This window comes from Podarcis erhardii (genome assembly GCF_964252035.2).
Source record: "Podarcis erhardii genome assembly, chromosome: 11".
NCBI lineage: Eukaryota > Metazoa > Chordata > Lepidosauria > Squamata > Lacertidae > Podarcis > Podarcis erhardii.
In genome coordinates, this window is record NC_138501.1 from 1,867,416 (window position 1) to 2,000,632 (window position 133,217).

Below are 133,217 nucleotides of genomic sequence, written 5' to 3' on the forward strand. Positions count from 1 at the left end.
CCTTTTTTGTTGCTTTTAACCTCTCTAGCAAGCCTGAGTTCATTCTGTGCTTTAGCTTTTCTGACTTTCATAGAATCATAGAGTTGGAAGAAACCACAAGGGCCATCGAGTCCAACCCCCTGCCAAGCAGGAAACACCATCAGAGCACTCCTAACATATGGTTGTCAAGCCTCTGCTTAAAGACCTCCAAAGAAGGAGACTCCACCACACTCCTTGGCAGCAAATTCCACTGTCAAACAGCTCTTACTGTCAGGAAGTTCTTCCTAATGTTTAGGTGGAATCTTTTTTCTTGTAGTTTGGAACCATTGCTCCGTGTCCGCTTCTCTGGAGCAGCAGAAAACAACCTTTTTCCCTCCTCTATGTGACATCCTTTTATATATTTGAACATGGCTATCATATCACCCCTTAACCTCCTCTTCTCCAGGCTAAACATGCCCAGCTCCCTTAGCCGTTCTTCATAAGGCATCGTTTCCAGGCCTTTGACCATTTTGGTTGCCCTCCTCTGGACACGTTCCAGTTTGTCAGTGTCCTTCTTTGTGTCTACACGTGCTGGCTATTTGTTTGAATTCCTCTTTGGTGGTTTCCCCCCTTTTCCATTTTTTGTACACATCCTTTTTTAATCTTAACTCAGTTAAAAGTTCTTTAGATAGCCACCCTGGCTTCTTTAGGCACCTTCCATGTTTCCGTCTCATTGGTATTGCCTGAAGTTGTGCTTTTACTATCTCCCTCTTAACAAACTCCCAGCCATCATGAACTCCCTTTCCTTTTAGTATTACTGTCCATGGGATCTCACCCAGCACTTCCCTAAGTTTTATGAAGTCGGCTTTCTTAAAGTCAAGAAATTGAGTCCTAGTATGCTTGGCTGCTCCTTTCCGCTGTATAGTAAACTTCAGAAGAGCATGATCACTCGCGCCTAATGATCCTTCCACTTCTACCCCACTAACCAGGTCATCAACATTGGTTAGGACCAGATCTAAAATGGCTGTTCCTCTTGTTGCTTCTCCCACTTTCTGGACAATGAAGTTGTCTGCAAGGCCAGTGAGGAATCTGTTTGACCTTATGCTCTTGGCTGAGTTTGACATCCAACAAATATCCGGGTAATTGAAGTCCCCCATTACTACTATCTCCCTTCCTTTTGCATGCTTGGCCATCTGTTCCAGGAAGGCCTCATCTATGTCCTCCGTTTGGCCTGGGGATCTATAGTAAACTCCCACAATGAGGTCCCTGTTATTCTTCTCTCCCTTAATTTTGACCCAAATGCTCTCATGATTGGGAGTAGGCTAAGAGTTGGTGCCTTTGGGGGGCTTCTTGGAGGCATCTGGCTAGCCATTGTGGAAAGCAGATGCTGAACTAGATGAATCCAGCAGGACTCTTCTCATATACTTGTTCTTCTGTTTCTTGAATTTGTGTTTTTGCTCACTCATTTCCCCTCCTTAGCAAAAAATCAAAGTTCTGCTACTACTTATGATGACACTGTATGCAGATTCATACAAAGCTTAGTAAGGATCAGGAACTGAGCTTTGTTAGGTGGGGGTGTCTAGTTTTGGATGCCACAGTCTTTTGATTGTCCGAAGTGCTTCTGTGCCAGCCGCTCCTGCATGGTCTGGTGCCAACTGGCTTTTTGCAGAGGGCACGGGCGTCACTGAGAAAAGCGTACACACCATGCAGTCTTTAAGCAAACTTTAAAAAATTGATGACTGATGTAGTATCATCAAGAGGCTGTGATGTCTTATAGAAGGGCAAACATTTCTTGAAGGAGGGGAGTGTGCGTACAATGCATCTCAGGTGAGATTCGCACTACTAGCTCTTATGGAACAATGTAAAAGAGAAGTGGCTAAACCTGCAGTCCTAACCCCACTTACCTGGAAGCAAGTCCCATTGCACCTTACATTTGTCCCTATTAAAATTCATTTTCTTAGCTTGGGCTCAGTTCTCCAATCTGTTAAGGTCATTTTGAGTCCCGATTGTGTCTTCTGCAGCATTAGCTACCCCTCCCAGTTTGGTGTCATCTGCAAATTTGATGAGCATCCTCTCAATTCCTTCGTCAAAGTCGTTTTTAGAGATGTTGAACAACAATGAGCCCAGGACAGAACCCTGTGGCACCCCACTTGTCACTTTTGACCAGGATGAAGAGGAACCAATGATATGTACTCTTTGGATTTTGTCACGTCAGCTAGCTACAAATCCACCTAATATTTCCCTTGCTCAACCCACATCTTACCATGGGGGACTTTGTCAAAAGCCGTACTGAAATCAAGATATGTCCGCAAGATATGTCCGCAGCACTCCTTTGAGCCATCAAGCTTGTAACTCCATCAAAAAAGAAAAGGAGATTCATCTGCCATGACTTATTTTTGAGAAGCCCATGCTGGGTCTTAGAAATCACAGCATCCTTTTCTAAATGCTCACAGACCAGCTTGAACGATCTGTTCTAGGACCTTTCCTGGTACAAGCTCACTGGACGGTAGTTTAGTTACCTGGGTCTTCTTTCCCGCCCTCCACACAGAAGGCCTCTTGTGCTGTGGTCTGTTTCCTCTTCAGACCTGCCTTCACTTCTTCTAACCCAACCATGTGAGTGGGAGCCATGTGAGTCACCACATGGGAACTTTTTAAGGGGCTACTAAATATTTTCACTTAAACTTTCTTAATGCTCCTTCATCTAGTGAAGGGGAAAGCAAATGTATTCGTTAATATTCATTTAGTAGACATGAACTATAACTGGATGAAGCTATCCAAGGTCTGGCTAACTAATCAACCTTGGGGTAAATTCATGCATTGTAATAGATAGCTTTCTGCCCACCTCATCAAATGGCTCTTATACATACCATGTGACTAACTAGTTTGTTAAGAAAATTCCCAAACTCGGATCCACGGGCGACTCTGGGTCATTTCTCTATGGTAGTCTATCTTAAAGTTTTTGTGTGTTATATGCCTACCACATTTTTAAACTTAAAATCCATTGTTCTATATTGTTTTAAATGTTTGTTTTGCTTGTTTAGTTCCATTTGTGTTTTACGAGCTGGTCTCCAACCGTAATAATAAATTTCATTTCATTTACCATGTGAATAGAGAATGCCGTGGAAACAGGGAAATCTCTGCTTCTCTATGGGCCTCTATGGGCCAATGAGGAGTTGTGGGTTCAGTGTTGTAGGCCCAACTCTATATATCTTTGCCCCACAAGAAGTTAAACAGGCACTGTCCCTACAAAGTTTCAGATGCCAGGTCAAAACTGTTTATTTCAGGAGACCTTTGCACGCTGATTGCTTTTCATGTGTTTTACATTTTTGTGCGTTTGGGATCGTTAAATTCTGGAGGTTTAATTTATGTTTTAAGTTTATGTTTTAAGTGGTTTTATTGTTGTAAACCACTATTAGACCTGCATGTTGAAAAGTGGGATATAAACTTTTAAATAGTAAAAAAAGAACAGAAAATCTCATAGCCTGTTCCATCAGCTCCTAGGCTCTTATGTTCACTGTACATATATGCAGACCACACGGTTCAGTTGGAAAGAAAGAAAATAAGTGACAAATTGTGACGTATAAACTGGCACCCACATTGCAAACATATATGCATGTTTTTAAAGACTTTCAGCCAGTCTAAAGGTAAGATTTTATGTTTTCTGATCCATCCTTCAAGATGACTGACACTTCCAATGTTCTCCTTTCGAAAATGCAAATATATATATATAAAATGAGTAGAAGACAAAAGGCTTTTTATAATAAAGGACAAACATTGAAATAACACCCCCTTACAAAAACTGTTTTTTAAACAAATACTTTAATTCTTTAATATTTTGTACAATCCAAAAGGTGCACAGATGGGCATTCAAGCATTCAGCGTAGGCAAATGTCCATATCAAAAACAGCAAAGTGATGTACTTGGGTACACGTTAAAATTCCATAAAATAAATAAATTAGTTCACATTGTCTTCAGTGTGCATATGCACCTTAATTTCTATTGTGTTCTTGTAGCCTGCTTCAGAAGTTCCAAATCTTTCCGTCGGCTAGTATTTGCTCTGGCACAGCTGTACTCTTCCAGCTGCAGAGGGATATACTTTTCCATTTGGCCCAGGCCCTGTCTTGCAGGACTGGTCAATAGCTTGATCCAAGATGGTTTGAAGTTCCCTCTGAACCCAAAGAAGCCTATGCTCCCTGAAAGAGGAAAAATGTATGTTTCAGAACAGAATACACATCATCAATAACGGGTAACAGATTCAACATTTAAAATGTTCTGTTCCAATATCATAGCAAACTTTGAAAAATTATCAACACTGAATATGAAACAGCAACTTGCACAGCATCTTTTGCATTCCATTTCTAGAAAAGGAAAAGGCACATTTTAATATGTAAAAAGAAGAACACACCCTTGTTGTGAAGATTTGCTGGTTTTGCTGCTCCCAGGGTCATTAAAGCTTGAGAAATGTTAAGGTTTTTTATATTCCCTCTGGTGCTTAATACAACTATAGACCTGAGAGAAAGAAAATGAAGGGATAAGGTTGAAGGGGAGAGAATAACACTGATTTACTGCCACTAAAAAATATCATATTTTAAGTAAATATCTATTGCAAGCTGCTTTGGAAAGGCAGCATATAAAATTGTTAAAATTGGTGACATCATATTCATAGAGCCGTAAATGTGGAACGTCAATATGACTAACACACTTTTCTATAATAAATTGCCATCTGGAGAAAGCAAACTTTTTTAGAAATAAAAATCATGCTTACTTTGCAAATGTCAAAATTTGCATATCCATAACAAATTAATCCAGTGTAGCACATTATACCTACATTTTGTTAAACATGGTAACAAAAAACAAGACCTCTAACAATCAATTTGTATGAATTTATACTGAATTAAAATATCCATAATGCCTAACACATTTGTGACACAATTTAAGCAATCACAATCTCCTTCTTACTTCCTTTTCATTTGATAAAAAGATAATAATTTTCCATTTACATTTTCCTGGTTGTATTGCTTGAGGAAAATGCTATTTTTTCTTCCCAGATGTCTGGAGGGGGAGGGGAATGATAGGCCTCTGCCGTGTGTGTGTGTGTGTGTGTGTGTGTGCGCGCGCGCGTGTGTGAGAGAAGGAGAGAAAGAGAGAGAGAGAGAGAGAGAGAGAGAGAGAAAGAAAGAAAGAAAGAAAGAAAGAAAGAAAGAAAGAAAGAAATCACACTGAAGTTAGGAAGGGATTGTTTTCACTTGCTTTCCAGAACAGTAGTTTTATTTGTCTGACTGTACCAGAAACATCCTCTGAATACTTATTTGAGAGTAAGCCCACCAAAACCAGTGGGGCTTACTTCTGAGTAGACCTGCATAGGAGTGGAACTCTCTACTTTCCTAAAAAAGCAAATTTCTAATTTTGGGGGTTGGCAAAGGTCATCTTGGAAACATATGGGCAGTTCCTGAAGAAGTCTCAGAAGCCTTGTGGAGATGAGGATTCAGTGATGTTTATTGACTTGGTCCTCTTATATGGCTAACAAAAACAGAATTAGGTGAACACAAATCACATGCCTTAGTTGCAAAAGTTACAAAATCAAGCTTTTATGGACATAGAATTAAGATTTCTTCCTAGCATATGCAAGATGTGCCCTGGAATACAACTCCTACTACCCCACCCGCTTTTTAAGTACAGTCGTACCTCGGGGTGAAGTAGCTTTGGGTTGAGTGTTCTCGGGTTGTGCTCTGCGGAGACCCAGAAGTAACGGAGCGCATTACTTCTGGGTTTCACTGCTCACGCATGCACAGACGCTCAAAATGACATCATGCGCATGCGCGAAGCGGCAGATCGCGCTCCAGAGACGCGGGTTGCGTTCGCTTCAGGATGCGAACGGGGCTCCGGAACGGATCCCGTCCGCATCAGGTACCACTGTAACAGAGTACAAGAGTTCTTTCCTTCATTTCAAACACAGAAAGTGAGGTGATATGAACAATTCATAGCAGTAACACAGGTACCTTAAGCACCATTCTCTGAAAAACATTTAAGTATTATGAAAAGAAGCACCTCTGTGCATTTTTAAAAGGAAATGCAAAATAGCTTAAATGCCACTCCCGCAAAAATGCTATTTGCAAGCTGGTGTTTATTCTGTATCACATACCTTTGAGGAATTCCAGTTTTTACATATTCTTCTAGATTCCTTACGTTTGCTTCAGAGAAAAATCTCTCTTTTGTTACTTTGCCAGTGCAGGCATCAATGACTACGGTAAGAACACCCACAGCACTCAAGGGAAACTTAATGCCACTGACCTGAAATTACAGACCTCATAAATCACACTCCCCCCTTTCCCCAAACCAGTAATTTGTAAATAAAATAATCTGCTGTAAATTCACAGTTCCACTGCATTTATCATCATTTGGCTTCCAGATGGCAATAGTGTATTCCTGGCAGTGAACGATTTCCTATGAATTAGTCTTTTCCTTCAAAATCTTTGCTGATAAGATTTCTATGGCCCTCAGGTTAGGGTTTTCCTGTTTTCTTTGTGTAACTGAAGCCACTGACACATATCCATGTCCTTTCAACAACCCCCCTTTGGGCCCTGTAATAATGGCTTCTGATCCAGTGATTACAGAGCTCCAATTATTCTTTCGCTTAGCCTTAGGAAGGCCATCTCCGTCATCAGTGAAAGAGTTGTTCAAAGCCCCTTTTAAAAATCAGAGGAGAACCATCCTCAGAAGCTTCAGTTTGCCATGTTAAGGCAATTAAAAATGCTAATGCCTCAACTCTATTTTCCTCCGATTTCCCTGAAAGATTCAAGTGCATTTACCTGCCCACTGATTCAGTTCTAACCTTCAAACTCTGATGCCTGAAGACCTTCATTTCCCAGCTGCACATTTGGCCCCAAACCAGAACTGATTTTTCATCACTACATTTAACCCCTTAGAGCTGAAGTAAATATCCCCATCTGAGCCATCTAGGAACGGAAGAGCAGCCCTGCTGGATCCTGCCAAAGGCCATCAGTCCAGCCTCCTCTTCTCACAGTGCCCAACCAGATGCCTGTGGGAAACCTGCACTCAGGACTTGAGCTCAGGAGCAACCCCCCGCCCCCCGTGGTCTGCCTCATGAGGGCCAACCGCAGCCTTCATGGCTTGCGGCCACTGACAGCACTCTATCCTCTAATTTAATCATCGCTTTAAGGCAGAGGTGGGGAAGCTGGAGTCCTGCAACACCTGGAGGGCCACAAACCTCATCTGCCCAGCCAATGGTCAGGGATGGTGCGAGTTGCAGCAATATTGTGTTTTAAGTGTTGCAACTTCCCGGGGACCTTAAGAGTGAAGGGTGGGTAATTAATAAATAAAGATAAAGCAACTTCTGGAGTACCACAGGTTACACACCCCTCTGAACATGTAATTGTAGGAAGCCCAGTGCACTACTGACAATCACCACTTTAAGAAATAGTACAGTAGTACCTCAGTTTACAAACTTAATCCATTCCGGAAGTCCGTTCTTAAACCAGGGCATGCCTTCCCTAATGAGGCCTCCCACCGTTCGACTTCCGTTCTTAGACCAAGGTAAAGTTCACAAACCAGGACACTTTTGCGGAGTTCATAAACTGAATCGTTCATAAACAGGGTTGTCCTTAAACTGAGGTACCACTGTATTGACAAAAACTCAGCCCCTTGCAGTTACTTCCAGGTTAATGTCAGACAGATTAGAATCTGATGTTTTCACTGTGCCATGATGTCAGACTACCCAAAATGGGGGACAGGATGCATTTGCATAGCTGGTTGTACAATGGACAGCACAAAAGAATATGTTCTACAGTGTCCGGCACATTCAAAAAACATCCACAATGTCTATAATTTCTGGGGATGTTGAAATATCTGCCCTTGACAAAAGCTGAGGGAAAAATGTTCAGTTGGGCTAACATAAAGGCCCTGTGTTGGACTGGAATCATTATTTTTGAAATATAAGTGACCCTGTTATCTGTTGGATTTAAATCATAGAACTTGGGGAACCAAATTTTATTTACACCTGACTCGATGTTTTGTTTTTCAATGTCCCTTAATCTGGTTTGAATATCGCAATAAATATATTGATCACCTGAATTATACAAGAGTTCCAAGGCAATACCAAAAGATCTGAGTTGAAACCCTCTGGATTTATAAGAGTCCTTAAGTAAGAAAAAAGCAGACTCGAAGGTTGGCAATGGAAATAGCAGTGCAACCAGTATTTTATAGTGCTGGCCCACACCCATTATTCAGTCATGTGCATATCTATTTCTGCACACATTGCCTCCTACTTGATTGAACTTGGGATACGTCTCAAGAAACCTGAGTGTATCTTATTCTAAATCACTAGTATACCCTTTAAATTTAAATTTTACCAATGGTATTTTGAAAACAAATCAATATGCAAAGATGCTGCAAATAACAGGAATGCTGAGGATGCCAAATTATTCTCTTATTCTTTTCCCCCAAGCTTATGCTGATATGGTTTGTTCCTAAATGATCCATTTTCAAACACCTACACAGGTAATGGCATTCCTGCATGATGTTAATAAAGGCTTGTGGTAAAGAAAGATTGCAAGAATACTTACCAAGACATAAGATTCTTCGTTCCTTTGCAATTCAACTGTGTCTGGAGACTGAATTTTCACAAGGAGGTAGGTTTTATGAGGATCACTGGTAAATGCCACCTGAATAGAATACAATGAATGTTTAAAAGTAGCCATTATATGAGTGTATAGTGTATAATTTTTCTCTTAGAACAGGAATGTCAGGTGACAGAAGCCTACTGTGTTGAGATTTGGGTGAGGACTAGAAAAAGTATATTCACAAGTACAGCATCATACAATAAAAGATGGAAAACCTTATATTCCTGTTGAAGCTTTAAAAAGTTGTTCAGTTCATTAAAAGCCTTTTTTTCTGTAAAAGGAAAGCTTCAAAAACACACCGCAGAAAAAAACAGCACAGCACAGAGAAATGTGAAAGAAAGAAAAAACAAAAGCCTCAAAAGCATAGTGGAAAGGCAAGATTAAAGTGATTCTGTTTGGCTTATTTTCCTCAACTTTCCCCAAGCTACATCTTTAGGATCCTCAGCTACACCTGCCCCCTCGGAAGGGTTGGGCTGCAGGGCTGGATCTGCTGCTTTGCTCTTCCCCAATCCCACCTAGGATTCCCTTACAAATAATGTCCAGCTGTGCAGTTTCTGGACAGGCACATTCACCACCCTGTGTATCTGTCTAGCAGCTAACACTGAGAGGCAGTGCTATTAGGAAGAATTTTGCTGGATAAGACCAAGGTCAATCTAGCCTAGGATCCCATTTCTGACCATGGTGATTCAAATGCCTATGGGAAACCCATGAACAGAAATGTGAGGGCAAAAGCCCTCCTGTCTGTGTGTGTTTGTGTGTTTGTGTGTGTGTGTGAGAGAGAGAGAGGGGGGGGAAGAGGGAGAGAGAAACTGTTGTCTATCCACTTCCTGTATAATGGAGCCCTGCTTGGTTGCCGCTTGAGGGTTTCCCATAATGGGAATGTGGTTGGCCACTGTGAGAACAGGATGCTAGACTAGATGGACCACTGGCCTAATTTAGAAGGGCCTTCTATTCTTATTCTTTCAAAATATACATATCATGCAGATGCAGTCATTTCCAAATGATTTCAAGTTTTGCTGAGATTTTAAACATGATGCTGTTCAGCAATGTGATTTCCTAAAACTTCTCATCTTATCTCATCTCATCTCTATCCATCCCATCCTTCAGGCCACCTCATTCTTCTTACATTCAAATCCTGCCCCATTTACTCATGACTGCGAGTGTCCTGTCAACACGGTTGAAAACCCTGGGAGAAACTGCAAGAGGTTATGCGCTAATCAACCATATCGCTCTTGATGCTGTGCCCTTTTCCCACCTGAGTGGAGCCACATTTCTGACAGGAGCCCGTAGTCTTTGTGGGCATTCTTTTCACCACAGTTGGCTTCTGGAAGTACTTTGGGTAAGCTTTTGTCAAGCAGTTACTGACAGACTTTGGCCGAAAGCTGGCCTGAATCTTGACTCTTTCACATCCCCGAAAGGAACAGTAACTGTGGCCATCCCTGTGGTATTTGGCTTGAAGAAACAAAAACAGCAGCCTGTACATGAACACACAAAAACAAAGAACAGATCACACTTTATTACAAAACCAGCAGTGCTGGCACTATTCCTTATTTCACATGGCTCCCATGAGGCCATTTGCCAGAAGTCAGGCTACCTGGTATCTTCACTGTATGTAATGAGCTGAGATTAGAAGCACCTGCTGTAAGGGAGAGGTCTTACCTGTAATCCCAGCTCGTTACAGTACCTGTACAAAAGACACCTGTCAACAGAAGCAATCAATCCAGCAGATTCCAAACTAGCCACCATGACCAAGATCAAAGAGCTGTCCAAGGATGCCAGGGACAAGATTGTAGACCTGCACAGGGCTGGACTGGGCTACAAGACTATTGCCAAGCAGCTTGGTGAGAAGGTGAAGACAGTTGGTGCAATAATTCGCAAATGGAAGAAACACAAAATAACTGTCAACCTCCTTTGGTCTGGGGCTCCATACAAGATCTCATCTCGTGGAGTTGCAATGATCAGGAGAACGGTGATGAAGCAGCCCAGAACTACACGGGGGGAACTTGTCAATGATCTCAGGGCACCTGGGACCATAGTCACCAGGAAAACAGTTGGTAACACACTATGCCATGAAGGACTGAGATCGTGCAGAGCCCACAAGGTCCCCTTGCTCAAGACAGCACATGTACAGGCCTGTCTGCAGTTTGCCAATGCACATCTGAATGACCCAGAGGAGAACTGGGTGAGTGTGTCGTGGTCAGATGAGACCAAAATCGAGCTCTTTGGCATCAACTCAACTCGCCATGTTTGGAGGAGGAGGAATGCTACCTATGACCCCAAGAACACCATCCCCACCATCAAACATGGAGGGGGACACTTTGAGGGTGTTTTTCTGCTAAGGGGACAGGACACCTTCACCGCATCGAAGGGATGATGGACGGGACCATGTATCGTCAAATCTTGGGTGAGCACCTCGTTCCCTCAGTCAGGGCAATGAAAATGGGTCGAGGATGGGTATTCCAGCATGACAATGATCCAAAACACACGGCCAAGGCAACAAAGGAGCGGCTCAAGAAGAAGCACATGAAGGTCCTGGAGTAGCCTAGTCAGTCTCCAGACCTTAATCCCATCAAAAATCTGTGGAGGGAGCTGAAGGTTTGAGTAGCTACACATCAGCCTCGAAATCTTACTGACTTGGAGAGGATCTGCAAAGAGGAGTGGGACAAAATATCTCCTGAGATGTGTGTAGACCTGGTGGCCACCTACAAGAAACGTCTGACCTCTGTAATTGCCAACAAGGGTTTTGCCACCAAGTACTAAGTCATCTTTTGCAAAGGGATCAAATACTTATTTCACTCATTATAATGCACATCAATCTCTGGCTTTTGTCTTCTGGGTTTTTGGGGTTTTTCCTGTTGTTATTCTGTCTCTCACAGCTACAACAAACCTACCATTAAAATTATGGACTGGTCATTTCTTCGTCAGAGGGCAAACAGGCAAATTTAGCAGGGGATCAAATACTTTCCCCCCTCACTGTATGTTGCATCTTTAGTGCATAACCATATAGAGAGGAAGGGGAGGAAAGAAGTAAGATGTATTCTGCAATTCTTCCTCTGTGCAGAGTGCACTGTTTGCACAGATTGCTGGGAAGCCTGGTGGGACAACAGGGCGGTCTGAAAGAATGCATTCAAACCTTGGGTGGGTAGGGAAAGCCCTACCCAGAATGACCTGAGAAGGGTAACAAAAGCATTTGTTGAATGTAAACTTCATGTTTTTCTGTGTACTCAGAACAGCCTACACTGCAGTGACCTTTGCGGAATTGACAGTTTGATAAACTACTGCATACATAACCACAAATCCTGATGATTCCTCTTAGAATTACATTCATGCTATAGCTCTCCACTGACAAAAACCAAGTCATCCAGTTCTTATAGATACTAAAAAACTGAACATTTAATTATACTACAAATTATGGTTTTGTGGCAAATATCTACCCAGTGCTGTTATCAAAATAAAACTTTCTCTCCATTCGACTATTCTGCAATTCCGCCATTGAAGATACAGACACATAATCCTCCACACTATTGGGAGGTGCAGGCCTCCGGAATGCATCAGAAGTTACTTGAAAAGTAGTGTCTGGTGGGTAGCAGAGACCCACCCGAATCCAGTCATTCCTGAAAACAGAAAGTGACAAAAACATTACCATATGCTTATAAAAAATTTTTCATTTGCTGCTTGCGATGGTTATCATTCAGCATGACCACATAGTACTAAAATGATTTCTAATACTGTTTACAAGTATGCTTACCACAGAAACAAGAAAATTCCTAGTTTCAACTGTAATTCCTAGTTTACAGATGTGGAAGTAAAATTAGCTGCAGCAGAATGAACAAAGTTCTTTGGGAACTATTTTAGCTATAATTTTAAACAAAGACCTTCCAAAGTTCTGTCCACCATGCCATACTCATTTTGTGTGAATACTGAGCATATTTTTTCACAACATAATACTACTGAAAGGTTGAAAGGACTGCTCGGAAAATTAGAACAAAAGAGAGAAATCTTCTGCTCCACAATGTTCTTTTGATAAGGACACAGGAACATTCAATGTGGCTTGCACATGAGGACAGCCTGATGACTTGTGCCACAGAACAACTTGGTTTTCTTGTCTGAGAGGAAGTTTAAATCATTTATTAAATCAAGCTAGCCAATTTGCATTGTTAGTGCTGTCAATGAGGATTGTGCTATGATATAAACCATGTGTTCTTCCTTTTGTTGTCATTGCTGTTTGTCTACGGCTGATAAGAGTTTTGCTCAGTTTGTAATAATACATTATTATACTTCAAAAACTAACAAAGAAATACATGCTTCACATTGCTTTATGAGGTAGATGAGAGTTCATGGAATATATCTGCATTTTTAAACAAAACTGGACATTGAAAGGCAACCTACTTGTTGAAGTTAATGAGGTACAGAAATGTTGTTTGTGGGGCTTGTCCATTCCAATGTATTGTGTAGCCCTTCTGAAGCATCACCACAGGCTGGTATTGCTGGTAGTCAGCTTTCTGATTATTAATCCCTCTCAGTATCATAGGACTGGAAGGGTATTCATCTCGCACCATAGTCATGGTAAGATTCTGTGGATTCCGTGTCTGAATGTACACCTAACAGTTATCAAAACAGAATAAATATGTAAAAACTAGGATAGATTATACCACATCAGTTGCAAACAGTCCAGCTCTCAGTTGTTTGGATGGCCTAGAGGATATCTAAATATATTTGGATAACAAAAACTTTGAATTAAGAAAAAATGGTTGTTTACCACTGGATTACATGACATACTTAATGGAAAGTTTTGATAAAGTCCCTCTGCTCATACAAGACCTCAGTTGGAAACCAAGATCAGAAACCATTGTTTGGTGGTATTGGCCACTGTTACACCATCCCCTTCAATAATAGTAATAAAATTTTGATATGATGACAAGCTATGGCTAGTGTTAAATAGGAAGTGGAAAAGGGGCCACATAGGAGAGAGGAAGGAGACTTCTTGGATCCCCCAAGACATGACTGCCTGGACAGAGCAGGTAGAAACAAAACTTCTTCCAGGAATTGGGGGGAAGACATCTACTTCTGCTTCATTGACTATGCAAAAGCCTTTGACTGTGTCGACCACAGCAAACTATGGCAAATTCTTAAAGAAATGGGAGTGCCTGATCACCTCACCTGTCTCCTGAGAAATCTCTATGTGGGACAAGAAGCTACAGTTAGAACTGGATATGGAACAACTGATTGGTTCAAAATTGGGAAAGGAGTACGGCAAGGCTGTATATTGTCCCCCTGCTTATTTAACTTATATGCAGAATTCATCATGCGAAAGGCTGGGCTGGATGAATCCCAAGCCGGAATTAAGATTGCCGGAATAAATATCAACAACCTCAGATATGCAGATGACACAACCTTGATGGCAGAAAGTGAGGAGGAATTAAAGAACCTTTTAATAAGGGTGAAAGAGGAGAGCACAAAATATGGTCTGAAGCTCAACATCAAAAAAACTAAGATCATGGCCACTGGGCCCATCACCTCTTGGCAAAGAGAAGGGGAAGAAATGGAGGCAGTGAGAGATTTTACTTTCTTGGGCTCCATGATCACTGCAGATGGTGAGAGCAGCCACGAAATTAAAAGACGCCTGCTTCTTGGGAGAAAAGCAATGACAAACCTAGTAAGCATCTTAAAAAGCAGAGACATCACCTTGCCAACAAAGGTCCATATAGTTAAAGCTATGGTTTTCCCAGTAGTGATGTATGGAAGGGAGAGCTGGACCATAAAGAAGGCTGATCGCCGAAGAATTGATGCTTTTGAATTATGGTGCTGGAGGAGACTCTTGAGAGTCCCATGGACTGCAAGAAGATCAAACATATCCACTCTTAAGGAAATCAGCCCTGAGTGCTCACTGGAAGGACAGATCGTGAAGCTGAAGCTGAGGCTCCAATACTTTGGCCACCTCATGAGAAGAGAGGAGTCCCTGGAAAAGACCCTGATGTTGGGAAAGATTGAGGGCACAAGGAGAAGGGAGTGGAAGGCAGTTTAAGACAGGAGTGCCTGGCATGCTCTGGTTCATGGGGTCATGAAGAGTCGGACACGACTAAATGACTAAACAACAACACTGTACTCTTTATATGGAACCATAGTAGTTCTACAGTTTTTTTAAAATAAAGGAAGTACTTTATGACAGACCAAGAGCTAAAGTAAAAGAATAAAATAAAGTGACTTGCCCTATGCCTTTTTCAGTATTTGTATGAAATGATAACAAAGAATGGAGTTCAGAGGTTCCCGCCTCTAAGCTGTGCAAATATGATAAAGGAAGTCTTTTTTCTCTGTGAGTGCTGGTTCTGTCTTCATACATCTAATCCTGCACTTGATGAAAAAGTTTGCCCTCTTCCTATTCATTGTTTTAAAAATAGCGGACAATTTGGGAGCAGGGAGATGGTATATGAGTGTGAAAGAGAGAACCCATTCAGTAGGCTCAGCTCTGAATATAAATAAGGATGTAAATCAGAAATAACAAGCTGGGGCCCAAGTACCACAGGCTGCCCTCAGTCTGATGTCATGTGACCCTTGGTCTAATTTAATGCACATATAAGCAACAAAAGGAAAAGAAGGGAAAGGGCAGGGGCAGAAAGAGAGACAGAAACAGGGGACACAGCCCTCAGCCACTTTTGCTTCTGGTCTGGCCCACCTCTCAGACAGACAGACAGACAGACAGACAGACAGATCAATCAATCAATCAATCTATCAATCTTTTTATTTGTACCCTCCCCTCCCCAGCCGGAGCCAGGCTCAGGGCAGCTAAGATCATGAAACTAAGACAGTATACAAAGACAAAGGGGGGGGGAGACTGCCCATCCCTTGGCATAAAGAATTCTACTATAACTTTTATAAAAATTGGAAGAAATGGGTAAACAGTAACATCAGCTGCTCAAGTTTTATGCATATTAACAATGGCCTCTCTTTAACCTGAGCAAAGGTCCCACTGCAGAGCACACCATTCCACCTGGTGAGATTAACACAGTCAGGATGTCGAATCAGGTAGTTATCCATTCTGCCAACATAGGTGTCCTTGTAGCCAGTCACAGATCCATCAACATCATGAAATATTGAGTTCTTGTCGCCATCCAGATCAGCCTCTTCAAACCAAGGCCCAGGTTTACCGAAAAAGACTTTCAGAGAAACCTTAAAAGACAAGAGCAACATTAATTTTATGGCAATAATCTTTTATCAATAAATATTTGTTTGTTGTACCCTGCATTTCCACCAAACATTGCTCAGTCATCCTTTCCCCATTTGGGAAAAGCAGCTTCAATCTGAAAATTTACCTGTTCACCAAACTTCACAAGAGAAATATTGTTTTGGGGGGTAATTTGCCAGGTGTTTTTCATTAGGAACCCAATTGCACTAGTGAATCTATCTGGAGTTGGCACAAAATTGTTGAATGTGCACTTGGAGAGACGTATAGGTCCATCATAAATCTGAAAGCCTCTGATGGGATACGTCCTGTTAAAAGTAGATAGGTACATATTTAGAGACCCCTTTTTGCCTGCAGCAGCCAAGTACACTTCTTTACTTAGATATGGACTAGGCAGACAATATCCATGGCACTCCACCCAACACAGTGAGAGTTACTTCTGAGTAAACATGCATAGGATTAAGCTGTATATATAAAATATTCGTGGCTAAAAGAATTTAAATGCAATACTGAGACAGTATTTGTGTTTTTTTAAGGTTCTAATTGCAAACAATGCATGCTTATTCTGGCCAATATCCACACCCAATTAATATAACTCCTATTTCTACTCTATCTCAAGGGCTCAGCACTCAGCCTTTTTTTAAAGTAATGATCCTTATTTAAATACAGGAATTTATGAACTCTAACCTTATTCTTTCTACTCTAATTATCCTAAGGGCATCTGCAGACAGCTGAATCCCCTGTAGCTGGTTAAATAGGAAAGTGGAGGAAGGTATTGAAGAGGTACCAATTAGCAGGTAGATTTTGTGCAATAGTCCAACTTTTGCACTTTGATCTTGCTCATTTCTAGCCTATCATTCAGACTAGCATGGTAAGCCTAAAACTTGTTAATACTGTTAATTAGAGTGCCCAAGCCTCCAAAGGACTTTATTTGCAAGCAGCTTTAGGAAATTGGTCACAAATGCTCATTGTCCAATTGCCACTGACGGCTGCCAGCAGACTTAAACTGACTCCCTCCACATCAACTCTCTCGTGTATGTGGTTCTACTTGCACCTTGACATGAAGCTATCATTCTAGGAGACAGCAAATATTCTTTTTTTAAGCAAGCAGGTCTCCTGCAAGGTCAGCAAGAGATCCAGACTCTTTTACTGACAGGAATGCGAAGCGGAGTCAAATTGGCATTCCCAAAGCTGAACAAACATTTTCCCTAAAAGGTCACTAGAGCTCTTTCATCTCCTTTAACAGAAATGCAAACACTGTGTAAGAAAAACTGCAGGGGTTGTGAAACACAAAAGGTAATTTAAAAGAGCCTTACTTGGAGGCCTGCCCACATGAATGTCCCAGTGCGTAAGTGCATGTCTGCTCTAACAAAAAGGTTCAGGAGCAAGTCAATGGGAAGAAGATGGGATCCAGGAGGATCTCTCAAGACATGAATGTGCTTGGACAGGATGGCGGGCAAGGGGAGCTGGCATGTGCCAAAAATAAAAAGAAGAGAGCTGGAGAAACCCAACTTCAACTCAGAAATTGAGAGTAAGATATTTGTAGAGTTTCTCACAGGGAGGGGAACAAGAGCTGCGCCCCTGGAAACGTCACTCTGTTTCAGGCACTGTATGCTTACCGGTTTCTAGGCAAAGTACGATTTTTATTGTTTATTCCTCCAGTGCCCCAGTATTTGTTTTGGCCGCCTGAATTGCCATAATTATTGCTTTCACCAACAAACAGAGAGTCTGATACATCCTGGCTGGAGCCTTCATCACTTGGGAAGCTTCCATCACTACAAATAATAATAATAATAATAATAATAATAATAATAATAATAATAATACTTTCAACTACAACCTTGCTTATTTAAGAACCTGAACAGAATATTCTCTACCTGTGCAACACAGCAGCTAAAAACTACTGAAGCTATCTGCGAAAGCCAGCAGGGCAGCGTTGCCTCTGACCTGGAGTCCAACAATAACTTAGGCACAGACTTGTTAGGATCTGTTTTCTGATTTGACATCTAAAACTTCAAAGGAGACAGACTAATACAGAAGTAGTAAAAATGAAACAGCACTAACCTGGCAAAGGTTAAGCCTATTCCATTGTCAGCAAAACTAGAAGAGAAAAAACAGCCAATTATTTCAGGAAAAACACCAATAACCTAAACCTAAAGCACCAATCCAGATAGGTGAAAATGACGATAGTTTACATTTCCAGAAATTGGCAGGACAGAGTTTTACCTGTACAGTCACCTTGTGCAAGTCTGTTCAAGATAGCTGTTTAATTTACTTTAACAATGTGTAGGTATTTGCTGAAGGGCAACCTACCCAGAGTTCTGAATAATGATTTCCCCTCCTCTGACCCAAGCTCCATGGTCATTATTTTTATAAGCTATTAGCCTGTCTATGAGAGCTGCAACTCGGGGCTTTGCAGGATCTGCATCTTGATGTGGTCGAAACCTTGAAAAAGAAGGGAGGGGATGTGAATGGACCTGCACACCTGCAATTCTGCGTACATCAGTATAAAAACGACAGCACCTCACACAAATGTTTACAAAAAATCAGCTCAAGCACACATGCATACTGCAAAAAAGAAACAGGTTTTACTTTTGAATTCCAAGGGTCTTTGTCACTAAGCAAAACCTAATTTCCATAGCATAAAGCAATCCCCAGTAATCTCATACTGGAAAAGGACAACATACCCACAGATGCAGATGCTTCAGTCCTGGAGGGAATTTATTGCTGAAGCTTTCCTCCCTTTTATTTATGAGAGAGTGGAAAAAAGTAAGAAAAATGCTGCAAGTACTTAATGGCTACCTAATTCTAGAACACAAAATCCAGTGGTGTTTGGAATGCTTCTATCTACGCAGAGGGCTGTGCACAGGTAGAGCAGTGGTAATGGTAATTGGGAGACTGACCAACCCTTCTCTATACACCCCATGGTGTATAGAGTGTGCCCATGGACCGCAATTCAACAAACAGGAACAGGCAGAACTGAATGAAACAGCAACAACATGCTTGCACTTCAGTGGTAGCCTTTGGGGGGTGGGGGAGTAACAACTGGAAGTGTTTCACTATCCAGATGATTAATAAGGCTGCAAAAATTGTGGATTCAGCAGCCAAAACATGTGCACAACTACATTAAGGCATTCCATGTGCATTAAACTAGGGTTTGCAAATTCTGGACAACAAAAATAACACTCCTGTATTTAATCCTCAATCATTTCCTTCCACATAGTATGTTCTACCTTGCATTATTGTCCAAACACAGATACTCCCTTTTATCATCAGCACTTGCATTGGTAGTTTTCACACCTTTATCAATGAACAACCCAGCCTGCAATAATAAAAAGATACAAATAACTTTGTAACCAGTATGGTGTTTATAGTCTTGCAGTTCTTAATTACAACAGCTAATATGAGAAGGAAAAAGTGCCTGGGAACATATTCTTGAAGCTTTCACAGACTGAAAGAAATCAGGAGAGTCTTGTCTCCTGCATTAGAAACTGAACATATCAGAATATTCCACCCACTATACTATCCTAGGTCACAGCCAGTAAAATGCCATCTTCTTCTCAAGCAGCCATCTCACGGATGTGAAGAGTTTGTGTTACCACACCTAAGACTTGGAATGTGTTTTCAGCTAAAATTCTAGGACTCCAGGACAATGAACTGGAAAATGTCAGCATGCATTCTTTCTATTTGCAGAACCTACCTAGCATGTCCACAATAATATGAAGCCTTTCCTTTGGCTTGGCTGGTGTTGAAAGAACACCAAGAAAATGTTGGAAGGACATCAAAAACCAATTGGAAAGATGACAAGAATATGAAAAATTATGGCAATGTCAAGTTCATTCCAATGAGGCAATTAGTCATAGTCAATTTCTGAATGTAGTCAAGTAGTGTGATTTTGCTGGGCTCTTTGGAGATGCTCAGAATGCCTATCTGGCCACGAATCCTGAGAAAAGATGGGTCTGTCTGGAATTGGGGAGAGGGCGTCAGGGAGGAGGTTATTGGTTTTGTTTGTTACTATGGTATGCATTTTTGTGTTTTTATATTGTAAACCACCCTGTGATCCTCAGATGAAGGGCAGTACAGAAATGTAAAAAATTACTGTACTTTTCCAGGTATAAGCCTATTTTTTTAAATTTAAAAATCATGTTCAAAATTAGGGGTCTTCTATACATGGGTAGTGCATTGTGGGGCATGGGATTGGTTGCTGCCACAAGTTGGAGATTGTTATTGGTGGCTGCTGAAAGGGCTGTTGTTGATTGGCTGTCACTGCAGCAATTGGCTTTTTCAGCGATGGGAAAGAGGATAGGTTGCTTTGTCTACGTGCGCAAGCAGCATTGTCAGTCTGGCGGGTGAGTGACTTTTTGCATTTCCCCATAAAAAAGCCCAACAACTATGCCCCCCCCAAAAAAAGCTCAAGAACTTGGGGAATCCCCCCTTTTCTTAATTTTGGTCCCCCAAAACTGGCAGGGTGTGTGTGTTATACACAGGGGCATGTTATACATGGAAAAGTACGGTAAATGATATTCATAATCATTTGCAATTACCGTATTTTTCAATCCATAAGACGCACTTTATTCCTCCTAAAAAGTAAGGGGAAATGTCTGGGCGTCTTATGGAGCGAGTGTGTGGTCCCTGGAGCTGAATCACCAGAGTGCAGGGACGAAAATTGGATCGTGTGTCACGGAGGAGGGAAGGCTGCAGAGAGGAGGCTGCTGGGGTTCCTGTATCGGGCATATTTTAGTGTGTGTGTGTGGAGGAGTGTGAGTCGTGTTGCTGCACGGGAGAGTGTGTGGTTAAAGGGGGCATTTGGGCGTTTGAGTGTCCTTGTGTGTGGAGCCTCTCAATCTGTACAGCATCCCAAGGCTACCGTTTGTTCATCAGCCCTGTTCCCCTTGTCTAATTATTGTAGCACCTTCCTAAGGATTCAATTGCGACTCCTATTTTGTTTTGCGCTCCCCGCTGTGTACGGTTTTAACTGGGCAGTTAAAGTCAGCCGCTGCTCTTGCCCTTTCTGGCAGGGAGCGCACAGCTGCAGTGAATTCCTTTCCTGCCCTCTGCCTCAGGGCCTTACTGCCCACCCTCTTGTGTTTTCGGTTGCTGTGTTTGCTCGGATCGGGCCAGTGATGGCCCATTCCCCTTATTCAGTGTGTCTGCTTGCTGCGAGGTGACGGCGCGCAGGCTCCAGCCCACCCAGCTCAGCTTCCAGCGGCTAGGAGCGCAAATGACAGCTGTCGCCGCCTCCTCCTCTCTGTGCTCCCGTGCTGCGTCCAGGAAAGCATGCCATGGACGCGCAGGTGCCAGAAAACATGCAGGTGAGGGGGAGAGAGAGAGAGAGAGAGAGAGAGAGAGAGCGCGCTGGCTTGGGTGGGAGGGGGAGAGAACTTTTGCCTTCCCTTCCTTTCCTCCCTCCCCTTAAACCCCTCTCCTGCATCGTTAGCCACCTCCTTCTCCATACACCCCACATGTGCTCCTTGTCCCTTCAGTGTTTTTTCTTCCCTCCCTACTTAAAACTCCTCTCCAACAACATTTGATTCAGAATATTTTTTTTCTTGTTTTCCTCCTCTAAAAATCAGGTGTGCCTTATGGTCAGGTGCGCCTTATAGAGAGAAAAATATAGTACTTTAGACTAGAAATCATACATAATTTTTCAGTTCATTTGAAGAATTATTTACCTTAAAGTTGGAGTGCACCTTGTTGTTATAGAAAATTCCTAGTGGTGTTAGTTCAGCTTTGGTTTCAGGAAACAACCCATGAGACTCTCCTGTAGGCACTTTGTGAAATATGTACCATATGCCAGCATCCTGGAAACAAGAGGTGATAAATAAACTTAGTCATGGATCCGTTTGGATAGGAACATGGCAACACAATCATAATTACTACTACATAATGTGCTTTCTAATCCTAGAAAGCACATTATGCTTCTTACTGCCAGCTAATTACAGTCCTCCAAGGATCTGTATAAGGACAGGTCAGTGTTTTTAAACTAGTTCATAAATTTTCTGGCATTGGGGTGAGCAACAAGGGGACCCAAGCTACAGATGCTAGCAAATTATTTAGGGTAGTAAAAACCAAAATATAGTGCAATGAGTTCAAAAAGTATCTCTCCAAAATAGGTGAATGGGCAACAAAATAGCAAGTGTTGAACACTGGGACAACCTCCCCCCAACTTCACATTGATGGGGTGTCAACTGGTGGTTACTAGCTAAGAAAACTCTTAAGAATGTGGTGAACAGCTCAGTAAAAATGTTCTCTTAAGCTGTTGCTCACTGAGTAAAATGAATTCCATGCCAGAGATTGATTTTTTAAAAAAGTTAGTATAGTAATACTTTTACACACACCTGGAATACAGCTTAAAGTTCTGTTAACTACCCCTCAAGAACCACCATGAAAAGCTGGGGAAGTGCAGAAAGAGGCAGCAAAAATGATCAAGGGGCTGAATCACCTTCCCTTTACAGAAAGTGACAACTATCAGGGCTTTCAGGTTTAGAAAAAAAGGTGAGTAAGGAGGAACATTCTAAAAGCTTTATAGAACTGTACAGGATGTAGAGAGAGGGGTCTTTCTGTTCCAACCAGAGAAATAATTCAGGACAGACAAAAAGAATTAATTCTTCACACAGCACATTGTTGAATGCCGACCCCAGGATACGGGGGTGGCCCCTAATTCAACAAACTCCTGCTGGACTAAGCTGGACAAGCAGGACTCAGCAGGGCTCTTCTCATGGTCTTATCTTAAAACATTAACAATAACTACTTTTATATCCTTCATATCATGCTGTTGTTATAAAATTCATTTCCTACTGTTCTTCCTGGGGTTGCCAAGGAAAGCAATAATATTAAAAAAACCTTTTCAGTTCTTAAAGGATTGTTGACAGGTTTTCTCCCTCAGAGGAAAGTAGATTCAAGAAGCTTTTTCCTTCTGCTGCACAGGATCAAACAAAAAATTCCCTGGCCCTTGCAATATGTCTCCTTGTCCAGTCCAAGTTGAGGCAAGTGAAGGTTTGCATGGTGAACCAGTCAAGTCAAACAATCAAGTAAACAAGCATGCAAGCAAGCAAGCAAGCAACAACAACAACAACAACAACAACACCCATACACCCATACACCCCCACACTGAAAGCCTCTCAGTGGTCTGCTTGAATTAAACCATCAAGCCACCTAGTTCTTTTCCCTCCTTTCCTTCTTGGCTGCACATGTGAGAGACACTTTTCCTGGGCTGCATGAATCTCTTTGTCATTTGCAGCCCAGGAGGCTGTGCAGAAATTGTTTCCATTTTTTAAGCACAGAGTCTGGGGACAGAAAAGCACCCATAACCATGGGGTCCAAAGAGGCCACTGCAAAAAAACAACAACCAGAACTAGCAGTGCAGTTCTAAGAGTGGCTGCAAAAGGTGACCACAGCTCAGAAGACTCTCCATGGTGATTCTCCAGGGTCGCCTTGCAGCCTGAGTGGAAAACACTATCTGTACCCCTAAGACCCAGCCTGGAAAATTCCCAGCAGAGAACGCCCTGGGCAAAGCACTAGCTTCTTTGAAACCTTCACAATATTTATTCAATATTTTTTCTAAGTTAAGATCAGTCTTAGGCCCTAATCTCCAGCTTCATTACAAAACCCACTAACAAATACCGTAAGAATAGAAAATGTAAATTTCATTGTTTCTTACTGCATAGTAAATAGTACGGCACTCTACCTGTGTAAGTAAAATATTGAGTCAAATGTGTTTTCAAATAAAATCTAACCGATTTAGGTCTCAGCACCCTAAAACTAAGCTACCATTTAAAATAAACAGACATCCAACCAGTTAGACCACAGAGATTTATGCTTAAATTAACAACCTCTCATTTACAAAAAGTAACTTTGTTCTTTGGAATAGGGAGATTTTTCAATGCATGTGAAGTAACACAATTTTACTGGCTTGTAAAAGGTAAAAACAAATCTTCTTTAAACATCTTTGTACATGAAGAAAAAGGTCTGCAAAGTGAAAAATATTATTCAGCAAAATACATGGGAATGGATCCAGGCTAAATTCGCTGAATTTAGGCTGCAAACTTAATCCCAATTACCTAGAAGTATGCCTCACTGAATTTAATAAGAAATTGGTTAGGATTGCCCTGCTAATTACCACTGAAACTAATTGAGTTCAACTAACTTAGTTCAAATCCAACCTGTGATTTATAATATAGGTTTTATGAGCTTTTCTGAACAGTGCATCATTTATGCATATTAAATATAAAAATGAGGACATTATGCTAAGAAAACAAAGGGAGTTGAATGAACGTTATATGCTTCCAGTATGCTTCCATTTTGTAGAATTAGTTAACCCAGTGCTCCAAGAGCCTCACCTGTGAGCCGGCAGCCACATTATTTATAAGGTGATTGTTGGGATGAGCAATCCAAAATGTGGAAACAGCCCTGCAAAGTGACACAAATGGAAAGAGCTTAAGCAGCAGGTCCTACAGATACTCTCATGTCTCACAGTAAGAGCGCAAACTTGCAAATTTAAGCAGCGTTCATTTTTACTGGGGTGGGGGATCTCTGCAGATTGAGCAACAATGCTTAAAAGAGTAGATAAACAAACAATTCAAATTTTGGCAGCAAATTATAATATTCTTATATTGCTTTCCTATACTGAAACTTAAGGCCCTGAAGTAAAATCATATACTATCTGAATCATCTGTGGAAGAGAGGATGTATTTAACACAATCTCTTCATTAATAGCTTTTTGTTGTTTGGAACGCTATGCATTTTGTTTCCTAAAACAGGAATATTTGGCTTGGATCTTGAGATCTCAGGAGCGGAATGCCTCTCACAGGATGCATCTGCTGGTGGGAAAAGGTAGAGGAGAATGATTTTCATCAATTCTCCCCACAGTTTCTCCAAATGTGCGGGGGACCCTCTGGGGCAGCATGGGAAATGGCTACAAGGGAAAAGGGAAATCAAGGAAAATCACCTTCCTCTCCACCGGTGGAAACCTCCACTGGATTAAAGCCATTCCGTGAATGGAAGAGAGCCCTGAGAATTGGAGCATGGCAGCTCTGGATCCAAGCCACTAAGTCTTAGTCCCACTACCTTTCCTGCTGCATTCCACGGACTTCAGACAGGCTAAATGTTGCAATATATATTCAGCTAAGCTCATGTTTCAACAAACCTGTCAAATCAATTTCTTTGGCCAGCCTAAAGTTGCCTAATGAATTACGCTGCTCAGCACTGATTTGAATCCAAGTCTTCAATGGCTCAGCATAGAGAGCAAGCCACTTGCCACTTGTACAAGAGTGCCTCCTTCAACATACCAGCACTTAAGCCATGTACACAGACTGTGGGTAGTTTATTGAAAAGAAGTCCCCTCTGTATAGAATGCCAATCAACTAATCAGCACCTGAAATTCCGGCCCCACCCCCACCCCCATCATTGAGCCAGTCACTCACATGCAGTCTGTGGTTGGAACTGGCTCATAGGCTCCATAGACATGATCCTTCATGGCCAGGCACATTGTGCTGTTCCTGTCAGTGGGAAGGAGTGTGCCTGGTTTGGTGACTAGCCCTAAGTTATGATACAGTGTATTCCTCTGCTCAATGCCATCCTCCAGGAAAAAACAATGACCTAGTGTGTCATATCCAATGGTGTCTTTTATCTGCAGAAATAAAAGTTTATGTCATTCCCAAAAGCCTATATTGAGAACTGCATTACATCTCCACTATTTTGACACAGCTGCAGTGGGACAGACACTTCACTGTTAGCAATGTAATAGTTAAATCAGAATAATGAACCACAAACATTTTCTGCCCACGAATGCAGAACTTTAGGATGAACTTAGGTTTCAAATTCTTACCAGATATGTTTATATACTATGTCTCATACATCACTTTATCCAGATGTGTTGATAGATAGATGACAATAATCATGAGGTTCAGGAGCAAAATGCAGATTTCAAAAATTATAAAAAAATTCTAGCATACTCCCAAAACAAAAACTTATGAAAATATTAAACCATATTTTCACATGTATTCATAGTGGCATGTTATTCAGTTGATGTGCTAGGAAAGCCCTCTCCCACTCCCCAATATTATCTCCATGACATGGTTAGCACTTGATCAAATCATCTAGCCAACACTTCATACAAGCAACTGATAACATGGAAAGGCAATCTCATGATTCCAGGTTCCCAGGGCCAAGAACATTGAAGTGGGTCAAAACTTAAGACCAGTCAATCCAATTTAAAATGCTTCTAGATGATGCTGACGCTTAGGCCAAGCGATGATGTGTCTTCCATACACCTGCGCATCCTCTTTGCTGAAGAAAAGTAAACAATTACAAACTGCCCAATTCATCTTTATCAGATCCTACAGTTAGGACGAAACCTCCTCACAAACGCTAATACCCATAGGGACTCAAAGAGATAGGCACAGTGATAAATCCAAAAACCCACATCCAGAGATTTGTGCAGATGAAATACTGCCCTACCGCCATGTGATCCTGAGTGCCCCAGAGACTCTCCTCCCTTCCCTTTGCAGCTGTAACCTTGATTCGTATTATGCCTGCACCACTGGCAGTTTGCAACACCATTTCTAACCACAGTTGCAAATAGAAGTTTGCAACTAACCACGGTTAGCATGGCATGATCCAAAGAGGTCAGTAACAGAGGAAGTTTGAAGTAGAGGGGAAGGCAAAGGAGCACTGCTATTACCAGCAAGCCGTTTGTTGCATGAACAGTCACACATCTAGAGAAGCAGTGATGAATTGAGAGGCCTTCTACATAAGTCCTGTAGTTGTACCCTCCTTTCTCGTCCACATCTTCACAGCGGTGGAAGTGAACAGGGTAAGCTCCATGGACCTGCTGACCCATTTGTCTGAGTTCCACGTAAGAGAGGTGAACAGAGGTGAAATTCTTCAGAATCTGGAAGAGCACAAAAAAATAATCTCATTGTTTACGAATTCATCCCCCCCCCCCAGATCAACAACAGTTCATTGGTTTACAAGCTTTAAAGCACCCATTTTCCCCAGATAAACACACAACAATACAGAACGGCATCAAAACTATTACATTGGAAATCCAATTACACTGAAGAGTAATAAACAGAGCACAGTTTTGAAACGAGTAAGACTCTAGGTCACGTCCCCAGTGGCACCACATTGGCTACCCCTGCTATAGGCAAGACTGCCATAGTTTGTATTCAGTGTAAAGCCTTACTTGTACATGTAATAGGACTGCCATATGTCTGGATTTTCCTGGACACTACCAGGATTTCAAAAGCAGAATTCCTGTCCAGGCCAGTGCTTTCTCCTGGATCAACAACTTTGGAGTGTCCTGGTCTTTACTTTTTGAGATATGGCAACTTAAATATTATATCTCAAAACAGGAAAGGAATAATCACCATGGAAAATCTGCATCAGCAAAAGTTACTGGGGCAATGACAGGAAGCAATTTAGCACCCCCACATGCATGCCCCCCCCCCCGTCCATACCTGGATATGTCCACCAAAAGTATCAAAATGGAAGAACTGGCACTCTTTGCCAGTGTAACAGGAATCTTCCATCTCTCCCTTTATTAAGATGTTCCGAGTGAGAACACCGACCTCAGCCCTCATGTCCACTCCATCAACAATTTCTCCTATATGAAGGAACTGAGGGATTTCTGTTTGAAAGAGAAGTTCATGTTCAAAGGCAAAGCAAGTGAAAAATGGAGGTCTCTGATTCTTATCTGTTGTGAATGTATGCAACCTGCTAAGACAGTTAAGCTTCATTCCTGGAAAGGCAGAGCTATGGAGTGGAAGACGAATCTTGTCCCACCTTGGAGTTCAGGTGATCTAGTGCTATGCCTGCCATGTGTCAGAAAGAAAATGAACAGGTATGCAGAAGTTTTCACATATGGTTTGATCTTATGAAAATCTTCCTAGGATCTGTACAAATTTGAGGAATGAAGCCCACTCAAGCGTTCATTATTTTGTTCACAGATGATTTTGCCATACAAACTATTTCTAGGAGCACTATCTGGAATGAAAAGTGGTCTACAATGGCCATGTGCAGATGGATGACCAAAAACATAAATGGGAGATGAGAGACGGTTGATGTGGCAGTCAAGAATTACTTTCTTCCAAATCCTTTATCATGCTGAATTTATGTAGTTTTAACATTCACACCAAAATTTAGGGTAGGACGCTTACATTAGACAAGGAAAGTGAGTGAACTACTTTAATAGCTTCAGAAGCTGAAAATATGATATGGCTTCACAGGTCTCATAGATACAGTTAGGAATAATTTTACAAATAAATATAATATTTAATTTCTCTCTCTCTCTCTCTCTCTCTCCAATGTTTTATCACAAATTCCTTTACTTCGCCTTAAAAAAAACAACCCAAAATCAAACTTCTCCTGTTTAAAAGTGGCCTTTTATCTAGCAGAATCCAGTATTTTTACCAAATCCACTTTTGCCATAGTGAAAATTCTCTTTACTAAGTGGGCTGGTTTCATGGCATAGAGAAGAACAACAACAAAGCACCAAGATGGAAACAAAGCTAAACTATCCTGTATCTTGGTCTCACTTCAATAAAAGCTTTAAGTTCCAAATTACTCTTTCCTGAAAGTGTCCAGCTAACACTTCAGTCTAGCTATGCAAGTTCTGTAAAACTTTTATTGACCACCTGTGCAACAGCTCTTTCATAACCATGTAGGGAACATATTTTTTTCTAAACGCACATAGCATAGATGGAGTTTCAAATCAAACTCGTTAGCATGCGAACTACAAAAAGTAACAGAGAAAATAACTTAATGTACACCTCCAGATGTTAACAGCCCAAATTAAGTTTATTTCTTCCATCAAAACCTAGCAAGACTGTACACGTTTGAAAAGTAGGAAGGGATGAGGCTCTTGACACATTTTTGGAACACTGAAGGAAACTGGATATTAAATGAACAGAAAGCTGAAGAACTGCTTCCATATGGGAGTAATTTGCTTGCCTTTCCTCATTCATGTGAGAGAGCATCTGCAGATGCTGAAGTCCAAGGATTAAGAGAAGCAGAAATTAAATTTCACTAGTAAGATGCTGAGATATGTATTTCAAGCAAAAGGGGCAGCTGGGCACACCAGAAAAGTTTTGCCCCAGAGAATCCTCAGAAATCATATGAAACTTGCACAGACCACAAGAGGAAATAAAAATTTCTAAGACAGCACTTCCTAGAACTTTAGGCTATTTACCTTTGCACACAGCTAAATGTGTATCCAAATGCTACCTGCATCTCTTGGCTTGAATTACCTCTCCCTTCCCCCTACAGTTATGAGGTCCAGGTATGGATGGTTCCAACTCTTCCTGCCACCCCACATCCAAGCCTTGAAACCCCAAATATACACCACCAACCATCTCTACCGTGATCACCTAACCATAACTCCCAGTCTCACCACAGCTCCAAGTTGCACAGATCAGTTTGCTTTTCCTAGATGGAGCTCCACAAGCAAGTGGTAGGTCCTCTGCATGGGGAAGATGGAGAGATGCTACTGGGTGACAGAGAAAAGGCGGAACTTTGCCTCTGTCTTCACCCAAGAGAAAGCGATGCCCAACCTGGTGATAACAGAATAAATGATATAGGGAGGGAGGGGAACTACTATCCTGATCTCCTAAGTCCATACAAGAGATCTCCAGCTGTTAATGTTGCAGATATGGCACAAACACTGAAGGAAGAAAGAGCAGTGACACAGCAAAGAATGATAAATGCCTGTGTGGTTAAGAGAGCAGCCCAAAACAACTGAGCGAAAGGAAAGCGCATAGGACAGTAATCAGTAAAAAGGGAAGCTGTTTTGCACAAAAGGGCAAGCTGCATTTCAATCATGTCCAGAGCAGAATACAATTTAGCACTGACATATGCTACACTTGAGATATGAAACTTCCCTTCCTTTGTGCTGATACATACAATGGTGTGCGTATGTGTCATGTCAGGGTCAAATGAGGATCTTAGGCTGCAGTGAATGTTAAGCAGCTGGAAAAGTTTACCAATGCCAGAAAGTCAATGTGACTGCATTTATACTAGGCATCAGGACCACAGACACATGGAAAGCAAAAGCTTGCACCATACCTTTAACTTTGATTTGATATCTATTGCATTCTGAACAAGGAAGGAGGGTGAATTCTTCTGCCTGGTACATAGAATAATCAGTGCTTGCAACAACAATCTGGTCTTCAGGCTTCCAGGTACTAACATCTTCTGACAGATCCAGTATCACACCGTGCACTGCTTCCACCTGGAAACCTGACTTTGAAACACCTTAAACAAACAAATAAATAAAATCAAACAAAACATATTAATTTATTTTAAAAACATATGAATACCATTTCCTTAAATGCTCAAAACATTTACACATTAAAACCAATAAAGAGATTAAAAACATTGTACAGCAGCTAAGAGGAAATTATCAATTGCTTATTCTCTCATGTGATTCCTTATCCACTCCCCCCACCCCCCAAAATATTCCCATGCTTACTGAAGCAAAGACAACACTGCACCATCCATGCTTCAGAGGGAGTTGTCAGCAGACTTGTGGTTTACTTAAAAATTCACAGAAATGCAAAACAAAAAGTCTTTAGTAGAAAAGGACTGCTGGAGGAGACTTGAGAGTCCCATGGACTGCAAGAAGATCAAGGCTATGCATTCTGAAGGAAATCAGCCCTGGGTGCTCACTGGAAGGACAGATCCCGAAGCTGAGGCTCCAACACTTTGGCCACCTGATGAGAAGAGAAGACTCCCTGGAAAAGACCCTGATGTAGGAAAAGATTGAGGGCACAAGGAGAAGGGGACGACAGAGGATGAGATGGGTGGACAGTGTTCTCGAAGCTACCAGCATGAGTTTGACTAAACTGCGGGAGGCAGTGGAATACAGGAGTGCCTGGCGTGCTCTGGTCCAGGGGGTCACGAAGAGGCGGACACGACTAAACGACTAAACAACAACAGAAAAAGACTCCTAAGGGGTAAACACCCTGCAAAACACCAGCCTAAATAGAGACTCAATAACCACACAATTCTGATTAAGAGGAAACAAACTGAAAACAAGGTAGGAAGGAGAATGGAATGGTGGGGAACTAAAGACAAAGGAAGAGACCAATGAAAAAAGAGTGAACCATCTATCTCAGGGATGTTCAACTCCCAAGAGACTGTGATCTACTCCGGGGGGTGTGTTTGGCAGTGATCTACCCATGGGGGGGTAGGGGGCAGGTCAAAGTTGTTGAGTTTAGTTTTGAGGGGGGCTTCCCAAAGTTGCTGACCTTTAATAAACAGTACGTGTGCATATGAATGAATGAGTGAATGAATGAAACTTTTTTTGCGTCAGCCATCAGCCATAGCAACAAAAAAACATTGTGGCATACACAGAACAAAATAAGCAGTCAATTATATAACACACACTGCTGAATCAGCAGTCAAATTGCGGACCTTATTCTGATTGCCCCAGCTAAAAACCTTGCAACCTTTGCTGTCATCTGCTCCTCTTGATCTGCCAGGAGAAAAGACACTGTGGCAGTGGTTGGGCGACCCCGGAATGGACAATAAAAGAGGGGTGATAATGTCATTCCTCAGGTCTTTGTAAAAAGTGCAAGCCAGGAGGGCATGCACCACTGATTCGGTGCTGCCATCTCCACAGGGACATAAGCGTTTTTTGTATGGAATCTGTTGGAATCGTCCCCCAAGTACAGCCGAGGGCGAGGGTAAAAGCGTGTCTGTATTTTGGAATTGCTAGGTTATGCAGATAGGGTGCCAGAGATTCAAAGTGGGAAAGTGGAAGGTGGTCATACCATGGGCAAAATTTCCTTATTGTGGCAAAGTTGTTGTGGGGTTGTGCAGTTTTTGATAGACAATTTTAGATCAGGCACTCTTGTGACAGTCTTGCAGCACTAGCGATATTAGACCGGGGGGATTTGAGTTTAGGCGAAGCCAGAAGTCAAATATCCTGCGCCAGATCCATAATTCTACCGAAGGGAGATTGGCCTCTAAGCGCAATGATGCATTTGGGACACAGGGTGGCACAGAAATAATTTGCCTTAGAAACTTTGATTGGACAGCTTCCGTAGATACAAGGTAAGTGCCAGTCCAGATCTGAGCCCCATATAATAGCTGTGCTAGGGGTTTAGCTTGGGACACTTCCAGGACTGATGGTATATGTTTGCCACCTTTTGTGTGGAAAAAGTGTGTCAGGATTTTGGCGCTTTGGGACGCTTTTTCTTTTGCACATTTCTGACAGTTTTCCAAAACAACAACTCAATATATATAGAAACAAATAATTATAATAATATTCAACAGCTGCAAATAAGTTAAACTTTATTATTATTATTATTATTATTATTATTATTATTATTATTATTATTATTTGCTGCAGGTTGATCTATCCTTCCATCTTGCTGTATTCTATTATTTTGGCTATAAGCACAGGACTGCTGATAATGCCAAGGTTGTAAGTTCAATTCCCATATGGAGCAGCTGCATATCCCTGCACTGCAGGGGGTTGGATTAGATGATCCTAAGGGTTCCTTCCAACTCTACAGTTCTTTGATTCCATGAACAGAATAATATAAACTACATTCCCTTTTGGATTTTTGCTTTGGAACAGACACTTCTGGTTTCCAGCAGGATCACAGCAGACAGTGGACAGCACAGGTGCATGGAAGGAAGGTGCGTTCAGAGTCAAGTAGTTCCAGCTATACAAGATTGTTTTCAATTACTGCATCACCTGTATTGCTTTTTTTTAAAAAGAATAAAGTATATTCTTTTTTAAAAAAAAATAATAATTTTTATTGATTTTACAACACAAACAAAAAACAAACAAACATAACACGACTTCCCCATACCTCCCCTTCACTGCATCCTTGTTTTAAAATTTTTTAGCAATCCTTCATCCATTTTTATATTTAATTCTCTTTAAAATTTTCTTAATCTTAAATTTTTACAGCTGTAATTCTTAAGAATAAAGTATATTCATACCATCATCCCATTCACTGAAAGCTCTCACAGCAAACTTCTGACCGTCCACAGTAAAAAATTCTCTTTGTGCGATAGCTTTCCCTCCCGTGCTGTGGTTTTCAGAGTTTCTCACAGACTCACTACACGATGAATCTCCATCACCAATTACACCAACTAAAGCCCAGGCCTGCCTGGAAAAAATAAAATACATGTTTAAGTACAAAACTCTTCCTTAGTGCAGGTGTTTACAAGTAGCAAGAAGGCAGCATGTACAAATGTATTAGACACTGTTATTCTTAGTTTTCTGAAACATTCTTCAAAATCCGTTTTTTAAAAAAGGAGAAAGAATTTTATAACTTTGGGGCATAAGGCTGTAAGTACTATTGCTATCATCTCCCTTGTCAGAAGTCACAAAAATTTGCAACACTTGCCATATCCCTCCCCCCACAAAAAAACCCTGAGGATGTATATAGACTGTTGTGTCCTACTCACAACTGCTTGTGAAGAAGTAGTACAAGCCCAGCTCTCAGTGTGGGAGATGGAAATATTAGATTTTAATTAAATCCCATACTGTCTGGAAAGGAATACTTTCTCCTCTAAATGGAAACCAATTACATATATTTGTATATTATCCAATAAAAAGGAAAATCATAAAACAGTAAAAGACATTACATCCCTAACTCTGTGAAATTCATTACATTTTCTATTGTGTTGAAACAACTGGTAGGGATGGAGAGGGTGTTATGCCTCACCAATAAAGAGGCAAACAGGATTGGCATTTTGAACCACAGTGGAACTAACTGTGTGCCTTGGCATAACTCTTTGGTAGGTCCATGCTGAACACCAATAATGGAAAAAGGTTTCCATGCCTATATTTTCTGGAGCCTTGCTGATAAAAGATGGCCAGTGCTGCAGCTGGACATTTGAGTAGGCTGGCATGGAGCCCTCACTGTAGACACCCCATAAATGACTGGTTCAAGAGCAGAAGGCAAGCCAGGAGCCTCCTGCAGACTCTCTTCTCTAACTCCAGCTTTGAAAAGCTCTACTGCCCTAGCATTACGTTCCTGCCTCTAGTTACTCCTGATTTTCCTATTAGCTTTAATCTAAGCCAGCTCTGACTTGGCAGCACCAAAGCCAAGGGATTTCGTTTTCTTCCAACCATCCCTCTTTTCCCTCAAGTTGCATGCCAACTGGTATCAACATTTCCAGCAATTCTTACATTTAGAACTCCACAAGTGGAGAGCTAAATTTAAACAGCACACAACTGCTCAAGAAAACTGTTGTGTTATATTTTTAGCTCGGTGTTCTTTATGAAAAGCTTGTACAATCACCAGTTTTAAACAGAACAGTCCAACTGCAAGTCCAGGCACCTCAGATATGGATGTTATCCACTCTCCTTTGAACTGGCTAGGATGCCTGCTGAGAGGGCTGACACCATTACAGTGAAAAAGCATAGACTGTACTATGAACCTCTGCAATGTTGCGGGTTATGGATTTAAAGGGGACAAGGGAGTAGCAACAGCAGACTGCTTCCCTTTCAAAATCAGAGCAGTGAGGACTCTGCAAGAGTGCACTCCAAAACCATGAACTGCTCTGCAAACACCATAAGAGCACACACATTCCCCATCTCATATGCAAATGAGGGGGGGCGGAGGGAGAGGGAGAGGGAGAGGGAGAGGGAGGGGGAGGGGAGGGGGAGGGAGGGAGGGAGGGAGAGAGAGAGAGAGAGAGAGAGAGAGAGAGAGAGAGAGAGAGAAAGAGAGAGAGAGAGAAGGTGTCTCTTAAAAGGAGCTTCCAGGTCCCTCCAGCTTCCACATTATAAGCTCCTCATAGAAACTTTAAAAACTGCCTTGTATCAGATCAGACTAGCTCAGTATTTTTGATATTGACAGGCAGTGGCTCTCTAGGGCTTTCAAACAGCCCTATACCTAGATATCCTAGGGCATTCTGCAAATGCTCCATCGCTGAGGGACACCCCTTCCCCTCCCTGCCAAGACACAAGAATGCTAAGGAAGATTCCCAAGCTGAGCTTGATAGACAGCGTGTGTGAAGCAAGACACAAACTGAGCATTACCAAAGAACCCAGCACAGAATACAAAAACGGTAACACTGCATCTATGCAGGCTGCTGCACAAGGATGTCAGTAGCTGCAGAACTGGCCATGTTAAGGTAAAGACACACACAGGCTCCCTAAAATGTGACTGGAAATGGCTTGAATGAACATTTACTGCATTCCAAGGCATCAGTTTTCAGGACAGAAAATGTGTGCTCAAGGCTCCCAGCATATTTAGACAGGACTTTGGTCTTCACCCTCAGTTGGAGCAAAGGCTTAAGCTTTCAGGGAGAGTTACTTTTCATGCAGAATTAATGGTTTCATTTGAAATATCTGTTTGGAACTGGGAGAGAAACAGCTGGTACAGCAAAGTGCCTGAAATGATCTGACTCACAAATTAAGCCTTAATAACAACATAGAGAATGGCAAGATGTTAGGAAAGGGGGGAGAGATAGAATTTCTACTCTTCCCCCCCCCCCGGACCAGTGCTTTTAACCCAGTTGCTTCATAGTAAAAAGGTAAAGGGACCCCTGACCATTAGGTCCAGTCGTGACCGACTCTGGGGTTGCGGCACTCATCTCGCTTTATTGGCCGAGGGAGCCAGCATTTGTCCGCAGACAGCTTCCGGGTCATGTGGCCAGCATGACTAAGCCGCTTCTGGCAAACCAGAGCAGCACAGCACACGGAAATGCCGTTTACTTTCCAACCGGAGCAGTACCTATTTATCTACTTGCACTTTGACGTGCTTTCGAACTGCTATAAAATTGGCATTCTTATTTGAAACTAGAACAGTAGCTCTTAGTAGGTCTTCACTCTGTGTTATATCATTCCTATAACATGGCTATGGACTACAGAATACATTTGCTGGGCACATAAGTATGCTGATGCTGCATTTCAAATTATCCAAGAATTTCAACTCAATGGAATAGTTTCCTTACAATTCTATTTAAGAATATAAGATACTGGGTTACGTTGCATCCAATGGTGCATTCATGATAATGGAAGGTTGTTTGATCCAGTAGAAGTTTCTGGCTGTAGATAAGAGAAAGGCAGTATCTGCAAAATCCTCATCACCCCCATCAGTCCCCACATGCCCCAAAATTTGCTTCCGAGCTGGGCGGCTCCTGAGAAAATAGGAAAACTGTGAAACTTTCTTCCCAACCTTATTCCATTGAGGGAAGCCTCCACTGGATCAAAGACCCTGCTGTCCGTGTGAGGAACACCCATGGATACAACTCTATAGTGTTTCTCTAGTATAAGCACGGGGCATGATTCAAGCGCCACTGCAAATGCAACCCTCCCACAAGTTGGAAAGTTCAAGGAGTGTAGTAGGGGGCCTTCAGCAAGCAGTTAAGAATGAAACAGCAATGAGCAGCAGACAGCTTGCTTGTGACCTTGGCTCTGCAGCAGTTGTAGCTTCTGCCTTTCAAGCGCAAGGAAAAGCTCAGTGTTGTTGGAGCCAGACCCACGTGGTGCCACTGTCAAGTACAGGCCCTCACAGGGCTAGAATTTTAGCCAGCATATGAGAGCCAATGTGGTGCAGTGCCCCCGGGGGACAAATCCCTCTGGCCAAAATCAGCTGCCCAACTCTGGCCTGTACTCAGCCAGCTACCAAACCAGCAGCCAAGTTCCTAAGATGAACATGCTTTTTAAAAAAAATTAAAAGGGGGACAAATAGAATGAGAAGGAAATTCCTAGCTCAACTTCCAATGCCTGTATCTTCAGGTGACACATAAAGATGACCAAAGCTCTGGTTCTGAATAGCCCAGTCACCCCATGAAGCAAAGAAGCGCAAGTCTGAAGTAAAAGAGCCTGCTAAAACACACCAAGTTAAAGTAGTAGTCAAATTTACATTTACTAGGGAGCCCATGCAACAACACCTTCTCTCTCTAATCCATCAGAAATATCCACCACTTCTTAATTCATGCTCAGCATGAATCACCACTTCACTTAGGAAACAACACTGGAAAGCAATCTACTCCTTAACCTTTCCTCTAATGCCATTATAGCACCAAGTTTATTAGCGTGAGATACTTCTCACTTGAAATGAAAGAACGGCTGCACACAGTAGTGAGATGAATCTGTCTCCTCTATAATTTCAAATACACTGGACTGGCACAGGCTCAAACAATTCTACCCTGTCTTTTCACAATAAGTGTCATCACGGTGGCCTACAACGAACTATAAAAACAATCTGAAATGAATCCACACTGAAATAAAGCAGTAGTACCCTTTTATACAATCCAGAAATATCAGATAAAAAAATTAAAGCAAACAATAAAAGAAAATGTTTTGAAAAATGAAAAGGGTTTTATCTGTCTTCTAAAACAATTGGACAGTCAGAGGAATCTTACACAGAGGTTAGCTAGAGAAATGAAATAAACTTTCCACATTTTTCTTTTAAACAATTTCAGGACTACAAGAGCTGAAGGTAAACCAATCACAGCATGTTTCATCATTATACTTGGAATCCCTTCCCTTCCTTTCTTTCTCCTCATGACTTTTAAATGCCATTTCAGGGCAGAGTAAAAGCACACCAGGGAATTTTACAGGATGGGCCTGCTTTCAAGATCTTTGACAGAAGGAACATAATTCAAAGTGAGTCTTATGGCTGCTTCTTAGAAGATGATTTTCCTGCACATATAGTATTTGTATGTAGGAAAACATGTCTCATGTAACAAATGCATGTGTCATGTTTGCAGTGCATGTATGCAGGGGTGGATTAACCACTAATTACAACACAACTAGCTGACTCATGTGCGAAGGAAAGACTTTGCTTTCATACTATCAGTTGTTAAATATACAAATCAAAGAACTTAATAAAAGAATTTACTTTTATTATACCAAACGATCAACAATAAATATGTATATGGTTTCAACTAGCAACTTCTGGCTCTCCCCCGGCCCAAAACCTCCAATATTCCTAGAGTATGTCCTGAAGGCTAGGTAGGTTTGGTCAATGCCTGGATGGGTGATCACCCAGGGACCATGGGCTTTGGTGTCCATGATAGAAGAAATGTAAGAAAATAAATATTTAAGCTCAATTTTAAAATCAAAATTTGTAAAAATTTGTGTACCAAGTTTACAGTTTCAAATACTGGCACACAGACATTCAAAAACAATGTCTGTTAGCGCCTGACTTCTGGGTTAGCGCCTCCGGACTTCTGGGTTAGCGCCTCCGGCAATGGGAGGAACTTGCTCCGTGAAAAGTAGGGTCTGAACCGCCACGGCGAAGGCGGAGACCCACTGAAATCACAGGCGGAAGAAGCCTGTGAACTTGGGATTTGGCTGGCACCCTTAGCGCCTCCCCTACTCGCGGGGAAACCCTGTTTTGGGGATCCGGAGCGACGTGGGGTGAGCGGCGCGGTGCTTTGAATCGACTGCTTCTTTCACGGAGTGAAGCCGCATTGCTGCTGCCGGAGAGCGCTGACTTTTTCCTGTGGACAATTGGACTTTAAACAACAACCCGTGAGTAGTACGGAAAATTGGATCTTTAAATACCTTAATTTGACATTGAACGGGGAAGGTTCAAAACAGGAAGTCTGCCTTCCCCTTTTGTAAATAGACTGAAGCAAAGAGCTTACAAGTTAAGGTCTTGGATTAAACTTCCATCGATTGAAATTATTAGACCCCCCTTGGAAGCAGGAGAAGAGGGGGGAAATTTTGGACTGTGTATCCTGCAGGAGAGAGTGATTAGAATTAAATTCCCACTGCTCTGAACCTGGGAACGGGCTCCCAGTGATTGATGTTTTGGGAGAGTTCATTGACAGCGAAGAGAACGGATGTTTGAGTCTTGTTGCGTTAATAAAGAAGTGTTACTAGAGAAAAAAAAAAAAAAGAGAGAACGGATGTTGACAGTCGGTTGAATAAGAGAAATATATTGTTTCCATTGTCCGCTTCTGCGTTTAAAAGGGAAGAAAAGTAACTGAAAATTGAAACCAACTTTACTTTTTGAACTTTCTTTGAAAGGATTGATACAAGTGGAGACTGTTTCCCTCTAGAGGGAGCTTTTGAAACTGTTACAAGAGTGGAGCTGGGAAATCTCCAGCTGCTTGATAAGAAGTGTGGGAACTAGAGATTGACCTTGGACATTTGAGAATGTCGACAGGAGAAGCCTTAGTAACTGCATTTTGCAAGATAAACTATTTGTTGGAACAGCTTCATAAAAAAATGGATGTTATGATTACTAAAACTGACATTTTGGGACCAAAAGTAAGCACCAATACAGAAATTATTCAGGATTTGACACAGGAATCTATTTTAGCAGGACAAATTGTTGAAAAGGAGAAAGTTGCTGTTGTCAAACCTAAAGCAATACAAGGGGGAGCCTTAGTCTTACAGAGGCAAATCGAAGACTATAAGTTGAGGCCCTTTATGATTGAAACTAGAAAAAGTCAGACTCTGAAGATCAGAGCCTGGCCTGGACTGGAAAAGGAAAGTTGGAAAGATCCCTCTATGCAGGGATTAACTGACTTTTGGAATATGGACTTGGGTCAGGAGGAGATTGGAGCTCGGGGGGCCTTTGGAGTTGGAGGAATTTTGAAATATGCCCTGAAATACTTTATGGATCCTAGCTTTAATTGTGGAAATTTGGCTGACCTGTCGAGAGGGAGTGGAGGTGTCGTTGGATTGGAGTTTCCTCGAGATCTGCTCTTTAGCATCAAAGAATATGAAGAAGAACTGCAGAAGGGACGTGGAAAAGAGTTAAGAGCTTCGGACATAAGATCTCCAGGTTGATGGACTGTATGGAGTGGACGGAAGTGTCTGGCAGAGCCCGAGACCGGGGAGAGGAGATGGTGGAAGAAGATTGGAAGATTTAAAGTCTATATATAGAAATATTGTAAAATTAATGAGTGACAGGAAAATGTTGGAATGAATTTTTATGGCCTTAGTAGAAATGCTATAAGGAGTTAAGCTTAAATAAGTATACTAATTTTAATGGAAATAAGATTAAAAATATGTTAAGACATTTATATGATAGAAAATGGAGAAAGATGGAAAAGAATTGCTAAAACAATTAATGGAAGTGGAATACAAAGAGGGAGGTGAGAGGAGGTCGATGAAATAAGGGAATGAAAGTTAGAATATGGAAAAGGTATGATGTATGTTTTTAAATTGTTTTTGTTTTGTTTTGTTTAGTTCATTGTGTTGGGTGATGTGTTGAAGTTGTGTTTTGTATGGTTTATATATTGTATTGTATTGTTTTATTTTTTCTTGTTCTTTTTTTCCTCTCGTCTCTTTTTCCTTTTTAAAAAGTAATAAATATTATTTTAAAAAAAACAACAACGAAGAGAAGCAGTGTTGTGGTACTTGTCTGTATAGCTAGTATTAATTCTTGCAATGAAAACCAAAATAACAGAGGGGGAAGACTTCGATGCAATGTAAATTTGAATATAGGGGTGCAGCATGATGAATACCCAAAGGAAAATATATGCATGAAATTTTGGAGTGTTGCATGGCCATATTACTGAAATACCCTAATTCGAGGGAGGAAGGGTATACAGATACAACTCCAAGCTGAGTTGTTATAATTCACAAGGGTTTATAACTTTAAAATATTAAACTAACCATCTTCCTTGTGCTGCCTCCAAAGATATATTCTGAAGCACTACCTATCATATTCATACATTTGCATAAGTCAAAACATGACCTAGAACATACAGGTTGAACTCCAAAGGAAATTTAAATTAGTTTCTTTTTCCCCACAAGAGCACAGAATACATTTTTTTATTTTTTACCTGTAACTCAATCCTTTGACAAGCTTACTTCCCAGAAGATTCTGTATTGTTGTTCTGGTTTCATCTAGTAGGTTTTTAGCAGCTGAATCTCCCACAGCAATAGCAACAATGCGACCAAAATCTTGGCCTTTTAGGAAATCCTGAAGTCTCCTGCTATCATTCTGAGATTCATAAGTATCAAATCTGTCTATTGCCAAAACTTGTGCAGTGTCTTGATCAATAACTCTCACATTGAGGCCTCGGGAAAAATCCTTTTCAAAAGTATATGAGCCAGAGGCCAATCCTGAAGAATACAGAGTTTTTGACAGAGAAGTCCATGATAACTTCTGAATTCCATGCAATTCCAGTGTTCCACCAGGGCCAACACCCACAAACTTTTTGCCAAATGTTGGCACATAATCACCTTCATCCATTTTGCCATATAAGGTGATAGTTGCTTTGGATTTATAACGACATTTCTCTGCTCCAATATGAAGCGCTCCACCATCCTTTATCAGGATAAACCGTGTTCGTAGTGTTATATTTCTGGATCCTTTTTCATCATCTCCAAAGACAAGCAATCCTATAGGGAACAATGTTTTTGGTAAGCAACCGATAAAGTAAGTATTAACCAACTATTTTTTGAGGAATAAAAATTTGCTGTGGTATAGAAAAAAACACTAATCACTGCATTAATAACAAAGCTTAAAAAAATTAGTGAGCATTATATTTCAATACACAAAGCAGTTTTCAAATGGAAAACTGCATAACTCAGTTTGTCAAGGAGTTATCAGAGGAAGGAAAAGTACAAAGAACCAAAAGCAGCTGAACAAAACATTCTGCACTGCATCCTACGAGCCAGATCTTGCGCTTGCAAAGTTACCAAACAAATCTTGCTGTGTAAGGCTCTTAAACACTGATGACCAAGCAGTATTTCTAATCTGCAGGTATTTGATATGCCTGGCACAGCTGCAAAAAATGTACCGAAGGAAGTCAGGAGTAATAAATGTTGAAAACAGACCAGAATGACAACATAATAACAAAGAAGTAGCTAGATGGGGAAGATATGCAGACGTATAGACTTGGAAAGGGTATTAAAAGGAAGAAGCAAATTAAGTGAAAAGAGTTGTAAAAGTAACATGGCCGTGCTTACTTTCCTCTGAGGATTTAGCAGGATAAGGATGGATAGAACAGAAACCACCAACCAGGTGTCCAGATATTTTGGACTACAGGCTGACGGGAGTTGCAGGCCAAAACATCTGAAGTCAGAGGCGGTCCACCCAGGACATGGGGTGAGGCAGCTGCCTCAGGCAGCAGAAACCGAAGAGGCCCCAGTGAGCTCTCCACCTGCCCCGCAGGAGCAACCCAGGTAAGGGAGGGAGAGGTGGCAGAGCTCAGTGTAAACTTCTCCATTGCTTTTTCCTACAAATGCTCTAAGTTAACTGCTATGAAGAGAATGTTTCTTTCTGGGAGGAAACTTCCTTTTGGATGGATTGGGTTCAAATGCCTGTTCTGAAGCTGCTGTGTTACTCAGCTCTGCCTGCTCCCTGTTCCAATGTAACTTGCACTGAATGTAAACAGTAAAAATGTATGTCATTTGCAGTATGATAGTCATTTCTTGGAGATCTGTTAATATCCGCAAATATAACAAATACAAGTTACGTTTTAGGGACATATGGTTTTCCCCCTCACGCCAAATAGCATTTTCAGTAAAAGAAATGACTGAAACAATTACCGAGTAATACCTTAGCAACGAGCTAACTCACGACACCACTTTATGAACTTTGCCCCCGCCCTTCTCGTAGTGTAATCTTGCAAGATTTGGAAATACTGCATGATTCCAAGGTTAATTGTTCCCTATCTTTTCAAATGCTATATTCTAAAAAACAATTTCAAAAATGGACCAATTATGTGCAACATTATTTTATATAGTGCTGTGATAGAAAATGCCTTAGATAGGAAGAAATATTGAGAAAAGTAAAGTGTTAGTTTTTCCTCACACTCCTGTTTACCCAGGATATCCTTTCAATGTGTTAGTACACCTCCCCAAAACTATCAGAACAAAAGATGAGGGGAAGTAGGGATGGAGATGTTTCTTTACAACACAACGTTTATGCCTATGAGGGGAGCAGAATCCTGTCCATCTCCTCCTGAAGGCCCAGATCTGACACCAGAAGAGAACTGGGCTGAGGAGAAAAATGTCTTGGTGACCAAGTACAACCAAGGAGAGTGAGGAGTGTGCAGCTCCCTTCAGCCACATGACGACATCAAGACCCTACCTTTCCCCCCAAAGGAGCACAGTGTAATGCATATGGGTCTCTCTCTCCTTCACTGAAATCCCACAGCCGCCCTGTGAGGCAGGTTAGGCCAAGAGGCAGTGACTAGCACCCAGGGTCACCCAGCCAGCTTCATCCCTGAGTCCCCCAGGTCCTAGTCCAACACTTTACACCTTTTTATATTCACACGCAAAACTCTGTGTGTGTGATCGTAACTTTATAATAAATAAAATATAAAATATTGTAATTATAAAAGTATTTTATTAAAATTACGTATTCTAGGCTTATATTATTATACCATTCTAAAATTTAGGCTATACACACACACTCCTTTTTCCTTGTAAATGGAAAAAACATAGGAGTAAGTAAACACAGCTCCTTCATCTTGTCAGTTTGGCCCTAAGATATGTTGAAGCTGGGATGTCACTTTACATACCTCCATCCTGTATCACTATAGAGTGCACTGTAGCATCCACACTGAGGCGAAACAAATCTCCCTGTTTGAGTACAACTTTGTTTTCTCGATCATGTCCAGGATTCCAGTTCTTAAGGCGAGGATTTTGATCTGGACAATTTTCTGCAACAGAAGCAAGAAACACTTATAACTGAAGTATCAAGGCAGCCAACTCATGCTTCAAGCATTTTTATCCAACTCTGTTGGTATCAGATTTGAATAAAGACACAGTAAAAAAACTCTCCATTCTACCCATGAGAATAAGAAAAATCCTCTGAATCTGAATGAAGTTCAAGTAAAGTGATCTGAACTTTCACATTAGCCAATCAATACTCGGCAGTCTTTCTTACCTCTTCATTTTATAGCCCCAGGAAAGGAGCATGCCCTCTTTGAGTTTCAGAGGGCACTGCAAAGTGCCTGGGGTTTTTGTTCAGTTTTTCTCTCTGTTCAGCTGTTCCCATAATTCATTTGGGTATACATTTCATATTAGGAAATACCATTGCTCTTCCTTCAGCTTCTGAGTTTTGGCCCACATTAAGACCATTTTTACATGGGTCCCAGTGTTTACAGGGCATCTTCATCCAATTGCCATTTTTTACTGTTTAAGATACCCATTTTCTGTTTTGTTTTAATCACAGCCTGCAATGGCCTCCTTTTCAGCCCTTCTGTGAAAAAAGGGAGCCATTAGCTCCATTCTGCCCCCATGTACTCCAATGAGTCATGTACAATATCCACAAGTTACTGACTCATTCAGTCAAACTACTCATTTCCCTTCTCTCTATTCTTCCTTACCAGTGATTCAACATTTCCTGATACAATACTTTACTTGGATGCAATAAAATTGTGAAAATTACACTCATGTTGCTCCTGTTTCCTTTTAGAGAAAGCTTTACAGTAAGTTTCACTTGACTATTAGGAGTTGCTTCCTGCTATTAAACTTATTTGGCTCATGCTGATAAAACATAATTACTTTGGATTCCCTCTCTTGCTTAGCGCTTTCCCCCTTAATTACAATAGATTTCTTATTATTCTTTAGCTTCTTGTTACTTGCATGTCCATGTGGAGTTGCCCTGCCAAAAAACCCAAACCCTTCTGAATGCAGTTTGAAATGAAATAAAATGACTGTGCTTTTTATTTAAAATATGCAACACCCCCCTTTTCACTATAGAGATTCCCAGGAGCAGCTTAAATTGCAAAATAAATGTTTTAACAAAACAACCACACAATTTTAGACATGAGGATGAGTCATTTGTGACAAACCAATTGCTGTAAACAGAATACAATATTAGGTGGACGTTTGGTCCAGTTCTGGAAGGCCCGTCTTTTTTTCAATCCTCTAGTCTTCAACCTTTTCAGACCAAGGACCCACTTTTAACCAAACATGCTTTGAGGACTTCATTCCTCAACCTTTACCCTATACTTGCATGGCGGTCGTATTCTGTTACGACTAACCTCTGACAGGACCATGACCCGCCAGTCAAAGACCATGGATAAATCAAATTGTAGTGCTACTGGTTCTCAGCAATACTGCCGTGTGATCTTGCATTTGTGATCCCTCCCCTTTTGCCCTTTTCCAGTTACAGTGGTGCCCCGCAAGACGAATGCCTCGCAAGACGAAAAGCCCGCTAGACGAAAGGGTTTTCCGTTTTGGAGGTGCTTCGCAAAACGAATTTCCTATGGGCTTGCTTCGCAAGACGAAAATGTCTTGCGAGTTTTTCCGACTTTCCCCCCCTTTCCCCCCCTTTTTCTAAGCCGCTAAGCCGCTTATCTGCTTATCTGCTAAGCCGATAAGCCGCTAAAAGCCGCTAATAGCGCTAATCCGCTAAGCCGTCAATGGGCTTGCTTCGCAAGACGAAAAAACCGCTAGACGAAGAGAATCGCGGAACGGATTCTTTTCGTCTTGCGAGGCACCACTGTATCTGAGATTAGGAATTTCTCCCCATCACTCATCTTAAGCACACTTCTTCAAACCATCTGTGCCAATTATCAATGCAAATGCTAATAATGGTTAAAACTACAGTGGTGCCTCGCAAGACGAAATTAATCCGTTCCATGAGGCTCTTCGTATAGCGGTTTTTTCGTCTTGCGAAGCAAGCCCATTGACAGCTTAGCGGATTAGCGCTATTAGCGGTTTAGCGGCTTTTAGCGGATCAGCTGATAAGCGGCTTATCAGCGGATCAGCTGATAAGCGGCTTAGCGGCTTAGGAAAAGGGGGGGAAGGGGGAAAAACCCGCAGGAACTCGCAAGACATTTCGTCTTGCGAAGCAAGCCCATAGGGAAATTCGTTTTGCGAAGCGCCTCCAAAACGGAAAACCCTTTCGTCTAGCGGGTTTTCCGTCTTGCGAGGCGTTCGTCTTGCGGGGCACCACTGTATATTAATGAATTTTAGTAATTAGACAATTCTTGTTGACTATTTCAGTTATCAGAAACACTTGATAAATGTTATTTGACACTGTAGTAATTTTTATTAGAGACTTAGTTTTAAATGCACTGTCTAAACTCCATCTCTTCGCTCAAGGTTTTTGCAGGAGTTTGATTTAAAATGGCCCCCTACTGAGTGCAGGTTTGCAAGCAATACTGTTATCATTTGCATTTTTATGTGGTTGGGATCTCTGATTGGATCTGTTTTATTTATACATTGTAACCCACTGTGGGATCATTAACTGACCAAGGGAAGGCTAAAAGAAGAAGAAATAATTGGATGTGTTTGAAGAGGAGGGGAGATGCATTTTTTAAACAATTCTAATCCAGTCTCTCCTCTGGAGTCAACTCTACCCTGTTAACATAAGAGATACTAAAAGTTATTTTAACAGCCCAATAACAGTGTAGAAATAAACATGGGATTCAAATGGGTTAGAAGCTCTTTCTCCCTTCACTGTAATTGATTTACATTCTAGGAGTGAATCTCAGAACTAATAAGGAGAGGAGTTACTTTAATTACCACCAAGCAAGAACTGCAGGGTTAGTCAAATAAGAAGCATGGTTAGAGTGTAGGAGCAGGACCTGGGTTCAAATTCCCACTCAGCCATGAAAACTGCATGACTTGGGCCAGTCACTCACTCTGAGCCTCACTACCGCACAGGGTTGTTGTGAGGATAAAATGGGCAAGAGAACTATGTACACCACCTTGGGCTCCTGGGAGGCTGGGCTATAAATGCAATAAATACATAAATAATTGGTTTACGTGAGGAATTTTATGTTCAGATGGAATGATTCCTTCCCCCCAACCTCAGGAAGTCTGGGTGGGGCACAGAGGGGGAAGAGGTGGGGCAGGAAGTCTCGCTGTGCAAGCAAAAGTCCTTGTGCAGGGCTTCCGCTGAAGGGGCTCATTATGGGAATCCAACCCTAAATGCACGATGACATCTAGCTGTTGGGCACATGGCGTGAAGGAATATCAGCTGTGATGACGCTGCACAAGAATACTCGTCACCTGGAGAAATTCTGCTCTGGTTCTTTGCTGTTCCTGCCAGTGTTCTTGACAGAGATGCTGCTACTGCAGGGTATTTTGTTCAGAAAACACTGTTCATGTAATGAGACTAGGAAAGACATTTACCGTATTTTTCACTCTATAGGACGCACCTTGTTTTAGAGGGGGAGAACAAGAAAAAAAATTCTCCCCCTCTAAAACAATGTGCCGTTCAAGGTGCGTTCAGTCGCCTTCAGGCGGCTACCTTGGAAGCCTGCAGAGCGAGAGGGGTCGGTGCGCACCGACCCCTCTCGCTCTCTAGGCTTCAGTGAAGGCAACCCAAAGCCTCCGGAGTGCGGCGGGAGTTCCTTTCGACCTGCTCTTTGGGGCTGGCGGGGGGAAGCCAACCAACAGCCCCAAAGAGCAGGTCGGGGAGCAGCAGAAAGGCACACAGCCTTCCCACTGCTCCGTGAGCTTCTTGGGGCTACCGGGGAAGCCCGGGTCCCCCCCCCCCAGCCCCAAAGAGCAAAGAGCCATAGCCGCGCGCAACCTCTCCAGCCGGGAATACCCCCACCTCCCGCAAAAGCCCACAAAAGCCGCACACCCTTTAAGGAGCGTGCAGCTCCTGCGGGCTTTTCTACAAGGAGGGAGAAGGGACTGACTGGCCGCATCAGTCCCTTCTCCTTCCTGAGGAAAAGCTCGCAAGAGCCGCACGGAGCTTGTGTGCGGCTTTGGGGGGCTTTTCCTGCCTGCCTCCCCCCTGTATTCACTCCATAAGACACACACACATTTCCCCTTACTTTTTAGGAGGGAAAAAGTGTGTCTTTTATGGAGCAAAAAATACGGTATACACTTTTCTGGAAAATGCCACCTTGAGCGGGACTATATGGATGCTGACAAGTAGTTCTCTACTGCTGTTCTATACGTTATGTAACTTTGCTGTGGAAGCACAGAACGTGAGAACAGATGAATCCAATGGGCCTTTATCACAGTCACTAGTGTCAACAACAGAGAACGGTCCCTTTCTTTTGTTTTTTAACAGAGGAATAATTATGTGTGCTTTAAATTATACGATTATAAATTATACAAAAACTAGTTTTAAAAACTATCAATCTTCTTCCAGAACAGCAGTACAAATATTTGGATTTTTCTATTGGCACTTGGTAGTGGTACTAAGTGGTACTAAGATGGAAACTCACCATCAGGAGCATATTTTGATGCTATCCCCAAAATAATGCCAAGTGCAATAAAAAACGAAAAGCTAGACATAGCAAAGCAGATGAGTGTGTTTTTGTGTCTTTTCTTTCTGCTCGCTTCCGCCTGACTGCGCTGCCCATCTGCTGAGGAGGCTACTGTTGCACGAGCTTCCTGTCTTCCAGAGGTAAATTTGGCTGAAGCTTGGTTCTTTGGAGGAGGAGGAGGACGAAATGGGACAATTCTTCCTGGGAAATAGCCAGAAGATTTATGGCTGCTTCCATTCTGAGGCTGAAGGAAGGCAGGAGTCCTCCCTCTGGGATCAGCGGCTTGCATGTTATGCAATCACTGGATTAAAAACAAAAGGGGAAAAAAAAGATTAATGTTGAAGTGTGAGAGGAGTCGTTTTAGTTATGCCCTGGAATTATTTATGTATTCCACCAGGGACGCGGGTGGAGCTGTGGTCTAAATCACTGAGCCTCTTGGGCTTGCCGATCAGAAGGTCGGTGGTTTGAATCCCCGTGACGGGGTGAGCTCCCGTTGCTCGGTTCCAGCTCCTGCCAACCTAGCAGTTCGAAAGCATGCCCAAAAGTGCAAGTAGATTCATAGGTACCACTCCAGCGGGAAGGTAAACAGCGTTTCTTTGCACTGCTCTGGTTTCGGTGTTAATCATGCTGGCCACGTTACCCGGAAAAACTGTGGACAAACGCCGGCTCCCTCGGCCTGTAAAGCGAAATGAGCGCCGCAAACCCAAAGTCGCCTGCGACTGGACTTAATTGTCAGGGGTCCTTTACCTTTACCCTTTTATGTATTCCACCAGGTTACTCCAAAGCTAATGTAGTGCCAACGGTGCTTCCTAGCCAAGGACACAGCAGAAAGTTAACTTTTTATTATCCAAGATAACAGCTCTGGAAACCTACGCGCATCACTCTATTGGCTAGCCAGCTATTCCTAGGTCTGAACTTCATGGCGCTGTTGCAGCAACTGGGGACCAGCCCCCTTCCACCAGTTGATGCACCTTCCCCTGACGGGCTGCGCTCACTCTGCCTGCACAGAAGCTACGTCTGCTCTCTCCTGGTTTTTGGAGACAGTGGTACAGGGGAGGGTGGAGAGGCACCCTCTCCTTCACTTGCCTGGTCTGTCTCTTCCTCCAGCTCTGAATCTTCCTCTGATTCTGACTCTTGCCTCTTGGCTGGTACAGGTCCCTACAGACCACTGCCCCCCCCCCCCGTCTGCAGCACCCCTTCACCCAGGGCACGCTCGTCAGCATCTGGCCACTCCCAAATATTTAGAGGAATTTTTTTGCAAAAAAACAAGAGCTCAAAAGCATATGCCAATTTTCATCCAGGTTCTGCCACATTTGCACAAGATCACACACAAAAGATCTGTCTTTATAGCCATTAGAATAACCTTTGAAGAAGTTTGCTTCAAAATCTATAGCACTGTTAAAAACCATTACTCCATAATCATGCCATGCTAACAGGACTATCATAAACTGCAATCACAAGTAAACTATTAGGATAATAAACTGAATTAGTTTTAGCAGCTGAACTCCTTTCTCCTGCCGAAAAAAATTATACAATTTTCTGTTTTTCAGGATATCTCGAATATTCAATGAATAGATTCAAGGAAAGTAAACACACTGTCCGTAACATCTCAGCAGTGAAGAAATTCTACACTTTACCTTTGAAGAATTCCACTTTAAGCTAACTCTTGCTGAGCTGCCAGCATTAAATAAGAAACAATTGGTGGACTGGTGATGGTATCATCCCCAGGGCTCCAGCAAGATATAGGCTGGAGCTTCTGATGTGCCAATCAAGTCCAATATATATTAAGAAAACATCATTATTAGGCTAACCAAGATGCCAGAAAATAGTGTGCAAGCTTTCAAGGTCCCCAGAACTCTTCAGCAGGCTAGATGGTTAAAAGAAAAAGACAAGTGAGGGGTAGCAGAGGAATTGGCTGCTGTTCAAACCAAAAGTCCTATACAAATTTCAGATCCCCACCTGTTGGACAAATTTGCCCCAGGAATCTTCCCTAGAGGGAGTCAATTGCTCTGTGAGAAGGAGGAGTCGGACACTGAGATCAGGCAAAACCAAAGGTTGCTTACTCCTGAGACAGCGCTGCACGAGCAACTCCCCAGCTCATGCGGCAAAGAGGGCACATCAAAGGTACTTTATACGCTAAAGCAGCCCGTCCAAATTTCCCTCCTACAATCTCCTATTGTTTAGGAAATTGCAGTTTACCAACTTCCTGGTCCACCTATTTCATGTTTTCCCCTTGATATGTCCCCCCACCGTTACATACCCCCCTTCTTCATGCTGATTAGCTTTAGCTCCACCAGGAGCTCCACTTGACTAATATTCACAGCCCTTTTAAGCAAGTGCAATAGCTTTCTAACTGTTTTCCTCCTTTTTCCCTTGTGGTTTTGAATCACCCACAAACCGTCCTAATACCTTATAAGGCATTACCTTTTGGCTACTCTCAGCGATTTCTTAACGTTTTATCACAAGTTTCCTCTTTCTTTGCCATGCAAGCAGTTACAGCAAGGCATGGTCATTCCTGCTAAGCTTTTCTGACCTGTTTATCCCACACCACACCATGCTGAAAATCTGCTATTTGAAATTCATCCTCCCCAGCACTGACCTGCCCCAATAGTGGTTTAAAAAATAAGCTAGAGAGAGATCATGTGCCACCTACCATCTGGATTTTTAAGACAGCTATGTAAAACTGGCACATAATAAAAGATGAACAGCTCTCTCAAATGTTATGCCAGTCTTCCACTTTCAGTTCCACTTGCAGATCTGTTTCCCAATTGTACATGCAGGTTAATGTGATAATTTATTTCCTCTATTACCAGGATATGGTCCATATAAAAACGTGGAGAGCCCTGCTGGATCAGATCCAAAGTCCACCTAGTGCAGCATCTCCTGTTTAAGAGAAAACCAGCATCTGCCCCCCACTCAACTATGGGTTGAGACCCCTGGAAACTTGCAAATAAGAGAACATGGCCTTGTTTCCTGCTCCCTCCAACAAGGGGTAAACCACCCTCCTAAGTATTAACAAGTTTTAAATATTCCCTGTAACTGCGGATAATCACTGTGGGTCTCTCATTTCCTTAGATGGAATCTTGATGCCTTTAACTTGAATAAGCAAGATTAACCCTAAACCCAGATACCTTTCTATGAAGCTCTAATTCCTGTAAAAAAAGAAAGTACAGAGTATGCCAACTGAAGCCTGGTGTGCTCAACTATACACGGCATGCTCAGAAGGACTGAAACGGGCCAACAATAAAAACAAAGAAAATATAGCAGCTAATCTCAAATCTTATGCAGAAACATAGCAAGAACGCTTTCTTTGTAATTTCAAAGCTGCAGAGTCCAATTCATCACTGTGATAAGATCATTGTGCCCAACGCTTTCAGAGGAGACAATGCCCTGCCAGACAGGATCAAAACAGTAAAAGGAGTGCAGGGTACACAAGTCCTTCATGTTTCTTGCACCTGTTCCCTGTGTCACCAAGGCTTCAGTCAAAATGGGCAGCCCAGTATAAAAACCAAGGAGTTGGACATGGTGTGTTTAACCCATTTCCTTTGTTCTAAACAGGAAACAAAGCAGACACAAATCACAGGATAGTCAAGTAAATTCTCTGAACAGCCCAGGCCTCAGCATGCACATTTCCAAGTGTGGCAAATGCTCATAACAGTAAGAACCTATAATACAAATTATGTCCTGGGGCCATTTTCTGAGAGTCCTCTTTCAGCACAAGTGTTGGTGCTGTTCTGGAGCCTGACAAAAAACAGCATAAATTTCAGCCAAATCCCCACCCTTACCCCCTAATTTGAAGCAGTAACAAAAGAATTTTTATGCCAGATTACTTATTTGTAGAGTACGTATTCTCTCTTCCTTCAGCTATTCTAATTTTGAAACTTCAGAATATAAAGTATTCAGTATTTCCTTCCTCTTTCAAATGAATGCAGAATCAGAAAGATTTATAAAACTGTAAAGTCACAGGGAGGTGATCACTGGGCAAGAGATTAAAATATCTGCAGGACTCCATTGCTTTCAAAACTTTGCTGACACCTGAATACATTAATGCCTCTTAATAACTTGTGCAGCGCAAATGAGCAGCAGTTACAAAAATGACAGTTTGACTAAAACAAACAAGATGACGGGGGCCACTAGGGGAGGGAGATGTTGTATCGCCACCCCTTGGTGGGTGGAGTGCCGCAGGGCACAATCCTCTTCCCAATGCTTTTTAACATCTTTATGCACCCCCTTGCCCAGATTGTCCGGAGCTTTGGGCTGGGCTGTCACCAATATGCTGATGACACTCAGCTCTATCTGCTGATGGATGGCCACACCGACTTGATCCCAGACACACTGACCAGATGTTTGGAAGCTGTGGCTGGATGATTTTGTGGGAGCCGATTGAAACTAAATCCTTCAAAGACAGAGGTCCTCTGGCTGGGTCGGGATGGTATGGGGATGAGGGACCAACTAGTGCCATTGCCTTCCGTTAAGAGTTTGGGTGTAATCCTTGATGCCTCCCTTTCCATGGAGGCGCAGGTTACAACAACAGCCAAGGCGGCATTTTTCCACCTTCGCATCAAGCAGTTGGTCCCATACCTTTCCTGCCCCGACCTAGCCACAGTGATCCATGTGACAGTCACCTCCAGGCTACTGTAATTCGCTCTACGCGGGGCTGCCCTTGAAGCTGTCCCAGAAACTCCAGCGGGTACAGAATGCTGCAGCGAGGCTCCTCACAGCGTCTCTGCCATGGGAGCATATTCACCCAGTGCTTTTCCAGCTGCACTGGCTCCCGGTGGAGTACAGGGTCAGATTTAAGGTGCTGCGTTTGACCTTTAAAGCCCTTCACGGCCTAGGACCCTCATACCTATGGGACCGCCTCTCCTGGTATGCCCTACGGAGGACCTTAAGGTCCATATATAGCAACAACCTAGAGGTCCCGGGCCCTAAGGAAGTTAAATTAGCCTCAATCAGAACCAGGGCCTTCTCAACACTGGCTCCAGCCTGGTGGAACACTCTGTCTCATGTGACCAGGGCCCAGGACCAAGGCGGGGTATAAATAAAATTATTATTAATTATTATTATTATTATTGTTATCATCTAGTCCAAGCCTCTGTAATGCAGGAATCACAACTAAAGCATCCCTGAAATATGGCCATCCAGCCTTTGCTCTCCAATGAAGAAGAGTCTACCACCTTCTGAGGTCATGCATAGATTTGCTCTGTGATTTTGTTTTAAGTGGGCCTCTGGTGCAGGTCAGCATGAAATGAAGGCCCTCAGAAATTAAAGGCCATTGATATAGACTTTTTCTGCCAAGCACCTTCGTTGGCCTTTAAGTTACCCACTCCCCAAGGGGAAGCAAAGTACAGACACCTGCACTTCTTAAATACAGTATGTGACATTTGTATCACTGTAGATAAAGTACCCTATTTTAAGTACCCGATTTTAAAATAGGGCTGGGGAACAGACTACTTGGCTGCAATCCTACATTTACCTGGAAGTAAACAGAGGTGCATATGGTTGGGTTTTTAGAATAGATGTCTTTATCTATCTGCCATCTAGCTGTAATTACAATTACGTTTTCATGTCAATCAATACACTGTGATATTTATATACCAGTATAAGTTCTAAGTCAGCAGCCATGCACAGAGCTCAGTGTCCTTGTGCAGTTGCTGGCTAAGAAGTTACTACATCCTTGTCACCTAAAACAACTTCCAATGGGACTTTAGAATATAAAAACCACAATTAAAAAAAGAAAGAAAGAAATGCCGTAAACATACGAATCAGTAGCAAGAAAACAGCAACAGCTGAATTAAGAGGCCTAGGCAAATAATATTTTTTTTAAGCTGGCACCAAACACTCAAAAACAACATGAACTAGACATATAGAGAAGGGCATTCCAGAGACTGGGAGCCAACAGGATATATTTTCCTGCCAATTAAAATTAACCTCAATTAAGAAAAAAAAATTCATTCAAAGTGGTACAGTTAGTCAGTTAGTCAGTTAGTCTCATTTCCCCATCCTTTGGCAGGCGGTGGGGGGCGGGGAGGGAATAAGTACAGTACAAGGAAATATTTTCCTTCTGCTATACTGTTGTTTTGTTTAAATCTTTAATATTAATTGTGATATTTTTAATTCTTTCCTGGGACCTTTGGATGAATGGCAGACTTAAAATACCCCAGATAAATAAATGACACTTGTAACAAAGAACATCAGAGATGGAGCGGGGGGGGGGGGGGGGGAGAGAAGTAATTCATGTTAGGGTAGCATCAAGAGGGAGAGAGAGAGTTGGGGGAGTGATGCTACTCTCTGGGCACAAAGATGCAACCTAATGGAATATTTTGATTTTCCATATCAAGTTCCTTTCAAAACAAGGAATCTTATACTACAAGGTCCATGGCACATGGCAGAGATAGTGTCTGGATTACTTGATGTACCACTGGACACAACTTCAGTATTAAGAAAAACATTTTTTAAAACCTTGAAATGGCTTGCATGCAATGCTAAGCCAAACCAAACCATGCCTAAGTAGGAATTAACCCGTATGCTGGTGCAGTTAGATCTTCATGGCTACACTGAGGTCCAGCTCCGAGGGCCTTCTGGCGGTTCCCTCACTGCGAGAGGCCAAGTTACCCACTCCCCAAGCAGGTGTTTCCTGCTTGGCAGGGGGTTGGACTCGATGGCCCTTGTGGTCTCTTCCAACTCTATGATTCTATGATTCTAAGTTACAGGGAACCAGGCAGAGGGCCTTCTTGGTAGTGGCGCCTGCCCTGTGGAACGCCCTCCCATCAGATGTCAAAGCGATAAACAACTACCTGACATTCAGAAGACACCTGTTCAGGGAAGTTTTTAACATGTGACATTTTAGTGTATTTTTCATCTTTGTTGGAAGCCGCCCAGAGTGGCTGGGGAAACCCAGCCAGATGGGCGGGGTACAAATAATAAATTATTATTATTATTATTATTATTATTATTATTATTACTCCTCTCCTCCCCTCTTCCAGCTGCACTACTGGGAGCAGGGGAGGAGAGAAGTGGCCAAGATTTTCTAACTGTGCACCAGCACACTGGTTAATTCCTACTTAGCCATGATTGTGAATGAGGCCAAGTTGTAGCTCTTCTCTATTGTCTTGAAAAAGCTATACAGGAGGAAAGCTTGCTGTGGTCCACCCATCCCTAGACACAACAATCTATTTCAGCCCTGCCACGATTATTCACAATGAGAGCTAATGGAGACCAATAAATTTAACAAGTGTCCAAACCATTTCATATGAGGTCTGTTAGATGCCAAGTTGCACTTTCTAGATTTACTAGCATGTACACAACTCTGGACACAACTACACCAGAACAAATGGCACAGTAAAGAAGCAGTTTTATCATACCTACAGTGTAGTTTCAATGTGAGGTTCTACTACATCAGCAATGCTGCATAGCATGAACTTCATTAAAATATTAAATTTCATGTGGTCTATGACTGCTAACCAAACTAGCCAAACCTTTATGTGCACCTGCACATACTTTGCCTATAAGTGGTTGCATAGGTTACCTGGCATTCATCTTTTACTTTTTCCTGAGAAAAAAGCACTACGTTTAGAGATATCAGAGATATCCACTGCCCCGACTGGCACACACCATAAAGATGATAGGAAATGCCTTTTGCATTGCATGCTTTCATATGGCTTCATGAAAGTCTAAATGCATGCGAGGTGGCTCAAATAACATGAACCATACAACACCAAATAAGTTTGGCGTTCTGTACTGTTAGCAGAAGAGGACATCATCAACATACTTGCTGACAATGTAATTCTTCAAACTTGATCAAACAGTATGATCATAACAAGATGAAAGCTAGTAACTTACATCTGATGAAGGGAATGCAGATTAAGTCCAAGCAAGTTACTTTTATCTGGGGGTACCAGAGAACGTGGGGTGAAGAATGGGCTCCAGCAACAAAATCAGTACTTCTGGCAGCATCTCAGACAATTCATGAAATGAGCAGCAAGCAATGGCCATAAATAGGGACACTGCCAAACATGCAAGAATTTTCATACATGTATGAGAAGCCAAGAAAATCCTTGCATGCTTGTGTTCAAGTGTAAGTGACTGCTGGCTTATTCCATTCACCTTTGGAGGGAGTTTTCAGTGTGACTGCCAAGTCTCAAGCAAAAGTCGGAGTGTGCATAGGTAGGATAACTGGAGAGATGGGAGAAGTCTCTTCCTTACTGTAGTGACTGGTTTTTGTTTCTGCATCACCACTTCCAACAAAGGAAGAACTGTAGCTGAGCAGCAGCAGATCCCAGATTTAAACTCCAGCATCTCTGGGTAAAGGCTGGGAAACCATGGATAGTTGCTGCCAGTCAGAGAAGACAATACTGAACTAGGCTGATCCATTTAGCTGTGATTCCTGCACTGTAGGGAGCTGGACTAGCTGACCCTTCCCACTCAGTGCAAGTCAACTTCCTATGGGCTTAACAGCAACACAGTATAGGATGCCAGGTTCCTTCCCTCTCAGTTTAAGAAGGCAACTTGTAAATTGCTTCCTTCTTGCAGTGCCAAGAGGGCTGGGAAAGGTCAGGAACCTAGGAACCCATCTTGTACAGATATGGACAGAAAGTCTAACTGGCCCAATATTTTCTACACTAACTGGCAGCAGATATCAGACCAGTGATTCGTACAGGCATTAAAGCTTGGATCTTTTACATGCAACACATATGCTCTACTACCAAACTTCTACAGTCCCTCCCCCAAGAGAGTAGATCAGATTCAGATTCAGAGTGAAGTGTGGAAGATTTTTTTTGGGGGGGGGTGTCCCTGCTGTTTGAGATGAGAAACTGCTGAGGAATGTGGGAACTGTTGATACAGGGAATTTGCAGGAGGGGGGTTGCATTCTGGGTCATTGTGCATGATGGCAGAGCACGTATAAAAATAAATGCACATTAGCGTGCCCTGCCCCCCTTTCCTGCCACTTCTGGGTTTGTGGCGCTGTGCATGGTCACAAGTGCTTTAAACACACATAAACTGATCATTGCCTGTACTTTCAGGTGGGATTCCACCTCATTAAAAGTCACGCTGCGCCTAATAGTTGATTAGGACGTGTTGCTCAATAATCCAATTCCACTCTTTTTGTTAGCAATAAGGAAAGTGATGAGGGAGCTGACAGAACTGTCATCTAAGCTCTCTTCACAGGCATCCGAGGCTCCCCAAATGGCTCCCCCCCCCTCGAACCTCCAGGAAGAATATGCTCCTTCCGCATATGGGAAGCGCCCGAAGACCCCCGGGGGGCTTGCAGAAGCAGGCCGCTCCGATGCCCTCTTCCTTTCCCTATGGATTCCTAGGAGAGGAATGCCCGGCTCCTGCCCAGCTGGTCGGAGGGAGTTCTGAGCAAGAGGAAAGGCCGAAAGAAGCAGCAAGGAAGCAGAGGGAGAAGCCCCGGCCACGAGGGGAGGCCAGGGCGCCAGAGGGGAGGCGGCCGAGGCCAGGCTGGAGGGGGCGGAGGAGGAGGAAGAGGCGGCGGAGGCCGGGCGGGGCAGGGGGCCTGGAGCCCGGCGGCGGGGGCGGGGGCGGCACTCACCGAGGCCTCGGGCGCCGGCGGGGAAGAGGCTCGGGCGAAGGAGGCGCGCTCAGGGCGGCGGGGGCTGAGGCATGGCGGGCTCCCTCCTCACGCAGCGGCGACGCCGGCTCCCCCGCCGCAGCCGCCTCGCCGCCCGGGCCCGCTCCGCCCCGCGCCGCCCTCCGGGAGGAGCCTCCTCCTCCTCCTCCTCGCCGCCGCCGCCGCCCTCCCTCCCTGCGCGCCCCCGGCCAGGCGGGGAGAGAGGCGGCAAGGCGCCCGGGCCGAGAGCGGCGAGCCTGGGCTCCCTGGGGAAGAGACCAGGCCGGCGCGCTTGGCGCCTGGGTCTCCGCCGAGCCTCCTGCCAGCGACGGAGCCCGAGGGCGAAGGGCGGCCCGGCGAGGCGGACCCGGAGCGGGAAGAGCGCCAGCCCGACGGGCGGCAGCCAAAGCAGCAGGAGCGAGCGGGCCGAGGCCGCGCTGGGCTTCCCTCCCCGAGGCCCCTTTTGGGAGCCCGGCCGGCGCGGACAGGGCCAGAGCTGCTCCTTCGGCCCGAGGGCTCGGCGCTCCCGCCGCCCGCCTCCCGCCTCCCGCCGGGGGGCCAGAGAGAAGAGCGGCCTCCAGACCACTCGGCCAAGTTCCCCGCGGTGGCTGCGCGGATTTCTGTACTTGCCTTGGGATTGGGCCTTAAAGGGCAGCTGGGCAGAATGCTGCCGCCAGGCTGCTGCGCGGAGCATCTTCAGGCGCCTTCATTATACCAGCGCAGACTCCGAGGGAATGCTGCTTCAGTGTCCTCTGGTTCCCGCCGGGCCGGGTTTCCTGAAAGACTGCCTGCCCCTGTGTAGACTCACAACGTCACTTGGATCACCTGGGGAAAGTGAACTTGGAGCACTGCACCCTACAGATTCTTATGGGGCTGTGTTCCAAGAATGGGCCCTTCGGCCATCCATGAGGTAGCCCCCATCATTTGCAAAGTCCAACAAAGACTTGTTTGTCCATGCTTCCGCTTCCGCATAACACACAGGTCCCTGATCCATGTCCACAAATCCCTGCCAGTGGGTAGAAGGCATGGGAACATAGGGAAGTGCCTTATGCTGAGGAAGATCATTGGTCTAGCTAGCTGTTGCCTACACTAACTGGCAGCTGCTCTCCAGGGTTTTAGGCAGAGAACGTTTCCTGACCCTGCTTGGATAGGCTAGAGATTAAGCCTGGGAGCTTCTGTGTGCAAAGGATTTCTGCCACTGAGCTCTGGCCCTTCCTCAAAGGCGTGCTCAGAGAACCCAAAAGATTCCACAAGAGAATATTTCAAGTCCTGCCACAAACACCCTTCAGAACAGCTACACACATATAAGGACTTGTGTTAGTGACATAACAAACTTTTTGCTAGGGAAAAGGCTACAACCACAAGAGCAGAAACCGCAACAGAAAGGTCACAGTGATCGGCTGCAGCAGCCTGGTAACCCTAAGGAAGTGCATTGCAATGGGAAAACAGGACCAGCCCTGCTTGATTGGAAAAAGGGCCCTCTGGCCCAGCACCCGTTTTTCACAGGGACCAGCCAGATGCCTAAGTGAAGCCTGAAAGTGAGATGTGGGGCTGAGTCCCACTACGCTGCAAAGCTTACCTTTTGGATGTTCTGCCGGCAACAATGACTTGGGGTTCCAAAGGTGCAGGGAAGACATCAGGCTAGAACCCAAACATCCCGCTCAACAGAGCGATTCCATAGGCACACAGCCAAGCAAGGGATTCCTCGTGAAAAACTCCTCCTTTGCCTCAGCACTAATTTCCCCCTCTTTCACCACTGGCCAAGAGTAGCAGAACCCCAGTGGACATTGCCATACTGTGCTATTTCAGGGCCACACTTTGGGTCAGTTCTATCTTGCCCAGTATGGATAAAGTAGAGAACAGGATCATTGTGTGCAAGTTTTCCTAAAACACTCACCCCAATAAAAGCAAATAATTGTTTCATTGTTTTCACATGCCAGCTTGTACAGCTCTGTGGCTGACAATGTAGAAGTTAAAACTGCCATCAGGTGCCCAAAAAAGCAGGTGTTGGGATTACCACCTGAGAAGTGGTCACTGTTTCTGTTTTCTTCTATTTCCATGTATATTTGTTTGACATTTTTCTGCTGCTGTGTCATTATCAAAGTATTCACTACATACTATTTATTCATCCAAAGCAAATAAAGAAGGATTTGCAGAGATATGCATTCTGCTTAAATAAGCAGCATGGAATTCAACTTTTTCTTCCTGGAGGTTATATGACCTTATGGCAAAATGCCATTTTGTATGCAATTGGTATTTACAGTTTGAACTGATGCCATGTCAGAAAATTATCTTCTGGATCCAAGAAAAACAAAAAAGTAGAGTTCTTTCTGAAAATTAGAACATAAGAAGTTACAGTAATTGCACCACAATTATAATGTAGTGGATTAAATGCTATTTTAAAAAGAGCTTCACAACAAAGTTGGAGAACAGCTATTGTTTAATATGTTTACACGTTTTCAGTGGAATCCTGTGTGTATTCAGAAGTAAACCCATTTAAAAGTTACTACCAGGCAACTGGTAAAAGGGACGCAGGTGGCGCTGTGGGTTAAACCACAGAGCCTAGGGCTTGCCGATCAGAAGGTCGGCGGTTTGACTCCCTGCGACGGGGTGAGCTCCCGTTGCTCGGTCCCAGCTCCTGCCAACCTAGCAGTTCGAAAGCACGTCAAAGTGCAAGTAGATAAATAGGTACCACTCCGGCGGGAAGGTAAACGGTGTTTCCGTGCGCTGCTCTGGTTCGCCAGAAGCGGCTTAGTCATGCTGGCCACCTGGAAGCTGTACGCCGGCTCCCTCAGCCAATAAAACGAGATGAGCACCGCAACCCCAGAGTCGGTCAGGGTTCCCTTTACCTTTACCAGGCAACTGAGCACAGGTTTGCGGAATCGATTCAATGGAAACTGTTAAACAAAAAGGTGTAATTTCTCTTTTTAATTATTGACAACTAGTAGCTATTGGGTCAGTGGAAATCTGGATTTTGCAGTCAGTTAGTTTCCTGTGAGAGGATACATATATCCTTAAACAGCATTGTTTGTTTCACTGAAAACATAGTAAGGTTCAGTAACCATGACAAATATGGGCACTTCAGGTAGGGAGTAAAGTATTGGCGAAATAGGCAAAATTGGAAACAGAATGCAATAAAAAATAAAGCATAAGCGAGAATTAGAGGTCCTGAGACACAAATATTTATTGAAAAGTAAAGTGCAGCTCACTTGAGCTTTCAGTTGTCACAATCCTGCACATTCTGATACAACAGTAGTGAAAATATTTTAATAGCAGAATATCTGAGTACTTAATTATAACTTTCAAAATAACATTGCAGAATAAAATACTTTTTACACTTACCTGGTTAGGAGTATACAAAACACTTAATGATCTGCAAAGAACTATAAATCCTTTTCTCTCACACAATAGTTGCAGTTTTCTGTCTATATGGACAGTCAACAAATGAGCAAACAATCTAAGCTTTCAGGGAATGAATATAAAGGCTTGACGCTGCTAACAGGAAAAGCATTATCTGTCATCCTCTCTGCTCAGGATGTCACGGCAGATTCTTATTTTTCTGACTTAGAAAAACAGGAATTGTCTCATGTGACACATCCATGCGAGCCAAATATTGTTGGTAAAGGGATTGTGCAACCATTTCAAATCCAATGTTTTATTACTATCGGTGATACTTTTCAGTGTAAAATGAATTGAATCACAGTCCTAGGCAGAAGTAGCCCCGGTATAGTGGGGCAATTGCTGCCTTAAATGCAAAGACTTCATCCCTTACTTGAGCTAGTATATTTGGTATTGCTGATTATGAATAGATCCCTCTTTGTCTGGAGAGATGCAATTGCTTGGCATCAGAACAATGGACACAGAACCATTGGGCCGATGGTTGTACATGGACTAAGGCTCAAATCCATGCTAAGTCACGGATTCACAGGATAATCACTATCTCACTTTCCCATGTGTAAAACTGAAATAATGAAATCACTGGGTTGGCATGGAGATACTGATGGTAACATTTCTTTCAGGGAACAACTGTTTTAAGTACATTGGTTTAAGTTTTATCTTCACTGTAATTTTATTTTATTTTATTGAAAAGTGGTTTATGAAAATTCAAACCAAACAAAATACCGATTCTTGATATATTTTAAATGTTGCAATCTGCAGAATCTAACTCAGGGTTTGATGCATGCCTACTTCACAAAGTTCTCTTTTTTGACATAGCATTAAGTCTATAGGCTACTGTGAGTATCTGAATCATGTGACATCTGGCACCTCTTTTTAGTATTTTACACTTCAGTACCTCATTGAATTAATCTGGTAACTGTGATAAAGCAAATTTTATATATGCACAATGATAAACACAACTACTTCCCCTCATTTAGAGAACCCTCCAGGCATGAGGAGTCTGGTCCTGCAGATGATGTTGGACTCCAAATTCCATCAGCTCCAACCAGTGTGGTCAATGATGGGAGCTGCAGTCTAGCAGCATCTGGGCCCAGGCTCCCCATCTCTCTTTTAAACGGATTAAGGCTAAGTCGGCAATCCTTTGCAAAGTTCCAGTGATCTCACTTGCACTTTGCAAAGTGCACTTAAGTAAACACATATAAGATCACAATGCAACGGTGCTTAAACCATTATTGCAATTTCACATACAGTATATCATTTGAATGTACTGACTACATTGGATGGGATATTTTAATTAGGTAATGCAGCCTCCAACAGTCCAGAAATAAACTCAGGTTGCTTCACACCTGTTCAATTTTACCTATACGCCTCTTTCACAAGAAGTTGTTTTCTTCCACAAATAAAACTGGAAAAGTCAAATAGAGTTTGAATATAATTGCTGATGTGTTCTTGTCCCTGGCAACTATGCCAACAATTACTGGAAAGCTAAAATGTTTGTGATGCAGTATGATTCATGAGACCCTAGAGAACTTCTCTGAATACAGCTGCACATATGTGCAAACCTTTTAATGATACATTAGCCTTTAATTCTTGAAGGAGGAGTGTAAAGCTACAGGAAAAATAAAACCCAGGAAAGCTGCCTCATGAAATACATGACATATGAAAAAATCATAAAGAGGCATGCTATAATTTGTAACTGGAATCTCAAATTTATTTTTTGGGGTACGCATAATACTGAATTTCATTAGGATGAGATAACATGGAGGAAAGCAACTTATTTCACTGCCTCTTCATAATTGCTTTGTGGATGATTCAGCCAAAGTTCAGCACTCAAAATCCCACTGACTTTAAGTATGTTTTTTAACTGTGCTGAAGCAGTCAGTGGCATTTGACATACGGGTGGGTTGTGCTTTTTTTCTCTTGCAGTTTCAACCAATGTTTTCTCCTTTACAAAAACTTTCATTCCATATTTCTAAATTTAATATCCCTTGTTTTAATGCCACAAAACTACACTAACAAAACAAGCCGGATGCACCAACTTCAGCTCCTACCTCCCATAAAACTCACTGAGCCATGCAGAAGAATGCCAAAGCCAATAAAATATTATTACGTATTTGCTGCTGTTCCTGCTTCTAATAAAAATCTCATAAGCAGGGATTTTTTGACAGCAATGCAAGATGTACATAAAATACATTTTCCTCCTCTTTTTCTTAAAAAGGCTATTATGACTTGAAAATATATGATCATGATTAGAGCTAATTTAGGATTAAGGCCATACATAGCTAAGAAGTAGATCATCTGCCTTGTATGCATAAGGTCAGTCACTAGCATCTCCTGATGGGACGGGGGAAGAGTCCAGGGTGAAATCCTGGAGAGCACATTCCCGTCTCCCATATATATATATATATATATATATATATATATATATATATTTTCACACACACCCCCACACCCCCACACACACACCCCGCCCTGCTTCCAAAGATCTTATGGCTGTTTAGAACATAAAAACACAAGACACCTAACATAAGAGTAAAAAGCAAAAGCAACCCCAGTCTCCCCAGCGAGCTGATTAGCAAGAGCAAAAGCAGTCATCTCTGGGAGTCACTTACCAGAACAGAGGACGGGAACTCCACACGTCACTCCCGGCAGCAGCGGCAGCAGCAGGCAGGCAAGCAAGCAAGCGGGAAGTTGAGCCGGGTGGGTCCTCCGTGTTGTACTTCCTGGCACAGTAGCTATGAGCTTTGGTTGCTGTTTTGGCAACAATAAAAATAGATTGGGGAGAGGATCGTCCATCTCAACACATATGATTACATCCGCTGATTCAGAATGCCTATTAGCCACAAGCCGGTTTCCATGGGAGCACCATGTGAGATGATGGGATGTAGCCTTAATTACTTAATAAATGCAAGGGCTTTGTCTATTATTTATTTATTTGTTGCATTTACAGCTCACCCTTTTCTCCAAGGAACTCAAGCTTCCTTCCCTCATTTAACCCCCACAACAACCCTGTGAGGTAGGCTAGGCTGAGAGGTCCAAGGTGAGCTTTATGGTCAGGCAGGGCTTTGAACTCTGGTCTCCCAGGTGCTAGCCTGACATGCTAACCACTGCACCACAGTGGCTCTAGGAAACATGCAAAGTCAGGAGCTGTTGCTGCTTTAGAAGGCAAAGAACCTTGCCTCCTCCCCTACAGAATGTGCTTACTGGCACCCCAGTCACATGGGTGGGGTACAAATAATAAAATTATAATTATTATTATCATCATCATCACAGACATTGGTGGCAGCCAGATCTCACAGTAGGCCTTGAAATCGGCACACATGTTGATCAATGCTATTTCTATCAAGTCTCCAGTCTGAAACATTTTGATATGCAAAAGGGGAAAGACTGAACATCCAAATTTGACAGGAAACAGGTCAGGTTATAAGTTTCAGTTCAATTTCATTTTGCCACTTCCAGTGGTTTTATATCAAGACAAAAATACTCAACTGTTTTTGCTCCTGCTACCTTCAGTACAGTAACAACACAGAAAGAAAGGGGTGTACCTTATTTAGCAGCTCAACATTTTGGCCTTTTAGAGCAGTTATACAAATGACAGGTTGGATTTGTTTGATTTATTATATTTCTATGCTGCTTTTCATTCAATGGAATGGCCAAGTGACTTACAAACAGCAAATAACAATAACATAATAGAACATCATAAATACAACAGAAATTATATAGAAAAATAATTGGTTAAGCAATTACGAATCATTAGTTAGACAATTACAATTTATAAAACTATTAGAAAAACAACTGAAAAAAATAAGCTAAACGGCTCAATTGCAACAAAAGTCATATTACAGGATTCACAAAGTACTACAGCATTCATAACCTTTAAACAATATTAACAGCAACCAAAAAATAAAGTAAGCACTGTTGAATTCATACATATTCACTCCCAACCCCTGTGACTCCTCATCTTCCACTCTATTTGGTTAATTAGAAGACACACGTCCAGATCAAATGACTTTGCCTGGAATATTTATCTAAGTCCCACTGATCTGTGTCCCTTTACTGTACATGGGCTTCTTTCAGAATACAGTAGTGCCCCGCAAGACGAATGCCTCGCAAGACAAAAAACTCGCTAGACGAAAGGTTTTTTCGCCCGCGATTTGCCTCGCAAGACGAATTCCCTATGGGTTTGCTTCGCAAAACGAAAACGTCTCGCGACTTTGTTTCCTTTGTGTAAAAGCCGTTAAAACCAAGGGTGCTTAGCTTGAGCAGCTGCAGTTGCAACTTGACTTCGAGGAGCAACTGTTAGCGCGTGGTTTGGTAGCCTTTTCTCAGACTTTGCTCACTTTTGAAGATTTTCCAAAACTTTTCCAGAACTTCTCTTTCATCCATTTGGTAAGTTAAACTTTTAAAACTTTTTTGGGGGGTTTTGGATTTTGGGTTGGGGTGTTTGGGATTCAAGGACTTGGTGTTGGGAAGGGGTTTGCGATAATCTGGGGGCTTGTGGGCCTTTTTTGGGAATTTTTATGATTTTCTGTGACCACTGGGCCAGGTTGGTTTTTTTTTGAAAATTTTTCTGAGTTTGAATTTCTGAGTGCTGGCTGGCTAGGGGAACAGTTGGGGAGGTTTCTGCAGAAATCTGGGACCATGTGGGGTTTTTTGGGGAATTTTTATGATTTTCTGTGACCACTAGGCATGGTTGTTTATTTTCAAATTTTTTTTCTGAGTTTGAATTTCTGAGTGCTGGCTGGCTAGGGGAACAGTTGGGGAGGTTTCTGCAGAAATCTGGGACCATGTGGGGTTTTTTGGGGAATTTTTATGATTTTCTGTGACCACGAGGCATGGTTGTTTATTTTCAATTTTTTTTTTCTGAGTTTGAATTTCTGAGTGCTGGCTGGCTAGGGGAACAGTTGGGGAGGTTTCTGCAGAAATCTGGGACCATGTGGGGTTTTTTGGGGAATTTTTATGATTTTCTGTGACCACTGGGCCAGGTTGTTTTTTTTTTGAAAAATTTTCTGAGTTTGAATTTCTGAGTGCTGGCCATTAAAATGACCAATTTGGGTATACATCAGAAGATCTGTTTGTGGGTAAGGAATTTCCTGACCGATAGGCCGCAGACAGTGAGAATGGGACCTTACTATTCTTCTACTCTAGTATTAAGCACAGGAGCCCCTCAGGGGTGTGTGTTAAGCCCCTTTCTCTATTCCCTGTACACATTTGACTGCACCCCACTGTATAAGTCCAACACAATCATCAAATTTGCGGATGATACAACAGTGGTGGGGCTCATTAGTGAGAATGATGAGGCTGCTTATAGGAAAGAAGTACAGGGGTTAATTCAATGGTGTAAAGAAAATAATCTTATGCTTAACACCAAAAAAACCAAAGAACTCATAATTGATTTTAGGAGAAAGAAAAGTGTATTTTTACCATTGCACATAAATGGCGAGGAGGTGGAGAGGGTTGGTAGTTTTAAATACCTGGGCACTTACATCTCTGAGGACCTCTCATGGACTGCAAATATTAATATGGTTGTGAGGAAGGTGCAGGGGAGGTTGTATTTCCTGAGAATGCTCAGAGGATTGAATCTATCTCAGCACCTACTTCTGTCCTATTATCATAGTACCATTGAGAGTGTCTTAACCTATAGTATATTATCGTGGTATGGGAGCAGCTCTGGAATGGATAAAAAAGCTTTACAGAGAATAATTAAAATTGCCCAGAATGTTATTGGGCTCCAACTACCAACCCTGGATGAGATCTTCACGTCTCGCAGCTTGAAGAAGTCACACAATATCCTGAGAGATCCCACCCATCCTGCTCACAACCTCTTTGAACTGTTGCCTTCGGGCAGAAGATACAGGACAATGAAAACACGAACCACACGCCTTCTGAATAGTTTCTATCCAAGAGCTCTGATTGCACTAAATAATGATCTCAGGGCCAGTTGTAAGAAATAGCAAGCAGTGAGTAGTAAGGAATGAGATAGGGTTTAGGTTATGCTATGCTTCTAATAGGTTGTGTTATATTCTGGATTATGAATGTTTTAATAGATTATGTCTGAATAGGATGAGAGTGTTGGAGATACGTGCAAATGTGTATGTGAATCCGGTCTTGGGTGTTTGATTTTGGGTTGGGGTGTTTGGGAACGGGGAACGGGTGGAGAGGGTGGCAGAATTCAGGTTTTTGGGAGTGACTATCGATCAGGGCATGACTTGGAGCGCAAATACCACTGCTCTGGTGAAGAAGGCCCAGCAGAGAATTTATTTCCTCAGACTTTTAAAGAAGAACAATCTGAGTGAGAGACTGCTGGTGTCCTTCTACCGAGGTTCCATAGAGAGCATTCTCACATACTGTATTTGTGCCTGGTTCTCCAGTTGTACAGCTAGGAAGAGGAAGGTGCTCCAGAAGGTCATAACCACAGCCCAAAGGATTATTGGTCATCCCCTCCCATCTTTGGAAGAACTGTACGGTTCCCGTTGTCTTAGGAAAGCAAACAATATCCTGCAGGATGTATCTCACCCGGGATACAGTCTGTTTGTACTACTGCCTTCTGGCAGGAGATACAGAAACATCAAGTCAAGCACAAACAGACTGAAAAATAGTTTCTACCCAAGAGCTGTGGCCTTCTTAAATGCTGTAACTCGATAGTGTGACCTGGGAGTTTGATGGGTGTGGGTGTGGGTGTGGCTGGAATGTGGTTTGTTTGGTTGTTGTTGTTGTTTTGCTTTTGTTGTTTTTAAGGGATGGCATCCAATTTCGTTGCACTTGTGCAATGTTGCACTTGTGTAATGACAATAAAGAATCTATCTATCTATCTATCTATCTATCTATCTATCTATCTATCTATCTATCTATCTATCTATTTTCGTTGTTGTGTATACTGTGTATATACGGACAATGACAATAAATTTATCTTATCTAATCTAATCTAATCTAATCTAATCTAAGCAGTTGGGGAGGGGTTTGCAGCAGTTGGGGAGGGGCTGGGGGAGCAGTTGGGGAGGGGTTTGCAATTTCTGTGTTGTGGGTGGGTTGGTGCGTGTCTGTGGGAGCAGTTGAGGTTTTTGAAGACATTGGTGATTTTTGAAGCTTTTCCTAAACTTATTTTGCAGCCATTTGAGGTTTCTGAGGACTTCGGTGGTTAATTGTTGAAGCTTTTCCAGAACTTCTCTTTCATCCATTTGGTAAGCTAAACTTTTAAAACTTTTTTGGGGGTTTTTGGATTTTGGATTTGGGGTTGGGGTGCTTGGGATTCAAGGCCTTGGTTCTGGGTTTTAATTTCTGTGTGGTGGGTGGCTGGCTGCTTTTGTATTTTTTGGGTTTGAAGCACATCACTGATTTTTTTTTTTTTCTGAGTTTACGAAGGTAGGAGCTGTGCTGCCATGGGACCCAAGAAGACTGCTGCTGCGGTGGCCGGCGAGAGGAAGAAGGAGAAGGTGACGCTGGAAATGAAGAAGGAGATCATCTGGAAGCACGACGGCGGAATGCGTGTGACGGACATCGCCAGGGAGTACGGCAGGAACCCATCGACCATCGGGACCATCCTGAAGATGAGGGAGAAGATCCTGGCGACTGATGCAGCCAAGGGAGTCACCAGGATCGTGAAGAACCACCCAGCTGTCCTGGAGGAGGTCGAGAAGTTGCTGCTCATCTGGATAGAAGAGAAGCAGCGTGCAGGGGACACAGTGTCTGAGGCCGTCATTTGTGAGAAGGCCAAGGCCTTGCACGCTGACCTCATCCGGGAACAGCCAGGAACCTCAGCCGAGCCAGAAGTCTTCAAGGCTAGCAGAGGTTGGTTTGACCGGTTCAAGACAAGATCTGGCATCCACAGCGTGGTCAGGCATGGAGAGGCTGCCAGTTCTGATGTTCCTGCGGCTGAAGACTTTGCAGCGGAGTTCCTGGAGGTTGTGACGACGGAGGGCTACGTTCCGCAGCAGGTCTTCAACTGCGACGAGACCGGGCTGTTTTGGAAGAGGATGCCCAAAAGGAGTTTCATCACTCAGGAGGAGTCCAGGCTGCCTGGCCACAAGCCCATGAAGGACCGTCTGACCCTGCTCTTCTGTGCCAACGCAAGCGGCGACCTGAAGATCAAGCCCCTGCTGGTGTACCACTCGGAGAACCCACGGGCCTTCAAGAGACACAAGATCGACAAGGAGCGGCTGAGTGTCATGTGGCGATCCAACAGCAAGGCTTGGGTCACACGTGTGCTGTTTGTGGACTGGGTCAATCTTGCTTTTGGCCCTGCTGTCAAGCAGTACCTGCTGGACAACGACCTGCCGCTGAAGGCTTTGCTTCTGATGGACAATGCTCCTGCCCATCCTAAAGGCCTTGAGGTGGACTTGTTGGAGGAGTTCAGCTTCATCAACATCATGTTCCTGCCGCCTAACACCACGCCACTGCTCCAGCCGATGGATCAGCAGGTCATCGCCAATTTCAAAAAACTCTACACCAAGGAGCTTTTCAGGCGATGCTTCGAGGTGACTGACTGCACCACCATCACCCTGCGGGAATTCTGGAAGGACCACTTCGACATCGTCACCTGCTTGAAGATGGTCAACACGGCCTGGAAAGGGATCAGCCAGAGAAATTTGAATTGCGCTTGGCGCAGCCTGTGGCCGGACTGTGTGGCACCAAGTGACTCTGATGCACCAGAGTCAACAGTGGTGCAGGACATTGTTGCCTTGGGGAGGACCATGGGCCTGGAGGTCACGGAGGAGGACGTCTGCGAGCTGGTGGAGGGGCACGACGACGAGCTGACCACCGTGGAGCTGGTCGAACTGCAGGCAGAGGCTGCGCAGGAGCAGGCCTCACTGGAAGAGGAGGAAGCAACTGAGGAACGGCTGTCCTCCGAAAGACTGAGGGACATTTGCCAGAAGTGGAAGGAGGTGCAGACTTTTGCAGATCTACACCACCATGAGAAGCACGTGGCACATGACGCTGGGAACTTTTATGATACGAGGGTCATGTCGTCTTTCAGGGAGCTGCTGAAAAGGCGGATAAAGCAGCAGACTATGGACAGGTTCTTGACCAAGAAGCAAAGAGTGGAAGAGGAGCCTTCTTCGAGTGGTCCCCCAGAGTCTTAGAAAATGTACTGTACACTTTGTTGATTTTTAAATGTTTTTCTGTCATGTTTATAAAGTTAATTTATTTTCCCTTCAATTTTTGAACTGCTCTTTACAGTATGTGTGACTTTAAAGAGCAGTTAATAAACTGTTGTTGTACCAAATTTGGCTTTGTTTGGACTTTTTTTGACCATAGGAACGCATTAATTGATTTTCAATGCATTCCTATGGGATTTCGTGCTTCGCAAGACGAAAAATTCGCTAGACGACAAAAATTGCGGAACGAATTAATTTCGTCTTGCGGGGCACCACTGTACTCGTTCTCTTCCTGGCTCTCAAATAAAAACCACTTTAAACTGTGAATTTGCTGCCTTGTTATGAGTTCCAATATGTTACGTGATGAGTCACTGCACAGAACCCAGGCGAGCCTCAATTTCAAGGGTTTTAAGCACAGACACCATATTATTTCAGTAAACGAAAAGATCCTCACTTCATGGGGATAAGATAAGCATTTATTCATTGAACTTTTTAGCCAGCTCCTTATCATCTTCAAAACCATTATGACAGGTGACAAACTCCTCTAATCTAACTAAATAGCAGACAGGTGGGGGTAATCAGCATAAAAAGCAGTTTCTGGCTTTTTAAAAAAATGAACAGTGTACCAGCCATGGGCATAGTCAGGATTTTTTTTTGGGGGGGCAGGCTTTTGTTAGGGGAGACAGAACCTCAGTTAAGTATTTTTATTGACTGGGGGGGGGTAGTTGCCCCCCTGCACTGCCCCCTTGACTACACCCATGGGACCAGCACGTGGAATCTGGGGTATCTCTCTCTTCTGAAGCTAAAATCATTAACTGCTATACAGGAATTACTGTAGTAGGGGGGTAACTAGATGTAATTCTATGTAGCAGTGAAAAACAATATGGATGCATGATTACAGCTTTCACATAAGATAGTGCATAAATAAATTGATGTGCAAATATTTTTACTTAAGAACAAAATCTGAATTTGAAAGTTTTAATTACTTCAACCAATAAGCAAATTATATAAGTTGTATGCAAAGAAATTAGCTTGAAAAATTACTTTGGAAGTCAAGATTTACTGAAAGATGGTATTTTTTAAAAAAAATAAATTACTGTAACAGAAGCTATAAGGGTGATATATTGATACTTTCTCTCTCTTCTATTTGCCTTAATTTAGAACGTACTGTATTACTGGTAGGTACTTTGAAATGTCTCATTGTTTCTGATTTAGGAACTACTGTTACAATGTTACTAAAAGTGTAAAATAAAAATCAATTTATAAAATCCATAAATATAGTAACACAAAAATTTAAAATAATCTTATTGGTTTTAAATACATAAAGCTGACAAGTTATATATGGGATTTAAAGTGGGGATTTTTGGTAATTTGTTTAAACAGGGTAGTTTTCCCCTCTCGAGTTTTTAATTTGTAAGACTCAAACTGGGTTTTGAGTTTTCATGCCTTACATGTATGCATTACATGAGCTTCTGTTGGTTACAAACACTTCTAGGAGAGTTAACTATTATTAGTCATTCCAGCAATATGTCAGCAGAGGGCACGCATATTCATTCTAACAAAGTCCAACAGGTTTGATTTAAGCTACACTTCAAAACGCTGTATTTTCACTGAGGTGCTTCAGAAAAAAATGTAAATCTCTCAAACTTAGAAGTCAGAGAGAAGAGTAGAACTCTTTGCCATCTTTCTGAAGCGCAGTGTCATTTTTCATGGTAGCTGTTAAGACTGTTGCAGCAAAAAGAAAGAATCTTGGGGCGCCTTAACAGCTGCAAGATTTGTCATCACATGAGCTTTTCAATGACTCCAGTGCAAGCAAGGTTATGCCACAACAGACGCTAGAATCTAACAGCCCCACTAGATCAGACCAAAAGCTTATCTTAGTCTAGAATTCTGTTCCCACAGGGATCAATCCAATGCCTATAGGAAGCTCACCAGATTTGGGTGCAACATGCCTCTCCCAGAGGTAATTTATAGACATGTCATAGACAGACTTATTCTCCATGAATTTGTCCTTTTCAAGCTGACCAAGTTGGACAGCCCTCTCTGTATCTTGTGGCAGTGAATTCCATAGTTTAACGAAGTATTTCCTTTAGTCTAAGCAGCCCTTAGGATACCAAATACAGTATAAGGAGGGAAGTCTTACTGGGAGTGTTATTTTACAGACATTGCAACCCTTGCACCTGAACAATGTAAGTGAAGTGGGCACAGGACAAGGATAAAAACCTGCCTCAGCTCTGAACATTTATTTGCCCAGAAGGTCTGGTTGAGCTTGGTGCTCACATTACTGAAGCAGCCTACATTACACCCTTATGCCTGTCATGGCTGGCACCTAAGTGCAGTGTTTTGTCTGCAACAATCCATTCACAGATCTCCATTATGAAACTGGCATTTTTAGCCCACCAGTTATGGGTTAAGCATAGTAACAAAGCCCACCCATTAGAGGCCCAATAAACCTAGCAGCCCACTCAGGTGTCTTTTGTCATGCATTTCTTACTCAGCTTGCATATATTATTTTTCAGGTGCCCAAATCAGCTCTCAGTTCAGAAAGCAGCTGATGTGAAAACTCATGGGATAAAAATAATGTAAGCTTTAATTCACCACTCTTGGCAGCATGAGGGAAGATGGATTAGAATACAACCAATCTTGTATACATGTGATCTTCAGTATATTCTCCCAGATCACCTTGCTTCTACATCCTGTGCTTGGGGCAGCTTAGACATAGTGAAGCTGCAGCCCTCCAGATGCTGCTAGACTGCAACTCGCTAAACTACAATTCCCAGAGTTCTTATTTGTTAGCCATGGTGGCTGAGGATCATTGGCTAAAAAACAAGTGGATGTTGCAAGGTAAAGGACCCCTGGACAGTTACTGTATTTTTCTGTGTATAACATGCCCCTATTTTGGAAGACACACAATTTTTAAAATGGGGGGAGATTTCCCTGAGTTGTTGAGCTTATTTTAGGGGGGATTGGCAAAAATAGCTCACCCACCTGACCTACGGTGCCACTCGCACGCTTCCCAAAACACACCTATCGTCTGTCCCCGTGCCAGCAGAAGCTGCCATTCGCCCGTCCTAGTGCCGCAGCCACAACATCAGCACTTGCCGCAGCCACCAATAACACACCAAATACCAGCTGACAATCTACGGCTCACAGGCAGCAACCAATCCCACATCCCTCCTATGCACTATCCGTGTATAAATGACCCCCCAATTTTTAATATAATTTTTAAATAAAAAAACCTTGTCTTATACACGGAAAAGTATGGTATGTCCAGTCAAATTCGACTATGCGGGGTGGCGCTCATCTCTGCTTTCAGGCCAAGGGAGCTGGCATTTGTCCACAGCCTTCCGGGTCAGGTGGCCAGCATGACTAACCCACTTCTGGCACAACAGGACACCATGATGAGTGCCAGAGTGCACAGAAACACCGTTTACCTTCCTGCTGCAGCAGTACCCATCTACTTGAACTGGTATGCTTTTGAACTGCTAGGTTGGCAGAAGCTGGGACACAGCAACAGGAGCTCACCCCGTCACGTGGATTCAAACTGCTGATCTTGTGATTGGCAAGCCCAAGAGGCTTGGTGGTTTAGACCACAGCGTCACCTGCGTTTCTATGTTGCAAGTGAGCTAATTCCTGCAAAAATAGATTTCAACTACAGATAATAGGAATGAGAAACCTGTGGTCCTCCCTATACTGTTGGACTCCTCAGTGCTCCTCAGCCCCAGCCCATGTGGCAAATGATCACTGATTATGCAAATCATAGTCTGTTGACTGGAGGGCCAGAGTCCACTCATCTCTGACATATACAACCTTATATCAGCCATGGCGTAGGGTACTTACTTATACTATACTAATATGCTTCCACGACAGAGGGGCAAAGGGTATTTTTTTGTATAGACTTTATATATTACAGGTATGAAATGATTTGCTAATTCCTAGGTAGCAAAAACCAAATCCATCTTCATATTCTAAATGATGTTTGTACTAATACACCTTTAGCATCCACTGGCTCATATACAATAAATGTATGATCTCATGAACATTTGCTCCAATCAGTTTCTGTAAAGCTGTAAAGAATCACAACAAAAATGTTGAAACAATGAAATAGTCAAAAGATAGGCTTTATTTGTGTTGTCTTTGAGTTGTCTTCATGTACAATAATCAGCAGAATGTTTAAACAGTTAACAGTGGGTAAAGCTTAGACCCAACTTTAGATAAACCGAATTTTAAGAGAAAAGAAATAACACAAAGCAAACATTAGTAGCATTAACGTGGTTTAGATTTAAGTCAATGCAAATAGTTTCCATTTCAGATAATTCCTTGCATTGCCTGTAGAAACATTAGATTAACCTCTTTACCAAAGCAACACTTCCATAATTGTATTCGAAGCACACTTTCAATTGTGAGGGTCTCAAATATCCCTAAGTAACCAGACCAGTTTGAGGTAGTGCTCAGCCTGAAGTCACACATCATGTGCCCATTTTGCTCTCAGGCTATAGGATCCAACTCAACCACCTTCATTCCCCCAAAATCATGAACATCAAGAGTTGCCAAGCTTATAATGCACAGGAATGAAATGAATCTCCTAGTCTGTAGTTCATACTGCTTTTTAGCACCAGTTCTAAAATAAAGATGACAAGCTTTTTCTGGCCACTACCCTTTCACTTGACAGTGAAAAGATGCAGTGATCATTTGCAAAAGTTATCCCAGTTGCCACTATCAGCCCTATACTGTATATATTTAAAAAGTATCAGTACGGAATGAGCATCAAGCCTTACTTGGAACTATGGAGTGTATGCTGGGTGACAGGGCTTGGCTTTAATGCCCATGCAGAGCTCTACTGTAAATACATTTTTAGAAGCCATACTTACCGCTCTTGACCAAAAGCCCAACCCCAATCCCATCCCCTCCACAATGCCTTGTGCAAAATGTGTTTTGAGTAGTCTAATTTGATTCTAACTAAGCATAAGCAAATTTGAACTTATTTCCAGTATTTTCAAAAGGTATATTATGGTAGTCTATGTGTAGATTACTAGGCTGCATCAATGTTTCCGCAGCTAATATGTTGGGCATGACCCAAGTTTGTTAAATCATTAGGAATTAGTCCTGGCATGGCAAAACACATCATACTTCTCTAAATACAAAAGGGGGGGGGGGGAGAAGTATATTAATGCTTTTTCACACTAATTACTATCTGCTGGCCAACCACATCCAGAGGCTGCAGCCTGCCCCTTTACTAGCCGATAAAAATGGATCATTTTGCCCACAACACCCTCCAGGATGGACAGGAGAGGACAATGGCACATAGCCGCCACTGGTCAAGTCACTGTAAGGCAGCGCCAACCGGGGGGGGGGGGGCTGGTTGTAGCATCAAGCTATACAGTGAGGTAAATTCTCCCACATTCTTCACAGCTACAATCAGAAATGTGGGATAGTGTGGACATAATAAAAGTTAGCTTCCTACACAACTATAAGTTATATATTAATAATACAACTGTAATCCTACCATGGATTTACAAGCTGCTTTACCCAAAGACAAATGTGGATTTCACATGTAGACTAACTAAGTTAAGTTACCAACCCCGGTTAGCTCTAACAGCTATTATATGGCCACCTATATCGCTGCCCTGATTTTACTTCATTAAAAAAAATAAAACAACCCCTAGAATAAATGTAAGTTTCTGTGATGGTGTACTTTAGAATTAAGTTGAGTTTTATTGGAGCAGCTTTTCATGTGAAAAACTATTAAGGTTTTGAATCATACAGAACAGACAAACAGAAAACAAAGAACACAGTCTTATATGTCTTGTACTAATATGAGGTGAAAGTCAACTGTTAAGCTTTCTCTCAGCAATTAATTGAGCCAATTGCCCCCTCATGTCAAAACAGGGCATCTGGATAAAAACAATTTGAGGAATGATGTTTGAGGGATGGATTTCTGACAAAGTGACCAGATAGAAGAAAATTTAGCAGAGCTTCTCTAGAACTACTGAATGTTTAAACAATACACAGGAGTGAAGCTGGAGTTTGATGACTAAATAGATTTCTGCTTTCAGTAAAGTATAACAACTAAACATTTTTATTTCACTAGTGCAGAGGAGTAAAGAGATACCTGTAAAGTTAAAAAGGTAAAGGTACCCCGACCGTTCGGTCCAGTCGCGGACAACTCTGGGGTTGCGTGCTGGTCTTGCTCTATAGGCCATGGGAGCCAGCATACAGCTTCCGGGTCATGTGGCCAGCAGGACTGAGCCGATTCTGGAGAACCAGAGCAGCGCACGGAAACGCCGTTTACCTTCCCGCCGGAGCGGTACCTATTTATTTACTTGCACTTGGACGTGCTTTCGAACTGCTAGGTGGGCAGGAGCTGGGACTGAGCACCGGGAGCTCACCCCGTCGCAGGGATTCGAACCGTCAACCTTCTGATCAGCAAGCCCTAGGTTCTGTGGTTTAACCCACAGTGCCACCCGCGTACCTTATAGTCCCTTATCAAGCTACAAAAACTCAACTTTCACGGTATACAACAGCTCCAGTAAGTTCAGTGACACTTTCAAAGGCCAAGCTAATATGAATGTATGCATATTTTGCAGTATTGTAAGCCAAAATTTACATAGGCACTTAACATTATGTCGAGTCAAACTACCTCAAAGAGTATGATGCTTCGCTAGTGCATACATTTCTAATTTGTAGTCTCAACTTATTTAACAAACAGAATCATAATGGCATCTATAAAGTCTTAAGCACAGAGTGTGTGTTCTTTCAATTAGCAACAGCAGAAAGTTTTTAACTCAACTAGCACAACTGCAGTTCAGTTCATAGATGCTGTCTGCTTGCTTAGCCACCCCCCTCCCACCTGCTGCAACTGACTCTCCTCCACATAGTCAAGGAACAACTTCAGTGCGATGCAGGTGGAACAGGGGGACTGCCTGCAACACGGACGGAGATCATGGCAGAATTTGTTCTGTTTATTGGGGAGGGGCACAAAATGTGTTACTATATTGCATGATGTTTGTTTATATACAGTAGGACGGACCAATAGGATACACCTCTGAATCCAACCAGTAACTTCAGCATATTTGCTACGCACTGTGACAAGCCATAAATCATTTACCCTGTATGCTTAATATGTCCACTCCTTCATTTATGAAAACATTAAAGCTACTCTAAGCTTTAATTAAAAGCTAGCATGACTTCATTTAAGCAAAGTGTATACTGAGACAAGCTGACTCTCTCAAGTAGAAATGGATTATGAAAATAGCAAAGAGCTGGAGAAAGAGGTCAAGATAATGGAAGCAGCAGATTTTGGCAAGATGTTTTAGTCACATAGGGAATTGTGCTATGTCAGGAACTTTGCTGTTTATGCTTTGCAGGAAAAGCTCAGTATCAAGTGTGTGGAATTTCTGTTATTTGAGTTAAACATATCAGAATCTAGGCATTCACAATACAGAATACATTTTCCCCAGACAATCACAAAAACGAGCCAAACAAGTAAACTATGTAAGGCTTTAAAATGAGAAGCACAGTGTGTATTTGAGTATTACTTTGTTTACAAATTAGGCTACATTTTAGGTCTATTTTATATTTTATTCAAGCAAAAAAATTTCAAGGGAAAGGCAACTTATTTTACTATAAGTTGTTAACATTCATTTCACTATATAGGAGTACATTAGTAGGTTTTTCATAATAATTGAAACAATTAGTCCTACACTTACAAACATTCAAATCAAATCTGAAATGACAACTGCAACTTTGCATGTTTGCCAGTACAAAAAAGTTAGAGAAATATTAGTTTATTATTATCCAAGTTCTGTTTTTTTACATGATGATTTTCAAAATGGCCACTTACAATGATATTCATATTTCATACCAATTTAAGAGAAACCACTGCATTTAGTTACTTTAATATGTACCCTGTTAACAGGGGTAGTTCAAAAATCACAATTTTGTGCCTTTGTTTTGCAGAGCAACACAAATGGCTAAATAAGCATTTTTGGCCATTAGTCATTCAGGAAAAGAGAAAAACATTGAGAACAAGACATGAAAGATAATAAAACACATGTTTTGACTTGCTCCCTATATAATAGGGCCTGTAAATTCCAGTGGTTGTTTTTCCTTTTTCCTATTCCTTCAAATATAATGCCTATTTATACTTTACAACTGCTTCAATTATACCTGTGCAGCAGAGTAGATCACAGTACAGTTTGAGATGTTTTAAAAATATCGTATATAAACTTGTTTGATATGCTAAAGCATTTGGCAACACTTTTACAGCATTTGATTTTACATAATTAAAATTTTCCTTCCTTTCTATGGTTTTTGTACATCTTAAGAAAAACTTTCAAATTGACTTATGTATTAGTCTAAGAAAACTTGCAAAAAATAGATGAACTACACACGCTTGTCCCCAACATCCACTGTTCCAGCTAATACTGGTATTAAAATCTTCATTAATTAGGTTTACAAATCATTACCTGTACACGCTTGAAGGCAAGTGACCCAATTTGAAAACAAAACCATCAGGTTTTATGCTGTGGCTATAAAGATCTACAGTTCTGCCATGAAATTCAACAGCAAATAATATATAAAGCAATTTACAAATTCACCAGTTCCTGTGATACAAACTGTTTTAATCTTTCAAGGTACTGTCCATAAAGCTCAACATCATTGTGTCCCGCCCCTTCTACCCACAGTGGCTCAACGGGTCTTTGGCAGCGCTCAAATAATGCTAGGCCATGTGAAAAGTCAATCACTTCATCTTCAGTCCCATGGATTATTAACACCGGGGATGTAATTTTAGAGATCTTGTCAATGCTATAGGAACACAAAAAAACAAATCAGTATGCAAAGGTATACAACTTCACAAACAGTTCTCGATGCACACTGGGCAATATCCAGCTGGGCCTGCCTGTCAGGGGGGTGGGCTTTGGTGAGAAGACTGAGGCGCCCCCTTCCAAGCTCCCTGGCAGCTGCCTGTATGCCTGCCAAATCTGATCCAGCAAGTTGGTGGTCCCTCCACAGCAGATGCGGGGAGTGCAGGGTCTTGAGAGGAAGGGTAAGCCCCTCCACCCTAGCGGATATTGGCTATCACCTGTTAGCTTTGAATTCTTTGTTTATCTGAAGTGTGCCTTATTTAACTGACACAATGCCAACAGAGAGACTGTTGAGGCATACTAGAAAGTATTAAGTATTCATATGGAAGTTACTAGTTTGACGACCGGGGGGGGGGGGGGGATTGTTTTAACCACAACATTTTAAACAGTCTCATTCACAGCAAAAATCAAAATCAAGCAGCTTTGAACGGATTAAGGCTTCTTTGTTTTAAGCTTAGTGACTTCCCTACTCATTGTTTACAAAGTGCTTACTAGATGGTTCATCTAACTGTATGAAAATACTACAGCTTACTTTGGAAATGCATCAAAGCAGTAGGTCTTCTTGGTATCAGGAAAAGCCACACGCATTCCAGAGGTCAGAGGAGAATGAAGAATTACAGCAGCACTTTCATAACGAGCAGCAAGATCCACAGACGGCACCGTTCCGATACTTTGTCCATACAGAATCACATTTTCAGGGCGGATTCCGTACCTGGAAAAGGAAGTAGCATGTTATTCCATGAGTAAAATTACTGAATATACAAATGTTCACTTCAGAAAACTCATACAAACTCCAAAGCATAAATCATTTTTCCTTCTTTCATCAAGGAAATAACTTGATTTCTGCAAATACTGCAATTTGTGATAAAATTAATTGCTTTAAAAAAATAGGTTTTTTTTTAAAGGTATAGGTAAAACATTATACTTCTGAGACCCAATAAATGCAGCAGATGCTGCTCCTTTTTAAAAACAGGCTGCACATACTGTATAAAAGTGGCATTCACTATTTGCATGGCAGAAGTGTCTGTATTTCTTTCTCAAATTCAGGAATAAAAACTATTTACAAACACACATTTTCTAAACTAGTCTAAAAAGGGCAACCAAAACCATATCCAAGCCTTATTACCTATCTTGGAGGGTGTGCCAGAAGGGGAAGGTAATAAAAAGGCAGGCAAATACATTTCTATGGAGAAATACTGTATTACAAGTGGCTGTGTCCAGGCGACAGAGAACCCCTTAAATACTTCCCAGTGTTGCTCCCCTTCACTGCCACACAGCAGGCTACTATTGAACTGAAGGAAGTCAAGCCATTCTGCTATGCCGCTGGAATCAACTGTGAGAAAGGAAGAAGGGGAAATGTACCAGAGCTGTTCTGGATCAGGCCAAAGGCCCATCTAGTCTGGCATCCTGTTCTTACATTGGACAATTAGATGCCTATGGGAAGCCTGCAGAGAACACAGGAGCGCAACAGCTCTTGACTTGTTATTGCCAGCAGCTGGTACGTAGAGAGCTGCCTCTGACAGGGGAGGCAAAACATAGGATTAGGCAAATTTGTGAAGTCTCTTTTAAAGCTGTCCACGTTCATGGACACTACCACATCTTGTGGGAGCAAATTCCACAGTGGACCTCCAGGCTTCTCTATCTGACTCTCAGGACTCCCTCTGGGTGACCCCCTTTACTGGCCTGCTTTGGGATCTCTGCAAGTGCTTCTGCCTAGCAAAAACCTTGACCTTCAACTGTGATAATGTGTGCACAGAAACCTGATTTTTGCTTGACTGAAATGTAGCCAACTGTAACAAGGTTAAGAGTCCACCCACTTTTGCCTCTGACTGCACCCACCATTGGCAGGACCCCTCTAGAAGGTTCCCCATGAACTTTCATGCTGTGGAAGGTCCTCCCTCTCTGAGCTTCACCAACCCCATTGGCAATGTGGCTGGAGGGAGCTGCAATCCAAAGCACCTGGAGGCAGGCACCAGGTGGAGGGAAGCCATCTTGCAGGGTCGCTAGGATTACAACTAGGGAACCCATGTGAAACATTCTGAACACCTGAATTCACTATACAAGTGCTAACACTTACTGTTAGCGTGGTGTCTCTTGTGAAGTTGGACAAGCAAACTAAGAGGGACTCAAACCTTCCAGTTACTCTCCAATTGCTCCTTTTAGACACAGAAAACATTTTTCCTTCATACTACAACCAACTCAAACCCAATAGGCACTCATTGTATCAAACATGAAACAAAGCTAGAAAGCAGGATACACTGGTGGGATCGGCAGCAAAATATGGCAGTTTGGAGAGCTCTTGTTCACTGGCCATGCCAGCAGCCAGTCATCCCTTCTGCGTGGTACTTCATTCTAACTGTTCGCTGGCCATAGAACACTAAGTTTTCAGGGCGGTAGAGCTGGGAGGTGGGAACGCAGCGCACTTGGAACCAAGCACTGGCTTGGGGAACAGGGCGCTGGCTGCCCCCCATTCAGGGCGGTAGAGCTGGGAGGCAGGCACGCAGCGCACTCGGAAGCAAGTGCCGGCGCCAGCTGCTCCCCCCTCCGCCCAGGGCGGTAGTGCCAGGAGGCGGGTGCACAGCACACTCAAAATCGAGCATTGGTGCCGGCTTGGGGAGAGGGGCGCTCAGCTCCAGCTACCCCCGTTCAGGGCGGTAGTGCTGGGAGGTGGGCCACACCCGCAAATAAGCCTTGAATTTTAAAGGTGGGGCTTATTTGCAGGTGTGTCTTATATTCGGGCCAATACGGTACAATACTTAAAACCAATCATTAATAAAATACAGCAGCAAGGGTGTGTGTGGGTGTTTTACAGCATCAACTAATTTTCTCCAAAGGCAAGAAATTGTACTTTGGCAAACCCTGGGGTCCCCCAAGGCTACCAATGCCCCCTTGCATGAATGAGAGGTGCTGTTTTATGCAACAGTACTCATGCCTGAACATACACAATATGGAGAGAATGATTATTACATAAAATTAAAATTAGAACACGGCAGTTGGTGCAGAGTACACACCAGTTAAATTACAGCAATATGATTTTGAATAGCTTGTGCTTAGGTCTTTGAAAGAGCGATACTAATTTAATGTCGACTGGCTAAAATGGCAGACTTCTATAATCAAAGGGCTCATGGCACTGCCTACAGTATATTGACAATACCATTTGTTATAAAAGTTATGGGCAGCCAGACTGTAGATAATGAATCATTAAAAATGTTTAGGAAACAATTTAAGGATGAAGAGATTTTTTCCATTCTCTCTTCTGTTTCCTAGCTCCATATTAGAAAGGAGGAAACAATAAAGAAAATGTTGGTGTTAGCCTCACAACCTATATGAGTGCATATTGTGAATGTTCTTTGGTATAATTATTTTGGCAGGCATATAAATCTTAGGGTAAATAGAAAAACAGCAGGTGAATAATGGTGGGGTTGGGGAGGCAGGCTTGTAACTTTGGAACCATACCCAAAGCTTTCAATATGCAGCTTTTAAGCTTAGGATCTTTGACTACCACAACACAGAATCCTCAGTAATGTTCTACTTTTGTAACAAACTTAATATACTTGCACACCACAACTATCACTTTCTCTGTTCAAATTTAAGTCTCACTTCCAATTTTGAATTTACCAATGATAGGAAACCCTCCCAAAAAATGCCTGTCTTGCCTCATTATAAAGTTGTTTTAATACCACCACTCAACTACCATATATGTGTTACTCATGACTATCAAAAACTAGCCCTTATTGCTATAAAATAAATCTCTTAAGGGGACACTCAATGATGTTCATTCTCTTGTGCAAAGGAAATCTACTTGTACAACCAGACGTTCAGCTTCTTCTCCCCCTCAAGCCCTCCCCAATCTGTTATGGATGGTCCCACGGGGACAGGGAAAGGCAGACAGGAGAAGTCTCAATGGAGGAGCTGACACCCAGTCACACGACACTGAATCACTCCCTAAATGTTTGGAGCCATATGAATTCAAAAGGTTTCTGAGAAAGACTCCCAGGAACTTGTAGGACAGGGAATGTTTTGCAGTATCTGTGCAACTACCAGATCCTTTCACTTAACATCCAGTTTTACCGACACACTTCTAGTCAATACGTGCATGACCAGATCCTAGTAAGTATCAGAACACAAAAAGCTGCACAAATCTTAGCAAAATATACAATTTGCACATTTTTTCTACACTATTTTATGCAGAAACCTATACAATAAAAATATAGCTCTATTTTTACTCATAAATCTATAGATATGCAAGTATTTAAAATGCAAATGTTCTACCAGGTGGAAAAAAGGTTAGAAGGTAGAGCAGAACCAAGCCTAAAAGCTTCTTCCTACTCTTAGATTTATTTTCTAGTAATTAAAATGTTAGATCACTGCAGAGGATAAATACCTGGCAGTAGAAAGGTCTTAAAAATTCACCTGTAGATAATGAATGCAGAAAGTAGTTAATCTCTGCACAATGCCTCAGAAATATCAACCAGTCTAAATGTATATTTCCTTTAAATGAAGGACAAACAACAGCCTCCTCATATTAAAGAAATCTTAACTATTTGATCAGAAAGCACCCTTAGTTGTTCAACTTTTAAACAATATCTAACTTCAGTAGACATTTGAGAGATTTGAGTTTCAGGTTTTCACAAATGTTGCCTGTTTCTTCCAGTGACACTTGAAGAAGCAATTCACTACTTACTAGGGCCAATAGCAATTGGTCCAAGGTAAATAACATGTCCTAGTCTCCAAAAACTCTATTTTATCTCTCAAAGAGTAATTAGCACTACAATGCTGTTTCCAGCCTGGAACGTGTGACACACGCACAGCTTAACCCTTACTGGTCAGAGAGGCCGTACACACAGCTGCAGAGTGCTCACTCTTTGGGTCAAAAACATCATGGAGAAAGAAAGTGTCTCTTCCATCCTTGAACAGTGAGGAGTGACAGCCACAATTACAAGAAGAAAGTGGGGAGTTGACAAATTGGAATTTATCAGAAAATTAGTGGGTATGCTTGTGTCTGAATGTATACACAGATGTATGTAAATGTAAGTGAATGGAAAGATGGCAGCGAACAGGAAACCTAAGATTTGCAAGACTTGCTTAAAGTCAGCTGGACTGAAAAGTTGCCTTTTAAGAATTCAGAGCCATTTGTTTAGAAAAGGACCCCCAGTGTTGGTAAACACAAATGAATGGCTATAGGTGTGCAAGCCAAAAAGAAGGCTGGCTAGAATTCCAGTTCTTAATATGCAGACTCTACATCTGCAGATTCTTTTCTGAAATAATGAAACATTCAAACACTCCATCTCCACTGGACTGAAATGGTTCAGTTTCAGAACAGAAATATATATTTTCTAAACAGATGAATCAGCAGTAAGAATTTGAGCAAGAAGACTCTTACTTGGCTCTCCTTCTTGATGTAAAATTACTAAATAACTAATCCATTTGCTATGGGCTCTGCCAATATAAACTGTTATTTTTCTTTGCTATTTAATGAATTAGTATTATTCTCTCTCTCTTCCTGATAGGTGAAAGGGCAAAATATGGGACAGACTACTGATGTACAAAGCTCACCTGATTAAATGGAAACATTTATCCAAATTAAACATAAATACATATGCATATACACATACAAATAATGCATTTCTATTTACCTTGTTCTAAGAGCTACCCAAGCAGCATCGATGTCAGCATATAAATTCTTCTCGGTTGGTTTTCCAGAACTTGCTCCATATCCAGAATAATCATATGAAAATATGTTGCAGTTAATCCGTGAACCAAGTCCTATGTAGAAGCTGCTCATTTGGCCCAGGTCAACAGCATTCCCGTGCGAGAAGAGCAAAGTATACTTGGCATTAGGGGAACAACGCACAAACATGCAGGCAATCCTGTTACCTTTGCTGGTTCTAGTCATAAAACATTCAATGGCATCTTTTTCTCTAGAGGAATATTGCCAGTCTGCTCGTTCAGAAAGATGTAGAGTCCAGCGACTCCCACTTTCATCACACATCAGTGTGTATGTAGGATCTGGGGGCAAAAATGCCAGTTTGGAAGCAATCTTTCCTGGACATGGTGGACAACAGAATAGGCAGCACAGTTCACTAAACGAAAGATTATTCATCTTCCAATCTGAAATAAGAGAGAAAAGTGTGAGCTTCTAGTAAGATTCCCATACATGCATGTTATCAAACACTAACAGACCAGGGATTCATATGCCTGTCTAGATTTGCAGAACAAAAAAACTTTTCACATCTAAGCTAAACATCAAACCATCAAAACAAGAATTAGCCACCAAAATCAGCAAACATTACGAACTTAAGTCCACATTTTTCAATGGGTCCATTGTGAAGTATGCTATCACCCAACTGATTCTCGTTTAAAGACTTGTCATTCTATTTTTCTTTTTCAATGTTAGGCAAATGTTAGGTTGTTATAGGTTAGTACTTGGTCAGTGCTTATATCTTTCTGAGAAGCCAGTAATATCAAACAAAACTAGATAGTTATTTAAGAAATGTATACACATTTCTTCAACTTAAAGTTTTATTGAAAGCTGTTTACAAAAATAAAAAGCCAACATACAAGTCTGTACAGTCAGGTAAGAAAAGAAAGCATACATCAGAGTATACATCAGAGTATACGTTGGAAGGAATGTCAATGCCAGGATAATTTGTCCGGGAAGAGAATTTTACTATTAGTATACCACTGCAGAAATTACCCTCTTTCTGATTATATTAAGAAATAGGAGCATGTTAAATAAAGGGCTTACCTACTATTAACAGTGCTTCCTATGAACTCTTAAATTGGTAATTTTTAAAGCAGTTCAAATTCTGATATATTTTAGTTATTTCAAAAGCAATATTAGGATAAATAATTCAAGTTCGTCAATAGCATGGTTTTAGGCATCTGTTAAGCAGCTCTGTGTGTTGCATCCAAGTTAAGAAAAAATAGTCAGGTTGAAACCAATTAGGCAACTTCCTAACAGATCTTCTTTCTCTCTGAAGCAGGAAATGGGGAACCTGCGGCTTCCCAGATGTTGTTGTACTCTAACTCCCATCATTACCAGACAGCATGGACATTGGTCAAGAGAGTGGTAATCAGACAACACCTGGAAGGCCACAGATTTCCTGTCCCTGCTCTAAAGATATTGCCGTTTCACAGTCCAGGTGGCTCTTCTGCATACAGTACAATTTGGCTTTTCCAATAATTATTTTAACTGATGAACAGTCAAGAATGGAGCATAGTAAATCAAGATGGAGATGATAATGCATCTGGAAGGAACTATACACTTTTTTCAAGTAAGAGTCTCAAAACACACACCAAAAAACACCTTATCTTGATAATTTGAAAACCAAATTGAAAAGCTCAAACTGAAATCCCATACAATATGTAAGTTATGCTATAGATGCACAACGGGATAATTAACCTATTAAACTATTTTTAAAGGGGTGCCACCTGTCAACAAATGAGTGTGTTCAATGGCCACAAAAATAACAGAAGACACTCACTTTGGATTCATGACATGATCAAACCCCACAAACCTGATCTGGGGAAAGCTCAGAATGAGAAGTTTCTTTGTATTGATGCAAACTTTCTATCCAGCTCTTCAGCCTAAAAGGGCTTACAAGAACCACTAACAATAACAACTTCTTCCAATGCCAGTGCTTGATTACTATTTGAATCCACAAATCCTGGCAAGGAACATAAGAGCAGATGATGGAGTAAAAGGAATTACGGTGGGGAAGAGAGAATACAAACTGAAAGCCTTTGCAGATGACTTTGTAATAACAGTGGAGGAACCTTTGGTAAGTGTACCAAAGGTATTAGAAAAGATTCAGGAGTTTCGACAAGTTGCTGGTTTTAAGCTTAATAAAATAAAAAACAAAATTTTGGTGAAAACATGACAGTATAATCTAAAGAATTACTACAACAGATCACAGAATTAAGTGTAAAAAAGAAGGTCAAATACCTAGGGGTGTGGTTAACCACAAAAAATATAAGTATCTTTAAGGACAATTACATGCCTACATGGAAATAAATAAATAAAAAATAGAGCTGTGGGGAAGGATGAATTTATCATTCTGGGGAAGGATATCAGTTATAAAAATGAATGTGCTACCAAGAATGTTATTTCTGTTTCAATCAATACCTGTGATCAGTAGAGCAGGCCACTTTAAAGAATGGCAAAAAATATATCTAAATTTATCTGGCATGATAAAAAACCAAGGATTAAATATAAGTTGTTGATAGACTCTAAAGAAAGAGGTGGCTTCTCCCTGCCAGACTTGAAGTTATATTATGAAGCGCCCTGCCTATGCTGGCTTTGGGATTGGATAGTGTTAAAAATACAGATATATTAGACCTGTTAGGTCATGAAACAGGTATGGGTGGCATGCATGTTGATGGTATGGAAAAACAAGACTGCATAAGGGATTCCTGAAATTGACAAGAGGTATGGGAGAGGTATAAAAATCTATTAGAGTGGAGGACACCATGGTGGCTCTCCCCATTAGAAACAATATCGGTCACAAAATAAATATGAGAGGTGGTTAGGCAACTTACAAAGAATTGCTAGTAGAAGTGGAAGACCAATTAAAATTGAATTTTTTTGAAGACATTAGAAAGTTATTAACATATTGGTTACAATATCATCAATTAAATGATGTTTTCAAATTACAGTGGTAACTTGGGTTAAGTACTTAATTTGTTTCGGAGGTCCGTGCTTAACCTGAAACAGTTCTTAACCTGAGGTACCACTTTAGCTAATGGGGCCTCCTGCTGCTGCCGCATGATTTCTGTTCTCATCCTGAAGCAAAGTTCTTAACCTGAGGTACTATTTCTGGGTTAGTGGAGTCTGTAACCTGAAGCGTATGTAACCCGAGGTACCACTGTAGATAAAAAAAGGATTTTGACAGAGATGTCAAGGTTTGAAAGGGATCTGTTGGAAAATAATGTGAAATTATTTTCAAAAATGTATAAATTACTTTTGGAATGGTTTACTAAAGATGAAGAACTTAAATCAGTGATGATACATTGGGCAAGAGATCTACAACTTTCATCATGGGAAAAGTTATGGAAAGAGGATTGAAGTTTACAGCTTGCTGTTCGTTGAAACTATATATATAAACTATATGAAAATGCTGTACCGTTGGTATCTGACTCCGATTAAAATTGCGAAAATGTATAGAACCAGCTCAAATTTATGCTGGAAATGTAAAAGGAAAGAAGGTACCTTTTATCATATGTGGTGGTCCTGTGGAATGGTAAAGGTGTTCTGGGAAATGATATATAATGAGTAAATGAAAATGTTTAAGAAAACTTTTGTTAAAAAACCAGAGGCTTTTTTGATAGGTATAATAGGTGAGGAACTACCAAAACAAAATAAAAGACCTATCATGTATGCAGCAACGGCAGCAAGGATGCTTCTAGCCCAGAGATTGAAAGAAGGAGAAGTACCGACCAGAGAAGAGTGACAGACCAAACTGATGGAATACGCAGAAATAGCAAGGCTGACGGGGAAACAAGGAAACAAGGAAGACCAGGTATTCTTAAAACTATATTTAAAAGACCACTGTAGACAGTTGAAATCATTGGCAGGAATACAATAACACTTGTAAAGTGAAATGAACTTTGGTTACTATGATTATGTAATAGATGGATAACGGTAAAAGACGCAGGAAAAAAAGAATAAACCCTTTGAAATGGAATCCATGGAGTGAAGGAAGGAGGTCTGAAGATTCGAAAGAACCTTTTTTATTTTCATGTTTTGGAATGGTTACGGTTATTGTGTATAACTTTACGTAAAACTAATAAAAATTTATTTATTTTTTTAAAAAAAGAATCTACAAATCCTCACTTATGGGAAGGTACCAGGCACAGTGTTCGAAATTCCCCAGGCACCAGGTGCGTTTCACGCCTGCCACGGGTCCAACCGTGACCAAGTGAAGATGTCTTGTTGTCACATTTGGCAACTGACATCTCCACTATCTGGCTGGCGCAGGGCAATGTTTACCAGATGGAGGGGGATGCCACTCCTGATAGGATGACCCTCCCGACTGGAGACAGGCAGGGTCTTCAGCTTGCCATGTCCTTTCCAGAGGGGAGGAGCCCTCCCGTTTCTCCAGACTGACCCTGCCTGCTGCAAGGGATGGTTGCATCTTTGTGTCTCTCTCTGTGTGTGGAAAGAAACACTTGTTTTTTGTGGATTTTCCCTGTTTGCTAGATCATCATTCTGAATGAGTTTTTTCACTGTGTTTTCCTGTTAGCTGTCCCCCGTCCACCCGCAGCTTCTTCATTTCTATTTCATTCTCGTCATGTTCCCCACCCGCTTGCTCTGTTGTCTGCCATTTTGTTTCAGCAACTCAGCATTTCTTCAGGAGACCCCAAAAGCTCCTAGATATGTGATTGCTGTTGGTCTAGTGCTTTCCCACTCTCTGCACTTCCGGGTCTCAGCACCAACCGGGAGATTTGAGCTGTGATTGCTGTGTCCCAAGTCGCATTCCTGCCCTTCAACTGCATCTGCATGCAGGACGATTTTGCCTCCGCAGGGCAGCCTTGCTCCTCGCAATGTTGCTGCAGAGGAGGAGACTGCAGGCACACAGCCTTGGGTGATTCTCCAAGATTCTCACCAGAACAGGTGGCAGTGAGTAAGGGGAACCATCTCTCTGGTTCTGAGGCCTTCCTTAGTTCAAAAAATTTCATAAGACTGCTTTCGTGGATGAAAGGCTTTTTCTCCTCAGAGATTAATGATTCCCTCGGAGGAACCAACCATAGAGAGTTCGCTGCTGAAGTTTTTCTTGCCTACCCCAAGGTGGAATGGAGAGCCCCAGATAGAGCTTAGGCTCCTTGCAAACAGGGAAAGAAATATTACAAGTTTCCAGATAAGTTTATGTGTCACCACAAAGGTCCAGTGACGGATCCTCAGCCAATTCCACCTTTCCACATCTCTGAAAGACACTGTTCCAAGTGGATAGTGTACTCCGCAATTCAGACCTGCATAAAGTTCACATCCAGGCATCTATACATTATATACTAATCCTACTTGCTCATTAAAAATGGTTTGAGGTGTCTCTTAAAGGGTTGCTGCAATTCACAGCATCATCTCTACAGAGCAGGCATGTCCAAAGTCCATTTCGGGGGCCCTAATCCGGCCCGCTGGTCGGTTTAATCCGGCCCCTGTGGCAGTTTATTTCCTGGGCTAAAATCCTAAAAAAAAAAAAAAACTTCAATCCTAAAAAAGGGTAAACAACTTTGGTCGGCCCTTCATCAAATCTGGCTCTCTTTGAAAAAAGTTTGGACACCACTGCTAGAGAAACTTCACCACATGCCTTCAAATCTGAGATCATGCAGATGGTCAGAGAAAGGGCTTTATTATTATTATTATTATAACTGCATCTTCACTTTGGAATGTGTTCCCCCCAGGTTGCTTGCCTGGTGCCTAGCCTGATTCTCCCAGGCATTAGAGCATGGGTAGGCAGACTAAAGCCCGGGGGCCGGATCCAGCCCATTCGCCTTCTAAATCCAGCCCGCGGACGGCCTGGGAATCAGTGTGCTTTTACATGAGTAGAATGTGTGATTTTATTTAAAATGCATCTCTGGGTTATTTGTGGGGCATAGGAATTCGTTCATCCCCCCCAATATAGTCCAGCCCCCCACAAGGTCTGAGGGACAGTGGTATTTTTTTACTGGTCCTGTTTTCATTGTAGGTTTTGTAAGATTGCTTGGTTCTCCATTTGTAATTTGTTCTGATTAGAAGTCATAGCAAAAGTTCTGAAGGTGCACACAATCTCTCAGAATAGGAATTCTTATGACAGAATTATCTGGCAGACTACAGGAAGCAATTTATACGGGCTACATTCGAAGAAACTGATACACTTACTCAGAAGTCTTTCTAGGAATTATTTGGCCAAGTGTTAAGCAATAGCATACTATACATCAGCTAATATATATTATAACATATATTTGTTATGGAAAATACAGAGAAATAAAGTGATGGGGATAGCATAGAACAGTGGTTCTCAAAGTGGCACATGGGTGTGGCAAGAGAGGATGGCAAGTGTGGTGGAAAGATTCAAGGGCAATCAAATAAACATTTAAACATTTTAGTACAGTATACAGTAGTATAAACAAATAATTTGCGGAATACGGATAGGTATATTCAGTGCTTTTTTCCCTGGGGTACTCAAGGGTACGCAGTGCTGGTGCCTTTCCTCCCCAAAATGCTAAAAGTGTGGCACTTCCTGTAATAACTTCATGGTGAGTGCTGGCTCCCTTCCCCCCTAAAAAATGAAGCACTGGGTATCTTTTCAAAACGAGAGCAAGAGCAAGAGCATCAGCTGATACTGAGGACAATCCTAGTTGTGATCCAGAAACACCATTTGAACACAGTTATGGAGAATAGCATTGGCTATTTTTCTACAGTTCACCACGACATACTGTTGTGATCAGGGATTTTAAACTGACAAATATGAAAGATCAGAGAAGGAGATGAGAGTGATTTTGTCTCAAATGAGACTTAATGTATATGAGATTACCCACTCTCTTTGTGTTTGAATACATACTTAAGGTACGTATGTAAGAGGTTCATTTATAATTATATTTGGGAAATGATTCTTGTTCTTATGTAACTGTATTGTTTTATACTTTCTGGATGTCTCATGATCATATTAAAAAGTAGTTGTGTTCTATGTTATAAATCACCCCAACCATTCTATCCAAGAGCAGAGAAAAGCTGTTGTGTTCTGCCATTCATTTTAGAAGCCAGCATGGCAGCAGCAAAGGACAGCCCATAAATAGTGAAATCTTATCCTGCCTAATGTCATTTAAGTTCAGAGATGTTATCTCTATTTGATCTGTTCAGCAGAAGTTAATGGGAAACTCTAGAGGGATGACAAAGCCATATTTTATGTAATGTTGTTTCCATGCATCTTTGTTAAACTTCAGTTTCATTAGGAGCTGATGAAGTCAAGTCTTAACAAGATCAATTTCAAAATGTTTCTTCTGCCTAGCACCATTTGCAGAATAAACATGAACATAATCTGTAATATTACTTTTAAAGAGTATTCTTCAATAAGAATAATACACCAGAATCTGCCATATTGAGATTTCCATACGGTTTAATAAAGCGGCTAGCACATTATTTCCTTCTACCCACTGCACTATTTCCTTTCAGCTAGGTTTCTTAAGCACTACAATCAATCAATTATCAATATACAACATTAGGAACACAGGTTATAGCTACCAACAGTAGTTGTTTGGGACAAACTCAACAAAAGATTTAGGGCAGCTCTGATTTAGAAGTCAAATAAAGCAAGAGTCCTACTTTGAAAAAGCAAATGTAGTCTAGAGTAAAGTATTATAAAAGGTGCGTAAAATTAAGAATGTCTGGATGAGAATATCTTAAACCATAGACATGAGCTGAACTATACCCTTCTCCCCTAATCCCACAGGGCCAACTGTGGAAAGGGAGTGAGAAAGGCAGGCAAGATATTGTAAGGGCATGGTCCAGGTGGACTGGGCCCCAGACTCCCCATTCCCAGCCAACTTATAACAACTACCCTATGGGAAGAAATATCTGATGCTTGCTCCTGCATTTCTGAGCACATGATTTTTTGTGTATCTGTTGGGTTTTATAAATGTAAGCTACTTTGACAATTCCTGTCAAAAAGAATGAAATAGACCTATTAAATAAACAATGGAGTGGGAACTATGGTGTACAATTTAGCTTACTAGATTGACAAGCAGTGGATGGACCAAATTTAAGGGAAAATAAATAAATAATTTTATTTGTATCCCACCCATCTGACTGGGTTGCCCCAGCCACTCTAGATGGCTTCCAACATAGATAAAAACATAATAAAACATTAAATGTTAAAAAACATTCCTATACAGGGCTGCCTTCAGATTTCTTCTAAAGGCTTTATAGTTACTAATCTTGTTGACCATCTGATGGGAAGGCGTTCCACAGGGCAGGCGCCACTATCGATAAGACCCTCTGCCCGGTTCTCTATAGCTTCACTTCTCTCTGTGAGGGAACTGTCAGAAGGCCCTTGGTGCTGGACCTCAGTGTCGGGGCTGAACGATATATACAGGGCCAAGGCCATTTAGGGCTTTAAAAGTCAGCACCAACACTTTGAATTGTGCTCGGAAACGTACAGGGAGCCAAAGTAGGTATTTCAGGACTGGTCTCGGCGGCCACTCCCAGTCCCCAGTCTAGCTGCCACATTCAAGATTAGTTGTAGTTTCTGTGTCACCTTCAAAAGTAGCCCTGCGTAGAGCGCATTGCAGTAGTCCAGTTAGCATTATATGAATGTTTGATTTTCTGAAACCCACAATTGGAAAAAGTTATCTCTCCCCGCCCCCAAATGACAAGTACAGTGGTACCTCAGGTTACATACCCTTCAGGTTACAGACTCTGCTAACCCAGAAATAGTACCTCGGGTTAAGAACTTTGCTTCAGGATGAGAACAGAATTCGTGCTCCGGCGGCAGTAGCAGGAGGCCCCATTAGCTAAAGTGGTGCTTCAGGTTAAGAACAGTTTCAGGTTAAGAATGGACCTCCGGAACGAATTTAGTACTTAACCCAAGGTACCACTGTATATTGCAAGTGTGAACTAACACACGTGCTTCCTGTAGAAATTAACGGCAAGTAATATTAAGAAACATTTTCCTGATTTGTGTCACAAGAAGTCTAGCTCAAAGTCCTAAAGAACACCTGATCTGTTTCAAGTAAGCAAAGTTTCTCTCCCCAAGGAAAGAATGAAGTTACCAAGAAAAATCAATGAAACAGAATAATACTGCAACTAATCCCAACTCGACATTTTCACATGCCAAAGAACTACATTATAGCACTTTCTGTTTAAAAAAAGCAAAAAAAGGACACAATCTGCCCATTCATAACAGCTGAAATCCTACATTGTGTGCCTTTCACCATCCCAGACTGGTACCTCTTTGCACCATCACAAGACTTCGGGACTCTCACAGCCTCAGCAGCAATGACATCCTAACATGTTTTTCAACTCATTTTAGCGGAGAAGTGGAAGCAGCAAAAGATGCTTGTTTACAAGTCTGCCATCATTCCAATTCCGCTCAGGCTGCCGAGTCTGGAGAGCCCTCCGGGCAGACGAGCTCGGAGCAGCACGGGAGGCGGCCCTCCGCGGCTCCCCCTGCTCCCGCCCCGAGGGGGAACGAGGCCCCGGCCCGCTTCTGCCTCTCACCGATTCCACGACCCCCCCCCGCCCCGGGGAGAGCGCGGGCGCCGCTCCTCGCGGGCTCAGGGTCTCCTCCGAGGGCTGGGGGGGGGGGCGCGAGGGGGCGGCGGGGTCTCGGCTGCGCGCGCACCTCCCCCCCCCCGCCAGGCCCGCCCGAGACCCCCCCCCCGACTCTCACCTGGCAGCTCCGCCTCAGGGGCCTCTCCGGCGGGGCGCGGCGCTCGCTCCCTCAGGGCAGCCCGGGGAGCCGCCCGGCGCGGGGATGAGGAGGCGGCCGGGCTGGGGCGAGGCGAGGCTGGACTCCGGCCGGAGCGGCGGGGAGAGCCAGGCAGCCCGAGCAGCGACCAATGGAGCGGCGCCGTCGCGGGATGCCGAGGGGAGGGAGGGCGGGCTCTGCGCGGGCGCAGCCAATCCGCGGCCTGGCGCCGGCGTCCCCGGGCCAATGCGGGCGCTCAGGAGACACTGCGGCGCGCGGCCCATTCGGCGTCGCGGGGCGCCCAGCGGCGGAAGCCGGCCAGCGTCACTTCCGGGCCGGAGGATGAGCTGCCAGCGGGGGAACGTGGCGCGCACGAGGCCGCAGCGCCACCAGAACGCGCAGGCCTTCCGCAACGACAGGCACGACGCCAGCGCCCGGCGCAAGGTAGGCGGGGAGCGGGGAGCGGGGAGCGGGCGGCTCCCTGGGGGCCCCTCGGAAGCACCGCAGGCGCCTCTCCCCCTTGCGCTCCCGGCGCATCCAAGCATAAGCTGAAGCCTCTGGCCCTCCAGGTGCTCCGGGCCTGGGTGTAGCCAGGGAACACGGACCAGACGGACAGAAGCTGGAGCCGCCAGCAGCCCGAGGGCCAGAGTTGAGAAAGTGTGACTGAAGGTGTGTGTGCGGTGGGAAGAGTGGCTAATACGTAATTGTCTGACATGTAATAATAATTTATTTATACCCCGCCCACCTGGCCGGGTTTCCCAGCCACTCTGGGCAGATTCCAACAAACTATTCAAAATGCAATGTAATCCAGGCCTGTCCTCCATGTTTGGGTTCAATGGCCCTAGCTTCCAAGTGTGTGACCACAGAACTGCAGCCCCAGGTTGCTGTTCCTGTTCTGCATGGCTTAATTAGACTGATCTCTCTAGTCAGGCAGGACCCACAATGCATAGAAAGCAGCATCTTTCAAGTGTAATTTAAATACTCGTCACTGTAACCATCCCTTATGAAGTGTTGGCTGGCTGAAGATGCACCTGTGATGGAGTTTAAGGTGGAAGTTCTTGTTTGGGTGTGGACTAAGGAATGATGAGCATTACCAATTTTATTTTGAAAACGAGGATTTTTTAAACAAGCAGAGTTCTGAGTTTGTTTACATGTTTAAACAAAACCAGCTTGCAATGGTAATAAAAACAATGTAAATTAATAACGGCAGAACAAATAAAAGCCAGTAGCAGCCTATAAAAATAATCAGATGCTGAAAAGCCTAGGTAAATCAAGTTTCTACCTGCACTGGAAGAGCATCTGTTTTGATGCCAGGTGAGCCTTAATGGGGAAGCCAGCATATAAGCAAGGTGCCAGAAATGAGAAAGCCCTCTCTGGTTAAATTCATGTCAGGCCCTCTACCTTGCTTCTCCCAATATGCCACCTATGGATGGATGAGTTTCAATAGGGACTGCAGCACAGGCCCAAATTCCTGGGTTTAATTTCATTCCTACTGTCTCTGGTACCTGAGTTTCCCAGTTGGCAGAATCAGAGTAACCAGTTACAGGCACAAGAAGCTGCTATGCATGTGATATAATATCATGTGATATATCATGAACGTCTGTCTCAAGCTCTTTTTATTTACCTTTTTTCTCAACTAAATAGCCTCAAATACTCATTGAGCAATGAACTTCAGGATACTGCAAAATGATAACAATGCAAATATTTTAGGCTTCTTTTCTGAGCAAACAATTTCCCCAAGCAAATATTACTGTAATAAAAACAAATGATAGAAACACTATAATATTTAAAACACACCAAATTCATAACACTAGACATTAAAAAACCTTACCCAACGAATGGACATCATGCGTGGAAAACCAGTTGAAGAAAATTTTCCAGGGCCTTCCAAAAAGCTTGCAGCAAAGAGATTGGGTGCAGGTCCAGTGGAAGGGAATTCCACAGCGGTGGAGCCACCATAAAGAAAGATCTCTCCGTCATGGCTACACAACTTTCTGACATAATGGGTGGGCACACAAAGAGAACCTCCAGAGCAGAGCTTAAGGTACAAGCAGGGTGGTATGGGCGTACTGTTGAATAAATAGCTTTGTTGTCATCTGAATTCTCTTTTCTTTGTGTGTGCCTGATGTGTATGGTGGTCAATATGACTGATCCTCCTGTTGTGATTATATTTGTTTGATAGTGTGACCTGTTGGCATTTACCGGTACTTTGAAATATATGTCCTTGGAAATGTAGCCTAAGGCCTTTAACTGTTCATATTAATACCAGTGCTTTCAATAAGATTTAGAATTGCCTAAGCCTGCAAACATTAAATGAATAATATTTTTATTTAACAGTTTTAATAGTACTTTTTACTGTAGAACTGTTGTTTCTACAATTGCATGAGGGCAGCTTCCCAATACATTCATGTTGATGATACTGTATGTAGAGAGTCTTTATAAATGGTGGACATTCTACTTTCTGACATTTGCTGCTCTGGAAATGTGTTAGTCTGTTGCTGATTCCACCCTCAGAAGTTATTTACTTATTGGGCAACCATGTTTTTGACCATGAATAGATGCAGTTGTAGGGGTGTTCTTGTATTATGACATTCCATGCAGGATAGTGTTATGTCATTGGTCTATAGCTGCATACCTTAATGGCAGGGCTTGAAAGAGAAACATTTGTACACTGCAGGCAGTAGTCCAGTTTGATTACACACCTAAACCACATTGCTACTGGAAAGGTCAGTTTCAGGCACTGGCATTTAACGAGAATGGTGGAGTGTTTTAGCCTGTGGTGAAAATAAGAATTGGGATAGAAGAGAGGAAGAGGAGGTCCTGTTTGTGCAGGTGGAACACCTGGTGCTAATGGGCACCTTTGTTGGATGCAATCCAATCTACATATCTCAAATAAAGAAGAAAGAGCACTATTGATATTTAACTAAAGTTGAAACATGGGGTGTGTGGGTGTGCGCGCATGCATGCGCAAAGGCCACAGATGGAGTAGATTTTAAAACATGTTAAAAGTAGCTCTGAACAATTCCATGGGGGGGGCTTTATATAACTAGTATAGTATAAATAAAAATAAAAAAGTAAAAAATTGTCTAGTAACACCTTATAGACTAAGTTTGTTCTGGTATAAGCTTTCCTGTGCATGCAAAGCTTACACCAGAACAAACTTAGTTGGTCTATAAGGTAAAGGGACCCCTGACCATTAGGTCCAGTCGTGGCCAACTCTGGGGTTGCAGCGCTCATCTCGCTTTATTGGCCAAGGGAGCCGGCGTACAGCTTCCAGGTCATGTGGCCAGCAGGACTAAGCCGCTTCTGGCGAACCAGAGCAGCGCACAGAAACTCTGTTTACCTTCCCGTTGGAGCAGTACCTATTTATCTACTTGCACTTGGACGTGCTTTTGAACTGCTAGGTTGGCAGGAGCAGGGACCGAGCAACGGGAGCTCAGCCCGTCATTGCGGGGATTCGAACTGCCGACCTTCTGATCGGCAAGTCCTAGGCTCTGTGGTTTAACCCATAGCGCCACCCGCGTCCCTGGTCTATAAGGTGCTACTAGACAATTTTTTAATTTTTATTTCGACTGTCAGACCAACACGGCTACGTACTGAATCTAGTATAGCATAGGGAGACTAAAGCATTTCAAATGGCTGTCTTCTCTTTTACCATCACTTAACCATATAAATTCTGTAAATTTGGGCATCACCACTGCTACTCTTTCATTGGGTATTAATTGGTATATGCCAGGGATCAGCAAACTTTTCTACCAGCAGGCCAGCTTACTGTCCCTCAAACCTTCTGGCGGGCCGGACCACACATGCATGTGCACACACACGGATGGAGGGGGGCTGCTCTCTCTCCCCCAGCCCCTCCTCCGGCAGTGGTGGTGGTGGTGCCTCTTGTTTCTGGGAGAGCTTTCCCGGGCGCCCGGCGTGGGGCCAGCAGGTGTTCCAAGCTCCGGCCGAAGCCCCGCGACACACCCACCAGCCTCTCTGCCCATGGCCGCGATGCTGGCCAATCCGAAGCCTTGCCTCCCACGTGCTGAGGAAACCCATTGCAGCTTTGGATTGGCCACCATCGCCACCCGCCCAGAGGCATCCGTGGCTTTGGATTGGCTGTGGGAACTTCCTGGAGCCAGTCCGAAGCTGCCTGCGTGCCTGTCGCGGAAGTTAGTCCCCATGCAGTGAGGCGTCGCTGTGCAATGCCAGTTTAGTGTGGGGACTGACCAGGCGGGCAGCAGGGTCCTCAGGCTGTATTAAAGGGCCCCTCGGACCTTGTCCAGCCCACGGACCTTAGTTTGCTGACCCCTGGTATAAGCCATTTGGTTGTAATTAATTTTTATTTATTTTTGCTTCTGTTTTTAATTTTCCAACTAAAATATAATATTGTGCCTGTACTTCACTATTTGAATAATCCAAAAGAACATATAATGGATTTGTGGTATAGTGGTGAGAGGGGACATGTTAAAATATATGAATACAACCAAATTCTCTTTTCTGCGTATGCCTCAGTTTCTTGCTATGATTCCATGACTGGTAGAGCACCAGTGCATAATACCTTAGTGTTTCCTCTTTTAGTACACTCCCCTTTTGAATTTGAGTTTTAATGCTGTACACCTGGCTTTCTTGAAAGCAAAAATGTAGCCATGAGGCAAGTTTAAGACTTACTCTGAACTATAGTATTACTTTTTTAAAAAAGAACAAGGCAGTTTTCTGTTTTTACTCAGAAACTGAGATGTTCTGTTGCAGATGTCATCAGGTAAGAAACCGCTTTTGTCATATGACTTACTATATGCTTAATAACCATGTGTCTTATCATGTGCACATATCTTACCTACCAATCCTTTACAGTTCTTGTTTATCCTGCTGTTGAGCTCTGCTGAGACTTGAGTCACTTTCACTTTTCAGCACTACTACACAAAGCAGGGCATGAGAACAGTATAGCAGACAGGCTCTTCAATGGCCCTGGCTGCATCTGCTCAGGAACATCTTTCATTCCAGGCTTGACATGCTGGCACCAAACTTGAAGTACAAGAGGATTGTGGCATAGAAGAAGCTATGCTGACTTCATCTTATGTGATTAGGGCAGGTGTTTGGCATGGCTCCATATCCATCACTTCTGCTGTGCAGATAGACCGGGTTTGGTCTTTGCATGGCATTGGGGGGGGGGAGAGAGAATCAAGTGCTTCTAAAATAGCCCCATTCAGGTGTTCAGTACTTTTTGTCTTCATCCTTACCTTTGCACCTGACCTTAGAATTTTGGTTCTACTTTTCTGAAAGCTGCATTGGCTTACAAGAGCATTGTGACTTCTTCAGAGGTTATGCTGGTGACTACTGGAGAAAGTACCTTTGCTGTGGTGTTTCCCAAATTGTAGGACATCCTCCCTAGACATACCCACCTAGTACTATCTTTGTCATCCTTTAGGTACTAGGCATTGCCTGCCTTGGTCACGCATGCATGTAAAAGGGAAAGGGGTTGGCCACATGCAGGGCAAGATGTGGTGTGAATGGCAGCCCCTAGTATGAAATATGAATATAGCAGTAAGTAAATAAGGTAATATAAGGAACACAGCAGGGTTAAGATAAGAAAAAAAAGTACCAGGATTGTGTATGACATTCAAGTCAGTTGCAAGATATACCAAGTTTGTGATGGTACTTGTCTGAAAAGTGTCTTACAGTATTCGCTGTGTGTGAAATAAAAGAATGCCCTTCCACAGTGTGGTCCCGTTTGAAAGGGTCTCAGATGGTACACTCTGTAATTTTTCCTAGTTTTTTTAGCTAAAGAAAACAATTCAAGGATAAAATAGTATTATTAAAACTACCCCCAGAGTAGTGTTACACCACGAAGACAAGACTCTCAAAGGGGAAAACACTGCCCTAGGGTCTAGAGATTGTAGTCCTTGTCTGAAATGATGTGTGATCTTCAAATATAAATTCTTTCTCAGACTTGTAGTGTTAACTGCAATAAATCTGTACATTTTCATCCATCTTCCTGTCTTTGTGTCTCTGTGTGTGTTGTTGTTTTTTTTTAAAAAAAAAGAAAGTGGAGGGTGAAGTTCTACTCTTCCTATAATTTACAAATATAAAGATTTAGAATAGCCTTAGCATAAACGGAAGAGTTACAGAAAGAAAAACATACTGCTGATTTTTAAAAAGAAAATTAAACATACTTCCTTATTAATGTAAAGCAATACATGTATCCAGTGTTTGCTAGAGAGAGAGAGAGAGAGAGAGAGAGAGAGAAGTCTAGAATAGGAAGCATAGGTCAAACAGGAAGTGGGTGTTGTGCCTCGGTTTCATAATTACAGTATTTCATGCTTCATTACCATTAAAATAATGATCCTCTTGCTTTATCATAGATTCCTGTTTGACAAGCTATAGGTAATGAATGACTTTAAGTAGCCCTTGGGAAATGTCTGCACTCCTCTCAGAGCTGCTCATACAGAGCACTTCTGACCATGCCTGCTTGCATTCCAAGTACATTAACATTTCTGGGCTGCCTTTATCCTTGAAACATTTCCCTTTCCAGTGTGATGTCATACTCCCTTAATGGAATAGCAAAGTATTTGGAAGGAAAGCTCTCCCCCCTCAAAAAGGACATTGCTTAGCAACATCAAGTTTTCTTTCAGTGCTGAAGCCTAGAACAGTTTTGAAGTTTGCCTGGTGCCTCCCCAAACTATTAAAATGGTTAAAGATGCCAGAATGCGCTCAGGAATACAAAATACGGTATCTTTTCATTTGTTTGCTTTTGCATACTAATGAATACAAACCAGAAATGTGAGGAAGAGTAAGTAGAAGCTAGCTGTGAATTTTAAAACTATTTCTCATAGTGTTCTGCTTACATGTCTATTCAGAAGATTGGCAATCTTGTTAAAACCGGGGAATTTATGGCTTGTCCTGCTGTCTTTAACATATGCCCTACAAAAGGGGATATGCATCTTTTTTAAAAAGAATGAAGTTTACTAATAGCTGTAGTTGAAACACCTTCCACAACCTTGATGATGATGATTTTATTACAACAATAACAATAATAATAATAATTAATAAATTTTATTTATACCCTGCCCTCCCCAGCTCAGGGCGGCTAACAAGCAATAATAAAAACAAGTGGAATGAATACAATTTAAAAAGAAGATTAAACACAACATTGAAGCATTGAAACATTAAAATGCAGCCTCATCACAGGAGGAGAAAGGAAAAAGGAAAGGGGGGGGGGATCAATTGACTCCAACCCAAAGGCCAGGCAGAACAACTCTGAAAAGGCCCTGGCTCTGGTTGAAGCTAATCTAACTTCTTTAGGGCCCAGGACCACTAGGGTGTTGCTATATATGGACCTTACGGTCCTCCGTGGGGCATACAAGGAGAGGTGGTCCCGTAGGTACGAGGGTCCTAGGCCATGAAGGGCTTTAAAGGTCAAAACCAGCACCTTAAATCTGACCCTGTACTCCACTGGGAGCCAGTGCAGCTGGAAAATGCCATCCATCTAGTAAATGGAAGTTGAAACCATATGAGGAAGTCAAAGAATATGTAAACGATTGGCTAGACTACACTATCGTCAGGTTAATGAAATGTTTAAACAGGATTTTAAAGTAAAAGGATTTGATGAAAATAAATCAAAGTTTGAAGTTGAGATATTAAGTAATAAATATAAATTTTTGTCTAAAATGTATAAATTGCTGCTTGATTGGCATTTGAAGGATGAGGAGGTAAAGTCTGTTATGATTCATTGGGCTAAAGATATTGGGTATAATATACAGCTGAACGATTGGGAAAAATTATGGAAGGAAGGTTTAAAATTTTCTGCATGCAATGCTTTAAAAGAAAATGTGATGAAAATGGTGTATAGATGGTATATTACACCTCTAAATTGGCTAAAATGTATAAGGTAAGCAATAAATGTTGGAAATGTAAAGAAAAAGAAGGAATGTAAAAAGGTGGGAATGTAAAAAGGTGAAAAACGTCTGGGAAATGATATATAATGAGATGAAAAAAATGTTGAAATATACATTTATTAAGAAACCAGAAGCATTTTTACTGGGCATTGTGGGAGATGATATAAATAGAAAAGACTGTAAGCTGTTTTTATATGCAATGACGGCAACAAGAATATTGTTAGCACAAAAATGGAAGCAAGAAGAATTACCGACGAAAGAAGATTGGAGGATGAAATTGATGGAGTATGCAGAATTAGACAAATTAACAGGAAGAATTTGAAACCAGCAGGACCAGAGATTCACAGAAGATTGGTGTAAATTTACAGACTATTTGAAAAGTAATTGTGATGATCAGATTACATTTGAAGGTTTGCAATAAGTTTTGTGAGGTGAATAATCTGAATTATTGCATAATTGGACAAAAAGGAAGATGTTAGTCAAGATAATTAAAGGCAATATGAATATAAAGAAATGCAGAAGAAATAATAAAAATGGGGGATCATCAGAGGTGTTGATGGAAGTCCAAAAAGATTGTATAAGATGTGAAATTTTGTGGTATGTACGATAATATGCTTAAAAACGAATAAAAAATTTCTTTTTTTTAAAAAAAGGAAAATGCCACCTATCTGACTGGGTTTCCACAGCCACACTGGGTGGCTCACAGCATATAGCAGAACATACTAAAACATCAAACATTAAAAGCTTCCCGATACAGGGCTGTCTTCAGATGTCTACTAAAAGTCAGATAGTTGTTTATTTCCTTGACATCTGAAGGGAGGGTGTTCCATAGGGACAACAGCAACAAATTATTATTTATACCCCGCCCACCTGGTTGGCTCCCTATAATCTCACTTCTTGCAGCGAGGGAACTACCAGAACACCCTCTGCTCTGGATCTCAGTGTCTGGGCTGAACAATGAGGGTGGAGACGCTCCTTCAGGGATACTGGGCCGAGGCTGTTTAGGGCTCTAAAAGTCAGCACCAACACTTTGAATTGCGCTCGGAAACGTACTGGGAGCCAGTGAAGATCTTTTAGGACTGGTGTTATATGGTCCTGGTAGGTGCTCCCAGTCACCAGTTCTGGATTAGTTGTAGTTTCAAAGTCACCATTGAAGTACTTTATATTGGAGCACCTTGGTTGGAATGCTGCAGAGAAGAGGAAGATAGATCTGCTGTTGAATTTTGCTGGTGGCATTGCTGCATTATTTTTCAGTTTCCTTTAGTAATCTGAGATGACTTTATTGTGTCTGGTTATATAGACTCAGTGCTTGATGCAATATGGCTTACCTTCTGCTACACAAATTCCACAGTCTGCCCAGCTACCGTATTTTTCGCCCTATAGGACGCACTTTTTCCCCTCCAAAAATGAAGGGGAAATGTATGTGCGTCCTATGGGGCGAATGCAGGCTTTTGCTGAAGCCTGGAGAGCGAGGGGGGTTGGTGCGCACTGACCCCTCTCGCTCTCCAGGCTTCAGGAAGCTATCCGCTAGCCGTGGGGGACGCATCTCTCCCACAGCTAGCGGAGACCTTGCCGGTACCCAGAAGCTTGGGGCACGCTGAGCTCAGCACGCCCCAAGCTTCGGGCTTTGCGCAGCGCTCCGCTAGCTGTGGGAGAGCCGCGCGAAGTCTCGCGGCTAGCGGATAGCAGCCTGTTCTGGGGGCTGGGGTTGGGGGGAAGCTCGGGGGGGGAAATACTTTTTTTCTCCCCCCCCCAAAAAAACCTAGGTGCGTCCTATGGGCCTGTGCCTCCTATGGGGCGAAAAATACGGTACCTAAAAATAACATCTAAACAAGGAGAGTTATCTTTGGTCACTGTCCTTCCCAATTTTTCAGTTGAGACTTAAGAAAGTTCCTTTTTTAACATAGGCACTAGAAGGATCCTGGCTCTGTGCATATGAAAAAGGGCATTCCCAAGCAACTAGGATACCATTCATTTCGTACCCAAGGTGTACTCCACATCTCAGCAGTTAGAATTTGCACAGTTGTACTTTCCTTATTTACCAGCTTGAACATTGTGGTTCTGGCATTTGTTGCTAAAATTTGCTGCTGCTTTTGTTGAGGATCCAGAGATAAATGTTCTCCCTTCACAAAAGTCCAAGATATTGATTTCTGTTGTTGACATTTGTATGCTACAACTTCAATGCCTCTTGGTGTTTCTTTTCAGAGATCTGTATCTAGATGTAAAAACCTGTTAGCCAAAACTAATGGTATAGCCCACATACTACCAAAACAATTAAAAAGCAAGAGGATGTTGTTAAACTTCTCAATGATACTTTAATTCCTGCCCACTTGAAATGCCATGTTTTCAGTGCAAAAAAGCAACAGAGAGGAATAGAAGATACAAAGCAGCCAGCTCCCACCTGTATAATTCCAGCCTGTGGAAACTGGAAATTAGCCTTTTCCTATCCCTGCCATTCTTTCTTTTTAAAAAGTCATTTATACTTTTCAGATTTATACATTTCACTGATTTTACAATCATTTTGACATTTCAAAACTTGACTTCCTTCCCCCTCTTTCTGCGATTCCTTAAATTTATTTTTAATATCTTTTGCGTATCCAAATTAACTTAATTTGGTCATTTATTCATCTTCTTTAAATATATACTCTTATGAAACTATAGGCTATTACAATAATCTTAACAATGTTTTTATCTGTTTACAATTTATCTAAATACTCAATAAACCATTTCCATTCTTTTATAAAAAGGTTATCTTGATTTCTTACTCTTCCAGTAAGTTTTGCCATTTCTACATATTCCATAAGTTTTTGTATCCATTCTTCCTTTCTTGGGAATACTACTTCTTTCCATTTTGGGGCAAGTAACATTCTTACTTCTGTAGTCACATACATGAATAAGTTTCTGTACAGTTTAGGTAGATCTGTCCCTGTAATTCCCAAGAGAAAATCTTCTGGGTTTTTTACGAATGTTATTTTAAACACCTTTTTCATTACATTACAGTGGTACCTCGGGTTACAGACGCTGCTAACCCAGAAATAGTACCTTGGGTTAAGAACTTTGCTTCAGGATGAGAACAGAAATTGTGCTTTGGCGGCGCGGCGGCAGCAGCAGGCCCCATTAGCTAAAGTGGTACCTCAGGTTAAGAACAGTTTCAGGTTAAGAACGGACCTCCAGAACGAATTAAGTATGTAACCAGAGGTACCACTGTATGTATCATTTCCCGGTACAGTGGACGCTCGGGTTGCGAATGTGATCTGTGCGGAATGCACATTCGCAACCCGCAGCGTCCGCAACCCACAGCAGCATGTTGCCGCATGCGCGGGTTGCGCATGTGCAAAGCACAATTTAGCGCTTCTGCGCATACGTGACCACCGAAACCCGGAAGAAACCCATTCCGGTACTTCCAGGTTTTGGCGGTCCGCAACCCGAAAAAACACAACCTGAAGCGCCTGTAACCCGAGGTAGGAGTGTAAGCCTTAACGGCAATACAGTAGCTCTTCAGTAGTTGAGTTGCCGCTGTAATTCTTGTTTGATAATAGAACTTGGAAGGCTAGACAAGCAAATGTCACGAAGTAGATCAGGTAAATAAATATTTCTGATTCTATTATCTTGCATAAGTTGAAGGCTGTAATGTGACTACCAGCACACTTTGTGGTAGCACAGCCCTTTTCCCATTTCTTACGAGCTGTGACAACAGTGCAACAAAAATGCTGACATTACAATTCTCTGTTTCTTCAGGAGGATGCCATTTAGTCAAGTGTCCCTTAAGCATCTAATTTTTGGGTCCCTGCTTCTAGTCTTTCCACATTTACCTTCTGCCTTCAAGTTTCTGAACCATTAACAAACTGAATAGCGCTTTTATCTTTTCTTAATATCTAATAATACATAGTGACAACATTTGAATCAAGTTATGGGGACCATTGTAGAATTCTCAAATTTATAGACTACGATCCTCAGAATGTTGACAATTCATATTTTTTAAAATTACATTTTGTTATAACAAATTGTGATTGCAATCACATAAATATATCTATTGGATTGTAATTAGTTCAGTTGAAACAACTATATAACAAAATACTGAAGGCTTCTTGTAGGAAGGAATTAGACAGTTTTCATTGTGTAGCATCTTTCTTTGGATTGTGCAGTTAAAATTAGCTAAGTGCCTTATAAAAACCTCACAATTCTAGCTAATATATTCAGGAAGTGTGAATTAAATGACTTAAAAGCTAACTTCTCGTTTCCTCTTGTAGCCTAAAATCTTTGTACCCATCATGATTGCCACAATGGCCTTTGCAATAAATTAGCTTACAGTTAATCTTTCCCACTCCAAGCCTTACAACCTTAGCTTTTGAACTGTGCTTATCCAAGTTTTTCTTTTGCCTTTGCAAAAAAAAAAAAAAGCTATTTTCCACATTATATCTCTACTGATGCCATTATCATGCCCCTGCAAATTCTTCTTTGCTTTGTGTTTTCTGTGATGTGACTTGTTTGTAATTTTAACTGTATACATTTGTGATATGCAAAGCATTTTTTTCTTTTTAAAAATTGCTTTGTTTTTCCTGCCAACACTTGACCTTGAAGTCTGAGTCATCTTAGTTTTCTCAGTGCTTACACTGTTTCCATGAAGAAACATTAATGGGATGAATACAGGCAATTTAAACCACCCTTACAAACAGAAACAAAACTGTTTGCATTCTAAAGCAGTTATTTTTCATTGACTTTTTCTTATTTATTTATCTATTTATTTATTTTACTTTACTTTCTCCTGATCTGCTGTATTGTACTGAATATCATTTGGGTAACCGTAGCAGATGTGGAATTCATAATTGTGAAAGCTCAGCTTTCACATTTATCGGTAGTTGTTGCTTTGTTTCTTAAACTGTGTTTCTGGTTCTTATGGCTGTGAAAAATAAACTTGAGAGCATAGTGCCAGTCTTAACTCCACGCTGTCCTAACGGTCCGAGGACAGGATAAATACAAGAAAGAATATGCTTATAAGGGGCTAAAGGACTTGTGCATGTACCTAATGAAATATAATTTTCACTGTTGTTTCTGCAATACATCAGCAAAGGCAATCTTAATACTCATCAGAGTCTTCGCTTGGCAGTTTGGGACCATCAGCTGCACATGTGATTCCCAAATGTTCATAGAATCAGAATTGTGTTGAGTTAGAAAGGGGCCCCAAGGGTCATCTAGCACAACCCCCTTGCAGATGGCTATCCAACCTCTGCATAAAAACCTCTAAGGAAGGAGAGCTCACAAGGTCCTGAGGGAGTCCGGTCCACTGTCAAACAGCTCTTACTGTCAGAAAGTTCTTCCTGATGTTTAGTCGGAATCTTCTTTCTTGTAAGTTTGACTCCTATTGTTTGTACCTGTTGAAACTTACTTTGGGCCCAGTTCTCCAATCTGTTATGGTCATTTTGAATTCTGAATCTGTGTTTAAGGTGACATTAGAGAAGTTTATAAAATTATCCATGGCACGGAGAAAGTGGATAGGGAAGAGTTTATATCCATCTCTAAAAGTACAACTCATGGACATCCAATTAAACTGAATGTTGGAAGGTTCAGGGAAGATAAAAATAAATACTTCTTCACACAGCACCCACAGGCGGCAGTGATGGCCACCAACCTGTAGGACTATATGATCAGACAAATTCACGGAGGAGCTTACTATGATGTGCCTCCACAGCTGGAAGAAGGAGAGTTTGGATTTGATATCCCGCTTTATCACTACCCTAGGGAGTCTCAAAGCGGCTAATATTCTCCTTTCCCTTCCTCCCCCACAACAAACACTCTGTGAGGTGAGTGGGGCTGAGAGACTTCAGAGAAGTGGGACTAGCCCAAGGTCACCCAGCAGCTGCAGGTGGAGGAGCGGAGACGCGAACCCGGTTCACCAGATTACGAGTCCACCGCTCTTCACCACTATACCAGCAATGCATCTGAATACCGGTTGCTAGAAGCCACAAGAGACGAGTGAGCTTAGCCTTCCCACCTTTCTTCTGGCAAAATACAGGACAGGGTAGGGCGGTGCGGTTGGGGGAGAATTTTTTAAGAAATTCTGGTGCTGAAGTGACTTGAAAGCAACCCATTACAATCTATTGCAACCTAACTGGATTGCATCTCTGGAATTTGTCACACGCACACGCACACAATGGATTTTACATTGAATTTTACATTGAAATACAGGACAATTCTGTGTTATACAGGTGGCAAGCCTAAGTCTGCTCTTGTGCTCAAATCCTGCTTGCAGATTTCCCACATGCATCTGGTTGGCCATTGTGAGAACAGGATACTGGAATATATGAGCCATTGGCATGATGCATTAGGCTCTTCTTATGTAGTTAAATCTGATTAGTCAACAAGGAGTCAAGTTCTTGCGGAGATAATGTTGTGATAGTAGGATGAGTAGCTTCCTGCTCACTGTTGGAATAGCTGAGTCACCTCTCTCTCAGTAGGTATAAGGGGAAATTTACAGAGTGTCAAACTAGCCTGGCATGGTGATGTTCACATGCTAATACATGATGCTTAACACTACTGTAAACATCTCTAATAAGAAAGTTGCTAGCAGTGTTAATTTTGACTGATTGGAGAGAACATTTGCAAATGCCTTCCTTCATCCTTGCAACTCCCTGCCTTGCAGTGACGGAGGCCAAGCAGAGAATGGTTGTGATTTTATTTGAAGCCCTTGGTGGTGGTATAATATTACTAGTTCTTTTCTTCAGCTGTCTGTGTCTGACAACATGTGTCTGACTCACAGCTGATGGGATTTCCAAAAGCTGTTTAATATGGAACTGTGTGTTTGGTTAAAAGAGTGACGTGAGAAATCTCACCAGGTATTTCTAAGGCTTTTGGCTGCAATCCAGAAAGCTTTTTTGAATGTACCCAACTAAGTCTGCAGTCAAACAATAAGTAGATTGGTTCATTCTTTCCATAAAAATCATAGCATGTGCCTTTCCTCAAGCAATCCAGAAAACAGTGTAATTAATGCTGACAAAATTTTGAACAGCTTTTCATAGACCATACACATTACATCGCATATGGTTTCTTAAAGTTTTCAAAACTAGAAATAATGAAGTTGTCACTGATTTGTGAGATTTTGTATCTCAAGTTCAACTAAGCAAATGCAAACTCTTCATATTCCTTTTAGAAAATTAATGCAAAAATCCATGAAGGGCTATGTCAGCATTGTAAGGAAGTCCTGGAATGGCGTGTAAAATTCAACAAATACAAGCCACTAACGCAACCTAAAAAATGGTGAGTAAATATTGTTCCATAGCTTACTACTTTGCTGTTATTACATGTGCTCAGTGCAGACCAGTATGTACTGAAGATACTTGACTGTATTCAGATGTCAAGATGACCCAAGGTGTGGGCACAGCCACAGTCTTGTGATTTCATGAAATAAATTTGTGAGTAATGAGGCATGGTGAAGAAATGTTGATACAAAAGCCATGCAAAGTAAAGACTGTCATTAAATTGGAGCTATGGAACACTTCCTTAAAATTAATCTAGGTGAATAGTCTTCAGTGGACTTTGAACTATCTTAGACCTCCATTGCTTGAATAATCATTAGTTGCTCTTCCATACATTCAGAGACAAATGATGTATGCAGGCATGCATGTAAATAAGCTTCAGTGTATTCTTTTTAAATGAGAAGCAGCCTCAGGAGTCTGCAGTTTTGAGCAGGGCAGTGATAGGGTACGCAGGACCCTGCATGGGGAGGAAACCGTTTTGAGAGGGAGAGATTTAAGCACTCTCTTTCCATTCACACCTGTCTGCTTTTCATTAATACAAAACAAAAATCTGGGCTTTATGACTTGTGTTTTTTGCTCAGTGTGTCATTTGCTTCTCCGAAGGAGTAATACCTTTTGCATAACTAGGTGATTCATACAGAGGAACGCCTTGCAGTTATAAACAATCTTTGGGCTTGCCTTTGTTTTTGAAAGTGTTGTATCACTCAAAGTCTCTATTGCGAGGAGGAAAGGGTGTGTTTGAAACGACCTTTGTGACTAAAGCTGCTTTCTTATGTACACTTCCATAGGAGTGAGTCCTGCCAAACTCATTGGGACTTACAAGGCAATTTTATGTTTAGAAGTAAGGGCTATATTTTGGTGGCCCAAGTTTGATGAAGTAGCAGAATTTGATAGATAACTTTCAGAGTAAGCCAGTGGCCCTTGCTCAGTGTCACTGAGTTGGGATTTATACTGGACTGTTACCTTACTGTAGAGAAGATGAGAACTACTGACTCTTGAAGAAACTGCCACTGAAACAGGGTATAAGCAACAAGCAAAGCGTTCTTTGTGTTGGTTTGTCTTTTTAACATTTTGTGCGTTTGGGGAATATGTGCAGCTGGCTGGAAAATCTGCTTTCAAGAAGCCTTGTGCCAGGGATGTAGAATGTAATGCAGGAGAGGGGAACCTTCTCTACCCCTTTGGGAAGAAAGGGGGTATTACATATTGCAAAATGAAGAAGAAAGAAACAAGCAAAACCCTCTCATTCTCACAGTTCAAAGCTTCTGAAAATCATTCAAACATCTCTCTTACTCGGCTATCTGAAATTTGAAAGATATGCAGCAATCTTTTGTAACAAACAGTCTGGTCAACCATTTTAATTCAACTTTTGTGTTCCTTTTAATAGTGTCAAATGTCTGAAGAAGACTGTAAAGGATTCTTACCACATCATCTGCAAACTGTGTGCTCATGAATTAGAGCTATGTGCTAAATGTGGAAAGAAAGAAGAAATTGTGATTCCGTAAGCATTTCACTTAACATTTGTGTATCCCAATTTATTTCACACAGGTGTTGGCAAACTTTGGTGTCCAGCCAGAAACATTCTGATGCCTGGACCTTCCTTGCCTAATGGGCAGGCAGGAGCAAGTTCAAAGCCACATCAGAATCCAGGCTTGGGCCAAGCTCCAAAGCTGGGAGGAAGTATCAGGTTCCTCCTCACAGTGGCAGTGAAGGTTAAATTGTCCAGCCCTGCTTATTTCGTGATCTACACTTTAGATTTGATGTATGTAATAATCATCTTAACTGGTCTTGGAGTAGCTTTGAATGTGAGATGGAAGGGGAAGGAAACGCAAGCACCTGCCATGCTCCACGTGTCTTGTTTATCATGGCCAAAATGCAGCTCTTGTGTCTTTTGGCACGGTCTCCTTGTGCCGTGCAAATGCTGTTCCTGCATGTGAAGCATCTCCACCTCTCCTTGGGCAGATGTGTTGCAGTGCTGGTTGGAGAACTAAGTGTGGCCTCTTACGCCGCCGCCTCTTCAGCTTTTCAGTAATGATGACACTAAATTTAGTATTTAAAGCATCTTTACCCTGCTCTTCACCCCTATAGGCGCCAAGAGCAATGTACAAAAGATCAGTAATGAACAAGGCATCCCCTCCCCTAGGGCTTTCAATCCAAAAGGCAGGAAGAGGAAGGAAGAGGAAAACTAACAAAGTCAGGCACCAGTTATTGAAGTTATCAAAGTCTCATAATAACCAGCATGAATGGAAACTGTTTGAAGAGAGTGAGGGAACCAGAGGAATCTGGTCTCTTAGTAGAGCCAACCGAGTGGCCTTGCTTCCTAGGTCTTTGTATCCTGATGGAATGATTGTTGCTAGACAGTTGTGGGAGAGGAGGAGTCATCAACTTCACTGCTTCCACATGAGGATGCCTAGGTTTGCCATCTTAGCCACAGGCTTGGACCCTTCCCCTTTCCAGTAAAGTGGCCAAATGGTAATTTGCTACAACAAAATGGGGCACCTTGATGAAACTACGAGTTTGGTTACATAAAGGAGTTCCATTAGTAATGCAAATGCTCACACCTTGGCTGCATCTATTTATATACGTGACTAGGCTGGAACTACCAGAGTTAACCTAATTGAGCGGTTTGTGGAAATCATTTTTAAGCACCTCACCAAATGTTGATTTTTAGCACAATAGCTTTTAAAACGTGCTATGAGTTTTTTCAGTATAGTTGTTCTGATATGCATCAATTTTGCAACAGTCAAACAACAATGTGTTACTGGAAAAATGCTGTTTTCTTCCTAACTAGCATATCTATAGCATTTTTACAGAAATTGGTTATATGACTGATAACTACCTGGATGCTGACCTCACTTGTAGTGAGCAATCTCTTCTCTCTCACTCAAACACATAATATCTGGGTCATTTCAGGAACTCCTATATTCTTAAATGCTTCCAGATCTGGAGGCTAATTGTTTCCAGTAATATTACAGCAGGGTCAGCACTTACCTAGGCATTAAAAAATAAACCAGGAGGAGATACCGGTATTCAGTGATATGTTATGTGAATTGTGGGCACTCTCCTCTAATGGCATATGAGATCACAGCTCAATTTTTTTTAATAACAAAAAAATACCTTCCCATTTTGGTCAACTGCCTATGATTAAAACTGTTGCCCACATGCGAACACTAAACAAAATTTTATTTCTTTATTTATTTCATTTAGTAAATTTTTCTGCTGTCCTTCTGCCAAGGATCACAGGACAATTAACAGTATAAAAAACCCCAAATGAATAACATAGTAACAAACAAAAACAGTTACCTCCCCCCAGATTAAAAAGCCATAGATTGTTTAATTAGCCAAAGACCCGGGAAAAGAGAAATGTGCCTCACCAGGGAGAGCATTCCACAAGTGGGGAGCCACCACAGAAAAGGCCCGTTCTCATGTTGCCACCCTCCAAATCTCTTGCAGGTTGGTTCCCATGGGGAGAGGTGGTCCTTGAGGTGCTGCGATCCTGAGACAGATGAAAAATGGATGACGAGTGCCTTAGATGTGTCAAATGATGCTTCATAGTTAATACATTAAACAGAAAAGAGAAACGGGACCTAGGTTAGACTACATAGAGCAGAACAGCTCTCTTTATTACTCCCACACCAGCAGTTTCTCCCTGCTTCCCATGAAGCATTACTGTGCTGTTCTGGCCAGCATGACTGACGGGTTGAGGTTGCATTGCCGTCATGGTTGCCCCGAATCAGACATGTCGGGCCTGTCGACCGCAGTTGACTGGTCGATTGCGGGGTTGATCTTGGTCAGTCTTGGGCCGAGGCAGCCAGAGCACAGGAGGCTCCTCACCAGCCAGAAAGGCAAGGGGAGCAGGGCGTGAAAGATGCACGCGCACAACAAAGGCAGAAGGAGAAGCCGGCGGGAGGAGGAAGAGGGCGGAGGCGCACGCAGATGGAAAGGCATGCTGTGTGTGTGTGTGAGAGAGAGAGAGAGAGAGAGAGAGAGAGAGAGAGAGCGTGCGCGCTGGTTGGGGGGTGGGGTGGGGGAGAGGAGAGGAGAGGAGAAGCATCGCCCAGAGCTCCGCAGCCCATTTGCTTTGAGGGGGGAGGGGGGATCAGGATAGCCTGCACGGCTCCCTTTGACAAGGGCGGGGGGAGCATCTGGCATCGGGCAAAGCAGCCAGCGCCCACCCACCCTGTACCCAGCCCTGCCCCCTCAGGGGAAGCAGCCAGTGCCCGCCCAGCCTGTACCCATCCCTGCTGCCCACCCTGCACCCATCTCTCTCCCCTTGGGAAACAGCCAGTGCCCACCCATCCCTGCCTCCTCAGGAGAAGCAGCCGGCGGCGCACGCTCACCCACCCTGCACCCATCCCTGGATCACTGCCAGTTTTTATAGTGGATCGTAGACCACAGGCTACTCCAAGTTGGACATGCCTGCCCTAATCTATGCCATATGGACCTACCCGGATCCTGAGATCATCTTCCGAGGCCGCCCTTTGTGTGCCGCCTCCTCAAGAGGTCCAGAGGGTGGCAGCATGAGAATGGGCCTTCTCTGCAGCGGCTCCCCCTCTGTGGAAAGCTCTTACCAGGGAGGTTCGCCTGGCGCCTTCATTGTACACCTTTAGGTGCCACGCAAAAACGTTCCATTTTAATCAGGTCTTTGGTTGATTTGGCTGATATCAAAATGTGTGTGTTTTTTAAGGGGGGGGAGGTTATTGGGTAGTCGTTTTTATTTTGATATTGTATTTTGTGGTTTTATATTTTGATTTTATTCTGTGAACTGCCCTGAGACCTGCGGGTATAGGGCGGTATATTAAGTAGTAAGTAAGTAAGTAAGTAAGTAAGTAAGTAAGTAATTAAATACGTAAGTAAATAAAAATATTTGTATGAAATACTTGTATGAAAAGTCTCTTCTCTTCCTGCATCACATCCCAGTTTCAAAATTCAGGGATGAAAGCTGGAGAAATGATACTTTGTGTATTTTGTCATAGGATTCAGACAAGTCTAGAGAACACTGAGCATGAACCTTCCAAAAACGATCAAACAAGAAACAGAAATGTTGAATTTGAGGAAAGCCATGAATTGGACTTAAGTGGCGAGGAAGATGAAGATCTGGATTTACTGGTGAAGAAAATTATAAACTTAAAGCCTGAAAGGACCTGAGTCTAATTATCTCTCCAGGGAGAAGATTTGGGTACAAATTCCATTTCCAGCCAGGAGATTGCTTATTATTGGACACTTTTGCAGTTTAAGGTTCATGGTATCTGGAATGGTTAGCACAAACCTTATGCCTGCATTTTCTTAAAATTTGTTAGAGAATACTACCATTTAATAAACTTTTCTTTAAAAATGGATTAGGGTAATTTTGTGCATTCAGATGAGTGTCTTCATTGCTTGTTGATTCCCCTGGGTGCCTGCCCCTTCGCCTTTCCCAAAACATACTGTAGGTGACAGTGGAAGAAGCTCAGATAGATAAGCTAGGCACCAAAGACACCTGAAACCTCGGTTACAGTCGCCACAGTGGAATGTCTATTCACCAGTTGGTTGGACTGGATGTCCCTTGAGGCCCCTTCCAATGCTACGATTCCATGATCTCAACCACATTGCTTGACTGTAGTCTGCTTTTACAACAAATCACTTGTCCCAGTATGCAAGGAGGAGAAGCGAACGCAGTAGGAAGGGAAATGGTATTGACAATGGACTAAGGCAGAGTTTTTTAAACGGTGGTCTGTGAGCTCCATTTGAGTGGTCTATGGCAAGGCTGCAGCACAGTCAAATATACTCAGCCCTCCACTTACTGTCCTTGATGATGGAGGACTCAGATGCCCAACAAGGGGTGCATGATTTGTGTGGCAGCGCAGAGGCACAAGGCAGGTGTCTTTTGCTGCCCATGAGTCGGCTCGCTCAGTGGAGATGTCAGTTGCCAACTTGACACCCAGAAATCTCCACGTAGTCACAATTGGACCTGCACCAGGAGCAAAACATGCCTGGCGCCCCGGGGAACTGTTGGGAAGTCAAGGGACTTCACTCTGCTCCTTCAGCTTTCTTCTCTGTTCTGACTAAATCAAGAAGGCCTTGTCTGAATCATTGTTGTTCCATCTTTGTATATCTTTGTCATTAGCAACCCTTTCTCTACCCAATAATCACTACTTTTAAAAAATCAAGGCCTGCCATAAGAATGTAACAGTAACTCCACAGGATTGAACCAAACGTTAAGCGAGTGCAGCACCCTCCTTCCAACAATGACATAAATATGCTTCTGGGAATCTCACAAACAGCCTGAAAGAAACAGACCTGGCTTCCTACTGACCTCCCTGTCTGTCTCGTTTTCCTACCTGTCTTCTTATTATCGGAAGATCTCAGTGAGTGAAGTGGAAGATAGATAGTTCTCTGGAGGTCTTTAAGCAGAGGCTTGACAACCAGGAGTGCTCTGATGGTGTTTCCTGCTTGGCAGGGGGTTGGACTCGATGGCCCTTGTGGTCTCTTTCAACTCTATGATTCTATGACTCTGGTGCTAAGGATGCAAAACAGAGTTCACCAACGTGGCCCCACAGGCTCCTGCCCCTGGGGAGATGGGGTTTGAAAGCAGCCATTGGTTGTAGCAAATCAAATGGTGGGCGGAGGGGGCCATGACAGTTTTCTCTGGCTTGCAAATGTCTCCACTAATCCAAAAAGGCTGGTGACCCCATTGAAAGCCGTAGTGCCAATGCCTGTTAGAATAGCAGGCTTCCTGTCAGCATTTTGGGACCACTGTGGAAAGAATGTTTCTAATCCTGATGAAAGGGAAACATTAGAAAGGACTTTTCTGGTAATTATTAATATCTAATAACATGACTCTCCTCACTCTTTTTGCCTATGCTTTTATTCTGTCCCTCACTGTCTCTCAACTGTCCTTCAACACGCCACTTGTCCCTCCATCCAACACTGTCCTGACCACCATTCTTCTATTCACTCTCACATTAGAAGCTGTCAAATGAGAAATGGTCCTCCAGCTGCCACTTGGTTGGAATGTTCAGGGGGGAAACTGGAAAGGATTGTGGAAGCCACTTTCTGTTGGCTTACACTGTGCTGTGAGCTTGAAAGCCCTGTTTTTGATTGACCTTCATAAGCAATTATTCTTTGTGACGTATATCTCAGAAATAACATCATAGGTCAAGCATTTTGATGTTCTGAAACTGCCTTGGTCGCGCTGGTTGATGATCTCCGGCAAGCTAGGGACAAAGGTGAGAGCTGTTTCCTAGTTCTGCTGGATCTCTCAGCGGCCTTTGATACCATCGACCATAACATCCTTCTGGACCGTCTAGAGGGGCTGGGAGCTGGGGGCACTGTTATACAGTGGTTCTGCTCCTTCCTCCTGGGCCGTGTTCAGAAAGTGGTGGTGGGGGATGAGTGTTCAGACCCCTGGACCCTCACTTGTGGGGTGCCTCAGGGTTCCGTCCTCTCCCCCATGCTTTTTAACATCTATAGGAAGATGTTATATGATCTCATCAGGGGGTTTGGACTGGGTGTCCATCAATATGCAGATGATACCCAGCTCTACCTCTCTTTCAAATCAGAACCAGGGAAGGCGGTGAAGGTCCTGTGTGAGTGCCTGGAAGCGGTTGGAGGATGGATGGCGGCTAATGGATTGAGGTTGAATCCTGACAAGACAGAAGTACTGTTTTTGGGGGACAGGGGGCGGGCTGGTGTGGAGGACTCCCTGGTCCTGAATGGGGTAACTGCCCCTGAAGGACCAGGTGCGCAGCCTGGGAGTCATTTTGGACTCACAGCTGTCCATGGAGGCGCAGGTCAATTCTGTGTCTAGGGCAGCTGTTTACCAGCTTCATCTGGTCCGCAGGCTGAGACCCTCCCTGCCTGAAGACTGTCTCGGTAGAGTGGTGCATGCTCTAGTTATCTCCCGCTTGGACTACTGCAATGTGCTCTACGTGGGGCTACCTTTGAAGGTGACCCGGAAACTACAACTAATCCAGAATGCGGCAGCTAGACTGGTGACTGGGGGCAGCCGCCGAGACCACATAACACCAGTCTTGAAAGACCTACATTGGCTCCCAGTACGTTTCCGAGCACAGTTCAAAGTGATGGTGTTGACCTAAACGGCCTCGGCCCAGTATACCTGAAGGAGCGTCTCCACCCCCATCGTTCTGCCCGGACGCTGAGATCCAGCGCTGAGGGCCTTCTGGCGGTTCCCTCATTGCGAGAAGCAAAGCTACAGGGAACCAGGCAGAGGGCCTTCTCGGTAGTGGCGCCCGCCCTGTGGAACGCCCTCCCATTAGATGTCAAAGCAATAAACAATTACCTGACATTCAGAAGACATCTTAAGGCCTGCCCTGTTCAGGGAAGTTTTTAATGTGTGATTTTACTGTATTTTTGGTTTCTGTGGAAGCCGCCCAGAGTGGCTGGGGAAACCCAGCCAGATGGGCGGGGTACAAATTATTATTATTATTATTATTATTATTATTACTACTACTACTACTTATTATTACTACTACTACTACTACTACTAATAGCATTTTCTCTTGTGTAGAAGAGCAGCCTTTACTACTGCTCTTTAATACGGTGTTTGATAGACAATCATTAAAGCACAGGCTTTAAGCATGTTAAATTCAGTTTTCCTGTTAAAGCAGATTATTTCAAAAATACATTTTTTTGGTTACCTGAAATAATTACTGACTTACCTAGACATTGCCTCTTATCACATTACTGACAGCTTGTGTTCTTACAAAGAAGAAAGTGAGAGCATCACCTAGTGATCAGTTTCTGTAATTGCTTTAATTTCTATTTTCACAGTTTGAATTAAAATATTCAGACTTCTTAATTTACTTTGAAGTTGTGCTTTTGTATGTGTACAGTTAGAAAATTAATAATGTTTCCATAATACAGAAATACAGAACTCCAGGGGTGTTGGTGTGACAGGGTTGCTCCAACCAATACGACAACAGCACAAATTAGAATTTCAGTTGTTGTGCCTTTTACTTGGATCAGGAAGATGTTAAGAATGAAATTACTGATCCAAACATTTATATAAATGACAGTACCTTACTGCAACCCACTAGGTGCCATTCCTTAACAGCTGTCTGTGCCCCTCCATCAGCCCCATCTAATGTGACTAATGGGTCAACGATAGTGGAGATAGTGGAGTTGCTGCACACCGTGGGGGCCGTGTGTCACCCAACCCTGATATAGAAGCTAAAAAGTGTGCAGGCAAGATGAGCCATGTTGGTCCCCATGTTGAATCCATGGAGTGAACCTGCAGTCCCCCAGCTGTGCATTCTGGAAATGGTTGTCTTAGAACCACCATAATAAAGTGCCCTCTATCCCAGCACAACCTGTCAATCTAGAACAGGGATGGGGAACTTGCCCCCCCCCCCCCGATGATGCTGCCACTCCAACTCCTAGTAGCCTCAGCCAGCCAGACTAATGGTCAGGGATTATGAGACCAGTAGTACAACCATGTCTGGAGGGCTGCAGATTCCTTATCCTTGGTCTAGAAAGATAACTTGATTGCAGGTATTATAAGCTGATAAGAGGAAGATGTACCAGGTTTGCACTCCCCTTATCTTCCCAGGCTGAGCAAAACAGTTTCTGTGCCAATATTTGGCCTAAAGCCTAATTGAAAGGAGTCCAGGGAGAGGGAGGGTCGGGAGGAAACTAATCCAGGAGGTTTGGAGTTGCATGGCAACCACTTGGGCAATATGCCCAGGAAAAAGAACAATAGCAGCAAGCCTCTAGCCGTAATCTTGTGGTTTCAAGGAGAGTTTTACAGCCACCTCCCTTAAGGAAACATTAGTAAGGGTAAAGGTACCCCTGCCCGTACGGGCCAGTCTTGCCAGACTCTAGGGTTGTGTGCCCATCTCACTTAAGAGGCCGGGAGCCAGCGCTGTCCGCAGACACTTCCGGGTCACGTGACCAGCGTGACAAGCTGCATCTGGCAAGCCAGCGCAGCACACGGAACGCCGTTTACCTTCCTGCTGGTAAGCGGTCCCTATTTATCTACTTGCACCCGGAGGTGCTTTCGAACTGCTAGGTTGGCAGGCGCTGGGACCGAACGACGGGAGCTCACCCCACCGCGGGGATTCGAACCGCCGACCATGTGATCGGCAAGTCCTAGGTGCTGAGGTTTTACCCACAGCGCCACCCGCATCCCTAAGGAAACATTAGAGCTGAGTTAAAATTGTCTTTAGGACCGGTTCGCCTCAGAACATAAGTTACCCATTTATGGTGCAGAATGTACATTAAAATATAAAATAGCTAATACCAGTATTTGAAACTGGAAATAAATGCATGTGTGTGTAGTCTGCAAGTTCCAAAGATCTCAGAAGCAACATTAACCAGGGCTTCTAGTGTGGCTGTCCTTGTTCTGTGGAATGGCATTTCTGTTCAGATACAAAAGGTACCCACTATCTAGTGGGGTGAGAGAGCTGAAAATAATGCCAATATATTTCACACCTGACAGTAAGGTAGTACATGGGCAGATGAGTCTAAAAAGCTCTGTGATCACCAATAGTCAGCATGGATTTCTGAAAAATAAGTCATGTCAGACTAACCTGGTCTCGTTTTTTGACAGAATTACAAGCCTGGTAGATGAAGGGAACGCAGTGGATGTAGCCTACCTTGATTTCAGCAAGGCATTTGACAAGGTGCCCCATGATATTCTTGTAAAGAAGCTGGTAAAATGCGGTCTTGACTATGCTACCACTCAGTGGATTTGTAACTGGCTGACTGACCGAACCCAAAGGGTGCTCATCAATGGTTCCTCTTCATCCTGGAGAAGAGTGACTAGTGGGGTGCCACAGGGTTCTGTCTTGGGCCCGGTCTTATTCAACATCTTTATCAACGACTTGGATGATGGACTCAAGGGCATCCTGATCAAATTTGCAGATGACACCAAACTGGGAGGGGTGGCTAACACCCCAGAGGACAGGATCACACTTCAAAACGACCTTGACAGATTAGAGAACTGGGCCAAAACAAACAAGATGAATTTTAACAGGGAGAAATGTAAAGTATTGCACTTGGGCAAAAAAAATGAGAGGCACAAATACAAGATGGGGGACACCTGGCTTGAGAGCAGTACATGTGAAAAGGATCTAGGAGTCTTGGTTGACCACAAACTTGACATGAGCCAACAGTGTGACTTGGCAGCTAAAAAAGCCAATGCAATTCTGGGCTGCATCAATAGGAGTATTGCATCTAGATCAAGGGAAGTAATAGTGCCACTGTATTCTGCTCTGGTCAGACCTCACCTGGAGTACTGTGTCCAGTTCTGGGCACCACAGTTCAAGAAGGACACTGACAAACTGGAACATGTCCAGAGGAGGGCAACCAAAATGGTCAAAGGCCTGGAAACGATGCCTTATGAAGAACGGCTAAGGGAGCTGGGCATGTTTAGCCTGGAGAAGAGGAGGTTAAGGGGTGATATGATAGCCATGTTCAAATATATAAAAGGATGTCACATAGAGGAGGGAGAAAGGTTGTTTTCTGCTGCTCCAGAGAAGCGGACACGGAGCAATGGTTCCAAACTACAAGAAAGAAGATTCCACCTAAACATTAGGAAGAACTTCCTGACAGTAAGAGCTGTTTGACAGTGGAATTTGCTGCCAAGGAGTGTGGTGGAGTCTCCTTCTTTGGAGGTCTTTAAGCAGAGGCTTGACAACCATATGTCGGGAGTGCTCTGGTGGTGTTTCCTGCTTGGCAGGGGGTTGGACTCGATGGCCCTTGTGGTCTCTTCCAACTCTATGATTCTATGATTCTAGGACACATGTCCACGGCCCTCTGGCAGATGAGTATTTAGCATTAGCTCTGGAAGTGTATACTCGATTCTGACCAAACTTAGCCACCTAGAGCAAAATATACATCAGGATTAGCCCCCCCAATATAATGGAACCATAGAATTATAGAGTTGGAAGGGACCCCAAAGGCCCCCCCCCAAATGATCATAAACCTTCACCCCCCATTCAATTTAACAGCATCAAACATGAAAGAAAATAGAATTTTTCCCTGCTCTTCCACCCCACTAATTTGCACTTTCTGGAAATGACCGAAGACATTTTTGTTTCCGCAGGCTTTCCCAGCTGGCTAAATGGGTCTTTGACAAGTGTCTGTTTTGTTTGGTCCTAGTTTTGCTTTAAATGTGTATATCTGCTTTTTGTGTTTTATTTTTTTTGCTGTTTTTAATTGAGATTGTATAGAAGGTAATTGATAAAAAATGGTGATGATATTTTTTATGGATAAAAAAGCAAATGAAAGTTTGCTTCACTGTGGAACAATTTGTTCAAAGACTTTTAAAACCATTTCTAGGATAAACAACAACTCAGCACTTTATGGCTTGGACTGTCTGGTCAAATAGGAAGTGGAAATTTGGACTCTGACACTGAAGAACAAATAACACTATTATCTAAAGAAATTCTCCCATGGGGTCCTCCTAACGTGGGCTGCAGCAGGTATTGCCTACCTTCCTACAGTCTCTACATCAGTGCAGGTACTGGCGTATCGAAAAATAACTGCACCTGCTTGGAAATGTTGACATGGAACTCAGAAACTAGAATCCTGACTGTCAAATGCAACCAGTTTTTTTTACTCAAGAGAGTAATATACATATGACAAGCATCCTTTCCATGTAATATTGTTGGAAAAAACTGCTAATGATGCAGCCCATTACACCCAAAGGTGAGAGGAAATCCTGCCATGGTAGGAAAACACATCATAGACTGCCAGTCTCTGAGAATTAAAGTGCGGGTTTTTTGCTGTAATAGTGACTAAGCCTATTAGTACAGCTGGCAAACCATAGCAAGCAGATGGCATGCCCCAAACGACAAAACAGGAATTGGGAGTGGAGGAAAGACGACATTTAGTTCTTCCTACAATGTGACTTTTCTGTTACACCCTTTATCTATATCTGCCATAAACTTAATGGATACCTAAATATAAAAATATTATCTATCTAGAAGCATTACCAAAATGCTGGCTGCAGAGTCTTGCACCATTTCTTTGGCACAGCCCCAAATCAAATTTTCATACAGCCTTGTGAATACCCATTTAAAAAGTAACCATGTGGAGTTGTTCCATATGCGGCTTATTTAAATCATGTCATCCTTTTTTAAAGTTGTTTGCAGCATTGTGCCTATTTTTTATTTATTGAAGTATTTATAATGCACACTTTCATAAAAGTACATCAAGGCAGTATGCAACATACAAAAGATTATAATGAAATCAGTAAATGCTGCAGTAAAAACAGCAGTAAATACTGGTTGGTTAAAATGAAAAATAAAACCATATTGCAAAGGTCTGTCTAAACAATACTGTTTTTAGAAGTAGTATAAAAGACAGCATGGAAGATGCCTGCCAAACTTCTTCTGTCAGTGACTTCCACAGGGCAGGGCCTGCCACTCTAGTAAAGGCCCACTGAGCCTTGGGGACTTTGGGCATCTTCTGGTAGTTCCCCATTAGAAGATCTCAATGAGTGAAGTGGAGGATAGTGGATCTGATATTCCTTAAGGCACTTTTATTCACAAGTTGTGTAGGGCTTTGTGAATTAACACAAGTACGTACTTTGAACTTTGCCTTTTCAGCAGCAGATTAGCATGTTGCTGGCAATCTGCACTAGCTGAACTTCCAGACCAGATACAAAGGCAGCCCCACATAAAGCATGTTGATTACTGTAAGTACGTCTTGAGGTTACGAGGGCACTGTGGTTAGGCTATCACAGTCCTGGAATGCCTGCAGCTGGTGTAGCAGCTGGAGCTCATTCCAGTGCTGCTGGCCACAGAGGTCATTTGGATCTCAGATGGATCAAGGACTACCTCCAAACCACATACTTGCTCCTTCAGAATGCAACCCTGCCCGGAACAGGCAATTGACCCATGTCCCAGACACGGGAACCACCCATCCACAAGGCTTCAAACTCAGGATCCAAACTCAGTTTATTGAGCTGTATCCAGTCTACCACTGCATCCAGACATCGCTCCAGGACTTGCACAGTGTCTGCTGACTCAAACATAATGGAGAAATAGAGCTGACTGTCATCAGAATACTCATGATATTTTGCCCCAAAACTCCTGGTGACCACTCCCAATCACTTCATATACTGGGGACAAAATAGTAGGAACAGAGCCACCCAAGCTTAGTGCCACCAATACCCAACCCACAAGAGTCAAAGGATACCATGGTATCAAAAGCGGCCGAGAGAGCAAAGGGAGCAGAGTTGCACCAACACCCACATTTGTCCTCCTCTTGATAAAGGTATTTAATCAGGGCAACCAAGGCTGCTTTGGTCCCAAACCCAGACCTCAACCCAGACTAGCATGGATCCAGGTAATTAAAATTTGCCCAAACCCTTTAGGGTTGCGAATGTGGAGCTGTCTCTGTGGTTCATTTTCAGTGGGCACCAGCACAGCCGTTGGAATGTCTAATAAATGTGGCACAATTAGGTAACAGAGGTGTGGGTGCTTGTTCAAAATGTAGAAGCAGCTTTACATGGTGAGCTGTTCATGTATGGGGCTTCCTGTGCACAGATTTTAAGCACAACAACATTGACATAGTTAAAGTCACCAGAACTCTGCAAGGAGACAGACACTCAAAATAGGCTGCTAGGCTGTGTTGCCTTCACCTGACTGTGTTTTAGCTCCCAGGATCCTTGACCATTGGCCATGCTGGCTGGGGTTGAGCTGAGCTGGAGTCTGACAACATCTGAAGGGCCATCTCGTCCCCATCCAGGCCAAAGAAACGACACTCATAAATGCAGCCATTTTCAATAATATCAATTGAGAAATGTAGGCATTCTTGTCACCCTCAGTGTGCCATGCAAGACGCCGTTAAAAACAAAGGCACACATTGCTCCTTTGTTCCAAGCAAAATGTCTCATTGATTTTAATGGCTGCTCTGTGTAGCTTCAGAAAGAAAAAGCCTCTGCCTAGATTTGCTAAGCTGAAGGCAGTCCTCAGTTTAGGCCTGGCAACAGGGAAGCTTCAAGTTTCTCTTTTAAAAACGAACACTATCCTTAGCACACTTCACAATGGCAAAAATTGCATTTGCACACCATCTCATTTAAACAGCACCAGTCAATTTGCACAATTCAGCAAGAATGCAAATAAGCAGCTACTGCTCCTCAGTATCTTACAGGGCTGTCAATCAGGCCTCTGTCTTCAACTCATTAAGCTTTAGGCACTTGGATGGAGCCCTGGGCAGCAAAAACTATCATGCATAATATACAATTTATTAAAGCATATAAAAATGTACATTAAAGCAAGTGAAAAGCAGATGTTGTCCTTTCAGATGAGGCTGCTATGAGTGGCCACTGAAATTCAGACAGGCCTAGTTTACGCACCACACTTAACCAAACTATTCTGGCTTCTGGAGAGAGGCTCCTAGCCACATTTCTATCCACTTCTTTTGCTGCTGCACTGAGCTAAGTGTGCTGTCCAAACTCTGGCTTGTGGTTTAGTTCTCCCAGAAAAACCATGAGCTGTAAACAATAGAGAGCTAAACCACAAGCCAGGGTTCAAATGACACACGAAGCTCAGCATGGCGTAGCAGCAAAACAGCCAGAGAGGAGTTGTGCAGCTGGGAATTCTTTGGGAGCCCCCAGGCCCCAGTGGCTGTATTCAAATATCAGAACAAGCAGAGGACCTATGGGCATATCTATACAGATAGCATTATAACAGCAGCCAAAAACGAACAATGCTCCTAGAATATTATACACCAGAAATTTGACATTCCTTTGGCCCAACCCCTTAAGTACTAATATATAGGGCATATGCCCTCCCCGCAGCTGCTCCTTCTCATAAGGCCACACCCCCTCCAACATCATTGACTCTGCAACCAACTGGACCCCCACAGGCCTGCTTGAATATCCCATAGGGCAGGGATCGCTAACCCGGGGGGGCCCTCTAGATATTGCTGGATTGGCGCCAACTTAGTCATGGATGATGGGTACTGTGCCCAGGAACATTTGGAGGGCTACAGGTGAGCCATCTCTGTGGTGACATATTTCCAAATCCTTTTAGATCAGCAGCTTGGACTACAACTCCCATCACCCCTGACTACTGGGCATGTTGGCTCAGGTGGGGGTGGGAATTAGAGGACAACAACATCTGGAGGACATTACATTGGTTACCCTTGCCTTAAACATTAGTTTTCAAGGGAATAAAAATAACAGAAATGCAGACAATGAATACATCTAGCTATGGTCTGACACAGAGTAATGGACCACTATGTTGGCCACAGATTGGAAAAACCAAGACCTTTAAAACTGTCCCAAGTGTCATTTACTTCAAGTGCAAAAACAGTTCACCAGAAGAAGAAACCCCATATTTTGAAAGGACTACATATAACTGCGATTGTAATTAAGCCTGGTTGGTGACTTATTAAGTAGCTGAGGAGACCAGATTTTAACATTTGGGCAGGATATACCTCTAATATGTCAACAAATGACGTTCTTGTATGCAATTAACATCCACACACCGGTATGTCTTTTACCTTTTTATGTTAATGTCTGTTGTGCAGAAATTATTTAGGACACTAGGTGTCACTGAAGTAAAGGAAGGAATGTTTGCTCCCAAGATTGTACTGAGCTATAAAATTAGCAGATGCCAATATTTTCCTGCATGATCCACCACAACTCTCCCGAATGTGTGATGTTGCTTTAAATTCGTGTGTTCATCTCTGTAAGCACCACAATCTAGCCATGTATTGTAGTTCTCACTCAAATTTGAGAAAAGATGTAGGTTTATGCAACACACCAAGAGTAGTACACTTACCACAACTCTCAGAGATTGCTACTAAGTGTTCTAGGGCATGGGTGCCTGGTGCCCACTCTGAGGAATTTGAACATGCCTAATTTTTAGTTCTTCCTAACCAACTTTGACAGTCACTGGCAGTGGCGTAGCGTGGGTTGTGAGCACCCGGGGCAAGGCAAGTAATTTGCGTCCCCTAACCCGTGGATTTGCACCCCCTAACCCGTGGATTTGCGCCCCCTAACCCGTGGATTTGCCCTAACCCCAGATGTTGTGCCCGGTGCGGCCGGCCCCCCCTGCACCCCCCACGCTACGCCACTGGTCACTGGGACCTGAATAATCTGGCTGCACATCTTACAGGTACTAGTATAGTCAACTATAATAGATTGAATGCAGAGATCCACAAGCAGAGTTCTACTCATCAAATTCTCCTGTGAAGAGAAGCGGGGAAGCATTTCTTGGCTCAGGGGTTGCATAATTCCATACCTTCCAACATTTCTCCGATGAAAATAATGACGTCCTAAGGAAAAGCGGGACATTCTGGGATCATATAAAAAAACCGGAACAGCTTCTGTAAATCTGGGACTGTCCCTGGAAAATAGGGACACTTGGAGGTTTTGCCAAGTGTGCGAAGATCTACATCAGGAACAAGGGGTGGGGGGGAGATTGACATCAAGATTTGCTGTCCCTGGGGACCATGCTGTCTGAGGCGGCCCCCTCACTTGGCCTTGTGGGTGAGCCGGCCCTATCTTCAACGGAAGATATGACACTTTGTTCCCACCATACCCTTATTCCCAGCAGGACATCCACCTGTACTGAAAATGACTCACTGATAATATTCTGTCGATATTTTTCTTTGAGGTGCAAAACACCCATCCAAAGAAATGTGAGGGAGGAGGGAACTGGAGCCCAAGTGTGGGCAGCCCAATTTATATTCCAGAAGCTCTGTGTTTGTTTGGCAGAGTAGGTAACCATGGTGATTGCAGCAGCTCTAATTTTATATACAAATCTAACAGTGCACTATCCAAAACTGTCAGTATTCTGTGAACAGACATTGCCTCTCTGGTAATGCCGTTTAATTTAGTCCTTCCTTCATGCCAATGTGTATCTAGAGGCAAGGAACATGGGTCATCATGTTGGTGCATCCAAAGGCCATTTGAGGGGCAGCTGGGTGTGGGGTCCGTGCCCTTCCATCGCTGGAGTCAAGGGCACCGATGTGGCCCCCATATCGCAGGGGCGCATCACGTGATGCATCCCACTCCCACCTAGCACGAGAGTGCGGGCCTCCCACCGCTGCGATGCTGGCACTTGCGCACCAGGTGGGGAATGGGGAGCACAGAGTTGGGCTCTGCGCTCAGCCTCCTCCTCCCTGCGCAGCATCAGCGGAGAGGAGGAGACAGAGCAGGAAAGTGCTTGGACCAACGGGCAGTGGAATAGGGATACTGCAAAGAAGCTGAAAGATGGAAATAATGGAAGATGGAAATAATTCCACCTTCACTGGGGAAGGATATAAGACAGCTATCTAGGGCACTGAACCAACATACTTCGGCTGGTGTGTGTGTGTGTAGTATGAAGAACTGGATCAAATAGCGGAGACAAAATATGGCATTCTAGAGTGTACTGACATGTTGTTGTTGTTCTTAATAAGTGCACTATCCAAAACTGTCAGTATTCTGTGAACAGACATTGCCTCTCTGGTAATGCCGTTTAATTTAGTCCTTCCTTCATGCCAATGTGTATCTAGAGGCAAGGAACATGGGTCATCATGTTGGTGCATCCAAAGGCCATTTGAGGGGCAGCTGGGTGTGGGGTCCGTGCCCTTTATTATTATTTAATAATAATAAAATTTATATACTGCCCTATACCTGGAGGTCTCAGGACAGTTCACAGAAAAGATCAACATAAAACCCACAATATATATAATAAAAATATATATAATCATTAACATTAACAATAAAGCATCTCCTGATCCAGACTAGCTATGCAATAACTGAACCTGCTACAATTAGGAATCAGGCAGCCTATTTGTGAGCCTCATGAAGTATATTTTGGCCCAATATTGTGATTAAATTCTTAGGACTGGCCCTGGTGATTATGATGAACGGAAAGATGTTGTTGGGGGCAAGGGCGAATATTGATATTCCTTGGTGTTAGCCATATCCCTAAGTATTTCACTTTGTTGTGAATATTTATACCTATTTCTTGTTGAATTTTTTTCTTTATCCTGTTTTGGGATATTTTTAACTACCGTAATAATTTCATTTTATTTTTATTAAGTTTGAAACCACAACAAAGAGCCAGTGAGAGAGAGCCTTGTGAGAGCCAGTGTGGTGTAGTGGTTCAGAGCGGTGGACTCGTAATCTGGTGAACCGGGTTCGCTTCCCCGCTCCTCCACATGCAGCTGCTGGGTGACCTTGGGCCAGTCACACTTCTCTGAAGTCTCTCAGCCCCACTCACCTCACAGAGTGTTTGTTGTGGGGGAGGAAGGGAAAGGAGATTGTTAGCCGCTTTGAGACTCCTTAGGGTAGTGATAAAGCGGGATATCAAATCCAAACTCTTCTTCTTCAACTTCTCCAAACTCTTTTTTCTTATATATAACCTCTTCAAGTGACATTACAGGATCTTCTGCAGTGATTACTAAATCATCTGTGAATGCTTTCAATTTAAATTCCTACCTTTATTCCTCTAATTTTCTCATCTGCTCTGATATTTTGCATCAAAACTTCTAATACTAAAATAAACAATAACGGGGAGAGAGGACCACACTGCCTTACATTCCTCAGTAAAAATATTATTAATTATCAATTTCGCCTTTTGCCTAGAATACAGTGGTACCTCAGGTTAAGAACTTAATTCGTTCTGGAGGTCCTGTTCTTAACCTGAGGTACCACTTTAGCTAATGCCCCATTAGCTAAGGCCCCCTCCCACTGCTGCCACGCCGCCGGAGCACAATTTCTGTTCTCGTCCTGAAGCAAAGTTCCTAACCTGAGGTACTATTTTGGGGTTAGCAGAGTCTGTAACCTGAAGCGTCTGTAACCCGATGTACCACTGTAGATAACTTCTATGCCTCTTACAAATGTCATTTCAAAGTTATCTGTCCTAGGGCCTTCAACATAAAGGTCCATGAAACATTGTCAAAAGCTTTTTCCACATCAATAAATATCAATGCTGCCTGTTTATCCTTTCTCACCTCCAAACGTTTAATGATATTTATTATATTTCTAATATTTCCTTTCATTTGTCGACCTGGGAGTAATCCTGTTTGGTCTTGATGGATTATTTCTAATAGTAGACCTTTCATTCTCTTTGCTAAAATATTTGCAAATATTTTATAATCACAATTTAATAATGAAATTGGTCTATAATTTTTAACTTCCAATCTATCTACCTCTTGCTTTGGAATTAATGTAATGTATGCCTCTTCCCAGGTCTTTGGTATTTCCCCTGTTACTAATATTCCATTTTGTAATAGTTGAACAAGCCATTTTTGTAATTTTTTTATAACATTTTGCCATCAGCCCATCTGGGCCTGGGACTTTACTTGTTTTGGTTTGTTTAATGGCTTCTAAAATTTCTTGATTACTGATTGGAGCATTTAATAAATTTAATTTATCATTTTTGTTGTATATATCTTTCAATTTCTATTTTGTTTTCTGGGCCTTTATGTATAGATCTGACAAATCTTTAACAAATTTATTCCTAATTTCTTTAGGGTTATCTATTATTTTGTCATTTACTTTTATCTTGTTGATCAGGTTATTGGTTTTCTTTTTATTTAATTGCCTTGCTAGTAATTTTCCTGGCTTATTTGCATACTCAAGTTCTTTTGCTTTAGTATTTTAATTTTCCATTCTACTTCTTGATTAATTATCATTGAATATTGTGATTGTAATATTTTAATTGTCTGTTTAATGCTTTCCTTTTTTGGGTTTTTAGCTAACTCTTTTTCTTAATTATTTCATCCAAAACTTCTTTCTTGTTCTGGTCTTAATTTTCTTTTGATGCCACCAGAAGCTACAATGTGCATGAAGAACATTGGAAGGGATACTCCAACTTCAGTAGGACCAAATTCTTTCAACCAAGGAAAGCATGGGTTTTCCGACAACCAGAAGTTATGAGAACGGAACATGAAATATCACCTTGGAAATGTCTGTGAACATGATGACTAGTTGTGTATTGAGATCTGAGTGTTGGGAGAAATGGGAGGGTATGATATTAACAGAACAATTTCCTTTTTTAGAGTGGTGTATGGCTATTTTGGGTGCCACTTTAAAATATTTCTAAGTGGTGCACAAAAAACTGAGTTTAAAAGTGGAGGTAATTTATGTTTTGTATATAGATTTCAAAGCATTTGCTAATTTTGTAGGTTCATGCCATTAATTTCACAAGGTTATGGTATAGTTTTTTATTATTTAAAAAAGCACACATCATGATGTCACACCACATGTGACGTCATGATGTCACGTATACTGGGCACCCATAACCTGGGGCCCAAGTTGGCTCCCCTGATCTTCACTCTGTTCCCACAGCTGCATAGGTAGCTGTATTTATTTTTCTTTTGTAAGAAAATGAAGCTGTGAAGTTCTATTATTGTTTTTGGATATCTTTTGTACCTGAGCAAAACTATCCCTCCTCCAAAAAAACCACTTTAACACAGGAAGCTTTTGAATGAACACAAAGTGCTTAAGGGTGGCATTCTCATTTTTTAAAAAGGTGTCACTCGTGAACTTTTGTTCTTCGCTATAGCTATTTAAGGTTTGGAACACACATCTACACCAGAAGTTTCTCTGAGTCATGTCAATTGTGAGTCACAGCAATATCCTTCAGAGAGATATGTTAGTATCCTTGAAGTGACATTAACAATTGTGACCAAACTAAAACTGGACAGTTTCACTAGAGAGGCCTCCCTTTTACTGTGTCATCCAGCATCAAAAACTGAATGGAACAGTACAGCACATGTTCTCCAGTGTGGTCAGCCATATTTAACTGCATTCTTGAAAGAAGAATGTCTTAGAAAGTCTCAGAAGAAAGTCTCACTTAATTCAATGGATCTTACCTTTGAGTGGTGGACCTTACTCTGAGTAAGCATGACTAGGATTGTGTTCTGTTGTCAGGAAGGTTCTAAAGTTCAACATCTTTAGGAAGACATCAGGAGGCAACATCACAGAAGCCTTGGCATCAATTCTCTACTGCATTCAGCCAGTTATAAGAAATGCTAAACAACACCAAAAGGAAATTTGAGTCTTCAGAATCTGACAGTCACAAGCAGGAAAAAAAGATGCAATATAAATACAAGCTAGACAAATCTAGATCTGAAATTGCACTTGAAAAGCGGCAGCTAGTTCCCACAGTAAGTGAAAATAAACACACACAAAAGCTACAGCAAAGCAATCAACATTTGAGAGAACAGTGACCTTGGCAATGGGTAACACATGCCACAATAAGAACAAAGACTGGCCAAAATCTGTCCCTAACACTGACAACAAGCTCTAAATCACATTTGCAGCCACGTGTGCACATGCCCCACAGAGGAATTGAAGTGCTCTAGATGCTTGGATATATTTTTTAATCTATTTTTATATTGGATATATTTTTGAATCTATTTTTTTTATTTTAAAAAATATTTCGTTTCAGTAGACCACGAGACTCTTAATCTCAAGGTTGTGTGTTTGAGCCCCAAGTTGGGCAAAAAGATTCCTGCATTACAGGGGGTTGTACTAGATGACCCTCATGGTCCCTTCCAACTCTACAATTCTATGATTTTGAAAATGCAGAGCAGCTTACTCTGAATAAGGGTTGGTGCTCTCATCTCCAGGAACTGGGTAGGTTCTGCAGTTAACAGCACCAGGGGCTCAGCTTGGCATAACATTGAGTACAAGATGAGGATCAAAAGACAATTGTGTGGAGTATTGTCCATATCATTCTGTAGATACCAAACCAGCATGCCATGTATGTATGTGTAAATAAACCATATATCATAAAGACAGCACAGTCTTTGCTGAGCCTCATTTCCAAAAGGAAACACAGACCCTGAGTAAGCACCTGGGACCCCTGGAATCTCACACTACTTTGGTGTGCAACGGAATTATGTCATACATAGATTGCTTCCACACCAGCCCTTTATGACTTGTTCACTTAGTTTCCCCAGATAATACAGATAATGCTGCTGTTGGCTCACTCTCTTCCTCAGTTTTCCATTTTGTCATCTTGTCTTTTCAAAGCTGTGTTGTGGATATTATTATTTTATTGGATTCCCTACCCGACTCAATGGCCAAGGTCAAGAGGGCTAGCTATAAGAAGTCAACATGAGCAAAGATCAAGAGGGCAGCTGGTTGGACACCCCTGCAAGCAAAGTCAAGGGCAGGGACACCAACTGCAGGGGGCTCTGGATGCCTGAGCACCTACAAAAAAATTGTTGTGGGTGCTCAGCACCCACACCGCAGGCCCCAACACAACATCTGAGGTCTCACAAAGCCTCGGATAGCATCTCTGAGGCCTTGTGAGGCATCAGAGATGATGTCTGAGGCTTTGCGAGACTTCGGAACCCGACTTCCAGGGCCACGGAAGCTTGTGCTTGTGACATCATGACGTCATGTCGCACGTGATGTTATGATGTCATGCGCACTGGGCACCCATAACTTGGGGCCCAAGTTGACTCCCCTGGCCAAAGGTAAAAAACGGCCGAGGCAAAAGATGGTCAGGCAACATATGTTACCTTTCTGGAGAAGGCTAATTTTGTAATGCACACTTGCATGTGTCCTCTCTATTCTCTAACCAGACAAGCAGGGTTTTTAAAATCAGAATTAAATGACACATTCCATCCAGGCAAAAACTCCCGTGAAGGGCGTGAAGCAGAGCTATTAAAGGGTACAGCCTGGGGACTGGGGTGCCTGGAACAAAGAGAGTTCGTAGTTCCAGCTGATAAATATTTTATTCTAACCCAGTTGCATAATCAAGACCTATACTTATAAAGTTAGCAGACTTCTGTGGTAGGATAATGATTAACTACCATAAAGAGGAACATCTATTTCCCAAGGAAATGCTTTAAATTCCATGGGTTCATAGAATTTTCTGTTCATGTCACAGAATTGGATCCAGACTTACCTGTGCTTAGATTAGACCCAATGAAATAAGTGGGGCTTAAGTTAGTAATTCCTACTGGGTCTACTCTGAACCAGGCTAAGTCCTGGTTGAATCCACA

The 133,217-nt window shown here is 42.5% G+C and overlaps 3 protein-coding genes across 4 annotated transcripts; 1 reads left to right on the plus strand and 2 right to left on the minus strand.

Annotated features, from left to right (window-relative positions):
• Positions 1-3,758: 3,758 nt before the first annotated feature.
• On the minus strand, positions 3,759-63,558 carry CEMIP2 (cell migration inducing hyaluronidase 2). Of its 2 annotated transcripts, none has more exons than XM_081880927.1 (24): positions 63,439-63,558; positions 47,815-48,157; positions 43,192-43,332; positions 40,501-41,062; positions 32,731-32,900; positions 29,839-30,027; positions 27,237-27,406; positions 26,459-26,668; positions 25,200-25,405; positions 24,117-24,186; positions 21,450-21,578; positions 19,011-19,099; positions 18,091-18,222; positions 17,842-17,877; positions 17,397-17,552; positions 15,908-16,085; positions 15,549-15,764; positions 12,987-13,198; positions 12,032-12,211; positions 9,853-10,072; positions 8,541-8,639; positions 6,101-6,249; positions 4,364-4,467; positions 3,759-4,151 (listed from the first exon to the last, which is right to left on the minus strand). In XM_081880927.1, the coding sequence occupies exons 2-24, from the start codon at positions 48,143-48,145 to the stop codon at positions 3,955-3,957; spliced, it is 4,146 nt and encodes a 1,381-aa protein (XP_081737053.1). In that variant the 5' UTR covers positions 48,146-48,157; positions 63,439-63,558; the 3' UTR covers positions 3,759-3,954. The 2 variants fall into 2 exon arrangements, with proteins under 2 accessions (XP_081737053.1, XP_081737054.1); XM_081880928.1 differs by lacking the exon at positions 63,439-63,558 and adding an exon at positions 60,770-60,878.
• A 10,468-nt stretch (positions 63,559-74,026) lies between these two features.
• Positions 74,027-94,275, minus strand: ABHD17B (abhydrolase domain containing 17B, depalmitoylase). The gene is made up of 4 exons (XM_081881092.1): positions 94,154-94,275; positions 84,425-84,899; positions 79,321-79,500; positions 74,027-78,729 (listed from the first exon to the last, which is right to left on the minus strand). Exons 2-4 carry the CDS (start codon positions 84,889-84,891, stop codon positions 78,510-78,512), a joined length of 867 nt encoding a protein of 288 aa, XP_081737218.1. The 5' UTR covers positions 84,892-84,899; positions 94,154-94,275; the 3' UTR covers positions 74,027-78,509.
• Positions 94,276-94,475: 200 nt separating this feature from the next.
• On the plus strand, positions 94,476-114,638 carry LOC309352524 (uncharacterized protein C9orf85 homolog). Its single transcript, XM_081881094.1, has 4 exons — positions 94,476-94,615; positions 109,199-109,305; positions 110,689-110,802; positions 114,278-114,638. Exons 1-4 carry the CDS (start codon positions 94,514-94,516, stop codon positions 114,447-114,449), a joined length of 495 nt encoding a protein of 164 aa, XP_081737220.1. The 5' UTR covers positions 94,476-94,513; the 3' UTR covers positions 114,450-114,638.
• Positions 114,639-133,217: the final 18,579 nt, after the last annotated feature.

Coding starts and splice junctions, on each gene's coding strand:
- ABHD17B (XM_081881092.1), bottom strand. CDS start 84,891: ATGAATAATCTTTCGTTTAGTGAACTGTGCTGCCTATTCTGTTGTCCA. Junction 79,501..84,424: donor TGGGTAGCTCTTAGAACAAG/GTAAATAGAAAT, acceptor TTCCTTTTCCAG/GTACGGAATCCGCCCTGAAA. Junction 78,730..79,320: donor TGCTTTGATGCATTTCCAAA/GTAAGCTGTAGT, acceptor GTGTTCCTATAG/CATTGACAAGATCTCTAAAA.
- LOC309352524 (XM_081881094.1), top strand. CDS start 94,514: ATGAGCTGCCAGCGGGGGAACGTGGCGCGCACGAGGCCGCAGCGCCAC. Junction 109,306..110,688: donor CTAACGCAACCTAAAAAATG/GTGAGTAAATAT, acceptor TCCTTTTAATAG/TGTCAAATGTCTGAAGAAGA. Junction 110,803..114,277: donor AAAGAAGAAATTGTGATTCC/GTAAGCATTTCA, acceptor ATTTTGTCATAG/GATTCAGACAAGTCTAGAGA.
- CEMIP2 (XM_081880927.1), bottom strand. CDS start 48,145: ATGCAAGCCGCTGATCCCAGAGGGAGGACTCCTGCCTTCCTTCAGCCT. Junction 25,406..26,458: donor ATGCAACAAACGGCTTGCTG/GTAATAGCAGTG, acceptor TTATTTCTGCAG/ATAAAAGACACCATTGGATA. Junction 17,878..18,090: donor ATCATTATTCAGAACTCTGG/GTAGGTTGCCCT, acceptor TTTCTCTTCTAG/TTTTGCTGACAATGGAATAG.